We start from the raw sequence: 144179 nt of genomic DNA, 5'->3' as shown, positions 1-144179 counted from the left end.
AGAACACATTTAAAGAGCACCTCCTGATGAATAATGCAATGCAGGAAAATAATTTTCTGATCTGGGTTCAGCTCAGCTACTTGATCTTGTATCCTTTTCAAAAGGACTATGTTTTTTCCTGTGAGGTTTGGGCACCCATCAGTTGTTACACTGGAAAACTTTTCAAATCTCAGTCCCAGCTTTGCCACACACTTATTAACCTCCTCCAATAAATCTTTCCCTGTGGTTGTGCTCTTCATTTGCTGCACTGAAGCAAGCTCCTCTGTAATTTCAAAGTCTGGGGTTATGCCTTGTAAGAATATCAACAACTGCGCCGTGTCACGTGCATCACTGCTCTCATCCAGGGCCAAGGAGAAATCCCAGCAAGCAATGACGAATTGGCCCAGAATCGCAATTCCGTTGTTTGCTGAATGCAGTTTGTGAAAAGTCCTTGCTGCTTTTGCAACTAAGAAAGCAACTATTTCGATGCACTTGGCCTCTGCTCAAAATACATATTCCTATATTTCTCTGCATGCTTCGTCTGGAAGTGTCTGGACAAGTTGTAGTCTTTCAAGACAGCGATGCTCTCTTTGCACACTAAGCACACAGCTTTCCCTGATACCTCAATAAAGAAAAATGTCGATGTCCACCCTTGCTGGAACACCCTACATTCATTGTCTACTTTCCTTTGAAATCTTTGAAAAACAATTTTTTGCTCAATTTCTAGAAGCTACTATTTGTAACTGTGACGTGTGTGTCAGCCTGTCAGTCACTGTCTGTCCTCGTGCAGTTGTTATTTTATACGTGCCTTCAAAATAAATGTCCCACAAGCGGTGGGAGTTAAATCATTACACAAAGGCGAGTATTCATCTGGCTTTTAATTTGAATAACAAGCAATTTTTAAAAACCTCACTATCACAAATTCTTTATGTGATCTGAGCATGATTCCGCGGCCCGTATTGATTCAGGTCACGGGGCGCATACGGCCCCCGGGCCGATCTTTGCCCAGGCCTGCCCTATAGGCTACTGATCATTTAATTGCTATCACACAATACATTGTACGTGCACGTGATCTCCAGCGCCAAAAAGAGTATTGTACTCTGCTTGCATTTTGACTATGAACATTTTGGTGACCACTGTTCTGGCCTATATATATGTTAGGCTATAATTTATGTTTCCTTTGATGGTGTTTAATGCAAACCTGATCTACTTTGATTGGACTCCGTGCCAGTGATTAACACTAGAAAAGAATGGCCTTGGACCTGCCTTTGGGCTAATGACTTTTGAAATTCAACAAAAGTCTAATAAATACATTTCATATATGCTATGGGAATAAAAGTATTTTGGTGTGTCTTTATGAAGGTCTTAGGTAACATTAGAATACCAAAGAAAATGTATTTCAAAGAACACAATAGCATTTCGATTAGTTTATGTAACTGTAGGTTATATGTACAAATTAAAAACACTAAAACACCACAACTCAAGTGTTAAAATCCATGAAATAAACACCATCACAACAATCATTCAGTATTAATTAGCTATGGGCAGGTCTTAAGGAATGAATTCATTAATTTAAGATATTTTTTTTCAAAAGAACATAATGGCATATTTTTGGTTTAAATATATCACTGTGCTTTGAGTGTTGTAATTCCACATGGGGAGTGCATGTAATAGCAGTAATTCTGCCAAGAAAAGGTAATATTTTGGAATAGAGCTCAAAGGGTTATTTTAAAGAGTTGTTGGAAACTGCAGAATCGTGTCTTTCTGAAACAATATACAGTGCATTTGGAAAGTATTCAAACCCCTTGACTTTTTCCACAGTTTGTTACATTACAGCCTTATTCTAAAATGGATTAGAAATTTCATCAAGTTTATTAAAAATAAAAAACTGAAATAATACATTTGCATAAGTATTCAGACCCTTTAATCAGTACTTTGTTGAAGCATATTTGGCAGCAATTACAGCCTCGATTATTCTTGGGTATAACGCTACAAGCTTGGCACACCTGTATTTGGGGAATTTCTCCCATTCTTCTCTGCAGATCCTCTCAAGCTCTGTCAGGTTGGATGGGGAGCGTCACTGCACAGCTATTTTCAGGTCTCTCCAGAGATGTTCAATTGGGTTCAAGTCTGGGATATGGCTGGGCCACACAAGGACATTAAGAGACTTGTCCCGAAGCCACTCCTATGTTTTATTGGCTGTGTGCTTAGGGCAGTTGTCCTGTTTGAAGGTGAATCTTAACCCCAATCTGAGGACATGAGCGCTTTGGAGCAGGTTTTCATCAAAGATCTCTCTGTACTTTGCTCCGTTCATCTTTCCCTCGATCCTGACTAGTCTCCCAGTCCCTGCCGCTGAAAAACATCCCCACAGCACGATGCTGCCACCACCATGTTTCACCGTAGGGGCGGTGCTAGGTTTTCTCCAGGCCAACGACTTCAATCTTAGTTTCATCAGACCACATAATCTTGTTTCTCATGGTCTGAGAGTACTTTAGGTGCCTTTTCGCAAACTCCAAGCGGGCTGTCATGTGCGTTTTACTGTGGAGTGGTTTCCGTCTGGCAACTCTACTGTAAATGCCAGATTGGTGGAGTGCTGCAGAAATGGTTGTCCTTCTGGAAGGTTCTCCCATCTCCACAGAGGAACTCTGGAGCTCTGTCAGAGTGAACAGCGGGTTCTTGGTCACCTCCCCGACCAAGGCCCTTCTTCCCCGATTGCTCAGTTTGGCCGGGTGGCCACCTCTAGGAAGAGTCTTGGTGCTTCCAAACTTCTTCCATTTAAGAATGATGGAGGCCACTGTGTTCTTGAGGACTTTCAATGCTGCAGACATGTTTTGGTACCCTTCCCCGGATCTGTGCCTCGACACAATCCTGTTTCGGAGCTCTATGGACAATTCCTTCGACCTCATGGTGTCACGATCGTCGTAGGAAGAAGACCAAAGCGCAGCGTGGGTACCGTTCCACATCTTTTATTTAAATGTGAAACAATGCAAGACAAACAAACTATAAACAAAACACAAACCGTGACGACAGAGGTGCTACATGTACTACCTCAAAATAATATCCCACAAACACAGGTGGGAAAAACAACTACTTAAATATGATCCCCAATTAGAGACAACGATGACCAGCTTCCTCTAATTGGGGATCATCCAACAACCCCAACATAGAAAAACAGAAACTAGAACCAAACAACATAGAACTAAATAAACTAGATAACCCCCCCCCCAGTCACGCCCTGACCTACTCTACCATAGAAAATAAGAGCTCTCTATAGTCAGGACGTGACACATGGCTTGGTTTTTGCTCTGAAATGCGCTGTCAACTGTGGGACTATAAGGGCACAAGGCGAGACCCAAATGCAGACACAGGAGGCAGATGGTATAGCCCCGATATTTATTATAACAAAGGGAGTAGGCAAAGGCAGGTCATAAACCAGGTCAGAGTCCAAACAGTACCAGATGATAGGCAGTCTCGAGGTCAGGCCAGGCAGGGGTCAGAAACCAGATCCGAGTCCAAAACAGTACAAGGGGAAAGGCAGGCTGGTAGTCAGAACAGGCAGAGTGGTCAGGCAGGCCGGTTCGGAGTCAGGACAAGCAAGGGTCGAAACCAGGAGGACTAGAAACAAACAGAGACTGGGGAAAAATTGGAGCAAGGAAAAACGCTGGTTGACTTGGCAAACAAGACAAACTGGCACAGAGAGACAAACACAGGGATAAATACACCAGGGATAATAAGCGGCACCTTGAGGGGGTGGAGACAATCACAAGGAGAGGTGAACCAGTGAACCAGATCATGGTGTGACAGGGACCTTATATAGACATGTGTGTGCCTTTACAAATCATGACCAATCAATTGAATGTACCACAGGTGGACTCCAATCAAGTTGTAGAAGCATCTCAAGGATGATCAATGGAAACAGGATGCACCTGAGCTCAATTTCGAGTCTCATAGCAAAGGGTCTGAATACTTACACTATGAAAATAAGGTAATTTGTAGGAGAACTCCATTTCATTTCCCTGCCTCTGTGTCAATTCCAAGCTGCGCTGTTCATCAGATTCTTCATATATAATTTATCAATTGATAATATTCTCACTCATCAGACTATTGTCAATGTAATGTCCTCTTAAAACTATGTATAACACAAATTCTCTTTGTGATATTAAGGGTCTGTCACGCCCTGACCTGAGAGAGGGTTTGTTTCTCTATGTGGTTAGGTCAGGGTGTGGGGTGGGCATTCTATGTGTTGTATTTCTTTGTGTTGGCCCGAGTATGGTTCCTAACCAGAGGCAGCTGTCTATCGTTGTCTTTGATTAGGAACCATACTTAGGCAGCCTGTTTTTCCTTTGGGTTTTGTGGGTAGTTGTTTTCTGTTTTGTTCCTTGTAACCTGACGGAACTGTTGACGGTCGTCGTTGTTGTTGTTTTTGATTTAGTGTTTTCATTACACGCCGCGCCTTGGTCCCCTTTGTACGACCCTCATTACAGGGTCTAACAATGATAGTGTGTTAGATACACTTATTTAGGAAAAGTCAAGGTCGGTGGGGGACATAACCTTGAAAATGGCAGAGTAATTAAAAAAGTAAATTTGTTTTGAGACTATCCGACCCTCTCAGTTCTCCTAGTGTTAAATTATTACTATTGTGGCTGCCTAGCCTAGCCTAGCCTAGCCTACTTTACTCTCTCCTGGTCGCTAAGCCAGTGATCTGAGAGGTTGCCAAGCCTATTGTGATTATTACTGTCATATCAGAAGATAAAAATACTTATATTAGCTAAGATGCAGAACTTATTTTGAAGTTAGCATGCCAATAGAACAAACTCAACAACAACTTAACAAAGTTGGCTTGCACTAGTTGGTGAGATAGCAGTGTGTGTGTGTGTGTGTGTGTGTGTGTGTGTGTGCGTGCGTGCGCCCGCGTGTGTGCGTGTGCCCGCGTGTGTGCGTGGGTGTGTGTGTGGGTGTGTGTGGAGAACAATCATTCATGATGACTTTTTCTTGGCTACTACTAGCAAGGTAAGCTTGTGTGCGAGTGTAATATGAATACTGATAGTATGAAAGTTAGTAATACTGTAAATTATTAATAATTACAAGTTGGTTGTGTGATGTCCCTTGTAGAGAAAGATTGCAGAGAGAGGTGGCGAGGTCTGAGGTTCAAATATCAGAGAGAAAAGACGGCAGAAAAAGACAAGAAGAGAAGTGGGGAAGCAGTCTCAAATAGCGTTTCATGGGCATCTTTAGTTCTTTTATAACCATTCGTCAGGGCGCGTGCGCCACTTCGAATTTCCCAGCCACAGCTGAAAGAGAGAGCCAGGGAGAGTCAGGGAGCCAGGGAGAGAGACCAACATGAGGTAGATTAGGAAAACAGAAGGAGCGAGAGAGGAGGTAGAAGGACCAAGTGACAAAGGAGAAGAAGAGGTAGATGAGTGAGAGGTCGATGAAGATGAGGTAGAGAGGACACAGGAGCAGGATGGATGTGATATGGAGAGAGGAATGGAGACAGATGGCAGGACCAGGCTCAAGCTAACCAATTGGTCTCAGCAAGAGCACGAACTGGAGCCCCACCCGGAGCCCCACCTAGAATCTCACCTGTAGTCCCACCTGTAGTCCCGGTAGGAGGGGTGACCCACAGTTTTACCATTCTATGACTGAATAACTTTATAAGGATATGTCTGCACTCCTACTCTGAGACACTTTGTGTGTGTGTGTGTGAGCTCTGAATGTTCCCTCAGGAGAAAATAACAGTATGGCATCTGAGCTGATCATCATGTAGTTACATCAGCCAATACATTAAGATAAAATAAGCCATTTTATTGGTATGGGTATACTTTACCAGCATCCTTTCCTGCTCACTGAAAGGCAAACGTAGGCTATACTCTTTAGTTGTGAACACGACTATTGCTGCAACAATTGGCATACTTCTCTGAATCATCATGTAGTTACCACAGCTGAAAGAGAGAGGTGTAAAGGACCTTAATTTGATCACCCTGTTGTTGCAGGAAATCCAAACTTGTAGTCAGTGGCGATTTTAGCATGTAGATCTTGGTGTGGCAAAACATATATATATGTTTTAGATGCATGCCAGCAAAGTCACTACACAACACAACAAAACACTAAACAATACATTAATTGCACTATAACGGTGACAAACGGTGCCCACAAACTGTTAGGAACTACAAAAAGCTGTCCCAACAGCAGAGCTTTCTTTTCAGCACCATGGAGTGAATCCTTACCACTGCTGCACCTGGCTTACCACTGTTCCCAGTTCTCTTGAACTCACTGAAGTCTGAGATTTCACAGTTCCGACTTTCCAGTTGTTTTGAACAAGGCAGAAGTCATGCTGGATTGACAGCATGGACAATGTATTCAAACTTTTCTGGCCCATGGTGTTGAATGTTTATGCTTTTTAGCTTGGAAAAGAGACCCTTAAACCCAAACTTGGACCACACACCCACTCCACTGAATAACAGGCTAGTGATTGCTTTGCAACGCTTGTTGTTAGCCACTGATTCCTTCCAAACCACTCATTGTTGAATTTGCTATTTCCATCTTGTTGTGTAATGTTTATGTCAATTGGCCGATGAGCACTGATGCATTTTATCTATATTTTCTCTTCATATGACAAGGATTGAAAAGGATTTGCCAGTACATTGTCGGCGTGATTCATGGTGATGACTGCTTGTCAAACTTGCGAGCTAAGATTTTGAAAGTATGATGTTGACATGATCAGTCCAATCAAAGCTACGGTAGATATAACATGATTTGACATAAATTCATCTGTGACCAATGACCTTGAGCCTTCATGGATGGGCACTTCTAATGTAACTCTATGGCAGCACCCAAGGGGCTTGAATTTTTTAGCTCTCCCCGTAGATTTTGCAGTGATGTACTGTCCCCATGACAGAACAATCACGGCGCAACTAGAGAACATTACCAACCCCTACACTCTGTATTTTCCGCTGGCTGCCCCACCACCACAGAAAGAACTGAGCTAGGCTGAAACACCTGCATTTTGGAGCTGCCTTACTGAAGAAAGCAAAACAGAGACCATGTTTGTATGTTGCTTTATTAACTCAATTATTATTATTTTTTACATTGTTTGCAAACTGATATGTGACACGTATTAATGCCAAAATAACAGGGAAAACAGGCAACACATTTAAAAAAAAAAATAATAATAATAATCTTTCCCCACCTGTCAAGAATGACGGGTCGCCACTGCTTGTAGTGTATTCAAGGTTTAAAATGGCATCTAAAGTTTGCAATTTCTACTTTAAAATGTCAGACTTGATTTGCCCTAACTTAAAATGTCAATTAATTATATTCCACACAATAATTCACATTTTCAGTTGTTGCAGTATTATTTTTCTGCTGTGAGAAAATGATAAAATTATGATTCTACATGTATTTATTTATAGGGGACAATGCACATTAATTAACATCAATATTACAATAGTGCAACATCCATGTAAATGTGCAGGGGTTAGCCAAAAGGGCAGCTCAGGACAATTGCAAGGCAACAATACACATACTCACTGAAACAATACAAAATACAAATACATTACATCCAATCATATATAATTCTAACGACAACAACAACACTGTCATCAACTGTCGTCTTACATATGAGGAACCACAGATAACTCATGTGTACAGGTTTGGATAAATTTTAGCCATGTTTTCAATTCAAATTTAAAAGTACAAAAGTCCATGGACATTACATTCCAGTATATTGTAGCTCTAACAGAGAAGGCCGATTGGCCGAATTTACTGTGTCGAAAAGGGACAACGCAATCCCCTCTAGTTACTGCCGGTGCTATCCTGGGACGGCAGGTAGCCTAGTGGTTAGAGCGTTGGGCCAGTAACCGGAAGATTTCTAGATTGAATCCCTGAGCTGACAAGGTAAAAACCTGTTGCTCTGCCACTGAACAAGGTAGTTAACCCACTGTTCCTAGGCTGTCATTGTAAATAAGAATTTGTTCTTAACTGGTTAATTACAAAATTAATTGGTTAATTACAAATTACAAAAATATCCTGAAGGTGCTTTCCTTGATCATGATATCAGGGTGGAGGGGCAAGACCATGCAGGATCTTAAAGACAAGGCTTGCATCTACATACTGCTTAAAGCTACCCAGACTAAATAAATTATGTTTGTAAATGATATGACAATGGTGGTAACTGTTTGGTTTGTTATAAAAATCTTAAGTGTTTGTTTGTAGAGTGATTCAATTGGTTTCAGAATAGTAGCTCCTGCTTGTGATCAGCATGTGAGGCAATATCTCAGATGTGAGAAGATCATAGCATGCATATATAGTTTAGCGGCCTCCAGAGGAAAGAAAGGTCTTATAAACCTAAAGTTGGATAATCCAAACTTCACCACCTTCTTCACATGTTTCTTAAATATCAAGTTGGAGTCCAAAATGACACCAAGATACCTGAAGTTAGACACAACTTTCAGATTCTCCCCATTAACTGCTCGTTGAGAAGAATCAATGGATTTCTTAGAGAAGTACATACAAACAGTCTCGTCGATATTTAAATGCAGGCAAGAATTAGTCATCCATTTAGAAACATGTACCATAGCTTCAGTTAACTTGTTAACAACCAATTGTCTATTTTTTGAGTGTACATACAGAACTGTATCGTCTGCATACATCTGCATGTTAATGTAACAGTATTGCTTCCGTCCCTCTCCTCACCTCGAACCAGGGACCATCTACACACATAAATGAAGCATCGTTACCCATCACTCCACAAAAGCCGCGGCCCTTGCAGAGCAACAGAAACAACTACTTCAAGTCTCAGAGCAAGTGACGTCACCGATTGAAACGCTATTAGCGTGCAACCCGCTAACTAGCTAGCCATTTCACACCGATTACATTAACTTGTGGGCAAGCAAGTGGGAGATCATTTATATATATGGTAAACAGAATGGGGTCTAATATTGACCCTTGTGGGACCCCAATGTTATAGTAAAGAGAGTCTGACTGAGTGTCCCCCAAACAAACCCTTTGACTTCTGTTTGTCAGATAGGAATACATCCAACTAATGACTTCAGTGGACACATTAAGGGAAGACAGTTTGGATAGGAGGACCTCATGATTCACAGTGTCAAAGACCTTTATAAGATCCAAAAAGACTGATTAGATTTAATGCACTCCAGAAAATAGCAATTGGCTGTTTCGGTAGAATGGTTAGTTCTGAATCCAAATTGAATTTGATGTATGGAGTTGCCCTGAATGTGGTGATCAGTCAGATGATCAGCCACCCATCTGTCAGCTACTTTTGACAGCACTGGAAGAATGCCTATAGGTCGGTAATTTTCTGCCAGTGTTGGGTCACCAGATTTTAAAACAGGTATCAGTGCAACAGACTTCCAAGCAACCCATGTTGCAACCCATGTGGCTCAGTTGGTAGAGGATGGTGTTTGCAACGCCAGGGTTGTGGGTTCGATTCCCACGGAGGACCAGTACGGGGAAAAAAGGTATGAAATGTATGCATTCACTACTGTAAGTTGCTCTGGATAAGAGTGTCTGCTAAATGACTAAAATGTAAAAATGTGATGGACAGATTAACTAGATGTACAATAGGGGCAAACAGAGAATATTTGTGTCTCTTCAGGAATACAGTGTCTAGACCAAATGCATATTTTGTTCTGGAGCTCCTGAAGAAGCTAATAATACTGTCCACTGCTGATGATGAGATTTCCGGTTTTCTGAATATTGGTTTATTATTATCTATGGGAGTGAGAACTGTGGTCTTGGTTGAAAATCTTTGAGCCAGTTCCCTGACAGAGTCAACAAAAAAATTGTTAAAGGTGGTGGATAGGAAATTGGAGTCTTGAATTAGAATCCCATTAACCTTTAATTCAGGATGTTTTTTGGACTTTTCAGCTCCTCTCCCTGTTAGTTTGTTGAGATTTTCCCAAATCACTTTGCCATTTCCTTTTGCTTCATTGATCACTCTAAGAAAGAACTCTGCTTTTGCTTTTTTTATATTCCTAACCACCTTATTTCTCAGTGATGCAAATATACGTCTGTCATCATTCTTATCAGACATAGTCAGCATATGTATGAACTCCTTCAAGACTGTTGGAAAAGCTTTCCAGGTGAAGCTGGTTGAGAGAATGCCAAGCTCTCATCAAGGCAAAGGGTGGCTATTTGAAGAATCTCAAATATAAAATCTATTTTGATTTGTTGAACATTATCTGGGTTATTACATGATTGTGTTATTTCATAGTTTTCATATGTGTTATTTCATAGTTTTTATGTCTTCACTATTATTCTACAATGTAGAAAATAGTCAAAATAAAGAAAAACCCTTGAATGAGTAGGTGTTCTAAAACTTTTGACTGGGAGTGTATTTCAATGTTAAAGAAATTAATTTCATCATTAACATTACAATTAAAATGGCTGCTGTAGTTGTTGCTAGTACCAGCAATACAAAAACTGATGTCAAGGAAAATGAGATCTGGAGCAAGGTTGTGGGTCGAAATGCCCCAAAGGAGACAGTTGACCTATTTTTATCAAAATAGTACAAATAAAGATACACCTTTGAATGAGTAGGTGTTCTAAACCTTTTGACCGGTAGTGTATACCAACAAAACTAATCAGCATTATACAGTGAGGATACTTACTTACTTAAGAATTGATGGATGGTTGATCCTCAAATAGATATTTGCTGGATTCAATGTTCTCCAGCTATTGAAGCTTCCCAGCTGGGCTGAATATCCAAACAAAAGGAGATGTCAAAACACAACAAAACAAAAAGAATCAAACAAACAAACAAGCATCAGGCCGTCTGACATCTGTACATCATTGATGATCAATGATATGGAACCAGTCTAATATTAATTAATTACTGATTACCCCCCACCCCCTCCCACACATACTATCTCTCTCTCTCTGCTCTCTACCTTCACTCTCCTCTCTCTCTCTCTCTCTCTCTCTCTCTCTCTCTCTCTCTCTCTCTCTCTCTCTCTCTCTCACACACACACACACACGGACAGGACCATTCACACAGTTCAGTCACTGAGCCCTATCCTGTTGACATGATGCTCTCAAGGTCCTGCACTACAGCGTCCTACAACACTCGGATAAGAAGCAATAATCTTGGGCCCATGACTGTAAATCTGCATATCTGCTGCACCCTACTGTGCTGAGACAATATAGAACAGTTTTACACAATTTGAAATGGAATGTTTAACAGTGATTATCTCTCTCTCTCTCAATTAAATCCAAAGGGGCTTTATTAGCAAGGGACACATATGCTAACATTGGCAAAGAAAGTGGAATAAACAGTCACAAATGAACAGTCTGTCTGTCTGTCTGTTTCTCTTGCTCTCTCTCTCTCTTTCTAATCCTCACAGCTCACTCACAGATGGTATGTAGGTTGGTTGATGGCGCCTGCATTTTGAGGGACAACTGGACAGAACATATGAGAATTCTTGAACTTCAGCTGAGACCCTCCTCTTCTTCCCCGTCCTTCAAGGAAAGCCCCTTCTTTACACTTCCTGTTTGGCATGATGCTCTCAGGGTGTGTCTCTCCATTTCTCGCATTTCATGTGGTATTACCTGTAGAATACCTCTAGACAATTTCAAATTGTTTGCCTCTGAATGGTTGTTCACACCATCAGGCTATTAACTGTACCTATTACCTGTGTGTTTAAATACTGCATCCCTCTCACAGAATTTGAATGATTCCTCAACTGCCATTAACATTAGGAGAAGTTTTGGTGCTATGGGCACCAATCCAATGCTGCCAGGCTGCCAAGTCAACTTCTTCACACCCCTCATATTAAACTTTGCTCACTCTTGTTCAACTGCCTTTCCAGTATACCACAATCACCTCCTTTGTCTTGCTGACATTGAGGGAGAAGTTGTTGTCCTGGCACCACACTACCAGGTCTCTGACCTCCTCCTGTCACGGGTGTCTGTGTTTGGTGGGTAGTTCTGTCTAGTTTAGTTTTTCTATGTTTAGGTTTGGGTGTGGACTCTCAATTGGAGGCAGGTGTTTCTATTTTCCTCTTATTGAGAGTCCTATATATAGGTATGTGTTTGGGGTTGTTAATTGTGGGTAGTTGTATTTTGCACTGCTAGTTGTCGTAGCCTGTGAAACTGTCGTCTGTCGTTCTCTTTGTTTATTGTTTTTTCCGTGTTCACATTTATTTAATAAATAATAATGATGAACATGCAACCCGCTGCGCCTTGGTCCTCTCTCTCCTACGACACCCGTGACACCTCCATATAGACTGTCTCATCGTGATCAGGCCTACCACCGTCGCGTTGTCTGCAAAATTAATAATAGTGTTGGAGCCGTGCGCAGCCACGCAGTCGTGGGTGAACAGGGAGTACAGGGGGGGCCTAAGCACACACCCCTGAGGGGCCCCTGTCTTGAGGGTCAGTGTGGGGGATGTGTTGGTACTAGGGCTGTTGCGGTGACTGTATTACCACCACACTGGCGGTCACGAGTAATGAAGGCAGTCAAATTCCACGTGACCGTTTAGTCATGTTAATTAGGCTTCTCCAAGCTCTGATGCTGCCGATGGTCATTAGTAATCTACCAAACTTGATAACTGCCTGGTACTCAGCACTCTACTGTCCCTCTAATCACTCTGACATCAATGCAAATGAAATTGAAAATCTAATCAAACACTTCATGAGAGCTCCTGAGCTCATGTTGCGCAACATTTCTATAAGCTATGAAATCGCTTGAGAAAACAGTGTGATGGCCTCTATTAAAAATAGGAGGATCCCATCAGCTCTACTATATTTATTTCTCAACTTTCCTAATATTAATCAAATATTAAGCACATTGCTTATCTTTACAACAGGAGTATAGCCTACCTGGCTGACATGAAAATGAACCCCAGGTAAAGCATCCTCAGTTCGCTACTTAAGTGCAGAGATTACATTTATTTTTTCTCCTGCCCCTGTTTCGAGACAGGTGCTTGATAATGGTCCATTCTAAATCAAAACAAATTTCACACATATATAATTTAGTAAATGTGAAGACAAGATTAAATCAAGAATAGTCTGATGGGTGACAACATTTGTTTATCACTTGTGAATTATATATTACCACTTGTGAATGATGCCCAGTTTAAGGCAAGAAACAATGCCTTTTTTATTTTTACTTTTTCAAATCATAGTTACATTTACATTTACATTTAAGTCATTTAGCAGACGCTCTTATCCAGAGCGACTTACAAATTGGTGCATTCACCTTATGATATCCATAGTTGCACACCTCATGTTGCCTAGCCCATAGGCCTACATTTTTTGACAAGGTTTGTATCACAACTAAAGTGTCCAAATAACTTCTTAAAATTCAGTACATTAATTTGCTATACACGGTGTTTAGAGTCTAACTGGCATACATAAGCATGGTGTGAGTTTCATGTCTTGGAAAGACAATTTTCACCATAAAAATGCACCTTTTTAATAAAAGCATTACATGCATAATCCATTTGTGATCACTTTTGATAATGGGGTTTTCCCGCTAGTGGAACATGTGTGCTTATAGCCTACTGCTGTGTCTGTATTGCTGCACTTATAATGTGAAGAAATAGACTAATAATTTATCAACATTTTAAGATAAACGTTCTGATCTGTTGCGTTAGTCTCATTGGGTAACAAAATGTTTTTTTGATGGAAGTGGTAGTAATAATTTGAGCTCTATCGCATCCCACAACTGTCCCAGACTATGTTTGGTGTCACAGTATCCAACGAAGGTGGCGCCCCTCCTCGGTCGGGCGGGGCCCGGCGGTCGTCGTCGCAGGCCTATTAGCTGCCACCGATCATTGTTTCTGTGTCTTTTGGTTTTGTCTATCTCGCACCTGTTTTGTGTCTGTAATTAGTGGGGGGTTTATTTAGTGTGCATTTTCAGTTGGGATTCTTGTGCGGGATTGTCTATCTGTCGCTAGAGGACAGGTGTTAGTTAGCGCTGGCTTTATATTAAGCGTGTTACTGTTCTGTACAGTGTTTGCCGGGCTGCGCCCCGTGCGTTAAACGTTTCCGTACGATTCTCCTGTTTTGGGTGTTATGCGCACCCTGTGCCTTTTTTCGGACACCTTATTGTCTACGGTGGAAATAAACTTTTGATCTACCGGACCTCAGTCTCCTGCATTTGACTCTGCTCCTTTCCTGCTCCTAAAAGAATACGTGACATTTGGAATATTTATTTCTCAAACAGAATGTAATATGTCAACTTTTGTACTATGGGGGATAGTAGATTGACATAGGCTAGTGCTTTTGCTATTTGTTAGGCCAACTCATCTTGTTGGCTGATGAAAATTAAACATGGACAGTTCTTCCAATATCTTCAATATGCACCTCGGAATTGGATAAGCACGCGCGCAGTTGCATCTTCGATGTGTCTGTCTTCCCTTGTAGTCTGTGAGAAAAACCAGATCACCTGATGGAGAGCCGTGTGAGTGAGAAGTTCTTCGGAACAGGCAGCACTCAGGGAGAAGGGCTGCAAAAGGCATGTATTTTTTTTTAGGGTGCGTTATGGCCAAACAAAGGGTATGCCACCAGGAAATTCGAAGCATTATCAAGTGCTTCTCAAATTGTGGATGAGAGACTGATGAAGTGTGTACAGCCTGCGCAAAAAAACTAAGCAAAGCTCATGCCTTTCAAGCGACTCTTTTCAAATCATCATTAGTGTCACATCATGCAGTCTTTCAAGGTAATAAAAATCAAAACATATAGCCCAGCGTTTGTAGAACAACTAAAGTTACATTAATCACTCTAAATTAAGCATATAGGAGTACCTATTTCTTTGTTAACTGCTCAACACAGAATAGCCGCATGTGCGCACTCCATCAAATCGTTTGGAGAAAATATGCTTTCTATTTTATTCAGCTTTGTTCAATTGTATTATTCATACTATAAAATAATATAAAATAATGCCATAGAATTCTAAGCAAATCTTATCTGGTAATTGAACTAGTGTAGCCCACAGCAATATGGCATAGCCAGCTCAGGACCTAACATAAGGACAACTCAGAGTATGCTATTCTGTTCTTCTGAAATAGACTACATTTTCTTCATATCATGTTTCTTTAGACCTGTCTAAAATAAATAATGGATGTGTTGGGAAGGCGTAGGCTATATTACATGGATTTATTCGACTTTTAAAATGTAGATGTTCCAAAGGACTGCATCAGTGGCTTGTGTGGAAGCCAGGAGATGCTATATGTGTTAATGTTAATTAGCGGTCAATTACACTTAGACCGACAGTTCTTTGCTTGACAATCACCATCTGACAATATTTTGTGACTGCCGCAGACCTAGTTGTTACCGACCCTCACCACCTGGGGGCGGCCCGTCAGGAAGTCCAGGATCCAGTTGCAGAAGGAGGTGTTCAGTCCCAGGGTCCTTAGCTTAGTGATGAGCTTGTAGGGCACTATGGTGTTGAATTCTGAGCTGCAGTCAATGAACAGCATTCTCACATACTGTAGGTGTTCCTCTTGTCCAGGTGGGAAAGGGCAGTGTGGAGTGCAAAAGAGATTGCATCATTGTTGGATCTGTTGGGGCGATATGCAAATTGTAGTGGTTCCAAGATGTATGGGATGAGGGTGTTAATGTGAGCCGTGACCAGCCTTTCAAAATATTTGATGGCTACAGATGTGAGTGCTGAGGGGCAATAGAAATTTGACTTTTTCCACATTTTGTAGTGTTACAGCCTTAATTCAAAATCTCACCTATCTACACACAATACCCGATAATGACAAAGCGAAAACATGTTTTTAGACATTATTTTTTACATTCCATGAAAATGAAACACATAAATATGTAATTTATATAAGTATTCACACCCCTGAGTCAATACATGTTAGAATCAACTTAGGTAGCGATTACAGCTATGAGTCTTTCTGGGTAACTCTGTAAGAGCTTTGCACACCTGGAGTGTACAATATTTGCACATTATTCCCCCCCAAAATATTACATCTCAGTCAAGATGGTTGTTGATCATTGCTAGACAGCCATTTCAAAGTCTTACCATAGATTTTCAAGTCGATTTAAGTCAAAACTGTAACTAGGCCACTCAGGAACATTCAATGTCATTTTGGAAAGCAACTCCAGTATATATTTGACCTTGTGTTTTAGTTTATTGTCCTGCTGAAAGGTGAATTTGTCTCCCAGTGTCTGTTGGAAAGCAGACTGAACAAGGTTTTCCTTTAGGTTTTTGCCTGTGCAAAGCTCCATTCCCTTTCTTTTTATCCTAAGGAATGTTACACATGATGGATCATTAGCTTCCCTACATAAAATGTATTAACAAGAGTGTCATCAAGGCAATGGGTGGCTACTTTGAATAATCTAAAATCTAAAATATTTTGTTGATTTGTTTAACACTTTTTTGGTTACATGATGATTCCATACGTGTTATTTCATAGTTTTGACTACTTCACTGTTATTCTACAATGTAGAACATTTTAAAAATTAAGAAAAACCCTTGAAAGGGTAAGTGTGTTCAAACTTTTGACTGGTACTGTATATATATGGAAAAACTCTGCATATGTTTATTTATTTCCACAATTAACAAATAATATGCGTAATAATGTAGGCAGATCATATGAAGGATTATTACCTATAACCAGGATTATTACCTATAACCAGGATTAATACCTATAACCAGGATTATTACCTATAACCAGGATTATTACCTATAACCAGGATTATTACCTATAACCAGGATTGTTACCTATAACCAGGATTGTTACCTATATCCAGGATTATTACCTATAACCAGGATTATTACCTATAACCAGGATTGTTACCTATATCCAGGATTATTACCTATAACCAGGATTGTTACCTATAACCAGGATTATTACCTATAACCAGGATTATTACCTATATCCAGGATTATTACCTATAACCAGGATTGTTACCTATAACCAGGATTATTACCTATAACCAGGATTATTACCTATAACCAGGATTATTACCTATAACCAGGATTGTTACCTATATCCAGGATTATTACCTATAACCAGGATTGTTACCTATAACCAGGATTAATACCTATAACCAGGATTGTTACCTATATCCAGGATTATTACCTATAACCAGGATTGTTACCTATAACCAGGATTATTACCTATAACCAGGATTATTACCTATAACCAGGATTATTACCTATAACCAGGATTGTTACCTATAACCAGGATTGTTACCTATAACCAGGATTGTTACCTATAACCAGGATTATTACCTATATCCAGGATTGTTACCTATATCCAGGATTATTACCTATAACCAGGATTATTACCTATAACCAGGATTGTTACCTATAACCAGGATTATTACCTATAACCAGGATTATTACCTATAACCAGGATTATTACCAGGATTATTACCTATAATCAGGATTATTACCTATAACCAGGATTATTACCTATAACCAGGATTGTTACCTATATCCAGGATTATTACCTATAACCAGGATTGTTACCTATAACCAGGATTAATACCTATAATCAGGATTGTTACCTATATCCAGGATTATTACCTATAACCAGGATTGTTACCTATAACCAGGATTATTACCTATAACCAGGATTATTACCTATAACCAGGATTATTACCTATAACCAGGATTGTTACCTATAACCAGGATTGTTACCTATATCCAGGATTATTACCTATAACCAGGATTATTACCTATAACCAGGATTGTTACCTATATCCAGGATTATTACCTATAACCAGGATAATTACCTATAACCAGGATTATTACCTATAACCAGGATTAATACCTATAACCAGGATTATTACCTATAACCAGGATTATTACCTATAACCAGGATTAATACCTATAACCAGGATTATTACCTATATCCAGGATTATTACCTATAACCAGGATTATTACCTATAACCAGGATTATTACCTATAACCAGGATTAATACCTATAACCAGGATTGGCATTACAAAAATAATATTTTTGGGAAGCAATTATTATTTTGGCAAACAATCATTGTGATTCATCCTGTATTGTCCCTAACATCATTACCTCATAACAACAGATGTGGGATACACACACACACACACACACATTTTGTGCCACAATAATTTTCCCCCTCTCTGATTGTCTTAGTGTGAACCCCTCCCCAACAGTTACTGCAGCTAATGTTGCCACTACATTTTTGAAAAGTATACTTATTATTATTTTACCTTTATTTAACTAGGCAAGTCAGTTTAGAACAAGTTGTTATTTACAATGACAGCCTACACCAGCCAAACCCAGACAATGCTGGGACAATTGTGCACCACCCTATGGGACTCCCAATCACATGCAGTTGTGATATAGCCTGGATTTGAACCAGGGTGTCTATAGTGACACCTCAATGCACTGAGATGCAGTGCCTTATACCGCTGCGCCACTCAGGGTGAATTGTGGTGGGGGCACGCCACCAGAAGTCACCCCAGCTAGGTACAAGGTCATCAAGGTTCTCATTATCAGCTTTGAGAAATTCTTTGGATATTATGCTCACCCATCTGGGGCTTTGGCTTTGTTTGACCAACCCTGCCAGCCAGGCTCGGACTCTTGAGGTGGCAGTTTTGCTTTAGTGGGTCTCTGACCCGTTTATCTTTCTGTCTTGGTTGCGTATAGGATATTTAACAGATAAGGACTTCTGTGTGGGTCGCTCAGGTGGGTTCTAGGGTATAGGTTTGGGGACCATTCCATCATGATATGACAATAAATAAACTATATTTATAATTTATTTTAAAATGTACGGTGCATTCGGAAAGTATTAAGACCCTTGAATTTTCCATATTTTGTTACAGCCTTATTCTAAAATTGATTCAATTGTTTTTTTCCCCCCCTAATCAATCTACATACAATACCCCATAATGACAAAGCAAAAACAGGTTTTTCGATTTTTTTGCAAATGTATAACATTTCTTAAATGGAAATATCACATTTACATAAGTATTCAGACCCTTTACTCAGTACTTTGTTGAAGCACCTTTGGCAGCGATTACAGCCTCGAGTCTTCTTGGGTATGATGCTAAAAGCTTGGCACACCTGTATTTGGTGAATTACTCCCATTCTTCTCTGCAGATCCTCTCAAGCTCTATCAGGTTGGATGGAGACCGTTGCTGCTCAGCTATTTTCAGGTCTCTCCAGAGATGTTCGATAGAATTCAAGTCCAGGCTCTGGCTTGGCCATTCAAGGACACTCAGGGACTTGTCCCGAAGCCACTCCTGTGTTGTATTGGCTGTGTGCTTAGAGTCGTTGTCCTGTTGGAAGGTGAACCTTCGCCCCAGTCGGAGGTCCTGAGCGGCCTGGAGAAGGTTTTCATCAAGGATCTCTCTGCACTTTGCTCCGCTCATCTTTGCCTTGATCCTGACTAGTCTCCCAGTCCCTGCTGCTGAAAAACATTCCCACATTATGATGCTGCCACCACCATGCTGGTTTCCTCCAGACGTAACGCTTGGCATTCAAGTCGAAGACTTCAATCTTGGTTTCATCAGACCAGAGAATCTTGTTTCTCATGTCCTATAGGTGCCTTTTGGCAAACTCCAAGCGGGCTGTCATGTGCCTTTTACTCTGTCAGAGTAACCATCAGGTTCTTGGTCACCTCCCTGACCAAGGCCCTTCTCCCCCAATTACTCAGTTTGGCCGGGCGGCCAATTCAAGGAAGAGTCTTGGTGGTTCCAAACTTAATCCATTTAAGAATGATGGAGGCTACTGTGTTCTTGGGGACCTTCAATGCTGCAGAATTGTTTTGGTACCATTCCCCAGATCTGTGCGTCGACACAATCCTGTCTCGGAGCTCTACGGACAATTCCTTCGGCCCCATGCCTTGGTTTTTGCTCTGACATGCACTGTCAACTGTGGGACCTTATATAGACAGGTGTGTGCCTTTCCAAATCATGTCCAATCAATTGAGTTTACCACAGGTGGACTCCAATCAAGTTGTAGAAACATCTATAGGATGATCAATGGAAACAGGATGCATCTGAGCTCAATTTCAAGTCTCATAGCAAAGGGTCAGAATACTTATGTAAATACTGTATTTGTGTTTTTTATTTGTAATAAATTTGCAACAATTTCTAAAAACGTATTTTTGCTTTGTTATTCTGGGGCATTGTGTGTAGATATGACGACTCAGAATATGACCCAGATGCAGACACGGGAGGAAGATAGTACAGTTCTCAGATTATTTATTAGAAACACAGAGCAGGTAAAGGGCAGGTCGAGGGCAGGCAGAGATTCGTAATCAGGTGAGTCAGGCAGGTACAGGACGGCAGCCAGGCTCGGGGTCAGATCAGGCAGAATGGTCAGAACCTGGAAAAACTAGGAAACAGAACTAGAGAAACGGGAAGGCGGGAGAGAACACTGCTAAGACCTGACAAGACAAAATGAACAGAGAACACAAGTATAAATGCACAGGGGATAATGGAAAGACGGGCGACACCTGGAGGGGGGTGGAGACAAGTACAAAGACAGGTGAAACAGATCAGGGTGTGACAGTAGATTGCTGAGGATTTTTATTTTTTTAATCCATTTTAGAATAAGGCTTTCAAAATGTGGAAAAAGTCAAGGGGTTTGAATACTTTCCGAAGGCACTGTATATCCCATATCTGCACAAAATTGAAAGCTCTCTCTGTCACAACTCGCAGACTGTAACAGTCTTTGTCGTCTGAAGAGGAGGAATCATCAAACCAAAACACAGCGTGGTAAGTGTTCATGCTTTATTTAATAAACTGAACACAAAAAAAATAACAAAGAGAAGAACCGAAACAGTTCCATAAGGTGCAAAACACTAAACAGAAATTAACTACCCACAAAAACCCTGTGGGAAAAGGCTACCTAAGTATGGTTCCCAATCAGAGACAACGATAGACAGCTGTCCCTGATTGAAAACCATACCTGGCCAAAACAAAGAAATACACAAAACATAGAAAAGGGCACATAGAATGCCCACCCTAGTCACACCCTGGCCTAACCAAAATAGAGAACAAAAACCTCTCTATGGCCAGGGCGTGACACAGACACACATGGGCTCTGGCATTTGCAACCATTTTCCTTTTTCACTCACTTAACTCCACACTTTTCCAAACACAAAACACACATCCCACCTTTCATCACAATACACACGCACATACCCACATACTGTGCATTCTATATGCTTTGTTTTCTGTGTTTTTATTCCTATCATGTTGATTACTACCTCATTTCGGGCTTTTGAGTACTTTTGTGTTTCAGTTCCTTATATTTGAAGATGTATTATTTCAATAATTATCCTTTCTTCTAATGCTGTCTCTTATCTATTTATAAATACTATAAATAGAAAGTCGATTACTGATTATTTTACAACATTCACTATCTTGAATGGTATAGTGTATTTGTAGTTTATTTCTTTATCAATTGTTGTATTTTATTGTTTTCCTGTTTTTATTACAATCCCTACCATGTCTAGCATTAGGTGTTCCATTAATCAACTCCTCTATGGGAACATTGTATTATTTTGAATATCCATGGAGTAGTCTTAGTGTCTCGGAACAGTTGGTTATCAAGGTACAGTTCATCAACTACAAGAGCTACAACTACAAGAGCTACAAGTCTATACACCTTAAAGAGTGGGTACAGAACTTTGCGCCGTTCCGCAATTTCCTTCGGGAACCTTTCATTCATGCCTATTTTTGTGCCAGTGAGTCTTTTGCCCAGGCTTTTAACCCTTATTTTATCTTTAAAGGATGCAAATTTGGCAATGATTAGGCTCTCGTATCGCTGTCCTCTCTGTCTAAAACAGTGTACACGTTCGAGTTTGATTTTGCTGACAGTATCGCCTGGGATCTGTAGTGCTTGAAGAAGGAATTCTTTCACCTCACTTTCGGGATCTTCACCCTCAATTTCTTTAATACCAGTGAGTACCAGATTTTCTCACATAGATCTTGTCTGTTTTCAAAGTAAGGCTTCTCTCAGAAACATGTTCTCCTTTTTCAGTTCTTTAACGTCCGTTTCAATAGTATTGACTCTACCTTTTAGCTTGTTTATTTCTTTCTCCATTGTCGCAGCTTTTTATGTCACTCATTTCGAGGCTCGCTTTCAACTCCTTTATATCTTTACTGACCAGTTCAAGTATGCCCATTTTTTATTTATTGACTTTAGCAAGTTGGTATCTACACTTAACATTCCTGGTGGTGAAAATATAAATCGTCTGTGTTTGTGATTGGTTCTCCATGCTTACTCTCCGACATGTGTTAGTGTTGATTGTAAAAGTGATATTGGTAGATACATTTCTCTAGCATTATTATTTGTTTTGTGTTGTTACCCGGATTGAAGGTTATTTCCCATAAGAATGTGAAGTGAAGTGCTAATATTTAGTCAAATTTTGAGATGTTGAGTATTACGTTTTTTTCTTGAGGCATTCTTGAGGCATTCTGCGCTTCTGCCTTCAGTCTGCCATTTTTTCAGCCTAGTAGTGGGATTTGTTATAAGTGTCTGGATTAGTGTCCCGCTCCTTGAAAGCAGCAGCTCTAGCCTTTAGATCAGTGCGGATGTTGCCTGTAATCCATGGCTTCTGGTTAGGATATGTACGTACGGTCACTGTGGGTACGACATCGTCAACACACTTGTTAATGAAGGGGGTGATGTGGTATACTCCTCAATGCCATCGGATTCCAGTTTGTGCTAGCAAAACAGCTTCCATATTGAGTGCATCACAGGTACTTCCTGTTTGAGTTTTTGCTCGTAAGCAGGAATCAGGAGGATAGTTATGGTCAGATTTGTCAAATAGAGTGTGAGGAAGAGCTTTGTATGTATTTCTGTGTGGAGTAAAGGTTATCTAGAGTTTTTCCGCCTCTAGCGCAGGTTACAAGCTGGTAGAATTTAACTAAAAAGGATTTCAGTTTTTCCATTCAGTGACTGAGTGACTGAACGGTGTGAATGGTTCTGTCGGTATGTGTGTGTGTGTGAGAGAGAGAGAGAAACTGTTCTAGAGACATATTGTCTCAGCACAGTAGGGCACAGCAGGGTTAGAGATATGCAGATTTATAGTCATGGGGCCAGGATTAGAGCTGTTACGGTGGCCGTATTACCGCCACATCGGCAGTCACGAGTCATGATGCAATTGGTATGTACAGATGTAGGATCTTAATTTGATAATTTTCTCACAGCAGGAAAATAATCCTACAGCAACAGAACATTTTAATTGTTGTGTGTATTATAATTAATTTACATTTACAAGGGTTGATACATTTTTAGTTAGGGCAAATCAAATCTGACATTTTAAAGTGGAAAATACAAACTTTAGGAGCCTTTTTAAACGTCAAATACACTACAAGTTTTACATTTCCTCCAAAACAGGGTGCTCAAATTAAGATCATACACCTGTATATGTTCAGAGAAGTAGGTCAATTGTCACAGTAATAGTCGTGTTCACAACTAAGAGTAAAGCTTACATTTGCCTTTCAGTGTGCAGGAAATGATGTTGGTGAAGTATTCACATACTAAAAAAAGACTTGTTTTAACATGGTTTTTTAAAGTTTTTTATGATTTCACCTTTATTTAACCAGGTAGGCCAGTTGAGAACAAGTTCTCATTTACAACTGCGACCTGGCCAAGATAAAGCAAAGCAGTGTGACACAAACAACACAGAGTTACACATGGGATAAACAAACGTACAGTCAATAACACAATAGAAAAATCAATATAAGGGTGATTATGCAACTTCGGGCACTTTAGCCATGCAAACCTTCAGAAATTAAAACTTATTCAAACACCATTTTACCAGTATTGTACTTGTCTTTTATTTGTATAGAAACTATATCTGATAATGGCTGCGATCGTACTATTCAGGAATTTATATACTTTTGTCATTTTTCCCAGACAGCCATAGACAAATGTCATTTCCATCACGTCATTAAACATCCATTTTAGTTGAAAATGAAATATCATACAATTGATTTATAACAAATGTCTTATACATTTGTACATGAACTTGTATTGAATATTATTTTAAGTGATTTTTAAGGTTTTCTTAGTATTAATAATTCAACACGACACCTGAATGTATAAACTTGCCTTGGTGACAGCTGAAAACATTTATTTATCATGAAAAATAAGATATTTCCACCCAACCTTTTTGTGAGATTATGATAACAACCATATGATTTCCATATCTAAACAAATAAATGTATGTAAGTTATACATAATATGCTAATTTACCTCAAAAATATGGGTTGTGATGGAAATGACAAGGTGTGGTGGAAATGACAAGGTGTGGTGGAAATGACAAGGTGTGGTGGAAATGACAAGGTGTGGTGGAAATGACAAGGTGTGGTGGAAATGACAAGGTGTGGTGGAAATGACAAGGTGTGGTGGAAATGACAAGGTGTGGTGGAAATGACAAGGTGTGGTGGAAATGACAAGGTGTGGTGGAAATGACAAGGTGTGGTGGAAATGACAAGGTGTGGTGGGAATGACAAGGTGTGGTGGAAATGACAAGGTGTGGTGGAAATGACAAGGTCTGGTGGAAATGACAAGGTGTGGTGGAAATGACAAGGTGTGGTGGGAATGACAAGGTGTGGTGGAAATGACAAGGTGTGGTGGAAATGACAAGGTGTGGTGGAAATGACAAGGTGTGGTGGAAATGACAAGGTGTGGTGGAAATGACAAGGTGTGGTGGAAATGACAAGGTGTGGTGGAAATGACAAGGTGTGGTGGAAATGACAAGGTGTGGTGGAAATGACAAGGTGTGGTGGAAATGACAAGGTGTGGTGGAAATGACAAGGTGTGGTGGAAATGACAAGGTGTGGTGGAAATGACAAGGTGTGGTGGAAATGACAAGGTGTGGTGGAAATGACAAGGTGTGGTGGAAATGACAAGGTGTGGTGGAAATGACAAGGTGTGGTGGAAATGACAAGGTGTGGTGGAAATGACAAGGTGTGGTGGAAATGACAAGGTGTGGTGGAAATGACAAGGTGTGGTGGAAATGACAAGGTGTGGTGGAAATGACAAGGTGTGGTGGAAATGACAAGGTGTGGTGGAATGACAAGGTGTGGTGGAAATGACAAGGTGTGGTGGAAATGACAAGGTGTGGTGGAAATGACAAGGTGTGGTGGAAATGACAAGGTGTGGTGGAAATGACAAGGTGTGGTGGAAATGACAAGGTGTGGTGGAAATGACAAGGTGTGGTGGAAATGACAAGGTGTGGTGGAAATGACAAGGTGTGGTGGAAATGACATCTATGTAAAAAAAAAACATATGAAAACAATATTTTAATGCAAACATTTTGAACAACAACCATTGTTAAACATTTCATTAATATAAGACAAAGTAAGATTCCAAAACACTGGAAACTAACACTTGAGAACAGTGTGTTACAGATGCTACAAATAGAAATTCTAGCACATATATAGAGGGAAGAGTTCATTGAGAGCAACACATGTTTTATTTAATGTATGATTTTATGCCCTGCTTTGTATGTACTATATAGTGAGTTTCCAAGGGAGTCTAAGGCTTAGAAAGAGAGCTAAGTTCCTGCCAGACCAAGGCATCCAGCTCCATGTGCCGTTTGGTCACTGGATGGGGCTCAGGGACTAGTCCAAGCACATGCTGTGGTCTGTACCATATGTCGTCTCTCATTGGCCAAAAAAAAACCGGTTGGGGCCAACACGACTCATGGTTTTCACAACAGCACTACTCTGCGTGAACATCTTGCACGATACCAGGGTAAACGTCCTGATCATACTCCACCACACACCACTTTCCAAACAATGCTTCACTTAGATCTTCAATGGGCTGGACGGTGCTTTGAGATGAGTTGAATTTTCCATCTTGGTCCACCTTTTCTTTTACTGTCAAATGTACCGTGAACTTCTCCATGTTTCCCTCTTTGTTTTTCTTCTCTCTCTCTTCAGCTTTGTTTTTCCACTCAAACCACCATGTCTGCTCACCAGCATCAAAGTCAGATGTTTTAAGCTCTTTTGCTTGGCAAAGGGAGCACTCTCTATACATGCACTCTTTCTTCAGGTTCTCACAGCACAAAGACTCAAAAACTTTCTCAATGTTGCTGCAGCTGATCACTTTGTGATACTGTAGTTTGTCTGCCATGAACTGGAGGTTGGCGTGGGTTTTGCAGAGACATGTGTCCCTATCCTGAACCGTTGGCTTGACAACCCAAAAAAGACGTATTTTGCAGAATTCACAGTAGGAAATTTGGATTTCTGAATATTCTCTCTTAAACTTCTGATAAAGGTTCTCAATTGTGCCATTCAAGAAGCACTTCTGCTTTTTCTTCTTGCTCCTTGTTAGTGTGTCCTTTTCCCCTGTTGTTGCTCTACTGTTGTTATCACGTTCATAGAATCTAGAGATTCTCTTCTGTGGCTGTGCTAATTGTTACAATGCTTTTTCCTGGAGACTTCATGGCCTGTTTTCACTTGCCCTCATTGCTTTTGCTGAAAAGCAAAATTATCTGTTTGCGGCTTTGACCAGGCCATACTTTCTCAGGATGTTGCCTCTGAGCATTTTTGAAGGCACTTGTTTGTCCTTGAAACTGCAAATTGTTTTACAATTTTGTTTTAACTCTGCAATGATGGCATTTTGAAACAATAAAATCCTTCAAGTTCTTTGGAGTTCCCTTCATTTGTTGTTTTGTATTTGTCTTTGGGGAATCTTGTCCCTCCATTTTGTTCATCAGTTGATCATACCTTTTTTTGTATTTCTCAGCTTTCCATAAAGCATTATCAAGTTCGACATTTGTCATACTAAGATCTCTGTATGCTTTTGAGCGACCTCTTCCAACCTTTTTCCTTCCAGAAAGTATTCGACTTCTCATTCCTGTTGCAGACGATGAGGAAGGGGTATCAGGGTGTGAATCAGGGGCAGGTAAGTTAGGGGCAGGTATGTTAGCCTCATGTTCTGGCTGCAAGTCATCTGGTGACTGAGGTGGTGTGGTGCCTGATAGGTAGGTCTCCATCTGGTGACTGAGGTGGTGTGTTGTCTGATAGGTAGGTCTCCATCTGGTGACTGAGGTGGCGTGTTGCCTGATAGGTAGGTCTCCATCTGGTGACTGAGGTGGCGTGTTGCCTGATAGGTAGGTCTCCATCTGGTGACTGAGGTTTTGTGGTGCCTGATAGGTAGGTCTCCATCTGGTGACTGAGCTGTTGTGTTGCCTGATAGGTAGGTCTCCATCTGGTGACTGAGGTGTTGTGGTGCCTGATAGGTAGGTCTCCATCTGGTGACTGAGCTGTTGTGTTGCCTGATAGATAGGTCTCCATTGTAACTGTTCTCTTTAAAGTCTGTCTTCTATTCCGTTGGTTCCATTTTCATTGCCTTCTCTTGTTTTTTTGTTCTCTCTTTGTAAGCTCAGAGATAGATTTCACTTCTCCCTTCTCTTTTTTCTTCCAATATCTCTCCCTGTCTTTTTGCAGATGTTCCTGGTATCGTATAGGATCCTTTTTTATTTTGTTTCTATGTCTGTGACCTCTGTGCTGTTTTATGTGGCATCTTCAAATAATAAAGACAAATACTACTTCGTTTTCAACTTGTGCACACCTTGGAGCATTTTCTAGATTAAATTAATTTAAAACATGATTAAATGAGCCTAAAGTAAAAAAAAAAAAAAAAAAAAAAAAAGTAAAGTTAAAACGAATAAGATAATGGGTTGTGTCATTTCCACCACTTTCTGTCATTTCCACCACACTTAAGTTTGTGATGGAAATGACTGTGATGGAAATGACACTTCCACAGTTTCTGGAGAAATCTGACAGACTGCTTAGCATGCTTTGGTTAGTATTACAGCTAGCATATTGTTTACAGTAAATACATTAAATATAAAAAAATATATAAAGTTCTACCACAAATTAAAGAAATTATAGCCTGTTTGGAAATGACTGACAATTAAAATATTCTCTACACAAGCAATATTTACCTCGATTTTTCTTCAACTTCTGGACATCACATCGGGAACAACTGTCCACTGCAGCCATGTGCTTCAGTGTCACAAAATGTTTCCATGGTAACTAAATTAATATTCTCTTGAAAAAACATTATTAATGAGGAATTGACACCACTCCCAAAGGACAGGTATATTATGTGTAAAAAACAATATAAAGGGCATACTCACAATAAATATTGATATAGATTTTATTTAACTGACTATTTGTCACGTCCTGACCATGGTAAGCTGTTATTTTCTATGGTAGAGTAGGTCAGGGCGTGACAGGGGGGTTTATTCTATGTGTTCTATTTCTATGTTCTTAGGTTCTAGTTTTTGTATTTCTATGTTGGTTTGTATGGGATGATCTCCAATTAGAGGAAGCTGGTCCTTGTTGTCTCTAATTGGAGATCATAGTTAAGTAGGGGTTTTTCTTCCTGGGTTTTGTGGGTGATTATTTTTGAGTAGTGTTTGTTTCTCTACGTCATGGTTTGTTGTTTTGTCTATTCAGTTATTTGATGTATTGCATAGTTTCACAGAGTAAACAAAAATGTGGAACTACACACACGCTGCACCTTGGTCCTCTCCTTTTGACAGCCGTGACACTATTTCTGTAGTACATAACATTATATAATGTGTAATCATTCATGTTTTCTCATAGAAAAACATACTAGAAGCTTAAAAGTCTGGGTCAGGGACAAGGGCAAAATAGCGAAATTGAGATATAAAATGCATCTGAAAAGTAGCTAAAATACTTGATAGAGAGGTGTTTAAAAAAGTATGGGGTGATTCCAGTGTGAACTTAACATCCAAAAATGTGTTTTATTTTTTATAAAATCCCCAAAATTGACCCGAGGACATAGAAGTGCTCGTAGTTGCATAATCACCCATACAGTGTGTGCAAATGAAGTAAGATTAGGGAGGTAAGGCAATAGATAGGCCATAGTGGCGAAATAATTTCAATTTAGAAATTAAACACTGGAGTGATAGATGTGCAGAAGATGAATGTGCAAGTAGAGATACTGGGGTGCAAAGGAGCAAAAGAACAAATAACAATATGGGGATGAGGTAGTTGGGTGGGCTATTTACAGATGGGCTGTGTACAGGTGCAATGATCGGTAAGCTGCTCTGACAGCTGATGCTTAAAATTAGTGAGAGAGATATAAGACTCCAGCTTCAGTGATTTTTGCAATTCGTTCCAGTCATTGGCAGCAGAGAACTGAAAGGAAAGGCGGCCAAAGGTGCAGTTGGCTTTGGGTATGACCAGTGAAATATATCTGCTGGAGCGCGTGCTGCGGGTGGGTGCTGCTATGGTGACCAGTGAGCTGAGATAATGAGGGGCCAGTGGGTTTGGCGATGAATATGAAGCGAGGGTCGCAGTGGTGGGTAATATATGGGGCTTTGGTGACAAAACGGATGGCACTGTGATAGACTAAATCCAATTTGCTGAGTAGAGTGTTGGAGGCTATTTTGTAAATGACCGAAGTCAAGGATTGGTAGGATAGTCAGTTTTAAGAGGGTATGTTTGGCAGCATGAGTGAAGGATGCTTTGTTGCGAAATAGGAAGCCGATTCTAGATTTTATTTTGGATTGGAGATGCTTAATGTGAACCGTCCAGAGTAGTGATGCTAGTCGGGCGGGCGGGTGCAGGCAGCAATCGTTGAAGAGCATGCATTTAGTTTTACTAGCATTTAAGAGCAGTTGGAGGCCACGGAAGGAGTGCTGTTTGGCATTAAAGCTCGTTTGGAGGTTTGTTAACACAGTGTCCAAAGAAGGGCCAGATGTATGCAGAATGTTGTCTGTAGGACCTGCCTTGTTGATAGTGCTGTTAAGAAGGTACAGCAGCACTTTGTTATGGTCAGTCTTTTCCCCAGACTTATATCTCCCTCTCTAACTTCAAGCATTGGCTGTCAGAGCAGCTTACCGATCGCTGCAGCTGTACACAGCCCATCTGTTAATAGCCCATCCAACCAACTACCTACCTCATCCCCATATTTGTTTTTGTTTTTCTGCTCTTTTTCACACCTGTATTCCTACTTGCACATCCTCCTCTGCACATATATCACTCCAGTGTAAATTGCTAAATTGTAATTACTTCGCCACTATTGGCCTATTTATTGCCTTACCTCCTTACTTCATTTGCACACACTGTATACAGATTTTTCTATTGTGTTATTGACTGTACGTTTGTTTATCCCATGTGTAACTCTGTGTTGTTTTTGTCGCACTGCTTTGCTTTATCTTGGCATGGTTGCAGTTGTAAATGAGAACTTGTTCTCAACTGGCCTACCTGGTTAAATAAAGGTGAAATCAAAAAATTTAAAATTAAAAACAGATTTTTTTTTATTTGTTAAAAATAAAAAACTGAAATATCACATTTACATTAGTATTCAGACCCTTTACTCAGTACTTTGTTGAAGCACCTTCGGTAGCGATTACAGACTTGAGTCTTCTTGTGTATGACGCTACAAGATTGGCACACCTGTATTTGGTGAGTTTCTCCCATTCTTCTCTGCAGATCCTCTCAAGTTCTGTCAGGTTGGATGGTGAGCATCGCTGCACAGCTATTTTCAGGTCTCTCCAGAGATGTTTGATCAGTTTCAATTCCGGGCTCTGGCTGGGCCACTCAATGACATTCAGATACTTGTCCCGAAGCCACTTCTGCGTTGTCTTGGCTGTGTGCTTAGGGTTGTTGTCCTGTTGGAAGGGGATCCATCGCCCCAGTCTGAGGTCCTGAGCATTATGGAGCAGGTTTTCATCAAAGATCTCTCTGTACTTTGCTCCGTTCATCTTTCCCTCGATCTTGACCAGTCTCCCAGTCCCAGAAAAAACATTCCCACAGCATGATGCTGCCACCACCATGCTTCACTGTAGGGAGGGTGCCTGGTTTCCTCCAGATGTGATGCTTGGCATTCAGGCCAGAGAGATCAATCTTGGTTTCATCAGACCAGAGAGTCTTGTTTGTTATGGTCTGAGAGTCTTTTAGGTGCCTTTTGGCAAACTCCAAGCAGGCTGTCATGTACCTTTTACTGAGGAGTGTCTTCTGTTTGGCCACTATAAAGGCATGATTAGTGGAGTGCTGCAGAGATTCTTGTCCTTCTGGAAGGTTATCCCATCTCCACAGAGGAACTTTTAAGCGCGGTCAAAATGACCATCGGGTTCTTGGTCACATCCCTGACCAAGGCCCTTCTCCTCCATTTGCTCAGTTTGACCAGGCAGTCAGCTCTAGGAAGAGTCTTGGTGGTTCCAAACGTCTTCTATTTAAGAATGATGGAGACCACTGTATTCTTGAGGATCTTGAATGCTGCAGACATGTTTTGGTACCCTTCCCCAGATCTGTGCGTCGACACAATCCTGTCTTGGAGCTCTACGGACAATTCATTCGACCTCATGGCTTGGTTTTTGCTCTGACATGCACTGTCAACTGTGGGACCTTATATAGACAGGTGTGTGCCTTTCCAAATCATATCCAATCAATTTAATTTAGCACAGGTGGACTCTAATCAAGTTGTAGAAACATTTCAAGGATGATCAATGGAAACAGGATGCACCTGAGCCCAATTCCGAGTCTCATAGCAAAGGGTCTGAATAATTATCTAAATAAGGTAATATCTGTCTTTATTTTTTATAAAATTGCAACAACAACAAAAAATGTAGTCGCTTTGTCATTACGAGGTATTGTGTGTAGATTGATGAGAAAACCATTTATTTAATCCATTTTAGAATAAGGCTGTAATGTAACAAAATGTGGAAAAAGTGAAGGGGTCTGAATACTTTCATAATGCACTGTATGTGTAAGCGATAGCAACGTTAGCTATGCAAAGTACCAGATAGGTAACCATTTACAGTAACTGCTGTTCATTTTTATTCAGTCAATAAGCATCATCAGCTGGCAGAAAATCTAGCTAAGTTAGGGACAGAAAAGCAATGGGGAAATCTGACCTTTCTGCAGCAGATAGCTCTGGCCGGGCAGCTTCATCTTGTATCAGGTTGATGGACTAACTTACTTCCACTAGCTACTACTAGCTAGCATGAATATAGCCAGTAACCAGTTAGGGCTAGCTAGTGCTAGTTAGCCAGCTAGTGCTAGCTAGCTCAGTAGTGCAAGCCAACTTTGTTAAGTTGTTGTTGAGTTTGTTCTATTGGCATGCTAACTTCATATTAAGTTCTGCATCTTAGCTAACATAATCATTTTTATTTTCCTGTCACACTCACACAGTCAAATAATTTCTTTGTGGTGCCAACATAGGCTGTAAATACACCCTCTAAGCCCATTAATATTCTATGAGTGAGTTGTGCACTTCCGCATATAAAAAAAAACGAAAATCCAAAATGTTATAAATGTTATTTGTTTTCCGTTATTCCATGTCCAATTTTGACACAATAAATTAGAAAACAAATCAATTTATGAATTTCTTTTTTCAAATTAAGTAATGAAAAACGTAAACAAGACGTTTTCCATTTCTCCAATCTCCGTTTTGATATCAAAATAACAAAACATATAGAGACCAGCCTGCTTTTTGTTTGAGCATTGTTAGTAACATGTTATTGTCACGTGATGGTGTTTTATGGCCAGAATATTCATAGAAATGTTTCCATAGTCACTCTGCATACTGTTTGAAAAGTTATTGTGTGCCCTGCTTACATGCCATGACCCTAGTCCAGTCTGTTTGAGATGGACCTCGAAGAGTGAGCAAGTTTGCTTTAAGCACCTCTAAAATGCCTGCATTGCCTTCATTGTCAAACAGCGGTTTGCCAATTGTGCCTTGCTTATTAAAACCATCGATGGCTCTGTGGACAATTTCACTTGGAATTGAAAGCAAAAGTACTTGCCATACATCTCACATTTCGAGACCTTACGCATTGTACTGGGTTTCCACCATGGTGTGAATGGAGATTTCACTGGGAATGGTCCAACAGAGTTGTGGGCACAGTGCTCTTGTGTCTTGACACAATTTTTCTAGCACTTTACATTGCTGCTTCAAAAAGTGTCTCCTTTCGCTCTAAGGAGGCAACATATTCAACATTTTGCTCATGTTCTTTTTCCCAATAAACTTTTTTGGAACGCATCTTGTCAGAGAAGAGTTTCCCGAAACGGGTATCTTTTTCTTCAATTCCCTGTTTTGGTGTTTGCAAATGCACACTAACCTCTAGAATTAGTTTTTCTCCATCTCTTTACGCATGCCAATTGTTTGTCGGTGATCAAGTATTATGAGTTGAGCTGACTAAAATCAAGACATGGTCATGAGAAGTGAATGCAAAACGCAAGTGTTATTTAATAACTTTGTAAAATGAATGAAATCACACACAAGCCATAAACTTAAGTTACAAAGCATTAACAAGCATTACAAGGGATTATTCTAGGCATACAGATCTTAAGGTTAATTTACAAGGCAAAGCATCAACCAGGCTTAATCCGACCTACTCAGGCCATGGGCCTGGTTATCTTAGAAGAGAAGCATTTTCATACAACTTTATTCCATGGGCAGGATACAGGATAAGAGCGATACTTTCAATTCATTTATACCAGATCTGACTTGTTAATTTTCAAAATAAATTGTTGACCAATCCACAGACCAAACTAAAGATAATAAATTAGCTATCCAATCAGATTGAACCAGCCAACATCCTCTAGGAAGAGGATTGCATCTATGTGGGATGTCCTGAAGGGTTGAGCCTGGTACAATAGAGATGAGAGAATTCCTGAGAGAACAAAAGAGATCCTTGCATAAAGTGTCATCAGTGTTCACTCTGAACAACTACAAGTAAACACAGAGATCATACATCCATATAGATGGCATCAAAGTTCTCCCCAGACAACAGGTTTTAGATAGATAACAAACGTGGATGCAACAGCATCACCAACACACAAGCATTTCACTACACCCGCAATGACATCTGCTAATCTGCTAATCACGTGTATGTGACCAATACAATTTCATTTGATTTAATTTCAGTAATCAGTCTGCTAGATATTGTAACCGAGAGAGAGTGTATCTCATCACGGCAGGTCAGTAACAAAGAGAAAGAGACAATGAATCTGAGTCCCTTTTATAACATCTAGGTTGTTTGGATTTAAAATCTGAGTTGTTGACCAATAGCTTTACTTTTAAATTAACTTCCAATCAGATATCAGACCTACAGGATGTAAAGACAACTGCATCTCCGCTTCAAAGAACTGTGAGACAATGGGGGTTGGAGAGCAGCACAGAGAAGGCTGAATTCCTGAGAAGATAATAACACCTTCAGCATTCAGTTGACAAGAGTCACTTTGGTGGCTGGGCTACCTACCCTACACATGAAGATTCACATGTGGATATTCATTTTGACATTAACATTTTTCACTTGAGATTTCACAGAATACAAACACAAACAGTGCTTTTAACATACAGTGTTTTAAACATACATATTTTACACACTTTGACATACGTGATTACATTGTATGTTTATTATAACAGTAATTATTATTCAACGTCCTCACCTTAGATTTAAACTCACAATCTCTTGCTTCACGGCATTCCGATCTTCCTGCTCCGCAACTATGTCTGTGTCAATGACTGATTTCACCAGTATTCCTACACTTCAGATTTAAGTAAAGTAAATCTCAGCTTTGTTAAAAATACACAACAAACAAAAAAACAATTATATTTATCATAGTGATTCAGGAGCAACATTAAAACATAATAATATGCCTCACCAACATTAAACAACTTTACAGTCAGAGTAAGTGACTAAAATAGCAGTGCAGATGGCACTCTTTTGTGAAGTGCGGACATGTATTATAGGTAATGAAGGTGTAGAGAGGAATCCTACAGACTTTGTGTCGCAGCAGAAAGATCAGTGAACCCCAGATGGGGTCATATTGAAAAGGCAGTACAAAGTGATCATGTCAAATGTAATCGTACTGTCATTAATTAAGGAAGTAGATATTTTGCATGTTATCACATTAACTTCACATAAGATCACATGTAAATCTGATTTTCACATGTAAAGGTTTTTCACAGGTGAAAATGCTTTTCCACATGTGAGAGTTCAATTTTCACATGTGAATCTGAAATTCACATGAGGTGAAAACATGTTGTTCTCCTCACATGAAAAGGCGGTGTTAACATGTGAACTCAAAATGTACTGTAATACAGGTTTCACATGTGAACAACTGACCTCATGTGTCTTTTTTTGACATGTGAAATTTTCAGCTCAACATGTGAAAACAGCTATTTCACATGTGAAACTGCAAATTTCACGTGTATTTTTTTGTTCGTGAATAGCATACCACTTACACCCCATATCATTTAATTCACTTACAAACACGTGAAAATCGAACTCTCACATGCGGAATTGCATTTTCGCATGTGAAAAACCTTCATATGTAAAAATCGGATTTGCATGTGATCTTTTTCACAAATACACCACAGGACGCTAGTTTATTGCAGGGCCTTACCCTCAATCCATCTCCTTAATGTTGGGTGCCAAGCAGAGAGGCATTGGGTCCCATTTGGTCTTTGGTATGACTCAACTCTGAATTGTACTCCAAACCTTCCAATGTCAGTGCTGACTAAAACAACATGTGAAAAACGGCTGTAATGTTGCATACCCGTGTTATATGGGATCATGTTTTCACGTGTGTAGTTTCGTGTTATCACATGTTGCTTTTTGTGATATTACCACATTAACTTCACATAAGATCACAAGGGGGGATAGAAAATAAACGGCACATTGCTAGTTGCTACTCTTTGTTATATCACTTAATCCCATTTATGTATATGAAATATGACTCCATATCATGGGCCGGGGTAGGCCGTCATTGTAAATAAGAATTTGGTCTTATCTGACTTGCCTAGTAAATAAAGGTTAAATAAATAAATAAAATAAATAATTATGTATGATCAATATATCATTTCCTGTCAAACTGTTCCTCTAATGCATATAACACATTTTCACTGTTTCCACCCATCCATCATTCATTCATTCATTCATTCATTCATTTATTCATTTATTAATAAATACAATATGTGGACATATGAACAGCCTTCTGTATCTTATGTGCCTTCACCTAAGATTATACTATGTGGTAATTCATGTGGAAAGAATAAATCATACTTAATAAAGAGGTTACCATGACTAAAATGCATAACAAGTTAAAGAGGGATTTCAAAATATGAATTCAGCCTGGTTGGTGGGAACAGTATGGGGAATACATACAGACAACTGCTGGTGCTGCAACCTGGATCTGCCTGCGTTGTTGTTGAATAATGACATCAATTTTCTGAGAGGAAAGGGCTCAGCACCACCAAATACACATCTCTTCATTTATCGTACACAAACCTGAATAATGAACAGGAAATACCACTTTCAATTCCTGTGTAATGTTATTCTCTACAATCCAAAGCTGTCAAACCATCTGTAAGATGTTCAACTACTTAAAGCTGCAATATGTAACTTTTTGGGCGACCAGACCAAATTCACAAAGAAATGTTAGTTTAAGAATGTCATTCTCATTGAAAGCAAGTGTAAGAAGTGGTAGATCTGTTCTATTTCTATGCTTCACGTGCTTACATTACATTTTTGCATCTTTAACTTCCGGTTTTGTACACCAGCTTCAAACAGCTGAAAATACAATATTTTTGGTTATCGAAAAGTTATATCACAGCGGTTTAGATGGTACAATGATTCTCTACACTATACTTTTAGCAACCAGGAAATGGAGGAGCGATTTATGCATAGTACATAGTACATAGTCTTTATTAAAGACACCCCTCTTTATTCAGGAAAATCATGTCTGTTAACATCTGCAGTAGGAGGAGTTATCTGGTATCAGATCTTTATTTTTGGGGGCATACAAAATGAAAGGTTTTAAAGTGCCAAAGTGCATGTAGTAGGGTAAAAGAGATAGAGTAATATCTGAAGCAATCTATAACATTGTAGTAGTAAGCCTTGTTCAAGCCAGTGGACAAGGGCAGGAGCCTATTTCCTGTGTCTGTAGCATGCGGTAGCTTAATGCACAAATACACCACAGGATGCTAGTTTATTGCAGGGCCTTACCCTCAATCCATCTCCTTAATGTTCGGTGCCAAGCAGAGGCATCAGGTCCTATTTGGTCTTTGGTATGACTCAACCCTGGATTGTACCCCAAACCTTCCAATTTCAGTGCTGACTAAAACATTGTATGTACTAAATATGTCTCATGCCCTGAGTACCATGTTGAGTTGAACCTCATTAACTCCCTCCCTCTTCTCATGTAGTGATCTTTTGTCTTCTTTTACGTGATTAACTTATCAAATGTGACCAGAGGTTTTGGCCAGGAAATGAACAACTATATTTCTCCTAAGCTGTGATGATTTCTTTGGACATCATAAGAGGAGGTAACTAGGCAGAGTGACATATCAATGCAACCTATTTTAACTCTCTTTGATTTCTCCCTCCTACCAGAGAGAGAGAAAAAGAGAGCGAGAGAGAGAGAGATAGCCATAATATATATCTATCATGTGAAATGTCTCTATTCCTTTGGAACTTTTGTGAGTGTAATGTTTACTATTCATTTTTCATTGTTTATATAACTTTTGTTTATTGTCTATTTCACTTGCTTTGGAAATGTAAACACATGTTCTCATGCCAATAAAGCCCTTTAAATTGAAGTAAATTGAGAGAGAGAGAGAGAGAGAGAGAGAGAGAGAGATTAGTCTGAGCACAGCTCTGCACGTGGGTGATTTACATTATTGCTGAAGATAAGGAAGTGGAGCGAGGCAGGCCTGGGAACAGTTTTTCCCCTAAATAAATGGGGAGCCACAAGCTAATGATAACATCTTGCAGGTTTTAAAATAAACAAACTGGTGTAGACATATCTTTAAGATCCTTGTTTATCTAAGGAGTCGTTTTTATAAGATTTCATAAGTCTGTAGGAAGATTTGCCTCTTCGTAATTGGAATATAACTGTTTCAACAGGAAACAAAACACTACAGACAAGTTTGGAGGATGGAGTCTTACAACGAAAATATTGCTAGAGCTTATCTGTACTATATCAAAAATAAATTCTAATAACACTATTTAGGAACGCACAGATTGTATTAGCTAAAGACATGCTCTGGAACTTTGGTGACTTCTAAGTATTTTTTTAAACCTCCTGCTTTGGGATGGATGTGTCAATGCGTAGTTCATTTGTGCATAATCTATGAGCAGAATTACTGCTTACCCTCAAGTAGCCATGAAATCCCTAGTTTAAAAGCAACTGTTTTTCTGGAAGCTTTTTTAATTGTTTGTAAATGTTATTTAACCTTAAATTTAACTAGGCAAGTCAGTTAAGAACAAATCCTTACACCAAAAGGCAAAAGGCCTCCTGCGGGGATGGGGGCTGGGATTAAAAATAAAAATAAATTAAATAAAAATATAGGACAAAACACACATCACGACAAGAGAGATACAAAACAACACTACATAAAGAGAGACCTAAGAACAACATAGCATGGCTGCAACACATGACAACACAGCATGATAGCAACACAACATGATAACGACATGGTAGCAACACAACATAGTAGCAGCACAAAACAGGGTACAAACATTGTTGGGCACAGAGAACAGCACAAAGGGCAAGAAGGTAGAGACAACAATACATCACGCAAAGCAGCCACAACTGTCAGTAAGTTTATTGAGTTTATTTATTTATTGAGTTTATTTTATTTTTACAGGGACAGTGCACATTAATCAACGTTTCATTAAAAGTGCTGGTTTTATCCAGCCGGCTAATTTTCAACCGCAGTCCCTGGGCAGGTTATTAAAAACAATTACAATACAGACAATCATTGAGCAGTGAGCACACACAGAGCGACATAGGACAAGCAAGACATAGCATACAGACAGAGCAACATAGGACAAGCAAGACATAGCATACAGACAGAGCAACATAGAACAAAAAGCAACAAGACAAATTCCATAAAAGCAACAAAGTGTTTCCACACCTCACAAGCTGCAGGCAACAGACAACATGGAAAGCAACAATACACAGCTAGGGATTATGTTCACAAATCTGATTGACCTTTAGCATTGTCTTCATGTATTTTGTGAAAGTGTGATAGGTGGTGCAATTATGTGTGTCTGATGGCAGTGTATTCCAGACATGGGAAGCTCTCACAGAGAAAGTGGATTTACAAAAGGTGCTTTTCCTTAAGGGAACTATACAGTCACCTCTCATGGCAGACCTTATGGATCTGCTGCCATATGTTTGGGTTTTCTGTTTAACAAAAATACTGAGTGGAGGGGGAGCCAGGCCATTTAGGATCTTGAATACAAGACATGCTTCGGTGTATTGCACAACATTTTCCCAACTCAGGAGCTCATGCTTTCTGAGGATGTAACAGTGATGATGGCTATTGGGCTTCCTATCAAGCACTTTGAGAGCCTGTTTGTAGACAGACTGAATGGGTTTTAATGTTGTACAGCAAGCTTGGGCCCAACTAGTCAAGCAGTATGTTAAGTGGGGGAGTATCATAGATTTGAAGTACAGTTTTGCTACCTCTGTAGTCAAACAATTTTGTATAAATCGTAAATTAGCTAGGTTGAATTTGGTTATTTGAATTACCTTTTTCACCTGCTTTTTAAAAGAGTGGTTGGAATCAAGTATGATGTCAAGGTACTTAAAATCAGATACCACCTGGAGCTTCTCCCCTGACATATAGACATCTGGCTCAGTAGCATCTGTTGCCCTCTTTGTGAAGAACATGCAGACAGTTTTTTTCACATTGAGATGCAAACACGAGTCACTGAGCCACTTTGTAACCTGGATCATTACAGTAGTGAGTTCTTGTGCAGATTGTTGTTTGCTCTTTGCATGCACATATATCACTGTATCATCTGCATACATTTGAACTTCAGACCCAGTACAGACAGAAGGCAGATCATTCATGTACAGGCTGAACAGGAGGGGCCCCAGTATTGACCCTTGGGGCACGCCCACATCATAGCTAAGAGTGGGCAACAGCTCATTCCTCACTCTGACACACTGAGTTCTGCCTTCTAGGTATGATTTCATCCATCTCAAGGCATCGGGGAGAGTGTTGAGAGTTAAGAGTGTCCATGATTGAGTCTTCGAATGAAGAGATTGAGATAAAACTGTCCAGTTTGAGTGTTTGTTGCAGCTCGTTCCAGTCTCTAGATGCAGTGAACTGAAAAGACGAGCGACCCAGGGATGTGTGTGCTTTGGGGACCTTTAACAGAATATGACTGGCAGAACGGGTGTTGTATGTGGAGGATGAGGGCTGCAGGAGGTATCTCACTTAGGGGGGGGGGCTAAGAGGGTTTAAAAAATAGCAACAACCAGTGGGTCTTGCGACAGGTATACAGAGATGACCAGTTTACAGAAGAATATCGAGTGCAGTGATGTGTCCTATAAGGAGCATTGGTGGCAAATCTGATGGCCGAATGGTAAAGACATGTAGCCGTTTGAGAGCACCCTTACTTGCCGATCTATAAGTTACGTCTCCATAATCTAGCGTTTTTAAGATGGTCATCTGAATCAGGGTTAGATTTGCAGCTGGGATGAAAGAGGAATGATTACAATAGAGGAAACCTTTCCCTTTATAGATTTAACTTTAGCCTGCAGGTTTGATATGTGCTGAGAGAAGGACAGTGTACCATCTAGCCATACTCCCAAGTACTTGTATGAGGTGACTACCTCAAGCTCAAAACCCTCTGAGGTAGTAATCACACCTGTAAGGAGATGGGCATTCTTCTTACCAAACCACATTACCTTTGTTTTGGAGGTGTTCAGAATAAGGTTAAGGGCAGAGAAAGCTTGTTGGACACTAAGAAAGCTTTGTTGTAGAGTGCTTAACACAAACTCCAGGGAGGGGCCAATTGAGTATAAGACTGTCTCATCTGCATATAACTGGATGAGAGAGCTTCCTACTGCCTGAGCTATGTTGTTGATGTAAATTGAGAAGAGCGTGCGGCCTAGGATCGAGCCTTGGGGTACACCCTTGGTGACAGGCAGTGGCTGAGACAGCAAATGTTCTGACTTTATACACTACACTCTTTGAGAGAGGTAGTTAGTAAACCAGGCCAATGACCCCTCAGAGACACCAATACTCCTTAGCCTGCCCACAAGAATGAAATGGTCTACCTTATCAAAGGCTTTGGCCAAGTCAATCAAAATAGTAGCACAACATTGCTTAGAATCAAGGGCAATGGTGACATCATTGAGGACTTTTAAGGTTGCAGTGACACATCCATAACCTGAGCGGAAACCAGATTGCATACCAGAGAGAATACTATAGACATCAAGAAAGCCAGTCAGTTGATTATTGACAAGTTTTTCCAACACTTCTGATAAACAGGGCCAAATACAAATAGGCCTATAACAGTTAGGATCAGCTTGATCTCCCCTTTAAATAACGGACTAAGCGTGGCTGCCTTCCAAGCAATGGGTACCTCCCCAGAGAGGAGAGACAGGTTAATAAGGTCAGAGATAGGCTTGGAGATTATAAGGGCAGCAACCTTAAAGAAGAAAGGCTCTAAACCATCTGAACCAGATGTTTTTTTGGGGTCAAGTTTAAGGAGCTCTTCTAGCACCTCGGACTCAGTGACTGCCTGCAGGGAGAAACTTTGTAGCGGGGCAGAGGAAAAAGAGGGAGGAGCATCGGGGCTTGTCGCATTAGAAGGGGTGGGAGATGAGGAAATCTTGGATGGGCAAGGAGGTATGGCTGAGTCAAATAGGAATCCTGACCTAATGAAGTGGTGATTAAAGAGCTCAGCCATGTGCTTCTTGTCAGTAACAACCACATCCTCTTGATGTGCTGATCCCGTATTCAGGATCAACATCCAGCGAAAAATCAGAGCGCCATATTCTTTACCAAATCTAATAATTTCTGTTTCTCAAACATAGGACTATTTTACACCATTTTATAGATACACTTCTCCTGAATCGAACCACGTTGCCCGATTTCAAAAGGGCTTTACAGTGAAAGCAAAACATTACATTATGTTAGGAGAGTACATCGACACAATAGCCACACCGCCATTTTCCGACCAACCACATGCATCACAAATAACCAAAACACAGCTAAATGAAGCACTAACCTTTGACAATCTTCATCAGATGACACTCCTAGGACATCATGCTACACAATACATGCATTCTTTTGTTCGATAAAGTTCATATTTATATATAAAACAGCATTTTACATCGGCGTGTGATTTTCCCTCAAATGCTTCCGGTGAATCAGCGCTACAATTTACAAAATTACTAATCGAAAACATTGGTAAAATATAATATTGTCATTCAAAGAATTATAGATTAACATCTCGTGAATGCAACCGCATTGCCAGATTTAAAAATAACTTCACTGGGAAATCACACTTTGCAATAAACGGGGTGCTATGCTCAGAAAAATAGGCTAGGCGATACAGGTTAGCGCCATCTTGGAACCATCTAAAATCAAATATACTATTGTAAATATTCACTTACCTTTGATTATCTTCATCAGAAGGCACTTCCAGGAATCCCAGGTCCACAACAAATGTAGTTTTGTTCGAAAAAGTTAATAATTTATGTCCCAATAGCTCCTTCTTGTTAGCGCGTTCCGAAGGCTACACAAAATGTACGAAGCGCGCGGGACTTGTCCTCATGAATGTGCAAAAATGTTGTATAACATTGTATAACATAAATCTTTAGGGCCTTTTTCAATCAGAACTTCAATAATATTCAAGGCGGACGATTGCATTGTCTTATTAAACATTTCGGAACGAGAGAGTACCCACAGGCACTCTCTAGTAATGGCCCTCCCCCTATGACAAACTTTCCAGGCCTCTCGTTCGGTCCGTTTTTACAGGAGAAGACTCAAACCACTTTGTAAAGACTGTTGACATCTAGTGGAAGCCTCAGGAAGTGCTAAATGAATCCTAACTCATGGTGTGTTTCATAGGCAAAGGCTTGAAAGTGATTCCACAAATCAGATTTCCACTTCCTGTTAGGATTTGTCTCAGGGTTTTGACTGCCATATGAGTTCTGTTATACTCACAGACACCATTCAAACAGTTTTAGAAACGTTGGAGTGTTTTCTATCCAAATCTACTAATTATATGCATATCCTAGGCCGTTTAAAATGGGCACGTATTTCTTTCAAAATTTGCAATAGCGCCCCCTGGCCTTAACGTGCGTCAAGAGGTTTTAAGGGACATGGGCAGCTGTAAGGAGGAGGGTTAATTCTCCAGGTCTAACCGTTTTCCAGAACTTCTTGAGGTTAGACCCACAGAGAGAGAACTGCTCCTTAAAGTAACTAACTTTGGCCTTCCGGATAGCCTGAGTGCACTTATTTCTCATTTGCCTGAACGAGAACCAGTCAGCCTGAGTATGCGTGTGCCAAGCCTTTCTCCAAATGCAATTCTTGAGGTGGAGTAACTCTGCAAGATCACGGTCGATCCAGTGGCTGAACCTGTTTTTAATTCTTATTTTCTTTATGGGTGCGTGTTTGTTAACAATATCACTGAAGATATCAAAAAAGAAGGTCCAAGCTTCTTCGACAGAGGGGATCAAGCTGATTCTATACCAATTTACAGAGGCCAGGTCATGAAGGAAGGCTTGCTCATTAAAGTTTTTTAGCCAGCATCTATGACAAATCAGAACAGGACGTTTCACTGAGCAGCCATTTCAAACACAGACTGTAAAACAGTGATCACTAAGGTCATTACAGAAAACACCAGACTGGTACCTATCAGGATTATTTGTGAGGATAACATCGAGGAGAGAACCCTTTTCTGGGTGTTTGGAGTCCTACCTTGTGGGATTGGTCATAATCTGAGAAAGATTTAGGGAGTCCCATTGCTTTAGGACTTGGTCAGGTGGTTTAAGCATGTCCCAGTTTAGGTCACCTAGCAGGACAAATTAAGACTTAGTGTAAGGGGCCAGGAGAGAGCATAGGGCAGGTAGGGTACAGGCCAGTGCTAATGGAGGACGATAACACCCAGCAATAGTCAACGAAAAGCTATTTGAAAGTTTAATGCTTAAACCAACAAATCAAATTGTTTGGGGACAGACTTGGTGGAGACAACTGAGCATCCTTGGTAAAGATTGCCACTCCCCCACCTTTGGAAGATCTGTCTTGCCGAAAAGGTTATATCCAGGAAGGTTAACATCCGTATTCAAAACACCCTTTCTTAATACGCCAATCCTTCTCCTGGGGACAATGTAGACCAGATGTGGAGGATTACTGCCATTGCTGTGATTCATGCACAGCCAAAAAAGACCCCCAAGGTCGATTGCAAGCCCCCTTGCAGCAACACGGAGTTGGTGCTCCCATGGACCAGATCGCCGTGGATGTGCTGGGCCCATTCCCGAAAACCACCAATGGTAATTGCTTCATCCTTGTGGCGATCGACTGCTTCACAAAGTGGCCAGAGGCCTATGTACTACCAAACCAGGAAGCAGAGACGGTGGCTGACACCTTGGTGGGGACATATTCAGCCCTCAGTCCTTCGTCGGGAACTTCGAGTCCAAGGTCTTCGCTGAAATGTGTCCGATACTCAGGATTCATAAAATCAGAACCACCCCTATTCACCCACAAAGTGATGGACTGGTAGAGGGATTATAGCACACCCTGGGTGCACAGCTGGACCTCATTACCGCCTGAGACCAAAAAGACTAGGATGTCCAGCTGTCATTAGTCCTCCTGGCATGTTGTAGCATGGTGCAAGATTCTACGGGATGCACCCCTGCGCTTCTCATGTTGGGTCGGGAGCTTAGAACCCCTAAAGAACTGGCCTATGGATGAGCCCCTGACCCATTGAACCCCCCCAGTCACCAATGTGTCGGAAGGCCTCACCGGCAGTTCCCCGGCAACATCAGAGCCACTTCCGGGGTGAAGTGGTAACCCCGATGGGGGGCACTGGTGCCCCTCTCTCACTCAGAGCTGGGCACCCTTCACCACCTACCCCCATTGCTCCAACCTGGAGGCCACAGCGTTCAAGGAGACCCCTGGTCGGTTCAGAGACTTTATCCTTGGGGACGAGGACTTGAGAGGTGAGCAATGTAATGATCCTCAGGGGGCTTTAGGGTGGGCAGACCCTGCCCCAACCTGGCAGCACCAGCCACGTTCATTGTTTATGGGGTTGTCATGGTAACCGAGAGTGGGGGCTACTCATTGGTTTTGTGAGGATATAACTAGTGGGAAGAGCCACATTTTGTCTCTGTCATGTTTATGTCTCGGGGAGATACCTCCTGCTGGACTGTGGATTATGGCTAGCTAGTTCAGGCTAGGTTGGTTGTTTTGTGCAGCTCCCTGTTACCCAGTGCAGTGTAACATTAAAACGCCTGTTGCATTATCTTTATTTCCCTCTCAGTCCGTTTTTTATTTAAGCTATCAAAGTTATAAGATCGTGAAAACAGCAAACGTCACAATATCATAGGCCTGCAGTAGCTAAAGCTTAATAATAACCATACCATACCAAACCTTCACAAACATTTCTAAACTTTATTAGGGTAATATCAAAAATAAGTCAATCAATTGTATATAAGTAAAATACAAGCATAAGAGCAAATGTAAACCAGGGGAAAAAACGCGCTACCCTCCCCTGTGCCCCCTCCCCCCCCCAAAAAAACACACAACCCTCCCCATAGCAATTTTGTTTTGAAAGACAACCCTCCCCTATTTTGGATTTTGCTGAGTTACAGTTCATATAAGGACATCAGTCAATTGAAATAAGTTCATTAGGCCATAATATATGGATTTCAAATGACTGGGCAGGGGCGCAGCCATTGGTGGGCCTGGGAGGGCATAGGCCCACCCACTTGGGACAAGGCCGACCCACTGAGGAGCCAGGCCCAACCAATCAGAATGATAAAAGGGATTTATTACAGACGTAATTACTCCTCCACACCCCCCACACCCCTGACGATCTCGCAGGTGAAGAATCCGGGAGTGGAGGTCCTGGGCTGGCGTGGTTACACTTGGTCTGCGGTTGTGAGGCCGGTTTGACGTACTTCTAAAGCGACGTTGGAGGCGGCTCATGGTAGAGAAAGGAACATTAAATTATCTGGCAACAGCTCTGGTGGACATTCCTGCAGTCAGCATGCCAATTGCACGCGTCCTCAAAACTTGAGACATCTGCGACATTGTGTTATGTTACAAAACTGCATATTTTAGAGTGGCCTTTTATTGTTCCCAGCACAAGGCAGGGTGGCAGGTAGCCTAGTGGTTAGAGTGTTGGACTAGTAGCTGGAAGGTTGTGAGATCAAATCTCTGAGCTGACAATGTAAAAATCTGCAGAACTGTTCCTAAGCTGTCATTGAAAATAAGAAGTTGTTCATAACTTTAAAAAAGGTGCACCTGTGTAATGATCATCCTGTTTAATCAGCTTCTTGATATGCCACACCTGTCAGGTGGATGGATTATCTTGACAAGGGATAAAATGCTCACTACGGGATGTGAACAAATGTGTGCTAAAAATTTGAGAGACCCTTTATTTCAGCTCATGAGGCATGGGACCAGCAATTTACATGTTGTGTTTATATTTTTGTTCAGTGAATATCCAGAATAAAACTGTCTCTGAATATCCTCAGGTGGGTACTTTACTATGATCGCTGAGCCAAGATTTCAGTGTCCAGATGGTCTCTTGCTCTCACTTATGGAAATACGAAGGAGGTGGGCGGATGCGGGAACAAGATTCTGGTTTATAAAGTATTACTTTTGTCTCGAAGAACCAAATAATGTTGACGACGAGACTATATGTCCAAGAGTGAGGAGCGATATTTTGCTGTTTTATGGCGTCGACATTTCTGCAGTCTTAATTGATCTAATAACGCTCATTTTTGTTTCTCCCCACATTAAGAATATTTGAGTGGAATCGAAATGAAGCTTGCGATATTATGTATTTGCCTTCTTCAATTTGCAGCTGTCAACTGTAGGCTTGCAGCGCGTGACAAGACACATCTTGTTAAAATTAAAAGGACCGACAATAATTTGTCATCAAATGATTTTACGGCCAAGGAAATAGGTGAGTAGTCTATCCTAGCTTCATTCCCCTTAATTCGTCATCCAAAAGTCGAATAGTTTTTTTCTCATCAGTTGTACATTTATTGTATTAGCTAAATTATAAATATAGACTGATGATGAGAAAAGCATGTTATCATGTTATGAACTTTGCACAATGTATGGTTCAAGTCATTGCCATATATTGCCACTGTTCTTGTGTACATGCTGTATATATTGTTTTTGTGTGTATGTATTGTCAATGCAACCACCACTGGAAGTCAGGAATCACACTTTGGAGATAATATATAGGAATGGAAAGATAATAATGAATATGCTATTAACCATGCATGTGTGCATTTAGTTGGCTAACATTTTGTTCTTCATATTTGTCTGAACTGGTAAAAAAGTATATTTTATTCAAAACATTAGAAATTGTAACCTGAATCAATTACTAAACATTTTTAATTCAGTACACTGTTCAGTAGCCTACCAAATCATCCTGTCAATAATTTACATGCAAGGGATTTTCATTTTGAAAATGAATATTGCTGTTGCTGGAGAGCTACCATACTCTAGGTTTTCACTCCAACCCAAATCTAGCACACCTCTTTCTAATAATTAGCTGGTGGATAAACTGAATCGGGTTAGTTACAACTGGGGTTGGAGGGAAAACCTACAGGAGGAGAGCTCTCCAAGAACAGGTTTGGAGAGCCCTGGACTAGATTTATTGCAGTACATTATGTATTTGTAATGTAGACTGTTTTGCACTGGGGTAACAAATGTCATGTTTATTGTAAATGTGACTAATAAAAACCCTTGAACCTTGTATAGCAATACATCCCCCAGAGTCTACACATATCCCTCCTGCTCTGACCAGCTTTGACCTAAGCAGGTTCTTAGGTCACAGCATGTCATGACCATCTTAGTGGCAGGTCGCCTAATCATCCAAAGCCACAATGCACCAGACTTGGCTTCAAATACTATTCGAAATCACATTCAAAAAAAATCTGCTTCTTGACTTTGCCAGGGGTAATACACCAATAGAATAGTCCCAAATTGTAAAACCAATTTGCCACATATGGTAGGCTAAACTCAACATATTTAAATGTTATTTGAACCCAGGTCTGCCACCTCAACACAGAGTTTCCCTCTCAAGCACTTTTCTCTCTGAGACGCTGCTGCTCACTCACTCCGTTACATTCAGAGATGAGCAAAGATACTATCTTGTTACTATTACAAAAGACTTGAAAGAACAATGTATAAAAATAAATACCAAATACTTTTGTAAAGTATTGTATTTAATCAAAATAGTTATTTTAGGTATTTTGTATTTTCAAAATACATTTGCAAGTACACACTTTCACTACAACAACATTCTCAGTAACGGTACAATTCTTTTTTTTACTTGCTATAGCTAGGTTTGCATCCAATTGGCGACAGATTTTAATAAAAATATTCTAAAATCTGCATAAAAACAATATGTGCATTTTCCCACCAGAGATGTGTTTCCATCAAATGTACTTGTTGCAGAAAAAGGCTGTGTGATCACTTAGTGCACGCACTATTCACACGGATTTTGTGTTGTAGATATCTGGCAGTGGAGTATGGGCCTGAAGGTACACACTGAGTGTGTTGTGAATTCTATAATGAATGTATTGTAATGTTGTATAATTGCCTTAATTGCTGCCTTGGCAGCAGCTAATGGGGATCCATAATAAATACAAATACGATGTAGAGTTGAAAATGCGATGGAAACTCACTTAACATGTATTTTTTATTTGGTACATGGGAATTTAACCGCAAAAGGTAATTTCATGTTATTGTGTGTGTGTGTGTGTATGCATGTGTTTGTGTTGCTTCACAGTCCCTGCTGTTCCATAAGGTGTATTTGTATCTGTTTTTTTAAATCTGATTCTACTGCTTGCATCAGTTACCTAATGTAGAATAGAGTTCCATGTTGTCATGGCTCTATGTAGTGCTGTGCGCCTCCTCATAGTCTGTTCTGGAATTGGGGACTGTGAAGAGACCTCTGGTGACATGTCTTGTGGGGTATGCATGGGTGTCTGAGCTGTGTGCTAGTCATTTAAACAGACAGCTGGGTGCTTTCAACATGTCAATACCTCTCACAAATACAAGTAGTGATTAAGTCAATCTCTCCTCTACATTGAGCCAGGAGAGATTGACATGCATATTATTAATGTTTGCTCTCTGTGTACATCCAAGGGCCAGCCAATTGCAATTTTCCTAAGTCCCTCTTTGTGGCACCTGACCACATGACTGAACCGTAGTCCAGGTACGACAAAACTAGAGCCTGTAGGATAGTGCTGTGAAGAAGGTACCACAGCACTTTGTTATGGTCTGACTTTTCCCCAGACTTATATCTCCCTCACTAACTTCAAGTATCGGCTGTCAGAGCAGCTTACCGATCGCTGCAGTTGTACACAGCCCATCTGTAAATAGCCCATCCAACCAACTACCTACCTCATCCCCATATTTGTTTTCTGCTCTTTTGCACACCTGTATTCCTACTTGCACATCCTCATCTGCACATCTATCACTCCAGTGTTAATTGCTAAATTGTAATTACTTTGCCACTATGGCCTATTTATTGCCTTACCTCCTTACTGAATTTGCACACACTGTATACAGATTTTCTATTGTGTTATTGACTGTACGTTTGTTTATCCCATGTGTTAGTCTGTGTTGTTTTTGTCGCACTGCTTTATCTTGGCTAGGTCGCAGTTGTAAATGAGAACTTGTTCTCAACTGGCCTACCTGGTTAAATAAAGGTGAAATAAAAAATCTTAACAATCCAGGGTTATTCCAAGCAGTTTAGTCATCTCAACTTGCTCAATTTACACATTATTTATTACAAGATTTAGTTGAGGTTTAGTGAATGATTTGTCCCAAATACAATGCTTTCAGTTTTTTAAATAGTAAGTCCTAACTTATTCCTTGCCAGCCATTCTGAAACTAAGTGCAGCGCTTTAAGTGTTGCAGTCATTTCAGTTGCTGTAATAGTTGATGTGTATAGTGTTGAATCATCCACATTCATAGACACACTGGCTTTACTCAAAGCCAGTGACATGTCGTTAGTAAAGATTTTAAAAAGTAAGGGGCCTAGACAGCTGCCCTGGGGAATTCCTGATTCTACCTGGATTGTGTTGGAGAGGCTTCCATTTGAGAACACCCTCTGTGTTCTGTTAGACCGGTAACTCTTTATCCACAATATAGCAGGGGGTGTAAGCCATAACACATGTTTTTCTGGCAGCAAACTATGATTGATAATGTTAAAAGCTGCACTGAATTGTAACAAAACAGCCCCCACAATCTTTTTATAATCAATTTCTCTCAGCCAATCGTCAGTCATTTGTGTAAGTGCTGTGCTTGTTGAATATCCTTCCCTATAAGCGTGCTGAAAGTCTGTCAATTTGTTTACTGTAAAATAGCATTGGATCGGGTCAAACACAATTTTTTCCAAAACTTTACTAAGGGTTGGGCAACAGGCTGATAGGTCGGCTATTTGAGTCAGTAAAGGGGGCTTTACTATTCTTAGGTAGCGGAATTACTTTAGCTTCCCTCCAGGCCTGAGGGCACACACTTTCTAGTAGGCTTAAATTGAAGATATGGCAAATAGGAGTGGCAATATCGTCCGCTATTATCCTCAGTAATTTTCCATCCAAGTCTTCAGACCCCGTTGCCTTGTCGTTGTTGATAAACTGTATATATTTTTTCACCTCTTCCACACTCACTTTATGAAAATTACAATTCTTGTCTTTCATAATTTGGTCAGATATATTTGGATGTGTAGTGTCAGCGTTTGTTAGTGGCATGTCATGCTTAAATTTGCTGATCTTGACAATGAAAAAATAATTAAAGTAGTTGACAATATCAATTGGTTTTGTGATGAATGAGCCATCTGATTCAATGAATGATGGCGCTGAGTTGGCCTTTTTTCCAAAAATGTAATTGAAGGCGCTCCAAAGCTTCTTTTGTCATTTATCTTTGTTTCATAGTGTAGTTTCTTCTTTTCATTCAGTTTAGTCACATGATTTCTCAATTTGCAGTAAGTTTGCCAATCGGAAGTGCAGCCAGACTTATTTGCCATTCCTTTTGCCTCATCCCTCTCAACCATACAATTATTCAATTCCTCATCTATCTACTTGGATTTAACAGTTTTTACATTCATTTTCTTAATGGGTGCATGCTTATTAGTCATTGGAATAAGTAATTTCATAAGTGTGTCAAGTGCAACTGTCACATATACTCCCTCTCCGGCCTCTAGGTCATCAGGCTGCTGATTATCCTGCACACCTGTCACCATCGTCTCGCGCACCTGCACCTCATGACAATCACCTGGACTCCATCACCTCCTTGATTATCTTCCCTATATCTGTCCCTCCCATTGGTTCTTTCCTCAGGTGTTATTGATTCTGTTTTCATATAGGTGCATTTGTTTCGTGTTCATTGTTTATTTAAACACTCACTCCCTGAACTTGCTTCCCGACTCTCAGCACACTCATTACAGCAACATCTGTTTGCTCCTCATTACACACCATCGAACAACAAATATTTAAATCCCCAACATAGGAATCCCTATAAAATATATTGTATGACCTTTTATACACTATAATAGGCTTAGCCTTTATAACTTTGATTTTCATAGATATGGCTACTGTATTGTGATCACTACATCTGATGGATCTGGATAATGCTTTCAAGCACATTTCTGCAGCATTAGTAAAGATGTAATCAATACATGTTGATTTAAATTCCTGTGCTGTTTGTAACTACACTGCTAGGTTGACTGATAACCTGAACCAGGTTGCAGGCACTGGTTACAGTTTGAAGCTTTTTCTTGAGTGGGCAGCTTGATGAAAGCCAGTCAATATTTAAATCGCACCGAAAATATTCCTCTCTGTTGATATCACGTACATTATCAAGCATTTCACACATGTTATCCAGATACTGACTATTAGCACTTGGTGGTATATAGCAGCTTCCCACAAGAATGGGCTTTATGTGAGGCAGATGAACCTGTAGCCATATTACTTCAACAGTATTTAACTCTAATCTTTACAGGAATGTGGTTCTGAATATTAATATCAACTCGACTAATGGTTTTCTCACAGAAAATGGCATTATTTAGCAAGTGTGCCCACTCTGGTATTGGCACCTGCGCTCTAGCCAACAGCACGCAGATAGCCAGCTAGATTGCTGGAGTGCACGTATAGCCTACATGATGAGATGATTATGTGCAAAAGGGCAAGAATATTTTTATTTGTCAAACAGCAGCCAAGCATCAATGATCATGCCATCAGAATAAGACCCTCGATATGTATTGGAAAAGAGCATCAATCGCATCACCTTGCACTTTCACCACTCTTTGAAGTTCATCATAATTTATTTAATCTGTAGCCTAATAAACTGCATGGTTTCCGAAGTCAGTGGGAGGACCACAGACCATATCATTGTGTGACTCAATTTACTTCGATATGATGGTTATTGTATCAATATTTGCGCATAAAGGCATTTCCACCACCATTTCCCGCATAATACATTTTACCGACACAAAAAGATCCCACCATATCGAACAAACAAATTCTGTCTGCATTTATGAAATTACACCGAAACATCGTATTTCCATCACAGCTGTTTTGATTTTTAAAGTTTTTTAAAATCACTTTACTTGCATAAAAACTGTGGATGGAAACAGGGTTTATGACTGTGGTATGTAGTTTATTTAGTTTACTTTTGAAACATATCTTGTTACAAAATACATTGGATTATAGTTCAGGCCAGTGAAATGCAAAATACCCAAAAGTATTTGAAATAGGTATTTCAAATGCATGTAACAGAAATCTCTGGTTACACCCTGCTACATTTAAATGGGCCATGATTTGTGACAGGAATGATGAAGATATACAAAGGTTCTGCTAGTTATTGGTGATAGACACACACTACAAAAGCACACAATTTCCATTTGTTAACCTTGCTGCCATGGCTGACAACTTCTATAAGTGAAGTGATCAATAATAACAATAACATCTGTTACCTATTATGCTGTTTGGCGTTTCACTATATTTTTGGACGGTAATTCTTGTTATTTGATTTACTCCAACCCCAGAATGTTGTAATCTCTAATCGGAATTGAGGAGGTTTCTTATGATTATTCCTTTGTTCTTTCCAACAGAGCTGTGGAACCAGGTGAAACCCAGAAGGTTGTTTGCCAGAAGAGGAATCCAGAGATTGCATGTGACGGTAAACTGCTGGGGATTATGTTGGGATCATTTCTGAGTTACAGTACTATTACAGTACTCTACTGCTTTGTGATAACACCTGTGACCTGCTCCGTGGAGAGCAGCAAGCCCTTAGCCTTTAGCCTTTTGCCCCAGCAGGTTTCAATAGTGATTCACCCCAAAATCAATCAGACACTTTGTGGTGACGGCATACTGTAGCCACACCTGTCTGTGGCCTAGGGACTGCAGCAAGCTTCTAGCCTAGGGTGTTACACTGATACATTTGTGTGTGTATATATAGTGTATGTGGACACCCCAAATTAGTGGATTTGGCTATTTCAGCCACACCCATTGCTGACAGGTGTATAAAATCGAGCACTCAGCCATGCAATCTTCATAGACAAACATTGGAAGTAGAATGGCCTTACTGAAAATCTCAGTGACTTTCCATTTTAAAATGTTTTTTTATTTCACCTTTATTTAACCAGGTAGGCTAGTTGAGAACAAGTTCTCATTTACAACTGCGACCTGGCCAAGATAAAGCAAAGCAGTGCGACACAAACAACAACACAGAGTTACACATGGAATAAACAAACACAGAGTCAATAATACAATAGAGAAAGTCTATATACAGTGTGTGCAAATGAGGTAGGATCAGGGAGTGAGGCAATAAATAGGACATAGTGGCGAAATTATTACAGTATGGCAAATTAAACACTGGGGTGCAGAAGATGAGTGTGCAAGTAGCGGTACTGGGGTGCAAATGAGCAAAATAAATAAAATAAATAACAATATGGTGATGAGGTAGTTGGATGGGCTATTTACAGATTGGCTATGTAGAGATGCAGTGATCTGTGAGCTGCTCTGACAGCTGGTGCTTAAAGCAAGTGAGGGAGATATGAGTCTACAGCTTCAGTGATTTTTACAGTTCGTTCCAGTCACTGGCAGCAGAGAACTGGATGGAAAGGCGGCCAAAGGAGGAATTGGCTTTGGGGGTGACCAGTGAAATATACCTGCTGGAGCGCATGCTGCTGGTGGGTGCTGCTATTGGTGACCGGTGAGCTGAGATAAGGCGGGGCTTTACCTAGCAAGGACTTATAGATGACCTGGAGCCAGTGGGTTTGGCGACGTATATGAAGCGAGGGCCAGCCAACGAGAGCATACAGGTCGCAGTGGTGGGTAGTATATGGGGCTTTGGTGACAAAACAGATGGCACTGTGATAGACTGCATCCAGTTTGCTGAGTAGAGTGTTGGAGGCTATTTTGTAAATGACATCGCCGAAGTCAAGGATCGGTAGGAGAGTCAGTTTAACGAGGGTATGTTTGGCAGCATGAGTGAAGGATGCTTTGTTGCGATATAGGAAGCTGATTCTAGATTTAATTTTGGATTGGAGATGCTTAATGTGAGTCTGGAAGGAGAATTTACAGTCTAACCAAACACCTAGGTATTTGTAGTTGTCCACATATTCTAAGTCAGAACCGTCCAGAGTAGTGATGCAGGTCGAGAGTCGGCCCGAGGGTTGAACCCTGTGGCACCCCCATAGAGACTGCCAAATGTCCGGACAACAGGCCCTCCGATTTGACACACTGAACTCTGTCAGAGAAGTAGTTGGTGAACCAGGCGAGGCAGTCATTTGAGAAACCAAGGCTGTTGAGTCTGCCGATAAGAATGTGGCGATTGACAGAGAAAGCCTTGGCCAGGTCGATGAATACAGCTGCATAGTATTGTCTCTTATCGATGGCGGTTATGATATCGTTCAGGACCTTGAGCGTGGCTGAGGTGCACCCATGACTAGTTCGGAAACCAGATTGCATAGCGGAGAAGGTACTGTAGGATTCGAAATGTGGCATCATCATATGGTGCCACCTTTCCAAAAAGTAATTGTCAAATTTCTGCCCTACTAGAGCTGCCCCGGTCAACTGTAAGTGCCATTATTGTGAAGTAGAAATGTCTAGGAGCAACAACGTCTCAGCCGCGAAGTGGTAGGCCACACAAGCTCACAGAATGGTACCGCCGAGTGCTGAAGCGCGTAAAAATTGTCTGTCCTCAGTTGCAACACTCAGTACCGAGTTCCAAACTACCTCTGGAAGCAACGTCAGCACAATAACTGTTCGTCGGGAGCTTCATGAAATGGGTTTACATGGCCGAGCAGCCGCACACAAGCCTAATATCACCAATGCGCAATGCCAAGCGTCGGCTGGAGTGGTGTAAAGCTCGTCGCCATTGGACTCTGGAGCAGTGGAAATGTGTTCTCTGGAGTGATGAGAGAGAACGCATCCTACGGATGAATCTGGGTTTGGCGGATGCCAGGAGATAGCATAGTGGCAGCTGTAAAGTTTGGTGGAGGAGGAATAATGGTCTGTGGCTGTTTTTCATGGTTTGGGCTAGGCCCCTTAGTTCCAGTGAAGGGAAATCTTAACGCTACAGCATACATTGACATTTCTAGATGATTCTGTACTTCCAACTTTGTGGCAACAGTTTGGGGAAGGCTCTTTTCTGTTCCAGCATGACAATGCCTCCGTGCACAAAGCGAGGTCCATACAGAAATGGTTTGTCGAGATCGGTGTGTAAAAACTTGACTGGCCTGCACAGAGCCCTGCCCACAAACCCATCGAACACCTTTGGGATGAATTGGAACACCAACTGCGAGACAGGCCTAATCGCACAACATCAATGCCCGATCTCACTAATGCTCTTGTGGCTGGATGGAATCCATGCAGGAATGTGCCAACATCTAGTGGAAAGCCTTCCCAGAAGAGTGGAGGCTGTTATAGCAGCAAAGGGGGAACCAACTCCATACTAGTGCCCATGATTTTGGAATGAGATGTTTGACGAGCAGGGGTCCATATAAACTCAGCAAAAATTGAAACGTCCCTTTTTCAGGACCCTGTCTTTCAAGATAATTCATAAAAATCCAATTAACTTCACAGATCTTCATTGTAAAGGGTATAAACACTGTTTCCCATGCTTGTTCAATGAATCATAAACAATTAATGAACATCCACCTGTGGAACGGTCGTTAAGACACTAACAGCTTACAGACGGTAGGCAATTAAGGTCACAGTTATGAAAACGTAGGACACTAAAGAGGCCTTTCTACTGACTCTGAAAAACACCAAAAGAAAGATGCCCAGGGTCCCTGCTCATCTGCGTGAACGTGCCTTAGGCATGCTGTAAGGAGGCATGAGGACTGCAGATGTGGCCAGGGCAATAAATTGCAATGTCCGTACTGTGAGAGGCCTAAGACAGTGCTACAGGGAGACAGGACAGACCGCCGATCGTCCTCGCAGTGGCAGACCACGTGTAACAACACCTGCACAGGATCGGTACATCCGAACATCACACCTGCGTGACGACAGGTACAGGATGGCAACAACAACTGCCCGAGTTACACCAGGAACGCACAATCCCTCCATCCGACTGTCCGCAATAGGCTGAGAGAGGCTGGACTGAGGGCTTCTAGGCCTGTTGTAAGGCAGGTCCTCACCAGACATCACCGGCAACAACGTCACCTATGGGCACAAACCCACCATCGCTGGACCAGACAGGACTGGCAAAAAGTGCTCTTCACTGACGAGTCACGGTTTTGTCTCACCAGGGGTGATGGTCGGATTTGCGTTTATCATCGAAGAAATGAGCGTTACACCGAGGCCTGTACTCTGGAGCGGAATTGATTTGGAGGTGAAGGGTCCATCATGGTCTGAGGCGGTGTGTCACAGCATCATCGGACTGAGCTTGTTGTCATTGCAGGCAATCTCACGCTGTGCGTTACAGGGACGACCTCCTCCTCCCTCATGTGGTACCCTCCCTGCAGGCTCATCCTGAAATGACCCTCCAGCATGACAATGCCACAATGCCATACTGCTCGTTCTGTGCGTGATTTCCTGCAAGACACTGTTCTGCCATGGTCAGCGAAGAGCCCGGATCTCAATCCCATTGAGCACGTCTGGGACCTGTTGGATCGGAGGGTGAGGGCTAGGGCCATTCCCCCCCAGAAAAGCCAGGGAACTTGCAGGTGCCTTGGTGGAAGAGTGGGGTAACATTTCACAGCAAGAACTGGCAAATCTGGTGTAGTCCATGAGGAGGAGATGCACTGCAGTACTTAATGCAGCTGGTGGCCACACCAGATACTGACTGTAACTTTTGATTTTGACCCCTCCTTTGTTCAGGGACACATTATTCCATGTCTATGGAACTTGTTCTGTTTATGTCTTAATTGTTGAATCTTATGTTCATTCAAATATTTACGCATGTTAAGTTTGCTGAAAATAAATGTAGTTGACAGTGAGAGGACGTTTCTTTTTTTTCTGAGTGTACCTTTAGTCATGTAGTGTACTTCACTTCAAAATCAGTGTTGGTCAGACCTTTTCAGTGTAATGTCGATATGATTCCACATCCCACGCAACCTGTTCTCTATATCCATATGTGCCTCAAACCCATGTGATGGGCACCGTTTTCTTTCCAATCTGTCCCACACAACAGATGGCATGGGATGTGTACTCGTCTGCTAAATGGCATTTATTATTATTATCTTTCTAGACATTAGACCACAAATATCCCATTGACATCAATGCAAGATGAATGTGTTAGATTTGTCTGCAAACCCGTATTGGGTAGTAAGACCTCAACGATTTTGAACCATATCTAATTATATTCATATTTCTCATACAGTATGATGATTACTAGCTTACAGAACATCAACAAAATGGCTTTTGCACAGCTGGAGGCGAGGCTGCTGGGGAAATGGAGTGTACTTAGTACTGAGTGGTTGACAGTCCAAGATAGTCTTGGCTTTAATGTGTTGGCATAGTGATTGCATGTCTGCATCCCAAATGGAACTCTATTCTGTATATAGTGCACTGACTTTTGACCAGGGCCCATAGGGCACCCTATTTCTATATAGAGAATAGGGTGCCATTTCGAACGCAGTTGCATGAGTGCTCAGTTAGGTCATAAATCTTGAAACAGTCAGAGGGTAAGGGCTTGTCAGTTAATCACTTTTTCCTTTTTGTGTGTGTGTGTGTGTATGTGTGTGTGTGTGTGTGTGTGTGTGTGTGTGTGTGTGTGTGTGTGTGTGTGTGTGTGTGTGTGTGTGTGTGTGTGTGTGTGTGTGTGTGTGTGTGTGTGTGTGTGCAAGGTGAAGCCTGCCCCCCCAACCCCTAATTGTTCCAAGGTGATGGAGAGCTGTATTCCCCACTCTCGCTGCTGTGATCCCTGTGCCTCCTGTCACTGTCGCTTCTTCAATTCCATCTGCCACTGCTGGAAACTGGGATGCCACTTCCAGAAGAAATCTTAAACATACTGACACACACACACACACACACACACACACACACACACACACACAACATTCCACTGTACTGCTGGGCACTGGGCTGTCATATCTGAAGACATACATTTACATACACTCACACACCATGGGACACACAATCACTTATCCTCTAGTGCTGCCTGGAGGTAGCCCACCTACCTCCCCTTTAGCACCTGTACCACCTTATACACTCATCATGTGCTACAATATTATACAATATTTGTAGACTACATTATGTTTACATGTATTTACTGTATATGTCAACACTATCTACATGTAAAGTCAGATATATTTGTGGGGTATAATATAATTAGGATATACCTGACTGTGAAACTGCAATTAAGCTAGTTTTGGACTGCCCAAATGTCTTAATAAGCAGTAGTGTTTATAAGGGCTAAGGATATACTTTCCATGTATTTTCTCTCCACTGTGTAATTGGTTTTAATTGGTTTTTACTGTAGGTTTGAGAGCAGACAAAAACCCACAAGTGGAATAATGGTGGCATAGTTATACATTATGTATGCTAATGAATGGCAGTAAACATTTTATATTCATGATAAGCTAAAATTACTCAACATTTATTTAGGTAGCTGTAAAGATATAATGCATTATGTTGCAGGCTTCAAGCAAAGAGTTGCAGAAAATAGCACATGTTACGTTGATGTTAGGTGACTTAGTGGCAAGCTCCAGCCTTACTAGTGAGAAACTAGCAAATGTAGGGTAGCCTGAGTGCCAGTCCGTTTTTGCTATCATGCCAACTCCTTGTCACTCTGTGCGTTTGGCTTGACAAGGACAGCAATAGAGTTGGATAGAGAGCTCAAAAAAATCTAGGTTAAGGGTGGTACAATAGTTTCCTTCTGGTACCGCCAATGTTGTAGACTATTTTACCTCTTCTTTTCAATAAAAGGACTGCTTGTCAGCGCAAACTTTACCCAATACAAACCAATACTGCCTTACAAAGGCAAAACACAGTAACTACACTTTTGGTCAAAATTGAGTTAAGACTGAAATCAGGCTTTGTAGTATCTGTTTTATCTTGTGACAAAGTTTCCTGGTTCAAATAAGTTCAGTTTCAGAGAAAATGGAGTGTGAAATTTGCATTAACTGCAGAATCCAAGTAAAATCAAGGGAAAACCTGGTGATCTGAAAATAATATTTGAGTTCCAGAAAATCGTTGGCAATAGAGAGAAGTGTAAGGAACTGGTACCACTGTGTTTTGACTGCAGTTACCCGCTCTGCCATACAAAGGCAAAGAGCAGTAATTACAAAAACAGTGAAACTGAGAAAAATGGCTTTAAAGTTGATTTGCTTTCCAGACAAATATGTTGTGGGTAGATAAGTGAAGTAATTTTTTACGCATATCAACCATGACCACTGATTTAACCTATGGACCTTAAGTCAAATAAATCCAATTTGTAAGTCGCTCTGGATAAGAGCGTCTGCTAAATGACGTAAATGTAAATGTAAATTACCATACAACGTCAAACAGGAAAAACAACAAGAAGTTGGATAAACACATTTAGATTGTATGTACTGCACAAAGTCAAAACATTTTTAAAGTATAAACATTCTGCGTGATGAAATAGTCCTTACCTTATGGTGAAAAAATGCTTGAGGGTTGCTACAATACAACATTCAAAAGATGAAAGCATAACTACATAACACCATTAAATACAGTTGGAATGTAGTTAGAACTATCAAACTGTTTCCATCAAACATAAAAACAACAATGAAAATGATGGATGAAAACATTTAGATTGTAGATACTGCACTTTGCCTTTGCATTACCCATATAGTTGTTTAAAGTCATACAAAGGCAGAGTGCAGTATCTGCATAGGTAAAATCAGTGGTCATGGTTGATATGCATAACAATTACTTCATAATAAAATGATACATTGTCACTTATCTACCTACAACATATTTGGCTGGTTATCCAAAAAACTTTAACGCCATTTTTCTCAGTTTCACTGTTTCCATAGTTAATGCGTTTTGCCTTTGTAGGGCAGAATACATCTGTACTCTTTTGGCTCATATTGATCCCACACTCGTACAATCCACTTGATGATAATCAATGTCCCTTTGCCATAAAAGGAATGGTGTGTTATACAGGTACTTTTTATAAAAACAGAATCTTACTGTTGTAAAAGTAAGCGAGATCTTACTAATTTTGATAACCAAACACTGAATTACAATGTTTTTAACCAAGCTGCATGGTCTAAATAAAGCTTTATAATAAAACAAACTTCATGATTAACTCATTGTACTTTGTTCATTTTCAACAACTGTGTAAAATGATTTCAACAAGAAAAGTTCAAAAACAGATGGAGTAAGTCTTTAAATACAGTGCATTGTCCGTTAAAGAATGTTGCAGTTAACTTGCCATAAGTTACATATGTGAGGGGAAAATATGCAGAGTGGGAAGGAGGCTGTGCAAAGACTGAAAGGAATGAGGCTGTATTTTAAAAACAATACATATGGTTGAACTGATAAATTCAAAAGGAATATCTTAAGTGTACTTAATCAAAACTGAGACATGCGAGCAACCATATTTTATCAACGTTTGCCAGGCGTGTGGCACTGTTTAACATTATGGAAATGTTTTTTCCGTTTTGTATGTCACAGCAGCGTGAAAAAGTTTTCCATACTGCGTGCATTTCACCAAGACCAAAACATCAATACAAACATGAACAAATCACACATCTCTGAGAGAGAATATTATCTATCTTACTCTACACATTTAAAGATGAACCTGTGTTTAAAGAAGAATCTGGAGAGCTATGGGTTTGAGTTCCTTACAATGAGTGCATTATGTTTTTATTATGTGATCCCAGCTAGAATTGAACCCACAACTCACAATTGAACCCACAACCAATTGAACCACACAGGACCACACAAATCAATTCTATATAGCATTTCACAGAACATATTCATGCAAAATAACTGAAAGGCACATCTAAAGGCATGCAGGTTCCAGTGACCCTTGAACATACCTCACTGGGCACACACTGGTTAAATCGACATTGTTTCCACGTCATTTCATTGAAATGACATTGAAAACGTGGAATAGACATTGAATTACGTCTGTGCCCAGTGGAACAGTACATTCAACTCCACTGAGACCTCAGACAATCTCTCCCATTGTGGTTTCTTTTTTTCTGGACCATATGTTTTAGATCTGTTCCATGCAGAGACGTGTAATACTGTAACGCAGCGGGACAGAAAATAATATTTTGGGCGACACAGATAAATGTGTTAAACTAAATTCCACGAAATGTGTTATTTTTCTTGGAAAACTACTACTGCCTGCTATAGATGTCTCCTATAGTACACGGATGACAAGGATGAAAATGAATCAATGCAAAGGTGAAATATGGTCATCTTATGTAACAGCATGTTTGGAGTGAGTTGTTGGGTTCCCCCCACTGTTCACCATTACAAGCGCTCTCAGTCAGTTGGATCACTATCTACAATCTAACCCTAGTTCCACATGTACATAACTGCCATAGAGAGCTTTTTTTTGTTGAAAAATCTGTTGGGCAGCAACTCACTGCCTTCCTGAAGACAATGTATACGAAACAGTTCAGCCTGGTTTTAGACCCCATCATAGCACTGAGACAGCACTTGTGAAGGGGGTAAATTACCTTTTAATGACGTCAGTCCAAGGTTCTGCATCTGTCCTCGTGCTCCTAGACCTTAGTGCTGCTTTTGATACCATCGATCACCACATTCCTTTGAAGAGATTGGAAACCCAAATTGGTCTACACGGACAAGTTCTGGCCTGGTTTAGATCTTATCTGTCGGAAAGATATCAGCTTGTCTCTGTGGATGGTTTGTCCTCTGACAAATCAACTGTAAATTTCGGTGTTCCTCAAGGCTCCGTTTTAGGACCACAATTGTTTTCACTATATATTTTACCTCTTGGTGATGTCATTCAGAAACGTAATGTTAACTTTCACTGCTATGTGGACAAAACACAGCTGTATATTTCGATGAAACATGGTGAAACACCAAAATTGCCCTCCCTGGAAGCAAATGTTCTACTTTTAAACTTGGACAAAACAGAGATGCTAGTTCTAGGTCCCAAGAAACAAAGAGATTTTCTGTTGAATTTTACAATTAATCTTGATGGGTGTACAGTCGTCTCAAAGAAAGCTGTGAAGGATCTCGGCGTTACTCTGGACCCTGATCTCTTTTTTGACGAAAATATCAAGACTGTTTCAAGGACAGCTTTTTTTTAGATCTACGTGACATTACAAAAATCAGAATCTTTCTGTCCAAAAATTATGCAGAAAAATGTATCCATGCTTTTGTCACTTCTAGGTTAGACTACTGTAATGCTCTACTTTTCGGCTACCCGGATAAAGCACTAAATAAACTTCAGTTAGTGCTAAACACTAATGCTAGAATCTTGAATAATACCCCAAAATGTGATTATATTACTCCAGTGCTAGCCTCTCTCCACTGGCTTCCTGTTAAGGCAAGGGCTTATTTCAAGGTTTTACTGCTAACCTACAAAGCATTACATGGGCTTGCTCCTACCTATCTTTCCGATTTGGTCCTGCCGTACATACCTACACGTACGCTACGGTCACAAGACGCAGGCCTCCTTACTGTCCCTAGAATTTCTAAGCAAACAGCTGGAGGCAGAGCTTTCTCCTATAGAGCTCCATTTTCATGGAATGGTCTGCCTATCCATATGAGAGACGCAGACTCGGTCTCGATCTTTACGTTTTTATTGAAGACTCATCTCTCCAGTAGGTCCTTTGTTTGAGTGAAGTCTGGCCCAGGAGTGTGAAGGTGAACGGAAAGGCACTGGAGCAACGAACCGCCCTTGCTGTCTCTACCTGGCCAGTTCCCCTCTCTCCCCTGGGATTCTCTGCCTCAAACCCTATTACAGGGGCTGAGTCACTGGCTTACTGGTGCCCGTCCATGCCGTCCATAGGAGGGGTGCGTCACTTGAGTGGGTTGAGTCACTGACGTGATCTTCGCCCCCCCTTGGGTTTGTGCCGTGGGGGAGAACTTCGTGGGATTTACTCGGCCTTGTCTCAGGATAGTAAGTTGGTGGTTGAAGATATCCATCTAGTGGTGTGGGGGCTGTACTATGGAAAAGTGGGTGGGGTTATGTCCTGCCTGTTTGGCCCTGTATCGTCGGATGGGGCCACAGTGTCTCCCGACCCCTCCTGTCTCAGCCTCCAGTATTTATGCTGCAATAGTTTATGTGTCGGGGGGCTAGGGTCAGTCTGTTATATCTGGAGTATTTCTCCTGTCTTATCTGGTGTCCTGTGTGAATTTAAATATGCTCTCTCTAATTCTCTCTCTATCTCTCTCTCTCTCTCTCTCTCTCTTTCTCTTGGAGGACCTGAGCTCTAGGACCATGCCTGAGGACTATCTGACCTGTTGACTCCTTGCAGTCCCCAGTTTCAAATGTTCTGCCTGTGGCTATGGAACCCTGACCTGTTCACTGGACGTGCTACCTTGTCCCAGACCTGCTGTTTTCAACTCTCTAGAGACAGAAGGAGCAGTAGAGATACTCTGAATGATTGGCTATGAAAAGCCAACTGACATTTACTCCTGAGGTGCTGACCTGTTGCACCCTCAACAACCACTGTGATATTTATTATTTGACCCTGCTTGTCATCTATGAACATTTGAACATCTTGGCCATGTTCTGTAATAACCACCACCTGGCACAGCCAGAAGAGGACTGGCCACCCCTCATAGCCTGGTTCCTCTCTAGGTTTCTTCCTAGGTTCCAGCCTTTCTAGGGAGTTTTTCCTAGCCACCGTGCTTCTACACCTGCATAGCTTGCTGTTTGGGGTTTTAGGCTGGGTTTCTGTACAACACTTTGTGACATCAGCTGATTATAAATACATTTGATTGATTGATTGACCAAGAGAGAGAGCTTGCGTTAAATGCAATAAGACAACATTTACATTCCTACCATTTCAGGGACTTACAGTTGAAGTTGGAAGTTTATATACACCTTAGCCAAATACATTTAAACTCAGTTTTTCACAATTCCTGACATTTAATCCTAGTAAAAATTCCTTGTCTTAGGTCAGTTAGGATCACCACTTTATTTTTAGAATGTGAAATGTCAGAATAATAGTAGAGAGTGATTTATTTCAGCTTTTATTTCAGCCAGTGGGTCAGAAGTTTACATACACTCAATTAGTATTTGATAGCATTGCCTTTAAATTGTTTAACTTGGGTCAAACGTTTTGGCTAGCCTTCCACAAGCTTCCCACAATAAGTTGTGTGAATTGTGGCCCATTCCTCCTGACAGAGCTGGTGTAACTGAGTCAGGTTTGTAGGCCTGCTTGCTCGCACATGCTTTTTCAGTTCTGCCCACAAATGTTCCATAGGATTGAGGTCAGGGCTTTGTGATGGCCACTCCAATAACTTGACTTTGTTGTCCTTAAGCCATTTTGCCACAACTTTGGAAGTATGTTTGGGGTTATTGTCCATTTGGAAGACCCATTTGCGACCAAGCTTTAACTTCCTGACTGATGTCTTGAGATGTTGCTTCAATATATCCACATAATTTTCATTCCTCATGATGCCATCTATTTTGTGAAGTGCACCAGTCCCTCCTGCAGCAAAGCACCCCCTGCCACCCCTGTGCTTCACGGTTGGGATGGTGTTTTTCGGCTTGCAAGCCTCCCCCTTTTTCCTCCAAACACAACAATGGTCATTATTGCCAAACAGTTCTATTTTTGTTTCAACAGACCAGAGGACATTTCTCCAAAAAGTACGATCTTTGTCCCCATGTGCAGTTGCAAACCGTAGTCTGCCTTTTTTATGGTGGTTTTGCAGCAGTGGCTTCTTCCTTGCTGAGCGGCCTTTCAGGTCATGTCGATATAGGACTCATTTTACTGTGGATAAAGATACTTTTTTACCTGTTTCCTCCAGCATCTTCGCACGGTCCTTTGCTGTTGTTCTGTGATTGATTTGCACTTTTCACACCAAAGTACTATCCTCTCTAGGAGACAGAACTCGTCTCCTTCCTGAGCGATATGACGGCTCCTTGGTCCAATGGTGTTTAAACTTGCGTACTATTGTTTGTACAAATGAACGTGGTACCTTCAGGCGTTTGGAAATTGCTTCCAAGGATGAACCAGACTTGTGGAGGTCTACAATTTTTTTTCTGAGGTCTTGGCTGATTTCTTTTGATTTTCCCATCATGTCAAGCAAAGAGGCACTGAGTTTAAAGGTAGGCCTTGAAATACATCCACAGGTACACCTCCTATTGACTGAAATTATGTCAATTAGCCTATCAGAAGCTTCTAAAGCCATTACATAATTTTCTGGATTTTTCCAAGCTTTTTAAAGGCACAGTCAATTTAGTGTATGTAAACCTCTGACCCACTGGAATTGTGATACAGGGAATTATAAGTGAAATATTCTGTCTGTAAACAATTGTTGGAAAAATGACTTGTGTCATGCACAAAGTAGATGTCCTAACCGACTTGCCAAAACTATAGTTTGTTAACAAGAAATGTGTGGAACGGTTGGAAAACAAGTTTTAATGACTCCAACCAAAGTGTATGTAAACTTCCGACTTCAACTGTACATAAGAGTTGGGGGGAACACCCTATAAGTTCCAGTACTAACAAATCAGGGAGCGGACCCCAACACCCATAGGGTGAGCTCAAATTCCTTGACTTTCGTCTCAAGCCTCCTGGTCATAGAATCTTGGGGGGCCTTGAGTGCACACTGCAGAAGGAAAAAAGAACAGCCTGTTCAGTAACCTAGGCATGCTATTCTGTAGTCTTCATTGTGGCAAGGCATATTCCCTCATGGCACGTTGGACTTTTCCCATATGAAATATATGTTCTCAAATCAGCGCGTGTGATCTTTCTATGGAAAGGTTTTAAAAAACAGGAAAACCTTTGCCTGTCACCTTTAACATCTGGGGACATTAATCAAGATGCTGTCAAACCAACACTGAACCCAGAAAGGTGATGAGTGGGAAGTTTTGTGACAGGCAGACAAGCAGCTAGCCTAAAAATTGCTTTCTGATAACATTCCATGTGGTTTGAATTTATTTAAGGTAGAGGATTGACTCCTTTCTGACACGGAATGTAACTTTGATTGAGATAGAAAACGGGAGGCAGAAGCAGAAAAAGGGAGGAAAAAGTCTCTCACACCATTGAAGCATTTGGAACCCCTCCCCTATTTTGTACCTCTCTATGATGTTAGCTCTCATCCCCATCCCCAGGGCTTCATTCCTCACAGAGCTCAGGTTGAATTCTGATGACAAAAGCTGCTACATGCTTCTGAATTTTCTGGATACTGTAAACCATAGTTGAATGAAAACAGACAAGAGGAATCGGACGTATCACAGCTGTGTGCCTAGGCCAATATAGCAAACTATTGATGCTTGACAAAAGTAAGTTATATGTTTGTGAGTGTGAAAATGTGTGTGAAAATGTCAAGTCTCATATTAAACTAGTTGTATTTCTGCTCCCGAAGTGATGGAAACTCACCCTTGTTATGCAAACAACTTTAACACCCACATCTCCCCTATAAATAAACCATAAGACCATGTTGGTCAATTGTTGTTTGTCTATTCAGAGCAGTAGAAAGTGAGCAGACGTTTACCTTTAGATGTTACAAAATATGGACATAGCCTGTGCCTCATGTGGATGAGTTTCAACACTCTCTTTCATTCTTATATTACAGGGCTGGTTTTGTGGAGTTGTGCTAACTGAGTAATCTTACACAGTCTTCTTTAGATGTTACTTCAAAGTCAGCATACAGTTACAGTTACAGTTTATTTCATCTGTTGAAATAAATTCATTAGGCCCCAATCTATGGATTTCACATGACTGGGAATACACATATGCATCTGTTAGTCATAAAAAAAAAAAAGTAGGGGCGTCGATCAGAAAACCAGTCAGTATCTGGTGTGACCACCATTTGTCTCATGCAGTGTGACAAATCTCCTTTGCATAGAGTTTATCAGGCTGTTGATTGTGGTCTGTGGAATGTTGTCCCACTCCTCTTCAATGGCTGTGCGAAGTTGCTGGATATTACATTTTACATTTACATTTTAGTCATTTAGCAGACACTCTTATCCAGAGTGACTTACAGTAGTGAATGCATACATTTCATACAATTTCATATATTTTTTTTCTGTGCTGGCCCCCCGTGGGAATCAAACCCACAACCCTGGCATTGCAAACACCATGCTCTACCAACTGAGCTACAGGGAAGGCAGGAACTGGAACACAGTGTTGTACATGTCGATGCAGAGCATCCCAAACATGCTCAAATGGTGACATGTCTGGTGCATATGCAGGCAATGCAAGAACTGGGACATTTTCCGTTTCCAGAGATTGTGTACAGATCCTTGCAACATGGGGCTGTGTATCATCATGCTAAAACATGGGGTGATGGCAGCGGATGAAGGACAAATCAATGGGCCTCAGGATCTTGTCACAGTATCTCTGTGCATTCAAATTTCCATCAATTAAATGCAATTGTGTTCGTTGTCCTGTCCATAGCTTATGCCACCATGGGGCACCCAGATTCATAACATTGACATCAGCAAACCGCTCGCCCACACAACACCATACATGCTGTCTGCCATCTGCCCAGTACAATTGAATCCGGGATTCATCCATGAAGAGCACACTTTTCCAGGATGCCAGTGGCATTCGACAGTGAGCATTTGCCCACTGAAGTCGGTTACGACACCGAACTGCAGTCATGTCAGTACCCTGGTGAGGACGATGAGCACGCATATGAGCTTCCCTTTGACGTTTTCTGACAGTTTGTTCAGAAATGTTTGGGTTGTGTAAACCCACAGTTTCATCACATTTTAAAGTGGCCTTTTATTGTACCCAGTACAAGGTGCACCTGTGTAATGATCATGATGTTTAATCAGCTTCTTGATATGCCACACCTGTCAGGTGGATGGATTATCTTGGCAAAGGAGAAATGCTCAGTAAGAGGATGTAAACAATTTAGGGCTGTCAGTGTTAATCAGTTAAGTCAAGTTAACTTTTTGAAATTGGGTCATTCCACCAAATCGGTGCCTTTTGGGGAGTGTTACTTGATCAAAAATTACTTTACATTTGACCTAATTTTAACATTCTGTCATAAAGAGCACACATTCAACTTCAGAAAGAACATGTTTTCCCATTTCAAGAGGTTAACCTTTTAACTTTTAAATTCTTTTCAAGTTTTTGGAAATTGCAGACCGGGTGAGAAGGCGGGCGGGTGAGAAGTCAAAAGAGGGTAATACCAGCAATGCTACATTAGAATGGCAATTTGCATAGCAAATCTCAACAATATTACATAATTTGCTTTATGTCTGCTTCAATGGCTTTTACATATCACTAGGCTGTCACGTCCTGACCATAAAAAGATGTTATTTTCTATGGTCAAGGCGTGACAGTTTTTTTCTAGATTAGTTTTTCTATGTTGTCATGTTCTAGTTTTGTATTTCTATGTTGGTTTTGTTTGGGATGATCTCCAATTAGAGGCAGCTGGTCCTCGTTGTCTCTAATTGGAGATCATACTTAAGTAGGGGTTTTTTCCACCTGGGTTTGTGGGAGATTGTTTTTGAGTATGTGTATGTTAACTCTGCGTCACAGTTTGTTGTTATTGTTATTTATATGTATGGCATAGTTTCACAGTGTAAATAAAATGTGGAACGAGACACATGCTGCACTTTGGTCCGCTCCTCCTTTCGACAACCGTGACATAGGCATTGTTAAATGAGGACTGATGTCAAATTTGAACAAATTATGCTAATGTTGTGTGTCCAAACATGAATATTAATGTACAAATTTAAAATTATCTAGGTTCTTCCACCATGTTTCCCATATATTCAGACTACATATTGAGATAATAAATGACAAAGTACAGTTTCTTATTACTAATATGGATATTATTTTAAAGGCAACCTTTATTTCAAGTGTTTATTAATTGCCCCATGGGGATGAAATGTGGTTTAACCCATTTATGTTGCATAACATAGTGTGTTGTCAACAATTCAATCATATTTTTCTGCAAAATAAATATTGTTAATAAAAAAAAAAAGTGGTCTTCAGCTCGTGGTCTTCAGCTCCCCGTCGGTTTCCACTGTTTGGAGTTTGCTAGCTGAACTGTCGAGTGTCCTAGCTAGTTGGTGAAGGGCACCACTCATGGTCATAGATAGCAACCTAAGCCCCCATTCAGTTTGTTTGGCTAACACGAGCAGTGCTGTTTCTTCAAAGTGTGTTACCCCACCATTGAAGCAATATCTTCTTTTACATTCCCCTGTAAAAGATAAACAGTGTGTTTTTACCTTTAGCTACTTGATTTATACACAGTCAGCACATGTTATTAAAACATTATTAAAGTTGTTGCAAATGTATGAAAAATAAAAAGCTGAAATTTCACAATTACATAAGTATTCAGTACTTTGTTGAAGCACCTTTGGCAGTGATTACAGCCTAGAGTCTTCTTGGGTATGACGCTACAAGCTTTGCAGACCTTTATTTGGGGAGTTTCACCCATTCTTCTCTGCAGATCCTCTCAGGCTCTGTCAGGTTGGACAGGGAGCATTTCTGCACAGCTATTGTCAGGTCTATCCAGAGATGTTCGATCAGTTTTAATTCCGGGCTCTGGCTGGGCCACTCAAGGACATTCAGAGACGTGTCCCAAAGCCAGTCCTGCGTTGTCTTGGCTGTGTGCTTAGGATTGTTGTTCTGTTGGAAGGTCAACCTTCGCCCCCAGTCTGTGGTCCTGAGTGCTCTGGAGCAGGTTTTCATCAAGGATCTCTCTGTACTTTGCTCCGTTCATCTTTCCCTTGATCTTGACTAGTCTCCCAGTCCCTGCCGCTGAAAAACATCCCCATATTATGATGCTGCCACCACCATGCTTCACCGTAGGGATGGTGCCAGGTTTCCTCCAGATGTGAAGCTTGGCATTCTGGCCAAAGAGTTAAATCTTGGTTTCATCAGACCAGAGAATTTTGTTTCTCATGATCGGAGAGTCCTTTAGGTGCCGTTTGGCAAACTCCTTGTACTGTGGAGTGGCTTCCGTCTGGCCACTGTCATGACGTTGGCCTGTGGGTGAGGTTTATGACCCCCTCATAAATACCTTTCTCCCTTTCCTCTCTCTTGACTCTACAGAAGGACTCTTGAAAAGCCTTTGTTAAACATAGAGAGTCTGGGAACCTCGAAAGGTGGGGGGAAAGGAACCATATTTTGGTAATCCAACCAGCTGAAAATATGCGTTGGTACTAAATTAATATGATGCCAGATCAGTTGACGTCTGAGACATTATTACTGATGATAGGACGACATAAACTGTATCTTGGAAAGTCTGCACATTATAGTTATCAGATTTACATGGAATTCTTGTGCAATTTAAATGTTTAAACATGAAACTATTTGTGAAAAGATTAAATGTAATTTGGCCTCTTAATGAGAGAACGGTTTGTCATAGAGTAAACTATGCTCAACTCAGTGGCCCTGCCCATGTGAACAGACATTGGTTATAAACTATGAAACACGCCCTTCTCTCCCCTCCTATATAAAGCCCTTGACGAAAATGTAACTTTCTGCTCCGAGGACATTAGGGGGACAAAGACCACCTACTGAACTAAGCCAACCTTAGAGAACCTAATGAAATTAGCATCGAATTTCATTGTGAAGGTGACGACCTACATGCCGGAAAGATGAATTTCGACTATACCAGCCAGAATATAGCATGAGCATATAGCATGGCAACTTGGTATGAACTTTGAACTCTTATTCACTCCAGAAGTGATACCTCCTAGCCGCTGAGTTAGCAGCAGTCGCTAAACATGGGCTAGGAGAGGACGGACAGAGTATCCATTCTTCCACGCTCCAGTTCACCACTAGACATTCTTCAGAGGACCAGAGATCCATAAAGGACAAACCGACCTTCCATCGACGACCAATCTACTGAAGCGCAGCTCAGAGTAAATATTTATTGTATTCTCCTTTTTCAAATGGCCGGTAATTTAGAATGCATAATATCCTGTATTTACGATAGCATAGCTTCTCCCTTTGTTACTTAGTCTTCCCGCTCTTTCACTCAAACCCAACCCCCTTTCCTTTGTGTAACCAGCCGTCACGTCGGCTCCCTCCACCAGGGACGTTTTCTTTATGACATAATTTGTAATCAATGTATGATCCATTCTGTGTATATGTAATTCTGTGTGATTAGTTAGGTATTTAGTAAATAAATAATTAAACCCAATTTTGTATTGCTGATTCAACTTGTTAGCCAGGGTTCATCAGGTTATATTAATTACAGGGAAATTCCTTTATAGAATAGCATATCATATCACTTAATCCGGCATAGCCAAAGACACGACACCACTCTACTGTAAAGGCCTGATTGGTGGAGTGCTGCAGAGATGGATGTCCTTCTGGAAGGTTCTCCCATCTCCACAGAGGAACTCTGGAGCTCTGTCAGAGTGACTGACACATTCTTGGTCACCTCCCTGACCAAGGCCCTTCTCCCCTGATTGCTCAGTTTGGCCGGGTCTGCTAGCTCTAGGAAGAGTCTTGGTGGTTCCAAACTTCATCCATTTAAGGAATGATGGAGGCCACTGTGTTCTTGGGGACCTTCAATACTGCAAAAAAATTGTGCCACTCTTCCCCAGATCTGTGCCTCAACACAATCCTGTCTCGGAGCTCTACGGACAATTCCTTCTACCTCATGGCTTGGTTTTTGCTCTGCCATGCACTGTCAACCCTGGGACCGAATATAGACAGGTGTGTGCCTTTCCAAATCATGTCCAATCAATTGAGTTTACCACAGGTGGACTTCAATCAAGTTGTAAAAACATCTCAAGGATGATCAATGGAAACAGGATGCAATTTCGAGTCTCATAGAAAAGGGTATGAATACTTATGTAAATAAGGTATATCAGTTTTTTTAATTTTAATACATTTGCCTAAATTACTAAAAACCTGTTTTCACTTTGTCATTATGTGGTATTGTGTGTAGATTGATGAGGATTATTCTTTTTAAATCCATTTTAGAATAAGGCTGTAATGTAACAAAATGTGGAAAAATTCAAGGTGTTTGAATACTTCCCGAATGCACTGTACATGCATGTTTTCATTGATAAATCAGAGCCATACTAAATTATATTTTGTTCATTTTTGTATTTATTTTTTACAATTGTTATGTACAGTGGTAAGAAAAGTATGTGAACCCTTTGGACTTACCTGCATAAATTGGTCATCAAATTTGATCTGATCTAAGTCACAACAATAGACATTGTGCTTAAACTAATAACACACAAATGATTGTATTTTTTTTGCCTATATTGAATACATCATTTAAACATTCACAGTGTTGGTTGGAAAAAGTATGTGAACCCCTAGGCTAATGACATCTCCAAAAGCTAATTGGAGTCAGGAGACAGCTAACCTGGAGTCCAATCAATGAGACGAGATTGGAGATGTTGGTTAGAGCTGCCTTGCCCTATAAAAAACACAACAAAATTGGAGTTTGCTATTCACAAGAAGCATTGCCTGATGTGAACCAGGCCTCGAACAAAAGAGATCTCAGAAGACCTAAGATTAAGAATTGTTGACTTGCATTAAGCTGGAAAGGGTTACAGATGTATCTCTAAAAGCCTTGATGTTCATCAGTCCACGGTAAGACAAATTGTCTGTAAATAGAGAAAGTTGAGTATTGTTGCTACTCTCCCTAGGAGTGGCCGTCCTGCAAAGATGACTGCAAGAGCACAGTGCAGAATGCTCAATGAGGTTAAGAAGAATCTTAGTGTCAGCTAAAGACTTACATAAATCTCTATAACATGCTAACATCTCTGTTGACGAGTCTACGATATGTAAAACACTAAACAAGAATGGTGTTCATGGGAGGACACCACGGAAGAAGCCACTGCTGTCCAAAAAAACATTGCTGCACGTCTGAAGTTTGGAAAAGTGCACCTGGATGTTCTACAGCGCTACTGGCAAAGTATTCTGTGGACAGATGAAACTACGGTTGAGTTGTTTGGAAGGAACACACAACACTGTGTGGAGAAAAAAAGGCACAGCACACCAACATCAAAACCTCATCCCAACTGTAAAGTATGGTGGAGGGAGCATGATGGTTTGGCGCTGCTTTGCTGCATCAGGGCCTGGACAGTTATCATTGCTATCATTGATGGAAAAATGTATTCCCAAGTTTATCAAGACATTTTGCAGAAGAATGTAAGGCTATCTGTCTGCCAATTGAAGCTCAACAGAAGTTGGGTGATGCAACAGGACAATGACCCAAAACCCAGAAGTAAATCATCAACAGAATTGCATCAACAGAAGAAAATATGGCTTCTGGAGTGGCCCAGTCAGACTCCTGACCTCAACCCGATTTGAGATGCTGTGGCATGACCTCAAGAGAACAGTTCACACCAGACATGCCAAGAATATTGCTGAACTGAAACAGTTTTTTAAAGAGGAATAGTCCAAAATTCCTCCTGACCGTTGTGCAGGTCTGATCCGCAACTACAGAAAACGTAAGGTTGAGGTTATTGCTGCCAAAGGAGGGTCAACCAGTTATTAAATCCAAAGGTTCACATTATTTTTCCTCCCTGCACTGTGAATGTTTAAACGGTGTGTTCAATAAATACAAGAAAACATATCATTGTTTGTGTGTTGTTAGTTTAAGCAGACTGTGTTTGTCTATTGTTGTGACCTAGATGAAGATCAAATTGTATGACCAATTTATGCAGAAATCCAGGTATTTCCAAAGGGTTCACATACTTTTTCTTGCCACTGTATATATTCTGTGCATGTCAACAAACAACTCAATTCCCCCCAGGGAACAGGTGGGATCCCTTGCTCCTCACAGGGAGCAGAGGTGTAGTCTCCCCCTTGGTCCTATGTACCGTAGGCCAGGGTTAAATACTATAATGTTTGGGGGTCCCGCCGCGTTTAATGGGAATAGTTCAATCCACTGCACAGGGGGAAGCAGCCCGAGTCCTCAGAGATGAGATACAGTCTCTGTTGGCCAAGGGAGCCTTACGTGTGGTGCCATTGGGAGGAAGCTATTTCTCGCCCCCCACCCCCCAAAAAAGGGGGGGACTATCCTGGTTTACTGCACCTTAACAAGCAGCTGAGGAAGTTGGAAGAAGTTAAGCTACAGTAAAACTACCCATAAAAAATGTAGTTTACTCAACTCAAGTTACTTTGAAAAAGTAGTTCACTCACTACATCTAAACTATTTTGTGATAAATGATCATATCTGAAATGTTGTAGACTACATATTGCAAGAACATATCACTCTGGAGTTAGATGTTAACATAAGGTGTAACTTTGCCTATTAAACACAAAAACTAGGTTTCAAGTGAATTTGGCAGGTCTGGTGCTGAAAAAGAAAGGAAATTATTGCCTATTTCACCCATTCCCATTTTTTCCGGATGCCCCGAACAATCGGAAAGGGGATTCATCAGAGGAAATGACTTTACCCCAGTCCTCAGCAGTCCAATCCCTGTACCTTTTGCAGAATATCAGTCTGTCCCTGATGTTTTTCCTGGAGAGAAGTGGCTTCTTTGCAGCCCTTCTTGACACCAGGCCATCCTCCAAAAGTCTTCGCCTCACTGTGCGTGCAGATGCACTCACACCTGCCTGCTGCCATTCCTGAGCAATCTCTGTACTGGTGGTGCCCCGATCCCGCAGCTGAATCAACTTTAGGAGACAGTCCTGGCGCTTGCTGGACTTTCTTGGGTGCCCTGAAAACTTCTTCACAACAATTGAACCGCTCTCCTTGAAGTTCGTGATGATCTGATAAATGGTGGATTTAGGTGCAATCTTACTGGAAGCAATATCCTTGCCTGTGAAGCCCTTTTTGTGCAAAGCAATGATGACGGCACATGTTTCCATGCAGGTAACTATGATTGACAGAGGAAGAACAATGATTCCAAGCACCACCCTCCTTTTGAAGCTTTCAGTCTGTTATTCAAACTCAATCAGCATGACAGAGCGATCTCTAGCCTTGTCCTCGTCAACACTCATACCTGTGTTAACGAGAGAATCACTGACATGATGTCAGCTGGTCCTTTTGTGGCAGGGCTGAAATGCAGCGGAAATGTTTTTGGGGGATTCAATTCATTTGCATGGCAAAGAGGGACTTGGCAATTAATTGCAGTTCATCTGATCACTCTTCATAACATTCTGGAGTATATGCAAATTGACATCATACAAACTGAGGCAGCAGACTTTGTGAAAATGTATATTTGTGTCATTCTCAAAACTTGTGGCCACGACTGTAGCTGATCCCCAAAACCGTTTTTTTTTACATTTAGTTTCATTAGAGAAAATTGGTAAACACATTTTTCTGAGTAATCGCTTGTCACTAAATACAATGCATTATGCTCATGTGTCTCAAGCATGTTATAGAATGTTACAAAACACTCCTAACCAAATTGTGTTACATCAGAATCCCATTCTGAATGATGTGTCTGCTCTAATTTTTTTATTGCACTGTCCCATAAATCCATATTTGCATAGTTTTGTTGTTGTTGTGTACAGCATCAGTCAAACATGGATTTATATTCATACATAAACAACACAAGCAAGATCACTGAATAATTGTAACAGTGGCCCATGTTTATATGCATACACACATCAGCTACTCACAAAGAAGTTGGTTATTTAACTACTTGTACTATAAATTGTGCCTTCCTGTATTATACTTATGCTAAATGATTTATTCTATTCTACTGAGCCATTTACTTTATGTTTGTATTCTTATCTTTTTAATTATTACTATTCTGTAGCATTGAGAAGGAACCTACAAGTAAGCATTTGTTGGACGGTGTATACCATGTGTATCCTGTACGACTAATAAAACTTGAAACTTGTTTACTTTCAACGAGGAGGTTTTATAAACCGCTCACATGTGCACTGCACCTGTAAATGGTGAGGTTCAGAGAGAGCAGCAGCACCCACATACTGTAGCCAAAGGCCCTTCCAAGACTTCATCCAACTCTTAGAACCAAGCTTAACTGCTCACAAAAGAATTTACGAAACACATCCATGAATGATATACTGCAGAATACCAAGGCACATTTTTGGAACACCCAACAACTTGTTTTTTTTGCATGGATGAAAAGGTATTTTTGTTTCTGCTGTCTAAATTTAGATCAAGGTCTAATTGGAATGATGAAGTAACTGTGAGAAACTTAGAGGTTCCTGGGAGAATTCAATCTGGATATAATTACACAGAATTAGGTCACCTTCATTAATCAAATCTATAGTCTGTGTATTCTTAAGTAATGAATGAGAATATTGGTGTATGGTAAAGTAATGGAGCTTTGTTTCATAGATCTGATTGAATCTCTCTCGCTCTCTCTCTCTCTCTCTTCTCTTCTCGTCTCGTCTCTTCTCTCTCGAGTCCACACACAGCTTTCATGGGAAAGATTGTGAACATTATGGCTTGAGTCAACACTAAAAGAAAGACTTTGGCGTCCTCTGCTGGCCTGGACACACACACACTTTCAAGGAAAACAATGATATTTACATTTTAGTCATTTAGCAGACACTCTTATCCAGAGCGACTTACAGTAGTGAGTGCATACATTTCATATTTTATATATATATATTTTTTTAAATAAAAATTCCATACTGTTCCCCCGTGGGAATCAAACCCACAACCCTGGTGTTGCAAACACCATGCTCTGTCAACTGAGCCACACAGGATATTATTGAAGTTGTAGTTCAAATTACAGTATACACACTGTCTTATTGTCAATTATTCACTGACTGCATTACACAACCTCAGATCTTTGTCTCAAAATGCTTTCAATAGTTTGTCACAACAGGTGTAGACCTTACAGTGAAATGCTTACTTACAAGCCCTTAACCAACAATGAATGCAGTTAAGAAAAATAAGTGTTAAGAAAGTATTTACTAAAAAAAATAAAAATAGAAAAACAACAAATAATTAAAGAGCCACAATAAAATAACAGTAGGGAGGCTATATACAGGGGGTACCGGTACAGAGTCAATGTGCGGGGGTACAGGTTAGCTGAGGTAATTGAGGTATTATGCACATGTAGGTAGAGGTAAAGTGACTATGCATAGATAATAAACATAGTAGTAGCAGCAGCTTAATTGATTGTAACTGATTGGAGAATGAGGCCTTGGCCTCTTGAATAAGCAACACAGTGGCTGAATGGCCCAATAATATTTATCTCTGGGGGGTTGGGTGCAGGGAGCCAATGACTCCTGACTGCTTGTTTTTGTCAATTCTGCTGGGGGTGGCCACAAGCAGGCCATCGTACACCTGCCAAAAACAGAAAAATGCTTAGAGACATAAGACTTATATAGTGAGTTTGCATAGACTATAGCCACTACATAGCCTATGTCTGTCTGGAGCCAAAGGGGAGGCATCAATAATCTTGGTGCATGTAACAATAAGATGATATACTCATAGTACCTACAGTCGTATGAAAAAGTTTGGGCACCCCTGACAATTTCCATGATTTCCATTTATAAATAATTGGGTGTTTGGATCAGCAATTTCATTTTGATCTATCAAATAACTGATGGACACAGTAATATTTCAGTAGTGAAATGAGGTTTATTGGATTAACAGAAAATGTGCAATATGCATCAAAACAAAATTAAACAGGTGCATAAATATGGGCACCCCAATAGAGAAATCACATCAATATTTAGTAGAGCCTCCTTTTGCTAAAATAACAGCCTCTAGACGCTTCCTATAGCCTCTAATGAGTGTCTGGATTCTGGATGAAGGCATTTTGGACCATTCCTCCTTCCAAAACATCTCCAGTTCAGTTAGGTTTGATGGTTACCGAGCATGGACAGCCCGCTTCAAATCATCCCACAGATTCTCAATGATATTCAGGTCTGGGGACTGGGACGGCCATTCCAGAACATTGTACTTGTTCCTCTGCATAAATGCCGGGTAGATTTTGAGCAGTGTTTTGGGTCGTTGTCTTGTTGAAATATCCAGCCCCGGCGTAACTTCAACTTTGTGACTGATTCTTCAACATCATTCCCAAGAATCTGCTGATATTGGGTGGAATCCATGCGACCCTCAACTTTAACAAGATTCCCAGTACCGGCACTGGCCACACAGCCACACAGCATGATGGAACCCCCACCAAATTTTACTGTGGGTAGCAAGTGTTTTTCTTGGAACGCTGTGTTCTTTTGCCGCCATGCATAACGTCCCTTGTTATGACCAAATAACTCAATCTTTGTTTCATCAGTCCACAGCACCTTATTCCAAAATGAAGCTGGCTTTTCCAAATGTGCATTTGCATACCTCAAGCGACTCTGTTTGTGGCGTGTCTGCAGAAAAGGCTTCTTCCGCATCACTCTCCCATACAGCTTCTCCTTGTGCAAAGTGCACTGAAGTGTTGAACGATGCACAGTGACACCATCTGCAGCAAGATGATGTTGTAGGTCTTTGGAGGTGGTCTGCGGGCTGTTTTTGACCGTTCTCACCATCCTTTGCCTTTGCCTCACCGATATTTTACTTGGCCTGCCACTTCTGGCCTTAACAAGAACTGTGCCTGTGGTCTTCCATTTCCTCACTATGTTCCTCACAGTGGACACTGACAGCTTACATCTCTGCGATAGCTTTTTGTAGCCTTCCTCTAAACCATAATGTTGAACAATCTTTGTTTTCAGGTCATTTGAGAGTTGTTTTGAGGCCCCCACGTTGCCACTCTTCAGAGGAGAGTCAAAGAGAACAATGACTTGCAATTGGCCACCTTAAATACCTTTTCTCATGATTGGATGCACTTGTCTATGAAGTTCAAGGTTTAATGAGCTCACCAAACCAATTGTGTGTTCCAATTAATCAGTGCTAAGTAGTTACAGGTATTCAAATCAACAGAATGACAAGGGTGCCCAAATTTTTGCATAGCCTATTTTTCACATCTGATTTAATTTCATACAACTTAATATTGCTACACTAAAAATCTTTGTCTGGACAATACCCCAGTACTCAGCTTTTATTAGAAAATGAAAGGCATGCCACTGTGATCATTTTCTGTGACGACAGAGTAAATTATTATGCAGCCTCAGAGGGGTGCCCAAACTTTTTCATACGACTGTATTTGTTGTCTCAGGAACAAACAATCTCATTTTCAGGTGTTTCAGTGATATATGAAGTTTGTTTGAATAGTGTTAAAATTATTATTGTTATTATTTTTTAACAGCACCAAAAACTATGACAATGCAATCTCTACAACAGACTGAGATAATCCAGCAAGCATTATTTTATTTTTACAAATTCTTCTTATTATGGTCACTGGTTGAAATTTACATTTATTTTCGTAGCCATCAAAGTATTCATTCGGTCCAGGCCAGCTACGAGCCTGCGTTTCTACAGGAATCCCAAATCTGATCTTTTTTTCACGAATTGGTCTTTTGACCAATCAGATGAGATCTGAAAAAGATCAGAAGTGAAAAGACATGAAAAAAGACGTGATTGGTCAAAAGACCAATTAGTGGGAAAAAAATATCAGAATTGTGCTACCTGTGTAGACGCAGACGTAGTGACATGGTTGGGGTGGCGTCAGACGTCGCCGTCTGCTTTTGCTGCAGGGTGTCTTGCAACCAGAGAGGGAGAGGCAAAGCGAGAGGATTTACTCTGCCCAAAATCTGTTTACGTGAGATAAGCCCCTTTTTGTATGGATGTCTATCAGAAAGTGTCGAATTACTTGAGGCTTATTTGATTTAATATAAGTTTAGTCATGTATAAGCTGTTACAAATGTACTGTTATAAGTGGATTCACGTCAACGTTGAGAAAAACGACGTATTGTGCCTGTTGTTTATGCGGGTATCTGCCCTCCATTGGCTAGAACGGTCCCATCTGCTCTCTTCTGCCTTCAATCATTGAGGACATATATTTTCCATCGTTAGAGCGGTCACTCTGTTATCTTGTCAATATAATGCAGGAATCATCAACTAGATTCAGCCACTGAATCATGGTGCCGGTACCTAATTACTAATACTTCGTAGACTGGAAATTGACCACAAGAAGCACATAAATATATGACATTTGACTAAAGCATAATCACTTCACTTTGTATACGATCATATATATACTCTATTATGCGTGGTAATACTTTGGAACAGATTTCTAAAATACATATATGTTTTACAGTTTATGTCCAACAATAAAACATGTTGAGCGATGACTCGTGTGGACGGACTGGAGCTCCGACATCACATAAAATGAAGTTTTTATTCAAAACGACTGATTTCAGGACCAAAGAATAGTCCGAAATTACACATTCGTTGGGTGCGGAAATCAGTCGTTATGGATAAAAACGTCCTTTTTATTAAAATAAAATATGTGTATGTGACGTTGGAGCTTCCTCAGTCCGCATACGCAAATTGTCGCACAACTCCTTCATAAATCGTGGAGTTATCTACTACGGTGTATGCGAGAACCTGTCTGTGGCGAGAACCTGTCTGTGACGAGAGACGGCAATCGTAGCTGGACGCTCAGCCTGAGAGGTTAATGCCTGGCTGTTTATCGAGAGAACATAGCTACAGGGAGTTTATAACACCGGGTTGGAGCTACAGGCACGGTAAGCCACCTAAACTTAGAGACGTTTGATGTCTGTCCTCTACAATTGTACATTTCTGCTTCAAGTTGAGCCTGCTTGTATTTCAGCTATCTAACATTAGCTAGGCTAGCTACGTTCCTCCAACTCAACTGGCTTGAGATCTTTTCTTGAGGTAGCATAGGATCTTGTTTAGCGAACTAGATAGTAGCTAGCTTATTAACTGAGATACCAGATTTAAGTAGTTTAACTAGATACCAAGTGATTGGTTACTACTAGCGAGCTGATACTAACGTTAGCTAGCTACAATATATTTGTTTAAAATGGCTAGCTAACTTTAGCTAACGTTAACTGGTAATGGACCGTGCTATCATCATCAGTAAGTAATGCCAGCAAAAGATGGCGGACACCTAACCAAGCTACGAGCTAGCTATCCGACTGCTGCTATGGCATCGCTAAGTAGTTAGCTAGCTAGCTAACTTAGCTGTGTCTGACCACTCGATTGATTGTTTTTGTCCGTTGTGATCAGTGTGCCCGGTCTAATACACTCCCAAATGATTGCGAGACATGTAATGTTAACTAACTTAGCTAGCTGGTTAGCTAAAATACACGGAATCACCCAATATTACTCATGGTGATTAATGCCAACGTCCTTGCAATTTTACTAAAGATTAGCTAACGTTAGCTAGATAAGTTGGGGATCAACTAACGTTTGCTAATTAGCACCTTTACCATTTCATAAAACGAGTTACACTTGACTTGTAGCTAATAATGTTGTCGGTATTTTGTGTACTCTGGGTAACTTTTCATTGTTATTGCCCTAGAGAACTCCATCTAGGGTTAAAGGAAATAAAGCTAGATAACGTTAGTTCCACGGTTGTTTTGTTGCAACACGAATTGAACTATTGATGTAATGTTATAGCTAACGTTACGTTTAACTCTGGCTAGTGTCCGTGATGATGTGGTTATGCCAATGTGGCCTCGAAATTGCCATGGTACTTTACAGAGACTAACAACTAACCTGTTTGGACACTATTCTGAGAAAATATGATGATTTTCTAATAACATAGACACTTCCCTCATACGCCAATTTTTAGATCCTATAGATTTGTCTGCCTTCATTATTCTCTCAAATGTGTGTCTGTAGCCCTATTGAGGCCTAGGCTATTTGGAGACCAAGCCTGTGACTTGGGAGAGAATGAAACAAATAAGGCCTCCAGTTTTTTTCTAAGTGCTCTTCCACATATATTGGCCTTTTGTGATTGCAGGCCTGAGGGTAGCATCCTCCCATTGACAGTAGTATTGTATGCTTTGGCTGTCAGTGTGAAGGCGTTAGTTACATGATGCTGTCACTTGAGCAGCGCCTTTGGCAGGCTCTGTCCATAATGCTTATTTTGCCTCTGTTTCCCCCTCTGTTGTTGACCTTTCTCAAGGAAACAGCTATGTGTGGGAATTCTTGAGTTGTTGTCTCTTGCACCCGACTGTGTGAGGCTAGTGGCTCATGCCAAGGTAAATAAATGTTGCAAGTGTAAAAAGGCAATGCCCCTGTTTTTGGTAGATAAGTCTGGGTGGGTGTTGTAACGTCAGTTTGTCAATCATTCCTGTGTTTAAAAATATATATTTGTATAAGCTGAATGCAATCAGTGGAAATCTTGATAAAATGGTTCATTGTTTTAGAGTAAAGTCAGTGTTTTGTGCTGGTGTGGTTGTAGGCGTCTAGCTAGCCTAATCTGTCTATTTGAAATGAAGACACCTCTAATGCATAAAGTCTGCCGCTCCTTGTAGGTCAATTACTTTAAATATGAATAAGATTTCAATGCCTTAGGCTTAAGTTTAGGCCTGCACAGTGCATGGAGCGAGGCTACTAGGCCTAGATCAGATATCTATATTCAGCCGCGGGCCAACTTTTTTTTCTTGAGTGGATGGTCGGGGGCCACCTAATTGGAGTACTTGACCAGATTTCCAAAATTAAATTAACTTGAAACTGATTTCCTGGTGTTTTTACAGCCTTATGTCCAACAATGAAAATTCATCAACAACAAAAAAATAAACATATACAGTTCCAGTCATTCCAGGGTTTTTCTTTTCTTTTTACTATTTTCTACCATTGTAGAATAATGAAGACGTCAACTTTTGAATAACAATCATGTAGAAACCAAAAAAAAGTGTTAAACAAATCAAAATATATATTTGAGATTCTTCAAAGTAGCCACCCTTTGCCTTGACAGCTTTGCACACTCTTGGCATTCTCTCAACCAGCTTCATGAGGTAGTCACCTGGAATGCATTTCAATTAACAGGTATGCCTTGTTAATTTGTGGTATTTCTTTCCTTAATGTGTTTGAGCCTATCAGTTGTGTTGTGACATGGTAGGGGTGGTATACAGAAGGTTGCCCTATTTTGTTAAAGACCAAGTCCATATTATGGCAAGTAGAGGTCGGCCGATTAATCGGAATGGCCGATTTAATTAGGGACGATTTCAAGTTTTCGTAATCTGTATTTTTGGCCACCGATTAGCCAATTTTTTAAAAAAAATTTAAAATTATTTTGTAAATTATTTTTGAAAAACTTTTGTTTTTTTTACACCTTTTATTTAACTAGGCAAGTCAGATTAAGAACACATTCTTATTTTTAATGACGGCGTAGGAACAGGGGTTAACTCCCTTGTTCAGTGGGGATTCGTTTTTGCAACCTTCCGGTTACTAGTCCAACGCTCTAACCACCTGCCTTACTTTGCACTCCACGAGGAGCCTGCATGGCAGGTTGACTACCTGTTACGCGAGGGCAGCAAGAAGCCAAGGTAAGTTGCTAGCTAGCATTAAACTTATAAAAATCAATCAAGCTTCACATAATCACTAGTTAACTACACATGGTTGATGATATTACTAGTTTATCTAACGTGTCCTGCGTTGCATATAATCGATGCGGTGCCTGTTAATTTCTCATCGAATCACAGCCCACTTTGACAAACGGTGATTTAACAAGCGCATTTGCGAAAAAAGCACTGTCGTTGCACCAATGTACCTAATCATAAACATCAATGCCTTTCTTAAAATCAATACACAAGTATATATTTTTAAACCTGCATATTTAGTTACTATTGCCTGCAAACATGAAATTGTCACTGCTCTTGCGTTCATTGCCTGGCTCGTTGTGAACTAATTTGCCAGAATTTTACGCAATTGTGACATAACATTGAAGGTTGTGCAATGTAACAGGAATATTTAGACTTAGGGATGCCACCCGTTAGATAAAATACGGACCGGTTCCGTATTTCACTGAAAGAAAAACAAATTTTTTTTTTGAGATGATAGTTTCCGGATTCGACCATACTAATGACCTAAGGCTCGTATTTCTGTGTGTTTATTATATTGTAATTACGTCTATGATTTGATAGCGCAGTCTGACTGAGCGGTGGTAGGCACCAGCAGGCTCGTAAGCATTCATTCAAACAGCACTTTACTGCGTTTTGCCAGCAGCCCTTTGCAATGCATTGCGCTGTTTATGACTTCAAGCCAGTCAACTCCCAAGATTAGGCTGGTGTAACCGATGTGAAATGGCTAGCTAGTTAGCGGGTGCGCGCTAATAGCGTTTCAAACGTCACTCACTCTGAGACTTGGAGTAGTTTTCCCCCTTGCTCTGCATGGGTAACGCTGCTTCGAGGGTGGCTGTTATTGATGTGTTCCTGGTTTGAGCCCTGGTAAGAGCGAGGAGAGGGACGGAAGCTATACTGTTACACTGGCAATACTAAAGTGCCTATAAGAACATCCAATAGTCAAAGGTATATGAAATACAAATGTTATAGAGAAATAGTCCTATAATAACCTCAACCTAAAACTTCTAAACGTGAGTCTTCAATATTCCCAAATAAAAGGAACCACCAGCTTTCATATGTTCTGAGCAAGGCACTTAAACGTTAGCTTTCTTACATGGCACATATTGCACTTTTACTTTCTTCTCCAACACTTTGTTTTTGCATTATTTTAAACCAAATTGAACGTTTCATTATTTATTTGAGGCTAAATAGATTTTATTAATGTATTATATTAGGTTAAAATAAGTGTTCATTCAGTATTGTTGTAATTGTCATTATTACAAATATTTTTAAAAAATCCGCAGATTTAATCGGTACCGGATTTTTTTGGGTCCTCCAATAATCGGTATCGGCGTTGAAAAATCATAATCGGTCAACCTCTAATGGCAAGAACAGCTCAAATAAGAAAAGAGAAACGACAGTCCATTACTTTAAGACATGAAGGTCAGTCAATCTGGAAAATTTCTTGAACTTTGTGGAGTTGCAAAAACCATCAAGTGCAATGATGAAACTGGCTCTCTTGATGACCGCCACAGGAAAGGAAGAACCAGAGTTACCTCTGCTGCAGAGGATACACTCATTGGAGTTATCAGCCTCAGAAATTGCATCCCAAATAAATGTCTCTTACTTGAACTCTGAAACATCTCAACATCAACTGTTCAGAGGAGGCTGTGTGATTCAGGCCTTCATGTTCGAATTGCTGCAAAAAAAACACTTCTAAAGGACGCCAATAAGAAGAGACTTGCTTGAGCCAGGAAACATGAGCAATGGACATTAGACCGGTGGAAATCTGTCCTTTGGTCTGAGTCCAAATTCCAACCATCTTGTTTTTTTGAGACGCAGAGTAGGTGAACGGATGATATCCGCATGTGTGGTTCCCACTGTGAAGCATGGAGGAGGTGTGAGGGTGCTTTGCTGGTGACACTGTTGGTGATATATTTAAAATTCAAGGCACACTTAACCAGCATGGCTACCACAGCATTCTGCTGTGATACGCCATCCCATATGATTTGCGCTTGGTGGGACTATCATTTGTTTTTCAACAAGACAATGACCCAACATACCTTCAGGCTGTGTAAGGGCTATTTGACCAAGGAGAGGGATGGAGTGCTGCATCAGATGGCTTGGCCTCCACAATCACTCGACTTCAACCCAATTGAGATGGTTTGGGATGAGTTGGACAGCAGAGGGAAGGAAAAAGCAGCCAACAAATGCTCAGCATATGTGGGAACTCCTTAAAGACTGCTGGAAAAGCATTCCAGGTGAAGCTGGTTGAGTGCCAAGAGTGTTCAAAGCTGTCATCAAGGCTAAGAGTGGCTACTTTGAAGAATCTCAAAATATATTTAGAATTGTTTAACACTTTTTTTTTTGGGGTTACATGATTCCAGATGTGTTATTTCATAGTTGTGATGTCTTCACTATTCTACAATGTAAAAAAAGAAAAACCCTTGCATGAGTAGTTGTCCAAACTTTTGACTGGTACTGTATATATGTTTTGCTCAGTTCTTGAGGGGCCAAATGAAACCATGGGCCAGTTGGAGAACCCTGGTCTCGATGCTAGGATTATGACTGCTTGTTTTTGCCTTTCAAAGTGTGGCAGGGGTGTGTGCTGGAAGAGGTCTACCGAATGATGGTCAGAATATATGTCAGGAAACGCCCCTCTCTTAATGGTCTTCCAGCCTGACTTGTGGTTACTGGTGTGTGTATCAGCTGTTTGTCGTGGCCTGTTAGCGCGATGGAGGAAGTAGATGCCTTAGCACTATGTTCACAGCATCGCAAGCAAGTCCACTGTGTATGTAAACTGTCACACGTGTGTGTGTGTGTGTGTGTGTGTGTGTGTGTGTGTGAAGTAAAAGATACATGTGTTCATCCGAGTACAGACGATTGTGCTCTGAGGTTGTCAGATCCCGCTGGAGAAAGTTCAGAACACATTCTTCAAGACATACACGCTACAGGTCGACCGATTTTAATCGGCAGGGTCGTTTTCATAAGAATCGGTAATCGGCAGTTTTGGAAGTCGATTACATTGCGTTCCTCGAGGAAACTGCGTAGCCTGTTACGCGAGTGCAGCCTCAAAAGGACCTTGTGGTTGCAAGGAGCCAAGTTAAGTTGCTGCTAGCATTAAATTTAACTTATAAAAAATACAATCAATCTTCACAATCACTAGTTAACTACACATGGTTGATGATATTACTAGGTTAACTAGCTTGTCCTGTGTTGCATATAATCAATGCAGTGCCTGTTAATTTATTATTGAATCACAGCCTACTTCGCCAAAGGGGTGATGTTTTAACCAAAGTGCATTCGCGATAAAAGCAGTCGTTGCACGACTGTACCTAACCATAAGCATCAATGCCGTTCTTAAAATCAATACACAGATATATTTTTTAAACCTTCATATGTAGTTAAAAGAAATTCATGTTAGCAGGTAATATTAACTAGGGAAATTGTGTCACTTCTCTTGCGTTTATTGCATGCAGAGTCAGGGTATATGCAACAGTTTGGGCTAGCTCGCTGCGAACTGTTGAAAGGCCATTTATTCCTAACAAAGACCGTAATTCATTTGCCAGAATTTGACATATTATGACATAACATTGAAGGTTGTGCAATGTAAAAGCAAGATTTAGGGTTTCCACCCGTTCGATTAAAATACGGAACGGTATTTATTCCACTTATTCCACTGAAAGAATAAATGTTTTGTTTTCGAAATGATAGTTTCTGGATTTGACCATATTAATGACCAAAAGCTCGTATTTCTGTGTTTATTATAATTAAGTCTGATTTGATAGAGCAGTCTGAGCGGTGGTAGGTAGCAGCAGGCTTGTATGCATTCATTCAAACTTTACTGCGTTTGCCAGCAGCTCTTAGCAATGCTTGATTCACGCAGCGCTGTTTGACTTCAAGCCTATCAACTCCTGAGATTAGGCTAGCAATACTAAAGTGCCTATTAGAACATCCAATAGTCAAAGGTATATGAAATACAAATGGTATAGCGAGAAATAGTCGCCGTGTCATAATTCCTATAACTACAACCTAAAACTTCTTAACTGGGAATATTGAACCACCAGTTTTCATATGTTCTGAGCAAGGAACATAAACATTAGCTTTTTTTACATGGCACATATTGCACTTTTACTTCTCCAACACTGTTTTTGCATTATTTAAACCAAATTGAGCATGTTTCATTATTTGAGATTAAATGGATTTTATTTGTTTTATATTAAGTAAAAAATTTAGGTGAATGCATCAATTTGTAAGTCGCTCTGGATAAGAGCGTCTGCTAAATGACTTAAATGTAAATGTAAATAAGTGTGTATTGTTGTCATTAGTCTGGCCGTTTTTTTTTTTTTTTTTTGGTCCTCCAATAATCAGTATCGGCGTTGAGAAATCATAATCGATCAACCTCTAATACACACACAGTAAGTCATAACTGTTTTGAAAGCCAATCCATACGCTATGGAAAGGTTCATGTAAGGTCACACACACTGTAACATCCATGGCGCTGGTAATGGAGAAGTACAAAATAGTTCAAGTAATTATTGGAACTGACAGTTTTAACTACTTTACAGATATGAAACAGACAATTTATAATATCAGTACAGAGTATGATATTCTGAGTTTGCTACATAGCCAACTTTGTAAGAGCTTTTAAAAATAGGTTATATTCTACAGAAAATTCCATGTCGTACAGTAAGGCATTGTTGGCAGAATAGATGGATGCAGCTCAATGGATGATTAATATAATTGACCAACACATTTCTTGTTATTCCAACAAATATTGCTATCAGGTTGTGAACCACAGCTGGTCTGATACATTGTTTGCTGCCGACAGTCATTCAGGATGCACTGTTTCAGAAGTAAGGGAAAAAAGACTAATGTAACTACAGCTGGGAATGTCAACACAATTAAACAAGCAGGGACAATGATCACAAATTAGCCCTGTTATGACTAAGTTATCGTGTCTATTCATGTAGCTACATATTTAGTGAGATAAAAACAGAGCATAACGCTAGCTAGCTGCTGGGAGGATTTCATGTCATTGGATGAGTTGCTGACTTTTCCACCCATATTGTTTTTTGGTGGCTACAGCTAGAGATACAGGTCATTTGGTTAGCTAGCAAGAAATGTGAATCACTTTGTTAGCTAGCTATGCTTAACTTGAACAACTGTTATCCACACTTAGAATATCTCTTAGTTGTCAATTTATATTTGGCATCAATCAAACGGGCAGGCATGTTCCCATTCAGTTGTCAAAACGTGGGTTGGGACAAGAAGGCAAGCTGCAGATGGGCGAGCAGGCTACTATTCCTCATCGTTTATCAGTGCAATTTTGACAGCAAGATGACATTTTGAGAGGGTTTATCTACTGTTCCCTTGTTAGATTTGAGGTAATTTTGCTCTGGCTAACATTCGTTGTTGATGCGCAAAGGCAACTGAGGGAGAGAGCCTACCTATTCATGGTTGTTTGGGCAATGGGATTGCAAAGTTCCCAAATGTAAAAGGACTCCCTTGGGATTTACATATTTGCAGAAATCCATTCAGGTGTGTTTTGTGGCATTTTGGTGAATGTTTTCTAATGATCAAAAGTCATGATGTTACTTCCTGTAAAAACACAGTCCAGTTCAAAATGAAGGATGGCAGGCCTGTGTGGCAAATGGCTTATTTGTATGTAGGCCTACTGGAGCCTACAAACACCAGTTTGTGTAGAGTCTGGTCCTGGACAAGACAGAAGTTTTATTTCCTGAAGTGTCTATTAGTTGTCCAAACGCACGGCGGCTTTCCCAATCTATATTGCTATAGAATTAAAATAAGAACTTGAAAATGACCATAAGTGCTCCTTTGTCAGAAAATGTAAAAAAGAAAATGTTCTTTTCTTCCTGAGGTTGTGTGTGTGTGTGTGTGTGTGTGTGTGTGTATGTATGTATGTATGTATGTATGTATATAAATATATATATATATATTTATTTTGCTAAAACACTCAGTTCCACTTTAAATGGCAGCTGTAGACTTTATAGTGGATGTTATTACTCACTCATTGTATGTGTGTTGTTTTCCCAAGCAGCTGTACAGAGATGTGGGCGTGTCTGTCTAAATATTTAAAAAAATACCAACACATACTTTTTATGTGATTTTTGGGTTCCAATTCCAACCATGCTTTTTACTTGTTTACACCAGGGATAGTGTTTTCACGATAGCAGAATTTTGACTTTGATTCCAAAACAATACAACTGCAAAAAAAGGCATATTAGCCAAAGTCACAGAATGGAACTGGATCCAGACGGCGCTCTTGAGTTCAATATAATTTATAATAGAATGTTTGATTTTTGGATGTATGCATTAATTAATCAATTATACAATTCATTTGACTTTGGTGAACTGACTAACTACATAAAGGTAATTTATTTGAATGGTAAATCTGTAGTCTATTGATAAACTGGGTAAATCAAGTACAGGTGACTGCCTATTCAATAGGAGAGTGCACATTCATTGCGTTACTGAGCTTGTTTTGGCTGATTTCATGGGGCTACAGATGATAAACAATCGGTCTTCCATTTGGGATTTATTGTCCTGATCAACATTTGTGTAGAAGAAGCAACCACGTTTTTTTATAAGTGTGCACTGTCTCTTTTTAAGACCCATGACCTCGTTCAGTCAGCTCCAGCAAAGATGATATTGATGGGGAGCGATGTGAGGCGGGGAGAGGAATTGAATGAATACATTTTTTGGTGGCAATCTTTGAAATCAGCAATATTTTGCGTTATGGTTTGAATATCACAAAGTACTAGGGTAGTTAATTAATGTTAGGTTCAGCTGTAAGCTAGCAAGGAAAGTTAGCCTACAAAGCTGAATGCTACCAGTATCGTATTGTGCAGTGTGCTAGCCTGTAATGGACATTGTTTTGTGAACAGTAAATGAATCAACATTTCTACATGCCGTGTTGCATTATTCGAGTGTGTTAACTTCTGTGCAGCGTAAGTTGTGATGCAACCAGACTCCCAGTGGGTGCAGTGGTTCCTCAGGACAGGCTAGACTGGAGCTAGCAGTGAGGAAGTGGAGCAGGCACGGTGCTCTCGCACTATAAAGGAGACATCGGCTGCGCTGCTAGACTTGATCCTGTGTCGATGCCGTGTGACACATTTGACAGAAGTACAGAAAGTTCTAGTATCGGAAAAGTACTAAAGTTTTGGTATACCGTGCAACACTACAAGAGTATTGAGCACATAGTAAAAGGAAGACTGTCTGTGTAGCCTAGTTCTAGCCTAGGCCTATATGGTAGCACTGGAAAGCTTCTCACACGCACTATGAATACCAAATATCACACAACCCTTGCCTGACTGACTGGCCCTTAGTCAGGCTTTGTCAACCAGCCTAAATGACTAAACACACACACCTCATCCTCTCGCTCTGTCTGTCCTTAGTTTTCCCTCTGTTTCCCTGTCACCTAAGGACAAGATAAATAACGAACTGTACGAGGCTATAAACTAGCAGGAAACCTTGCACCCGCAAGCTGCTTTTCTTATTGCCAGCGATTTTTAATTCTGCGTCTTTAAGACACGTGATGCCCAACTTCCATCTACACGTCTCCCTCGCCACTAAGGGCAATAAAGTCCTAGACTGTTGTTACTCTACCCAGAATCAAGCATACAAGGCCCACCCTCGTCCCCCATTCGGCAAATCAGATCATGACTCCATATTCCTGCTTCCTGTATACAAGCAGAAGCTCAAACAAGAAGTACTTGTGACTTGCTCAGTTGCGAAATGGTCCTCAGAAATTATGCTACAGGACTGCTTTGCTAATGCTGACTGGAACATGTCCCAGACTCCGCCAATAGCATCAACGAGCTAACCACCTCCGTCACCGGCTCCGTTAGGAAATGGTTCAGTGACAGTTTGCTGTTTTCCCAATCAAAAGCCCTTTATTAACAGAGGTCGGTGTTCAGTGAAAGGACAGGGCTACCGCACACAGCAGGGCTATCGCAGCTAAGGCTGAGGAAAGGAACAAGTACAAGAAGTCCCGCTACGACCTCCGCAGAGCCATTTAACAAGAAAAATAACCATATAGGAACAATGGGGCCCTATGAAATCAATTTTTTTATTATTCCTTTTTTAGAGTTATTTTTATTTTTCTGAACTTTGTTTTCTGATTTAAGCACATTTTATCATAAAGTGTCTAGTGTGAATGAATAAAACAACAATTTAATAAGATAAATGTAAAATTTGTAATGATGCAACACATTGCACTATTTTTTTTTTTATCAAGGCAAGTGCTTCAACACAGAGTTCTACTGAGTGTTTCATTATAAGAAGGCAACAATGCAATTGGGAAAAACCTAGTTATACTTGTGTTACAACTTTGCATTCATAGTTTGTTTTGTAAAATGAAGTGTTTCACAAGTGTATCATTATAAATAAAATAAAGATTCATGCAATAGGCAAAACCTATGGAACTACCTTATGAGCGCCTATGTCTGTCCATTGTAAGTTTTCCATCTATCACAGACATCTCCATTTGAAGTACATGATTGTCAGCTTCTTTGTGTTGAGCTCGGTGAGTACCTCTCGCTTGCCTGTGAGTAGAGTCTTGTATTTGCTGAAACTCCTCTGTCGACTGGGAAGTAGATGTAGGGCACTGCCACTTCTGCAACTCTTGGGAATCTCGCACTCAGGCCCCTCCAGTAATCAGCAAGCTCCAAAACAGGTGAGGGCTTCCTGGACACACAGTGCTGGTAGGCAATCCATTCTTCACTGAGCTCTGTTGATGGGGTTCAGGTGTGTGTGTGTGTGTGTGTGGGCTTCAATCTGCTTTTCCATGGCTGGAGCCTGCCTAGGGTTGAACACCCTAGCCAGCCTGTAGACCTCTGGCTGGATGTGTCCCAGTGCTTTGACAATTTTGAAGTCCAAGTGGAATGCATCATGGAGATGGTCAAGCACCTCCCTTCTCTCTCCAATCGCCATCTTTCTCAATAGCTCATCTGTCTTGGCACTATACCCGCATGTTTTTGCTGTTCCATTCACTAGGTAAGAGCACAGATCTTCCATGACATTGTATGCAGACATTGCTGTGGGACGGTGGGTTCCTTTCAGGATTGACAGAGCTGTCATCAGTTTGGAGCAGCCCTCCAAGATTGGTATCATGACAGTGATGGCCTGCACCTTCTCTGTTTCCAGCTGGCTGAGGATGTTTGACTGCTTGGGATGGTGGCTTTTCTGCCAACAAAAACTCTGTACAGATGAACATGCTCTGCATTGTACTTCACTGCCTCAAACCAGCTATTGATGGAATAGCTGGTTCTAAGGGGATGTCAGACTCGGCGCACACAGCCACAAAGTCCTGAATAAATTCTCATCTTGAATTTGCTGATGCGCTTGCACTAGTAATGGTTGTTTGACGAGGCATGCTCTGGCTGACACGGTGCTTTTCCTTGTTTTTCACATGGGATTTAGACTAAGTGGTAATCACACATTTTTACTTGTCTAATCAATAGTAAGTTGACAGAATTTGCAAAACAGCTTATCGCCTGACTCATAATAGTCCTTTTGGGTATTGCTCTGAATTTAGGGTTGAAATTGTACTTAAAAAAAAAAAAAATGTTTCTCAAAGTATATGCTTAGTTGTTAGGTGACATAAGGGTCCCCCCATCTCAAAACACCCCAATCGAAAACATATTTATTTCTTTAGGCCTACTAGGTTACTACAATTAGGCATATATTTTAAAAATCGATTTCAGCCAATTATGGAAAATGCTGCATATTCCACGTTTTAGTTGATTCCATTTTTATGACCAAATTCTGTGATTCAGTGTGCATTTTATGCATCGTGGAAATCATAGGGCCCTAGAACAAGGTGGAATCCTATTGCACAGGCCCTGCCGCATGTGGTAGGGCCATTACGGATTACAAAGGAACACCCAGCCGTGATCTGCGCAACCATGCCTCTACCAGACTAACTCAATGCATTTTATGCACACCTCAACAAAAACAATGCCGTGCGTGAGGGCTCCCACTGACAGAGGACTGGCTGATCTCGCTCTCCTTGGCCGATGTAAGCTTTTTTTTAATCAGGTCAACAATCGCAAGGTTTGCGGGGCCAGACGGTATTCCAGGGCGTGTTCCTAGAGCATCTGCTGGACAACAGGCATGTTCACTGTAATTTTCAACTTCTCCTTATCCCGGTCTGTAATCCCCATATGTCCCAAGCTGACCACCAATCAGTCCTGTTCCCAAGAACTAAGGCTACATGCCACAATGACTGCTGCCCTGTAGCACTCAACTGGAAGCATGAAGTGCTTTGAAAGGCTGCTAATGGCACACATCCATCATCCCAGACACCCTAGACCCACTCCAATTTGCATACTGCCCCAACAGATCCATAGATGACGCAATCTCAATTGCACTCCACACTGCCCTCATCCACCTAGATAAGAGGAATACCTATGTGAGATTACTGTTAATTGACTATAGACCAGCATTCAACACACAGTCCCCCTCAAGCTCATCACTAAACTTAGGACCCTGGGACTGAACACCTCCGTCTGAAACTGGATCCTAGACTTCCTTACGTTCCGACCCCAGGTGGTGAGGGTAAGTAACGTCAGCACAGGGACGCTGACCCTCAACACGGGGGGCCCACAGGGCTGTGTTCTTAATCCCCTCCCGTACTCCCTGTTCACCCATGACTGTGTGGCTACGCACAACTCCGACACCAAGTTAGCGGACGACAGCTGCACCATTGAGAGCATCTTAACTGGCTGCATCATTGCTTGGTTTGGCAACTGCACCTCCTTTGATCGCATGGCGCTAAAGAGGGTGGTCCAGACAGCCCATTACATCACTGGGGGTGAGCTCCCTGCCATCCGGGACCACTATCAGGCGGTGTGAAAGGAAGGCCTGGCAAATGCAGTATGCCAACACATTTCATCTGCATGAGTCTCCTGTTCTGTCCAAATTAGGTCCATCTGCTTTACAATGCCAACACAAAGGTCCAGTTTGTCTCCATATTTGAAATGTGATATGTAGGCTAGAAAGAGGAAGAAAGGAATAATCAAGCCACTGACTGTCACCCTCAAACATATTGATAGCTTGCAAATTTCTTGTGGACAGACGCACGTAACATAAATGGTTGTGGTCAATAAACTTAGGGATGCGGTGACTAATGAACTTTTTTCCCGGTACGCTGATGATCTTTCGTCACTAGCAATATGGTTTCCATCCAATTGGTGACAGATTTTAATGTGGAAATTCTCAAATCTGCAGAGACGTTTCCATCAAATGGACTTATTGCGGCTGAAAGGGTGTGTGATGGGGGGGGGGGGAAATCAATAGTTCAATATCGGGATATTATTACTGACTATCGTATCACTTTTGTCAATATCGCAATATAATTGTTTTGGCTGTACCTGCACCAAAACTTTTGTATTTCCTTCATAGCTTGTTCTCCAGCTTTTTATATAGGGAGCCAATTAGACTTTTTTTTTTATTTGCATGACTGATCAAAACTCGTTTTCTCATGGCTCTCGTCCCTCTGCGTCAGAGTTATGGTGAGCAATATATTTGAAACATCAAATCGCAATAAATCACTATCAAATCGCAATAAATCACTATCAAATCGCAGTACATATGGTATCAGCTCGTAAGTAGCGTGATGGTATTGTGAGGTCCCTGGCAGTGTACCTGCCCTATTAGTGCTCATAATTATTACATTTTTTAAAAATTACAGTTAAATTCCCATGTACCAAATAAAAAAAATAAGTTCAATGGGGTTAAACTCTTTTGATTGTTTTGTCACAACTGTTGTTTATAGAGCAAATTTGCCCATTCTAGTCTTGGCACGTGCCCACCCCCCAAAACAAAATCCATTTTCCTTAGGGTCCCCAAAATGTTAGGGTTGGCTCTGACCGCATGTGTGGGTATGGATGCCAGCACAGAGACCTGCGATCCATGTTTTATTTATTTATATATATATATATATATAATATATATGGCGCTTCCACTGCCATTCTCGCATAATTAATTTTGCAAATATAAAGATCCCACCATGGCAAACTTTTTTTTTTTTTTTTTTTTTTTTTTTTTTTTTTTTCCATGCATCAGTTGAGTAAATGATTTGTCAGTTCATTTTTGCGGACCTCACGATCAATCCAATTTCTATGTGCCAGGAGTTTCTCCCGGTCTTTCTGTATTGGCTAACTAAGGCCAAGTTTTCCACGTTAGTCCACCAGTCTCTGCGCATTTTGGGGGGGTGTGTGTCTGGGAATGAGATTACCTGTGCTCTTGCCCTCCAACCCCAGACAGACTTCCAGGGCTGATGGGATTATAAACTGCTCCCTGGCCTGTCTGGCTGGCAGTATCCCTTTTTCATTAGTCAACCTTCTTAATTAGAGACTGATGGCAGCTTACTGTTGGTCTCTGCTCTGCCCCAGTCCTATGTCTGTCACTCTACTCCTATTCTGTCTTTGTCTCTACTCCTAGTCTGAGATGCCAGAGAACTTTTGAGGAGATATTGCTATAGGTCTCTGTGCTGTGCTAGCGGATTAACTCTTTCTATCCACTGAGGAAAAAATGAAATTTCCTTTGCAATCTGCACCTTTAGGATGGACAGCTATGATGCAGCCTGTTCATTCAGCTCCAGACCGACTGAGCACTTCTGTCTTTGAGGCACGACATCACTGTAATGGTCATGACACTTTTGCTGACCATAATTGGCTAGCCAAATGACCGCGGTCACCTTAACTGTTTGAAAGCAATATTTGACGCACATTTTCTCCTCCACTTCTGACGCATGTGCTGCCATAGAAGTATAATTGGCTTCTCCATTTAAGTTAATGATGGCGTAATGTGTGGACTGGCGGACATTGCGAGTGTACCCATAGGAGCAAAGCGGGAAGTAAACGCGTTTATTTTTTACGGTTATTTCACTTTTCATGACGGTCTTCATCCATAACCATCGGTTATACAGTAATTGTGTCAGCCCTAGATGTCACGCTGGTTCACCTTTGAGGTTATGCCAGCTATCTGTTCCCCTGTCATGTTACAGCTGGAGGCATAATGAGCGGAGTGGTGCTGCGAGTCGCTTGGTTGTTCGTTCAGCTGGACAGAGGTTGTTAATCTCAGACATTGGTTGGTTTCCATGCCAGACGCACTCCGTAATGCTGTGTCATTGGTTCTGATGCCAACATCCCCACTCTCCCCTGTACTTCCCTTCCCACATCCTCCCCTACTCTCCTATCCTCCTCTGGTTGGGCTGCTCTGTGTCTCCAGACGGAGGGGATCAGGGAAAGGTTTTATCCTGCCTGCCGGTAGTCTCTGTGCCACTCGGCTGAGCTGGAGCTAATGCAAGGCAGACGCATACCGTCCGTCCCCCTATGCCAGCCAGACGGGTACAGGAGAGCAGTGGAGTGAGATGTGAAGGAGAGGACAGGAGATAAAAGGTGAGTAAAGGACTGAGGTGTTTTGCAGAGGAGAGGATTGATAGAAGTGCCGTGTAGAAGTGAGGAAGGGGACGAGTGCAGTGTGTCGGAGTAGGGTGAAGTGCCCTTCAAGGTCTTCTGGATTCTGCACCCTCTCTAATGACTTCTGCTGTGTTCCATGAGATGTTTGGATGAGGATGAAGCCCCGGGGCCATCTATATAAAGCATCTTACAGTAGGAGTGCTGATCTCGGATTAGTTTGGGCCTGAAGATCATAATGCATAGCCTATTGATTATATGGAAAAGCGGGACCTGATTCCCCCTGCTCTAAAGACAATGGAGGCTTTCTCCTGTCCTGATGAACAGCACTTCACCCTTAGTCAGCTGGGAGTCCTCTGGCTCCACTCATCTCAGCCTTTAATGCTCTGAGATGGCCTTGCTTGCCCTGTTTACTTGTGAGAGTATGTTACACTTTGAGGCAGTCTGTTGAGACAATTTGTGGCAATTGGTGTGCATATCTGCACTTTAATAATAATGGTTTGTGGCTGTTTTCATGTCCCTTTGCTTTTCCAGTGAGTAACATGATTTTCCTCTGTTTTTGTTTGTGTAGCAATATCAGATGGCTATGTTTGTCTGTGTGGTGTTATGCCCTCAGAATTGAGTGGTGGTGGTGTATGTATGCTGACAATGGATCATTTTCTTAGCCCGCTCTCTCTCTCTCGCCTCCATCTGCACAGTTATCAGTTTGAAGCTCCCTGGGTCTGTGGCTCTCAGCTTCTGAGTACACGACTCCTAGCACCCCATCTGTGTTTGGACAGGAAGGGAAGGGATCTTGTGGTAACCGTTTTATCTTGGCAGTTTAAGGACATTCATATGTTGTCACTCCTCTTCACAAAACAAACCATACATCAGCACTTTGTTCAGATAAAGAAAGTTCCCCCTTTTCTCTTTTCCCTGTGACTGGTTCTGTTAGGTTAAAGCCTTCTTTGCGCAACCCAGATCAGTGTTAGTATAACAGCTGACAGTGCATGACTAACTACTCCCGGTCTCCTGTTACAGGGCAATCATGGGCCACGGAGTCGGCTGAGGATCCGGAGGGTTCTGCAAAACGCACCAATCGTGAGTAGGGATGTATATTTGCTATTCTAGTACTTTTTTTTTCCCCCTGGATGTGAGCTCGAGCTAATGTTAGCCAAGGATACGAAAGGTACTGTGCCTTCCGAAAGTACCCACACCCCTTGAGTTTTTCCACATTTTGTTACAAAAGTGGGATTAAAATGGATTTAATTGTCTTTTTTTTTAAACTCAAAATACCCTGTCAAAGTGGAAGAAACATTCCAACGTTTGTAAAAAATGTATAAAAAAAATTTGAATGTTAAAAATATATATTTTATTAGATAAGTGTTCAACTCCCCCTGAGTCGATACGTTTTAGAATCACTGTTGCCAGCGATTACAGCTGTGAGTCTTTCTGGCTAAGTCTTTAAGAGCTTTGCACACTTGGACTGTACAATATTTGTACATTATTCTTTTAAAAATTCTTCAAGCTCTGTCAAGTTGGTTGTTGATCATCGCTAGACAGCCATTTTCAAGTCTGGCCATAGATTTTCAAGCTGAATTTAAGTCAAATCTGTGACTAGGCCACTCGGTAACATTTCAGTGTCGTCTTGGTAACCAACTCCAGTGTATATGTAGCCTTGTGTTTTAGGTTATTGTCCTGCTGAAAGGTTCATTTGTCTCCCGGTGTCTGTTGGAAAGCAGACGAAACAAGGTTTTCCTCAAGGATTTTGCCTGTGCTTTGTGCTTTTTATCCCCCCCACCAAAAAATTCCCTAGTCCTTGCCGATGACAGTCATGCCTATAACCAATGTTCCCTCAAATTGTTTTAGACAAAGGTAATTTCTGGTCTGCTGAGCGCAAGCTTGAACGTTGTGAAAATTCGGTGCAATTCTTTAAGCGCACATTTACTGTGAACAGAGGCTGTACCCTCTTTTTAAGTTAGCCACAGTAGCCTACTTGGACACTTAAAACTATTTGATCGTAATGTAGTCCTAGCCGATTGGCCTACCCATCAAAAACAATGAAGAAAATGAATCCTGTAACATTTTAACATGTTAAAATAGCTGTTCTATCATTCAGCCTACAATACATTCCGTGAGATTTAAAAAAATGTCATGCCCTGCATGATTTTAGTTAACTTGTATTTATCCACTTGTCTTTTAGACAAGGTGACCGAAAGTGTTTGATGCAAGAAACCAATTTACAAAATAAAAATGCATTATTAATCTCATACCATTATTACAGAGAATCTGACATTATGCCACCCACCATCTGAAGTGTAATTAGTAACTTCAACATGCTCTTTTTTTTTAATATATTTTTTAATTCACTGCTCGACTGAGGGATCTTACAGATAATTGTGTGTGTTGGGGTACAGAGATAAGAGTCAATCAAAAATCATGTTAAAACACTATTATTGAAACTTATGTGACTTGTTAAGCACAATTTTACTCCTGAACTTATTTAGGTTTGCATAACAAAATGGTTGAATACTTATTGACTGAAGACATTTCAGCTTTTAATTTTGTATAAATTTGTAAAAAATGTAGAAAACAACACAATTCCACTTTGACATTATTGGGTATTTTTTTTGTGTGTGGTAAGCCAGTGACGACAACCTCAATTTTAATATTTTTTTTTGTACAGTGGGGGGGGAAGTATTTGATCCCCTGCTGATTTTGTAAGTTTGCCCACTTACAAAGAAATGATCAGTCTATAATTTTAATAGTAGGTTTATTTGAATAGTGAGAGACAGAATAACGACGACAAAATCCAGAAAAACGCGTGTCAAAAATCTTAATGATTTGCATTTTAATGAGGGGAAATAAGTATTTGACCCCTCTGCAAAGCATGACTTCGTACTTGGTGGCAAACCCCTTGTTGGCAATCAGAGGTCAGACGTTTCTTGTAGTTGGCCACCAGGGTTGCACACATCTCAGGAGGGATTTTGTCCCACTCCTCTTTGCAGATCTTCTCCAAGTCATTAATGTTTTGAGGCTGATGTTTGGCAACTCGAACCTTCAGCTCCCTCCACAGATTTTCTATGGGATTAAGGTCTGGAGACTGGCTAGGCCACTCCAGGACCTTAATGTGCTTCTTCTTGAGCCACTCCTTTGTTGCCTTGGCTGTGTGTTTTGGGTCATTGTCATGCTGGAATACCCATCCACGACCCATTTTTCAATGCCCTGGCTGAGGGAAGGAGGTTCTCATCCAAGATTTGACGGTACATGGCCCCGTCCATCGTCCCTTTGATGCGGTGAAGTTGTCCTGTCCCGTTAGCAGAAAAACACCCCCAAAGCATAATGTTTCCACCTCCATGTTTGACGGTGGGGATGGTGTTCTTGGGGTCATAGGCAGCATTCCTCCTCCTCCAAACAAGGTGAGTTGAGTTGATGCCAAAGAGCTCCATTTTGGTCTCATCTGACCACAACACTTTCATCAGTTGTCCTCTGAATCATTCAGATGTTCATTGGCAAACTTTAGACGGGCATGTATATGTATTCTTGAGCAGGGGGACCTTGCGGGCACTGCAGGATTTCAGTCCTTCCCGGCGTAGTGTTACCAATTGTTTTCTTGGTGACTATGGTCCCAGCTGCCTTGAGATCATTGACAAGATCCTCCCGTGTAGTTCTGGGCTGATTCCTCACTGTTCTCATGATCATTGCAACTCCACGAGATGAGATCTTGCATGGAGCCCCAGGCCGAGGGATATTGACAGTTCTTTTGTGTTTCTTTCATTTGCAAATAATCACACCAAATGTTGTCACCTTCTCACCAAGCTGCTTTATGTTGGTCTTGTAGCCCATTCCAGCCTTGTGTAGGTCTACAATCTTGTCCCTGACATCCTTGGAGAGCTCTTTGGTCTTGGCCATGGTGGAGAGTTTGGAATCTGATTGCTTCTGTGGACAGGTGTCTTTTTTACAGGTAACAAGCTGCGGTTAGGAGCACTCCCTTTAAGGGTGTGCGCCTAATCTCAGCTCGCTACCTGTATAAAAGACACCTGGGAGCCAGAAATCTTTCTGATTGAGAGGGGGTCAAATACTTATTTCCCTCATTAAAATGCAAATGCATTTATAACATTTTTGACTTCCCTTTTTCTTGATTTTTGTTGTTATTCTGTCTCTCACTGTTAAAATAAACCTACCATTAAAATTAGACTGATCCTTTCTTTGTCAGTAGGCAAACATACAAAATCAGCAGGGGATCAAATACTTATTTCCCCCCACTGTATAGTTCCGCGGGTCGCCGTTTCTGTCATGTCTCACGGATCAACTCTGTATATCAGCGTAGCCGATGTCCCCCTTATGATTATATTGCTCAAAGATTTGGCTAATAAACCTTCATTTTTTTTTGCTGTGGTATCGTGATACTCAGTATGGAAGTCAAAAGTTATTGCAGGGCAAGTCATTAATGGATAAGGAGTTCAATGTCCCAATACAGTTCATATTCGTGCGTTCGGAAATATTCAGACCCCTTGACTTTTCCACATTTTGTTACAGCCTTATTCTAAAATTGATGAGGGGGGGAAAAAACAATTTAATCAATCTACACACAATACCCCATAATGATTTTTTTTTTTTTTTAATGTTTGCAAATGTATTAAATATAAAACACTATTACATTTACATAAGTATTCAGACCCTTTTCAGTACTTTGAAGCACCTTTGGCAGAGATTACAGCCTCAAGTCTTCTTGCGTATGACGCTACAAGCTTGGCAGACCTGTATTTGGGGCGTTTCACCCATTCTTCTCTGCAGATCCTCTCAGGTTGGATGGGGAGCGTCACTGCAAAGCTGTTTTCAAGTCTCTCCAGAGATGTTTGAGTCCTGGCTCTGGCTGGGCCACTCAAGGACATTAAGAGACTTGTCCCGATGCCAGCCTGCGTTATCTTGGCTGTGTGCTTAGGGTCGTTGTCCTGTTGGAAGCTGAACCTTCGCCCCAGTCTGAGGTCCTGAGCGGGTTTTCATCAAGGATCGCTCTGTTCATCTTTGCCTTGATCTTGAGCAGTCTCCCAGTCCCTGCTGCTGAAAAACATCCCCACAGCATAATGCTGCCACCACCATGCGGTGACCCATAGGGATGGTGCCAGGTTTCCTCCAGACTTGGCATTCAGGCCAAAGAGTTAAATCGTGGTTTCGTCAAACCAGAGAAACTTGTTTCGGCGAACTCCAAGCGGGCTGTCATGTGCCTTTTACTGAGGAGTGGCTTCCGTCTGGCCACTACTGTAAATGCCAGATTGGTGGAATGATGTAGAGATGGTTGTCCTTCTGGAAGGTTCTCCCACTTTCACAGAGGATCTCTGGAGCTCTGTCAGTGACCATCGGGTTCTTGGTCACCTCCCTGAACAAGGCCCTTCTCCCCCGATTGCTTTGTTTGGCCGGGCGGTGGTTCCAAACTTCTTCCATTTAAGAATGATGGAGGCCGTTGTGTTCTCGGGGACCTTCAATGCTGCTGAATATATTTGGTACCTTTCCCCAGATCTGTGCCTCGACACAGTCCTGTCTCGGAGCTCTATGGACAATTCCTTCGACCTCATGGCTTGGTTTTTGCTCTGACATGCACTGTCAACAGTGGCACGTTATCTAGAGGTGTGTGCCATTCCAAATCATGTCCAATCAATTGAGTTTACCACAAGTGGATTCCAATTAAGTTGTAGAAACATTTTAAGGATGATCAAGGGAAACAGGATGCACCTGAGCTCAATTTCAAGTCTCATAGGAAAGGGTCTGAATACTTATGTAAATAAGGTATTTCTGTTAGGTTTAGACATTTTTGCAAAATGTAACATATTTTCTCATTGTGGGGTATTGTGTGTAGATTGAAGAGAAATGTTGTATTTAATCAATTTTACAATAAGCCTGTAACGTAACAAAGGGGATAAAGTCAAGGGGGTTGAATACTTTCCGAAGGCACTGTATATCACATTGTTTTAGATTGCTGGTGACTTTTCTTAAGGTTGTCCTTGTTTTTACCACCTTTGTTTTGTGTATCTTCAGGCTTCCACTGCGGTGTATGACATGGCCACGGCCTCTTCCAGAACGGAGTGTAGCTATAACCACGGGCCGACGTCGCAGCTACATGCCGTCGTTGCCTGTGCCAAACTCAAGCGAAAGAAGAGCTTGTTTGGGACGTCCATCTATGTGGAGGTGACAGCGGAAGGGGAGTCGCGCCGCACGGCAAAGTCCCACAGCTCCTCCAACCCCAAGTGGGATGAGCGGCTCACTCTGTAAGGAACCCTACCTTCTGTGTGTGTTCTTAATGTGTGTCGTGAGTAGCCCATTTAATTCGCTCACCACCTTAATCACCTACTGTGGTCTGTTTTTGGTATGCTCTGGTAACGTTGTATTCCTTTCTGAATCAAGTCCCACTCTTTTTAGAGTTAGACCAATTCAGTATGAATCGTTTTCTGTAGTGCTGCTTCAATCTAAAGGTATCAGTGTTTCATGACAGTTGCTGGTTGAAAATACAATCTAGCATTAGAATGTACCAGAGGCCACCATAATAGAGCTTGTTTTAGAACCAGTGGACTATGACTTGCAGGCCACGGCTGAGCTTCAGACAGACAGCTAGCTAGCTACTCCTATAACATGTAGCATACACAAAAAGAAACCAAACAAACAGAGCCCTGGCTGTTGTCTGAGATAATTACCCCATCAAGGCAATTAGTGGCCTGGTTAATGAGTTTCTGAGGGCAAGTTTGAAATAGCACCCTTTTGCCTTAATAGTGCTCTACTTTTGAGCAGGCCCATAGGTCTCTGGTCAAAACTAGTGCACTATTCATACAGGATAAGGTGTCATTTGGAACACAGCCTGACATTTGGCTTTGACTCATTAAAACAAGAGAACCATAAAAGCTGCTAGGTTACAGGCAGTTCCTGCTAGAGTTGCAACTGAACAGATACAGAAGGGTCTTTTCAGCACAGTTCAAACCTCCGCACCAACAAGGGAAATAAAACAATAAAGCCAACAGGCTCTTTTTGGGAACAGAGTGTTCAGAGGAAAGATACAGTATGTCTGCTTTGGTTTTTCAATCATCGTCATTTCCTTGTGCTGTAGGCCATCTGCCCAGATTGGATGACTAAGTATTAAAGCTATTCAGACTGCTCAGACTTCTAGTCGTTAGTCCGCTCTTCCACAAGCTCACTGTGTTCCAATGAATCCACACTGTTCCCTTCTCAGCACCACCCCCAGGTTCCCACAGATAAATAAGACCTTTGAGAACTCATCTTCTTTGTTTTACCACAAATGCTCAGAAATCTCATGAGTAGCCTGGTTCCTGCAGGGGGAAAAAAAATGGTCTAGATTCCTTCTCCCTCTAGTTTTCCTATTCCAGTACAGAACAGGTTAGCTTCTTATGGATCAAATCCTGTTAACCTCTTACATCTAGACGTTCCGCTAGCAGAACACCTGCTCCAATATCCAATGATGGGCGTGGCGCGAATTACAAATTCCTCAAAAATCCCAAAACATAAATTTTTCAAACATATGACTTTTTTACACCATTTTAAAGACAAGACTCTCCTTTATCTAACCACACTGTCCGATTTCAAAAAGGCTTTACAGCGAAAGCAAAACATTAGATTATGTCAGCAGAGTACCCAGCCAGAAATAATCAGACACCCATTTTTCAAGCTGGCATAAAATGTCACAAAAACCAAAACCACAGCTAAATGCAGCATTAACCTTTGATGATCTTCATCAGATGACACTCCCAGGACATTATGTTATACAATACATGCATGTTTTGTTCAATCAAGTTCATATTTGTATCAAAAAACAGCTTTTTACATTAGCATGTGACGTTCAGAACTAGCATTCCCACCGAACACTTCCGGTGAATTTACTAAATTACTCACGATAAACGTTCACAAAAAACAGAACTATAGATACAGAACTCCTTTATGCAATCGCGGTGTCCAATTTTTAAAATGGCTTTTCGGTGAAAGCACATTTTGCAATATTCTGAGTAGATAGCCCGGCCATCATGGCTAGCTATTTTGACACCCACCAAGTTTGGTACTAACCAAACTCAGATTTACTATAAGAAAAATTGGATTACCTTTGCTGTTCTTCGTCAGAATGCACTCCCAGAACTTCTACTTAAACAACAAATGTTGGTTTGGTTCCAAATAATCCATAGTTATATCCAAATAGCTGCGTTTTGTTCGTGCGTTCAAGACACTATCCGAAGGGTAAAGAAGGGTGACGCGCCCGGCGCGTTTCGTGACAAAAAAATTCAAAATATTCCATTACCGTACTTCGAAGCATGTCAAACACTGTTTTAAAATAATTTTTTTATGCGATTTTATTTTAATTTAATTTTAATTTATTTTTTTCCTCATTAAAAAAAGCGATAATATTCCGACCGGGAAACCCTGTTTTCGTTCAAAGACGAAAAAATAAAAACATGGTGTCGGCTCGTGCACGCGCCCCCAGTCTCATTGTTCTCAGATCGACCACTATCCAAATGTGCTACTGTTTTTCAGCCATGGCCTGCAAAGTCATCATTCACCGTTCTGGCGCCTTCTGAGAGCCTATGGGAGCGTTAGAAAATGTCACGTTACAGCAGAGATCCCCTGTTTTGGATAGAGATGACAAAGAAGGCCAAGAAATGGTCAGAGAGGGCGCTTCCTGTTTGGAATCTTCTCAGGTTTTGGCCTGCCAAATGAGTTCTGTTCTACTCACAGACACCATTCAAACAGTTTTAGAAACTTTGGAGTGTTTTCTATCCAAAGCTAATAATTATATGCATATTCTAGTTTCTGGGCAGGAGTAATAATCAGATTAAATCGGGTACGTTTTTTTATCCGGCTGTGAAAAATACTGCCCCCTATCCATAACAAGCTAATGGGATCGATTTGACAACATCCGGTGACATGGCAGAGCGCCAAATAAAATTATTAGAAATATTTAACTTTCATAAAATCACAAGTGCAATACACCAAAATAAAGCTTCACTTCTTGTTAATCCAGCCACCATGTCAGATTTCAAAAAGGCTTTACGGCGAAAGCAAACCATGCTATTATCTGAGGACAGCACCCCATCAAACAAACACAGACAATCGTATTTCATCCCGCCAGACGCGACACAAAACTCAGAAATAACGATATAATTCATGCCTTACCTTTGACGAGCTTCTTCTGTTGGCACTCCAATATGTCCCATAAACATCACAAATGGTCCTTATTGTTCGATTAATTCCGTCGTTATATGTCCATTTACTTGGTGCGTTTGATCCAGAAAAACACCGGTTCCAACTTGCGCAACATGACTACAAAATATCTAATAAGTTACCAGTAGTCTTTGTACAAACATTTCAATCAACTTTCCTAATACAACTTTAGGTATTTTTTTTAACGTAAATAATCAATAACATTTTAGGCGGGATAAACTGTGTTCAATACAGGACGAAAACAAAGTGGAGCTAGCTTTCAGGTCGTGCGCCTCTAACAGTACACTTAACTCGACGCTCGTTCTGAACCGCCCTACTTCTTCATTACTGAAAGGAAAAACATCAGCCAATTTCTAAAGACTGTTGACATCCAGTGGAAGCGATAGGAACTGCAAGCAAGTGCCTTAATCTATATCCCCATAGAAAACCCATTGAAAAGAGTGACCTCAATTATTTTTTATTTTTTTCCTGGATGGTTTGTCCTTGGTGTTTCGCCTGCCAAATAAGTTGTTATACTCACAGACATTATTCAGAGTGTTTTCTATCCAAATCTACTAATAATATGCATATCCTAGCTTCTGGGCCTGAGTAGCTGGCAGTTTACTTTGGGCACGCTTTTCATCCGGACGTGAAAATACTGCCCCCTAGCCTAGAGGTTAAGTGTTGGTTTCATCAGCTGTTGTACGATATGATATGAAACACAGGTCAAAAATAAGTTTGATTGCAAAGGGCCTTTAAAGAATCCTGTAATAGTCTCCTGACCTTAATTTAACAGCAGGTAATTAGCAAAAAAGGCTACCAGTATGCAAATTATGGAGCCTAATGAAAAGCTCTCTTAACGATGCAATTCGATAGGCTACTGACGAGTCACTTACTTTAGTGTCTCGCAAGTCCTTATGGACTTCATATCGAAAATACAAACGGGATCTTTAGTTTACTTGTCCTGAATTGATACCATGGAGATATAACTACGTTGTATGATTTATGAATGGTAAGGATTTATGAGATGGACTTTATTCAGTCATTTCAACTTTATTTTTTTATTTTTTATTTTTTTTAACTTGTCCAGCTTGCTGTTCGTTAATCAAAGCACAGTCAGGATATGCGCCACCCCTCCGTGGCTGCCTATGAAACACACCATGGTCCAACGTTGACTTTTTTTCTCACTGGCCCGGTTGAGCCATTTGGCCAAAAATCTACTGGTCCGAACAGAATTGTTGCTGGCCCTGGCATGGTGTAGTTAAATGCATTGGGGTCATGCAGAGCCTTTAGGTTTGTATGCTCTCGCTCTGCTAACATATGGAATTGTTTTAAGATGGTCGTACCATGGATCATTTAGCTTTTTGATATATAATTTTAGGACCCCTGTAGGTAATTATTATTTTTTATTTAAGAAGTGTGTGTGTGTGCGTGGACACCTTCAAATTCGACTATTTCAGCCATACCTGTTGCTGACGTATGTGTGTGTATAATTGAGAGCACAGCTATGCAGTCTCCATGTACAAACATTGGCAGTAGAATGGCCTTACTGAGCTCAGTAACTTTCAACATGGCACAGTCTTAGTATCCCACCTTTCCAACAAGTCAGTTTGTCAAATTTCTCCCCTGCTAGAGCTACCCCGGTCAACTGTAAGTGCTGTTATTGTGAAGTGGAAATGTCTAGGAGCAACGATGGTCACACAAGCTCACAAAACAGCACCGCCGAGTGCTGAAGCGCGTAGTGCAACACTCATTACCAAGTTTCAAACTGCCTCTGGTTGAAACGTCAGTACAAGAACTGTTCATCGGGAGCTTCACGAACAGTTATTTTGCTGACATTTCTTCCAGAGACTGTTTGAAACTTGGTAGTGAGTGTTGCAACCGAGGGCAGATTGTTTTTAAGCGCTTCAGCACTCGGCGGTGCCGTTCTGTGAGCTTGTGTGACCTACCACTTTGCGGCTGAGCGATTGTTGCTCCTAGACGTTTCCACTTCACAATAACAGCACAAGCTTAGATCACCATGCACAATGCCAAGTGTCGGCTGGAGTGGTGTAAGCTCACCACCATTGGACTTCTCTGGAGTGATGAATCACGCTTCGCCATCTGGCAGTCCGACGGCCGAATTTGGGTTTGGCGGATGCCAGAAGAACGCTACATGCCCGCATACATAGTGCCAACTGTAAAGTTTGGTGCAGGAGTAATGGTCTGGGTCTGGTTTGGGCTAGGCCCCTTAATTCCAGTGTAGGGAAATTGTAATGCTACATCATACAATGACATTCTAGACGATTCTGTGCTTCCAACTTTGTGGCAACAGTTTGGGGCTAGGCCCTTTCCTGTTTCAGCATGACAATGCCCATGTCCACAAAGCGAGGTCCATCGAGATTGGGGTGGAAGAACTTGACTGGTGCCCAACCTCACTAATGTGATTGCTGGGGGGGGGGGGGGACTTGCTTCCATTCAGGCACAATGTTCCAACATCTATTGGAAAGCCTTACCAGAAGAGTGGAGGCTGTTACAGCAGCAAATGGGGGACCAACTCCATATTAATGCCCATGATTTTGGATTGCGATGTTTGACGAGCAGGTGTCCACATACTTTTGGTCATGTAATGTATGTATACTTTAACATTGCAAGTCACTACTCTATTCTTTGTTGTATTAATTGCATTCATTTTAGTTTCTAAATTAGTATGTGATTTGAGAATAGGATGCTGCCCCTTTAAGACAGATGTTCCAAAAAGAGATATTGACATGGCTATAGTCGGCTAGCCTAAAGGAATGCTAGGCAGGGTTGCCATGTCCTTGATTTTTTCCGACCAAATTAGGCTACTTTTTAAAACAATGTTGCAGGTGATAATGTATAGGTTGCAGGTTTTTGGGCTACTTCTAAGTTGCATCGTGAACGCCATGTCATTTCTCTTAAAAAAATATATTTCATGATCAGGTAGTGAGTGCAGGAGTGTGTTGAGAGTGCTGCAGCTGACTCCACTTTTGGCTGAGTCACGTGAGAGGAGACAGAGCAGACAGGACTTTTTACCAGTTGTAGATTGTCATTATGGAGACTATTACCTATTACTTTCCAACCCTTTTTCCATAAAACATTAACACGCTAAAACTGATGCGCATCAAGAAATAACGGTGACATTGTACTGGAAAACTACTAGGGGTGCACTAGAGCACATTAGAAAAAGCCGCTTGGAAGTGGTTTAAATGGCATTTTAATGTCTACTTTGCTCATGGAAAGCCGCATCAAGCGAAGTGTTTATTGTGGGGGGGTGGGAGTCCTCAATGAAAATGCCATTAAACATGGACAATAATTCATTTGCATCTGTTGGCCATCCAAGTATCCTATTAAATGATATGCCATTGTAGCCTACCATTTGATAAATATGTTAAAATGGCAATATCACTGGAGTCATTGCAAATCAATTTGTGCCACTTGTGTAGCCTAACTGGAGCTGGTAAACAGATTTAATAAATGGCCTATAACTATATTATGTATATTAATGGACATGTTTAGTTAACTTACAATTTAATTATCACTGATCAGTTTGGAGGACAAATTAGATTGATGTTAAGTCAGTCAGAATAGGCTACAGAAGAAGAAACACTGTCTGTTGTTGACAAACATATTCAGTTCATATTATTTGATTCAGTGATTTGAAATTACAACCGCATCCTCTGTAGCCTATTCCAGCAGGCTATTGGGCAACGCATCCTCTGTAGCCTATTCCAGCAGGCTATTGGGCAACGCATCCTCTGTAGCCTATTCCAGCAGGCTATTGGGCAACGCATCCTCTGTAGCCTATTCCAGCAGGCTATTGGGCAACACAATCACTTCTTACTTAGAAATTGCCTCACTATTCATGTTGAATGAATTAGTTTGTCAATTTGAACTAAGCAAGCTGCTAAATCGTTTAGCCTACGCAACATGTAGGGAATCTGAAATGATATGTAGGTCTATCAGGGGCTATAGGCTACCTGCATCTAGCTAAGAGAACCATGGCAAAGTTGAATTGCAGGCATTTTAGTCTGTATTCCAGCATTTCCCAAGCTCTATCATCAGGACCTCAAGGTGTGCACGTTTTTGTCTTAATTTGAAATCCGCTGTGTAGTGTTATGACAAAGACCAAAACGTGAACCCCTTGGGTTACTGAGTTTGGGAAACCCTGCTGAAACCCTGCTGTAGCCTATGCCAATAGAGCCCCACAGTGGAGATGTCATAAAACCTAGCGGTCAAACACGGAAATGGTTACATTCATTTTTCCTGTAGGGGATTTTAAAAACACTTAAAATAAGGGTTGTGTTTTGTGTAGGATTGATAATCATGTAAATCTCTTGGACAAGCTGACTTTTATCAATATTTTTGTCTCTACTCTGATTCGAAAATGCTAATTGGTGTCAAAGTAGACATCACGCAAGACTACAATTTCCTGCAAGCTCTTACACATCTCTAGCTGGCACCTTTGCTAACATGTAAATACATTTTGCCAATTTATTATTATATTTAGCTAACATTTGATAGATAATCCAGAGATGTTTTAAATTTTATTGTATTTTTAAAAAAAACTTTTTACCCCTTTTTCTCCCTAATTGTCTCATCCCTGCAACTCCCGTACAGATTCGGGAGAGGCGAAGGTCGAGAGCCATGCGTCCTCCAAAACCCAACCAAGCTGCACTGCTTCTTGACACAATGCCCGCTTAAGCCAGCCACACCAATGTGTCAGAGGAAACACTGTACACCGGTGACTGTGTCGGCGTGCATTGCGCCCGGCCCATCACAGGAGTCGCTAGAGCATCGTCCTAATCCGAACGATGCTGGGCCAATTGTGCTCCGCCCCATGGGTCTCCCGGTCGCGGCCTGCTGCGACAGAGCCTGGACTCGAACCAGGATCTCTAGTGGCACAGCTAGCGGTGCAGTGCCTTAGACCACTGCGCCACTTGGGAGGCCAATCCAAAGATTCTTACCTTTGCCTTGATTCGGTAGTCTCATCCAGATCATCATTGCATTTGTATTTCTTTGATAGCCACATTAGCAGCTAATTAGCATTTCATTTGTTTGGGTAAATACAGGCGGACATATTGATTTAAAGTCACCTTGTCTAAGAGGGAGTACTCATACTGTCGTGCTCTGACTTGTAATTTTTATAATCTCATAAATGGGCCATTTTATAATGGTTTGTTGTCTTAATATCTGGCACATAGTAACGGCACAATTGCCAGAAAATAACGTACTTAAATTATTAATATTGAAAAAAAAAAATGTAAGCTGGTCCAAGTGTTTCTCCCGCAGAGATTGAGATCCTCTGTCTAACTTTCATCACTCAAATTCTCCTGTTGGATTTATCTGTAGTTTATCAGGTTTGCAGACGACACAACAGTAGTTGGTCTGATTACCAACAATGACGAGATGGCCTACAGGGAGGAGGTGAGGGCCCTGAGAGAGTGGCGCCAGGAAAATAACATCTCACTCAACTTCAGGAAACGGCAGAGGGAGCATGCCCTAATCCACATCAACGGGACCGCAGTGGAGAAGGTGAAAAGCTTCAAGTTCCTCGGCTTTCACATCACTGACGATCTGAAATGGTCCACCCAAACAGACACAGTCTGGTGAAGAAGGCGCAACAGTGCCTCTTCAACCTCAGGAGGCTGAAGAAATTTGTCTTGGCCCCTAAAACCCTCAGTTTTACAGATGCACAATTTGAGCGAATCCTGTCAGGATGTATCACTGCCTGGTACGGCAACTGCACCGCCCGCAACCACAGGGCTCTCCAGAGGGTGGCTTGGTTCTTTCCAATGCATCACTGGGGGCAAACTACCCGCCCTCCAGGATACCTACAGCACCCGATGTCACAGGAAGGCCAAAAAGAAGATCAAGGACCTCAACCACCTGAGCCACGGCCTGTTCACCCCGCTAGCATCCAGAAGGCGAGGTCAGTACAGGTGCATCAAAGCTGGGACAGAGACTGGAAAAACAGCTTCTTTCTCAAGGCCATCAGACTGTTAAATAGCCATCACTAGCCGGCTTCCACCCGGTTACTCAACCCTGCTGCTGCCCCATATACATAGACTTGGAATCACTGGCCACTTTAATGGAACACTAGTCACTTTAATAATGTTTACATACTGCTTTTCTCATCTCATATGTGTATATACTGTATTCTACTGTATTTTAGTCAATACCACTCCAACATTGCTCAATTTAATATTTCTTAATTCCATTCTTTTCCTTTTAGATATGTGTGTATTGTTGTGAATTGTTATATTCTACTTCACTGTTGGAGCTAGGAACGCAAGCATTTCGCTACTCCCACAATAACATCTGCTAAATATGTGTATGTGACCAATAATATTTGATTAGATTTTTATGCAGGAAATTGATTTATTTACCCGGGTTTGAGCTCTGAATGCTCATTGGCTGAAACCCGGGGTATTTCGGACTGTATACCACGGGTATGACAAACCTTTTACTGTTTTATTACGTTAGTAAACAGTTTTATAATAGCAATAAGGCATGTTGGGGGTGTGGCATATGGCCAATATACCACGGCTAACGGCTGTATCCAGGCGTTCTTTCAACGTTCAAATTCCTTTATTACGTCTCGTCATGGCTCGCAAAAATGTACATATTGCTAGTATGTTCATTATTGAAGGTTTGGTTTTGCAAATCCCTTTCCCTTTAAATAAGCTCAGCGAGTAGATTGATGGGTGCTTCTTTTTGCTCAGGACAGCTCGCATGTGCTGTGTGAAATGATCAACTGATGTACTGCTCGAAGTTGTGACTCGTGGGACAGAACGTGGTGGTGCTTGAATGAACGGCCAATCCTATTGCTCAATGGTAGACGCGAGGTCTCCAATGGTAGTCCGCGACAGAGCAGGTAGATGTTGAACTGGAATGAAAAAATGTGCTGAAAAGTTATTTGCCCTGTCGTGCCAGTGACTAACGAGATCCACTGGCCCCTTGGGCCATTGTTAATGTCGCACCGTGCACAGGAAAATGTATAAATTAATGTGCCAGAAAACAATAGGTTAAGTGGATTTTGACTCGTCGTTGCCACACCATGTAAAGAAATTCCGATGCAACCAGCCCCAGCGCACACAACACACACACACATGTACCAAGAGGCGGGGCAGACTGTTAAACCAGGAGTGTTTTTCTTCATTGCCTGTTCTATCAATAGGTACTTTAAGTGGAAAAAGTACCTGGCTGAAAGTGAGTTTGTAGACAGCCGACACTAGTGCAAAACACTGCTGGTATATTGCGCTATATTTTTTGAATTCAGGATGAGGGCCACCATTTGCATTGGGGTTAAACACACTTGGTTAGCTATCAGCTTTTCCATTTATCAAACAGCTCATAGAAGGATTTACTGGAGATGTGTCCCAAATGGCACTCTATTCCCTATATAGTGCATTACTTTTGACCTAAACGACTAGGCCAGGGGTTGCCATTTGGGGCACAATCTGGATGTTAACTACCTTTTTTGTCTTTAAAAAAAAAAAAAAAGGTTTTTACTTCCGTCATCTGCCTCTGTACGCTTTCTGGTCGTCTCTGTTTGTTTTCTTATCTCTCGTTCTTGCACACTCTCTCTTCTTGGTTGCCTGTGTTTCTATAGACCAGGGTAGTTTTTTATTCTGCAGTCAGAGGCAGCCCTCGGTCTCTCTGAGGGGGAGGGGACCCGTGTGAGGAATACTAACCGGTCTGATTTGCAGAGGGGAAAAGAGGGAAGTCTGGGAGAGGGACTGTGACCAAAAACAAGCGTTTGCCAAAGGCTTAAGAAATTGTAATTGGCAAGGGAAAAGGCCAATGCGTTAGTCCTAGTATCATAGCATGGAGGTGCGATTAAAATCAATAACTAAACAGAACTCTTTGAAGTCTTAACAGGGTAACGACAAGGCGGACTCCTGAGTCTCCCTTCCCTTCAGATGTTGTGTATGCCACAGACAGACCGCTGAGACCTCTCCCTGTTAAAGCGTGTCCTGTGTATAGAGTTGATTGGATTAGAGCGCTGTCAGTGGCTGTGCCCAGACGACGGGAGACATGTTCAGATTGATGAGGGAGCCCTTCTAAGGATTGCTGAAAAACATGAACTATTATTATTATTATTATTATTATTATTATTATTATTATTATCAAATGCTGCATATCACCCCAGGTTGTGACACCTTGCTAGAAGACACAAGATCCTTCCTGTCTGGTTGGCTGTCTGTAGGTAGGTTTTCATCCAATTGGTGACAGGTTTTCAAGCGAATATTCAGAAATCTGGATAAAGCTATGCACATTTTCCCACCAGACATGTTTCCATCTAACTGATTTTATTGGGATTAAAGTGTGTGTGTGTGTGTGTGTTGACGTAGTGCACATAAAAAATAATTAATTTTACAGACACCAAAAAATCCCACCATGTCGAATGATTAAATTCTGTCGACATTTTATAAAATTGTTCCGGCATTCCCTGTTTCCTTAAGCCTAGTCGTGACTTTCTTTCCTGTCGGGAAATTAATCTGCATGAAATGGTTGGATTGAAACCAGTTTTTTTTCTGTCTGCCCATTGACTTCAGTGGTGCCACTTCTAGAATAATCAGTGGGGTAACAGGCCCTACAGTCATTGCATTGAGTCATGGTGATATTGACTGTTTGTAATGTATGCTGTGCATCCTGAAAAGCATATCAGCACTGAATGCGCTGTAATAGTGCTGGTAGTTTATTTCTATAGCAGAAGAATTGGATAAAGAAAGCACCGGTTAGTTGGTGTAAGATACGTTAAGAAAAACATGATTGCTCCCAAGGGGAAAATTGTCTTGGACGCACAGTACTGCTTTATAAGAAATGAACACTGTTGTGTAGTCTGACAGGTGTCCAGGTCACTTTCTGTGTGTGTGTGCGCTCGCGTGTGCATGTGGTGTAGTTGATGTGGAGTCTCCTCTGTCGCAGAAATGTCAGGCCACACACGCAGCTGGACTTTAAGGTGTGGAGTCACCACACCCTGAAGGCTGATGCTCTGCTGGGGAAAGCCACTCTGGACCTCCTCCAGGCCTTGGAGCAGCACGACAGGAAATGTACGTAGTTGGCAGCCCGCCTCAACTCTTTTTCCTCCTTTTTTATGTTCTAACCTTGACAATAACAATGTCAATTGGCAACAAGCTGAACAGGATATCAGCTCTGATTATTGCCCCAGAAAGAATTTGTTCTTACTCTTCAGGATGAACTGCAGTATGCCTTTCTGCTGTTGGGCACAGTATTCCACAGTAAATGATTTAGTAAGAATGCAGTTACTTTCAACTAGGGCCCCAAATACTGTATCAGACATTTTCTCGCTAATGAGTGTTACTAATACCTGTGTTCTCTTCCATCCTGTCTCTGCCATGCCCTGTCCCCGTCTCCTGTCTCTGCCATGCCATGTCTCCCCCTCTCTCCTGTCTCCCCTCAGTGGAGAACGTGAAGGAGGTGTTGAAGCTGGTGCTGGACAATAAGGGGGCTGTTATTGCTACGGGAGAGCTGACCGTGTTCCTAGACGGTCTGACCGTCAACCAGGAACAACTGCTCAACGGCAACGCTGCCACATCTACCAGTGAGTACCGCTGTGTGTGTCTGTCTGTTTTAGTATGCGTGTGGCTTGTCATATCTTTATGTGGATTTATTTGTAGTATGTATGCATGCATGTTTAGTTGTAGAATATTGTTTAGGATAACAGTGCCTTCGCCTCTCTTTCAGAAGTCCAGCAGAACGGTGATGCCATTCATGAAAATGGAGGGGACACTCCAAGGGCTCCCAACAGGTAAGAGAATAACTCCTGGCAGAAAACCATGTTGTGAATGAAGGGGCACTGAGTCAGCAGAAACATTTGGTTTAGATGGCTGCGGAAAGAATTTTATCAGCAGAAAATGTGGTGCCGCTTATATTGGAGGCAACCATAAACCAATGCTGAAAGGCAATGCGGTCTTACACACACACACACACACGCACGCACACACACACAGAGATAGAGCCCAGTTTTCCTGCCTTACATCATTGTGGTAGGGACTATATTTGTCCGGCTCTTGGAGCGTTCTCAGAAGCCTGGGTTATTAGAACTCTCACCTTGTAATTTATCAGAGCTCCGACTGCACATGTTCTGTCCCTCTGTCTCCCTCTGTCCCTAAATCAGGACTGCTTGCATGCAGGCCCAGCCACACAACTCTGATCTTTATTATCTCACTCACACTGTACAAGTGTAGGGCTAATATGGGTTTTATTACAATCCTCAAAAAGTGGATGTTGGCCATTTTATTCAGACCGAGAGGTGAAGGAGATGGCAGACAGACTTCATCTGCATTGCAGTTACTGCTGCGTCCAGCCTGTGACGACTGCATACACTGCCTTTGCACTTGCTTTGTCCCTCTCTCCGTCTCCCCCCTTTCGCCCTCTCTCCTACACTTCCTATAGCCCCTGTGCCCCTTCTCCCAGCTGTTAAACTAGGCTTGACTGTCACAGTATACACAACTCTACTGTGGATGGTGTGCGTGAATCCACCCACCTCCAGCAAAAACACTGCCCAGACTCTGATTGTGTTATTGGTGTGTTTGGGTTGTCCACATTGTGGCGCAATGTGCTGTGCCTGCCTCATGTAGGCTAGTTACGTCTGTGTCTGTCAGTGAGTGCAGAGACGAAACCTTGTTAACCAACACAAAGGCTCTCCTTCAGTCTTGCCTTTTTCATCACCATAGCACCCTTCCCCCTTCCTCTCTCCCTTGTCCTCTGCCCTGCATGACAATAGTCTCAATGTCACAAAGCGTTGCCTCTTCTCAGAACAAGGACTGCGTCACTAGTGCCCCGTACAGGACATACGCAGGGCGGGGCGCCCAGGCTCCCTTAACTCCCACTCTGAAAGACTGGCATCATAAGTCCTTCCCTCACACACACAGATGCACTCACATACCCTCTGTACTCTGTATCAATGCTTCTGTGGCACTTCACAGAGGAAGTGGAGTTGGCGGCATGTGCGTGGCCTGCCTGAAAAACAGGAAGCGGGTTAGTGTAGGTAATAACGTTTCTGCTTGCCGTTCTGAGGTACTGTGGTGATGCTGTTATCCTGGCCAGAAAACAGATATGGACATTTTTAGAACAGACTCAAAACAACATACACACACTAGTCTACAGAGAGAGTGCTGTCAGGCACATTCCATCATTAGTAGTGCTTTCAGACAGTGATTCGTCACCCCCATTGTGTTGTGGGAAGACGCGTTGTGTCTCAAGGTGGTTTGTCTAAAAGAGGGGCCTCCTTCTGACACATGATGGGGAGTCTAGCTACTGCCCCCATGTTTAACCCCACCATCACATAGGTCATAGGATCTGTCTCTGCACACGTGGATGATGAACTCGGCATTACATCCTTATTTGCCGTGTCCTATTTGTAGGGCTGGGCAATGTGGACAAATATTATTATTATTATTATTATTATTATTATTATTATTATTATTATTATTATTATTTTAATTTTTTTTACGGTATTTTATGTTTCAAATAAAAGTTGGGGGAAATGCTTTGAGTAGTTCATGATCCTAGGGTTGCAACACATGCATAGCTGATTTTCAATGGGGCTTTCTCCATTTTATACTGTTCAATTCAACTCCAAACACAGTCAGCATTTTCATACATTTCTGCATTTCCTGCACTTTTATTATCAATTAGACTCTGCCACGCAGTATGATACAGGCAAAACATCTAGGCCTAGTTAAGTGAACTATTGGAATCATGAAAATATAATGATTATTCTAATCCTCTAATAGGAATATAGTGGCAGCACCTTGCTAAGAAAAGACAAACTAGCAGACAGTAGTTTGCTGACAGTAAGATACACTATTAGTTTGTGTAATTATTGAAAGCTTGTTAAAAGCAGCATGTCAGCAACATGGTTGCATTCATCTGACCATGCTGAGTGAATGGCAGTGCCCGTGGCTCTGTGGTCGAGCAACTGCTCTCTCCTTGAGTAACAGGGTACGGCTTGGTGTGTTTAGCGGCATGCAGGAGGAGAGGGAGAGATGACTCGAGTATCAAATGGCGTAAACTGTAAGGGCCGGAGTTGTGTATTACATTTAACAAACCAAACATGGAAATTACATTTTAAAGGTTAAGTAAAAACTCAAACTGGTCCATTCATCAATACTGGTATACAGTATAGTAAAATACAGTATACTGCCCAGCCCTAACTATTTGTACTGATATTTAATTGATATTTCTTTGAAGGTTTATTGAAAAAAAATCTCTGTTCTGTTTTTTTTCTGAAATCTTTGTACCTTCAGTGCATTCGGAAAGTATTCAGACTCCTTGACTTTCTCCACATTTTTGTTTCGTTACAGCCTTATTCTAAAAATTTTTTTTTTTTTTAATCTATCTACGCACAATACCCTATAATGACAAAGCACAAACTGGTTTTTAAGAAACTTTTGCAAAAAATGTAAACAGAAATACCTTATTTTTACGTAAGTATTCAGAAACGTTGCTATGAGACTCGAAATTGAGCTCCGGTGTATCCTGTTTCCATAGATCATCCTTAAGATGTTTCCACATCTTGATTGGAGTCCTCCTGTGGTACATTTGAATTTATTGGACATGATTTGGAAAGGTGTGTGTGTGTGTGGATAAGGTCCCAGAGGTGACAGTACATGTCAGAGCAAAATTCAAAGGAATTGTCCGTAGAGCTCCGAGATGGGATTGTGTCGATGTACAGATCTGGGGAAGGGTACCAAAACGTTTCTGCAGCATTGAAGGTCCCCAAGAACAGTGGCCTCCATCATTCTTAAATGGAAGAAGTTTGGAACCACCAACATTCTTCCTAGAGCTGGCCGCCAGGCCAAACTGAGCAATCTGGGGGAGAAGGGAGGTAACCAAGAACCCAATGGTCACTCTGACAGAGCTCCTGAGTTCCTCTGTTGAGATGGGAGAATCTTCCGGAAGGACAACCATCTCTGCAGCACTCCACCAATCAGGCCCTTATGGTAGAGTGGCCAGACGAAAGCCACTCCTCAGTAAAAGGCACATGACAGCCCGCTTGGAATTGGCCAAAAGGCACCTAAAGGACACTCAGACCATGAGGAACAAGATGCTCTAGTCTGATGAAACCAAGATTGAAGTCTTTGGCCTGAATGCCAAGCATCGCGTCAGGAGGAAACCAGGCACCATCCCTACGGTGAAGCATAATGGTCGCAGCATCATGCTGTGGTGATGTTTTTCAGCGGCAGTGACTGGGAGACTAGTCAGGATTGAGGAAAAGATGAACGGAGCCAAGTACAGATATCCTTGATGAAAACCTGCTCAGGACCTCAGACTGGGGCGAAGGTTCACCTTCCAACAGGACAACTACCATTGGCACACATACAAGACAATGCAGGAGTGGCTTCAGGACAAGTCCTTGAGTGGCCCAGCAAGAGCCCGGACTTGAACCTGACCGAACATCTCTGGAGAGACCTGAAAATAGCTGTGCAGCGACTCTTCCCTTCCAACTTGACAGACCTTGAGAGGATCTGCAGAGAAGAATGGGAGTAACTCCCCAAATACAGGTGTATCAAGCTAGTAGCGTCATACCAAAGTCTAACTGAGTAAAGGATCTGAATACTTATGTGATATTTCAATTATTATTTTTTTTGTTGCAAAAATGTCTAAACCTGATTTTTCTTTGTCATTATGGGGTATTGTGTTTAGATTGAGGGAAAAAGAATAATGCTGTTACGTAAGACAAGTGGAAAAACTCAAGGGGTCTGAATACTTTCCGAATGCACTGTATACAATACATTACCTTCATATCAAATATTTTATTCACATACAGAGATTACAATTGTAAACTTCTCCTACAGCTCAGTGAATGGTACGGGATGTGCTCCCACCTATAACGGGGTGGACAGTGAGGGTCCCTCCACCTCCTCTGCCCACAGTGACTCCAGCCCCGGCCCCGCCCCTGTTGTCAACGGCGACACAGCATCCTCCCCGACCCACCAGACGGCCAGCCCCAAGCCCACGCCCAACCTCGCCCCCACCGACAGTGACGTAGCCAATGGTACTGGTGAGAGAAACGCCTCATTTGAAATTCTGGATCTAGAGTTATCAATAATTTTTATACCTATGGGTTAGGTTCACTCACCCACATGTCATGCTGAGAAACGAGTGTTGTCACTGTTGTTGTAGTAACACTAAAAATAAAGCATGCTTAATAGAGATTCTCCATTGAAAGTGACTTTTAGTTTAAGACTTGGCTTAATCTTTGTCCGGGAAACTGCCCCAAAAAATCCAAACGTCTCTATATGGGTTGGTCCACAAAATGAGTTCTGTTTGGGTAGTGTAACTTTGTAAAAATTCTGTGAAATAAAGTTCATTTTCACATTGTCATAAGGCGCACATCTTCAACTTAATAGGTACTTACTATACCAATTTTTTTTTTTATTCGATGCCAAATAAAGTAGTCTGTCTGCAGATCTTACTTTTTTAGTAAGCTCCTGCGCATGTGCTGTTCACCTTCTGCGAATGTGTATATGCTCTACGTTACACGTAGAGAACAGGCTACTCTGCAATGTCTGCATGATCTTGCATAATGATCCCAGTATTCTACATTACAGAACCGAATATAATAGTATAATGTTACTGTAAGACAAATGCACAAAGTTTTACAGGTGAAATGTCCATGCGGTATATGCATACCAACCATTTGCTCTCAATCAGTTTTCATGGGAATATGCTGTTCACCAGCTGTTCCGGATGACTGATCACGCTCTCTGTAGCCGATGTGAGGAAGACCTTTAAAACCTGTTACGGCTAGCGGAACGTTTCGACAACATCCGGTGAAATTCCAGAGTGCGAAATTCAATTATTAGAAATATTTAACTTTCATAAAATCACAAGTGCAATACACCAAAATAAAGCTTCACTTCTTCACTTAATCCAGCCACCGTGTCAGATTTCAAAAAGGCTTTACGGCGAAAGCAAACCATGCGATTATCTGAGGACAGCACCCCACCATACAAACACATTAAATCATATTTCAACCAAGCAGATGCGACACGAAAGTCAGAAATAACGATATAATTCATGCCTTACCTTAGAAGATCTTCAAATGTTGGCACTCCAATATGTCCCAGAAACATCACAAATGGTCCTTTTGTTCAATAAACTCCTTTTTTATGTCCCCAAAATGTCAATTTATTTGCCGCGTTGGAACCAGTGTTTTTCTGAATCAAACTCGCCCAACATGACTACAAATTATCTAATAAGTTACCTGTAAACTTTGTCCAAACATTTCAAACAACTTTCCTAATCCATCCTTAGCTATCCTAAAACGTAAATAATCGGTCAAATTTAAGACGGAATTTACTGTGTTCAATAGCGGATAAAATCAAAGTGGAGTGAGCTCCAGGTCGAGCGCCCCAAACAAGAGTCCACTTTGCTTGACACTCATTCTGAATAGCTGTACTTCTTCATTTCTCAAAGGAAAAACATCAACCAATTGCTAGACTGTTGACATCTAGTGGAAGCCAGAGGAACTGCAACCAGGTGCCTCATAAATCCAGTTTCCCATAGAAAACAGTGAACTCAAATAAATCAATCCTGGATGGTTTGTCCTCGGTAACAGTTTTAGAAACTTTAGAGTGTTCTATCCAAATCTACCAATTTATATGCATATCCTAGCTTCTGGGCCTGAGTAGCAGGCAGTTTACTTTGGGCATGCTTTTTATCCGGAAGTGAAAATACCTCCCCCTATCCCAAAGAGGTTAAACAGGTCAGCAATCACAAAGCTGCAGGGCCAGATGGATTACCAGGACGTGTACTCAGAGCATGCGCTGACCAACTGGCAAGTCTCTTCACTGATATTTTCAACCTCTCCCTGACCAAGTCTGTAATACCTCCATGTTTCAAGCAGACCACCATAGTCCCTGTGCCCAAGAAAGCGAACGTAACCTGCCTAAATGATTACCGCCATGAAGTGCTTTGAAAGGCTGTCATGGCTCACATCAACACCACCACGGAAACCGTAGACCCACCTAATTCGCATACATTACCCAACAGATGACACAATCTCAACCGCACTGCCCTTTCCCACCTGGACAAAAGGAACACCAATGTGAGAATGCTGTTCATTGACTACAGCTCAGCGTTCAACACCATAGTGCCCACAAAGATCATCACTAAGCTAAGGACCCTGGTACTCAACACCTCCCTCTGCAACTGGATCCCGGACATCCTGACGGGCCGCCCCCAGGTGGTAAGGGTAGGCAACAACACATCTGCCACGCTGATCCTCAACACAGGGGCCCCTCGGGTCCTTTCTTAGTCCCCTCCTGTACTCCCTGTTCACCTACGACTACGTGGCCAAGCACGACTCAACACCATCATTAAGTTTGCTGACGGCACAACGGTGGTAGGCCTGATCACTGACTGATGAGACAGCCTACAGGGAGAAGGTGAGGGCCCTTGCAGAGTAATGCCAGGAAAATAATCTCAACGTCAACAAAACAAAGGAGCTGATTGTGGACTTCAAGAAACCGCAGAGGGCGCACACCCCATCCACATCAACGGGACCTCAGTGGGAAGGTGAAAAGCTTCAAGATCCTCGGTGTACACATCACTGACGCTCTGAAATGATCTAACCAAACAGACAGTGTGGTGAAGGCGCAACAGCGCCTCTTCAACCTCAGGAGGCTGAAGAAATTTGGCTTGGCCTCCAAGACCCTCACAAAGTTTTACAGACGCACAATTGAGAGCATCCTGTTGTCCTGTATCACTGCCTGGTATGGCAACTGCACTGCCCGCAACCACAGGGCTCTCCAGAGGGTGGCTCGGGTGGCGCAGGCAGTGTGCCCAACGCATCACCGGGGGTACACTGCCTGCCTTCCCAGGACACCTACAGCACCCGATGTCACAGTAAGGCCAAAAAGATCAAGGACATCAACCACCCGAGCCACGGCCTGTTCACCTCGCTAGCATCCAGAAGATGAGGTCAGTACAGGTGCAACAGAAGCTGTTTTTCCAGTCTCTCTGTCCCAGCTTTATCTCAAGGCCATCAGACTGTTAAATAGCCATCGCTAGCGGCTACCATCCGGTTACTCAACCCTGCACCTTAGAGGCTGCTGCCCCATAGACATGGAATCACTGGTCACGTTAATGTTTACATACTGCTTTACTAATTTCATGTGTCTACTGTATTCTTTTTAGTGCCACTCTGGCATAGCTTGTCCTAATATTTGTTTCTTAATTCCATTCTTTGACTTTTAGATTTGTGTGTTGTGAATTGTTAGATACTACTGCGCTGTTGGAACTAGGAACGCAAGCGTTTCGTTACACCCGCAATATGTGTGGAATTTTTGATTTTATTTGTTTCGATGTGTTATGCTCAACCCGCTCAGTTTTCCTCCACGAAAGACCAGAAAATTGCCAAAAACAGTAGAATGATCTCGCCTGTTTTTACACTGATTTTATTATTAATGTTCAATGTTTCTTTAGGAAAAAATATTCAAAACCATATTAAAGCGAGGTTTCAGTTCACGTAACTGAGTTTTTTTTTAACTTTAAAATGAATCACATTTAAGTAAATATTAATCTCTAGAAATGACTAAAGGCTTTACAACGATGGTGGAAACTTACTCTTCCTAGAAGTCACAGAGGGTGCACAGTGGGACATAGCAAAATGCAGAATTCTTGCATTTTAGCACATCTTTATTCATATTAAATATCCTGACGTTTGCAGTGTACATAGCTGGGCTGCTGCAGAGTTAATTTCCCTACTGTTTTATTCTAGCCTGGTCATGGTTGAGTTGATCCAAGGGAACAGAATGGATTCATTTACATCAGCCTGTAATCCCTCTCTGCTGCTGTCCTGTCAGCACCTCTGGCTCTAAGAAAGATCAGCCAGACACCGAGGAGAGCAGTGATTAAGCTTACATATTTCGGCAAGCCACAGTGGAGAGGGGGAATATGGTTAGAACCATAGTAAGGTAGGTCATTGGAATTTTTGTTTAACACCTTAGAGTCGATGTCCACGCCCCGATGTCCTTCAGTTTAAGCTAGAGATGTTTTTTTTTGCATGGGCTGCGTCTCAATCACTGCATCCGCTAATGTCGCCCTTCCACATCTGCAGTGAATGGTGTCTTTAGCGTCCGAACGGTTTGTTATACAAACATCACTGAAAATAAATATAATCGCAACATGTAAAATGCTGGTTTCATGAGCTGAAATAAAATATCCCAGAAATTGTTCCATACACACTAAAAGCTTATTTCTATCACATTTTGTGCCAAATTTGTTTACACCCCTATTAGTGAGCATTTATTCTTTTGCCAAGATAATCCATCCACCTGACAGGTGTGGCATTTACAGAAGCTGATTAAAGAGCACGATCATTACACAGGTGCACCTTCTGCTGGGGACAATAAAAGGCCACTCTGAATTTGCAGTTTTGTCACACAATGCAACAGATGTCTTAAGTTTTGAGGGAGCGTGCATTTGGCATGTTGACTGCAGGAATGTACCCCGTAGCTGTTACCAGAATTGAATGTTAATTTCTCTACCATAAAGAAATCTCTGCCTTCAACGTCGTTTTAGAGAATTTGGCAGTAGGTCAAACCGGTCTCAACCGCAGACCACGTGTATGGCGTTATGTGGGCGAGCGGTTTTCTTATGTCAACGTGAACAGAGTGCCCCGTGGCGGGGTTATGGTATGGGCAGGAATTGTCCGCAGACCACAAACCCAATTTGCATTTTATCGATGGCAATTTGACTGCACAAAAATACCGTGAAGAGATTGAGGCCCATTTTTTTTGGTTTAAGGTACCTGTGACCAACAGATGCATATCTATATTCCCAGTTGTGAAATCCATAGATTAGGGCCTAATGCATGTATTTAAATTGACAGATTTCCTCACGAACTTTAACTCCGTAAAATCAATGAAATTTTTGCATGTTGTTTTAAATTTTTTTGTTTTATTATAGTTGAGACTCATGAACACGATGGGGTTCTCCGCTTTGCTCTATGACCCCACAAGCATCACGGGACTCGTCTGAAGTCGGTACAGCCGATATGACACACTAATAAGACTCTCACGAGCATGTACATATCAGTTGTTTTGTTCAAGGACGCCCACAAGACTAATCTGAAGGTAGCCGGGTACCAGTTAAAAAAAAAAAATAATGAATGGAAATGTATATTATTGCTTAAAATAAAGGGTTAAATACATCTAAAAAATTAAATAGAAACTGCAGTAGTTTCCTGGTCTTTTATTTCAGGAGGTAGATCAGCTTTAATATTGCAGATTGATGGAAGCTACAATCTAATTGTCTGCATCACTTCCAATCCCCCATATTGTTTTTTTTCTCACCATGTATTTCCTTTATTACCCTACCACCTCTCCCCCAATTGGCGCAAACTAGTGGTTTGGTCTTTTTTTTTTATCTCTCTCAGATATAGGACAGAGACTTCAAAACAAACTTCAATTAGTTTTTTTTACTATGTTTGTCCGTGTATGAAGCTCTTATTCAATGCGTTTCAATGGGCTAATAGCCATAAGGCCAAATTCAGTGTTTCATCAAAACAAATATTTATATTCTTTTTGATACTTTTAACACTGTTGTCGAATCCCTTTTCTTCACCGATTTGTTGTCCTTTTCTCTTGCTCTTTTTCACACTCCTTTTCAATTGTCCTTTCCCTCTGTACCTGTAGTTAAAGGTGAGGCCGCTGCTCCTGCCCCCTCCACATCCGCAGACGAGACCCTGCCCCCTGCAGACGGCCCTGAGGACTGCAGCGAAGCCACCTCTGACCCTGCCCCAGCCACCAACCCAGCCTCCACTTCCACAACTGGTCCCTCTCACCCTCAACCCACCACAGAGGCTCCCTCCACTGAGCATGACAGTGCTGCTGCTCCCCCCTTCTCCTCCTCTTCAGCCTCGGGCCAGGCAGCCCCAGCCTCCTCCACCCCCAGCTCCACTGTGGAGGCAGCAGGGGGCTCCAGTGGGGCAGAAGCAGACGAGGCCAAGCCCAGGCAACAGGCCCCCAACGCAGGCACTTCAGACCCCCTCCCCCCTGGGTAAGTGAATTCTCACTGGATTTTTAACTGTTTCTGCTGTACCTGTGTCAGTCGTGTTTAATATCGGTGTTGAGTGTTTGTCATCCTGTCTTGTGACCATGTGTATTGCTCTGCAGTTGGGAACAGAGGAAAGATCCCCATGGAAGAACCTACTATGTGGATCACAACACTAAAACCACAACATGGGAGAGACCACAGCCCCTCCCGCCAGGGTCAGTAAGATGGCTATTTTCACTGTGTTGAGTAACACAATGTCAGCATGTTACCAGGATCTGCTATCTGCCATCTGTTATTGTCGATCCCTTATAGTAGAACATATTGCATATTGGTCTCCATCCGTGAAAAATGTATGTACGCATGACTAAGTCGCTGCTAAATGGCGTATAATAAATATACTTTCTCTTGCTCTCTCAGTTGGGAAAGGCGTGTGGACGACAGAGGCAGGATCTACTATGTGGACCACAACACCAGAACCACCACGTGGCAGAGGCCCACCATGGAGTCAGTGCGTAATTTTGAGGCATGGCAGTCCCAGCGCAGCCAGCTCCAGGGGGCAATGCACCAGTTCAACCAGAGATACCTCTACTCGGTAGGGACCTCGTCTTCCTCCTGTCCCCAGCAACCAATCGTTGGCTATGTCCGAGAACGTGGTGGATAGGAAATATTACAGTGCTTTCAGAAAGTATTCAAACTCCTTTTTACTTTTCCCACATTTTGTTGTTAAAGTGGGATTAAACGTAGGTGGAAGAACAATTCTAACATTTGTAAAAACAAATGTATGAAAATTAAACACTAATAGATCTTGATTTAGATAAGTATTCAAACCCCAGAGTCAATATGTGGTTACAGCTATGAGTCTTTCTGGGTAGTTCTTCAAGCTCTGTCAAGTTGGTTGTTGGTCATTGCTAGACAGCCATTTTTAAAGTCTTGCTGTAGATTTTAGAGCCACATTTAAGTCAAGTGTAAATAGGCCACTCAGGAACATGCAATGTAGTCTTCGTAAGCAACTTCCACATACACTGAGTGTACAAAACATTAGGAACACGGGTTGTACACTCAGTGGCCTATGTTGACTCCAATGCTTCACACAGTTATGTCAAGTTGGGTGGTGGACCATTCTTGAGACACACAGGAAATGATTGAGTGTGAAAAACCCAGCAGCGTGGCAGTTCTTGACACACTCAAACTGGTGCGCCCGGCACCTACTACCATACCTTTTTCAAAGGCACTTAAATATTTTGTCTTGCCTATTCGCAGTCTGAATGGCACACATACAATCCATGTCAGAGTTGTCTCAAGGCTTAAGAATCCTTCTTTAACCTGAGTGATACTCATTGATGTGTTGTTGGATTTGCCCCAAACTTAATGCTTTGTATTCAGGATATAAAGTTAATTTATTTGCCACATTTTTTGCAGTTTTAATTTACTGCATTATTGCAAAAAGAATGCATGTTTTGGAATATTTTTTTATTCTATAAAGGGGTTCTTTCTTTTTACTCTGTCAATTAGTTTAATATTGTGGCGTAACTACAATGTTGATCCACCCTCAGTTTTCTCCTATCACAGCCATTAAACTCTAACTGTATTTAAGTCACCATTGGCCTCATGGTGAAATCCCTGAGGGGTTTCCTTCCTCTCCGGATACTGAGGTGGGAAGGACACCTTGATCTATCTTTGTAGTAACTGGGTGTATTGATACACCATCCAAAGTGTAATTAATAACTTCACCATGCTCAGAGATATTCTATGGCTTACATTTGTTTTAACCCATCTACCAATGGTTGCCCTTCTTTGCAAGGCTTTGGAAAACCTCCTTGGTCTTTGTGGGGTTACAGAGATGAGGTAGTCATTCAAAAATCATGTTAAATACTATTATTGCACACAGTGAGTCCATGCAACTTATTATGTGACTTTTTAAGCACATTGTTACTCCTGAACATATTTAGTCTTGCCATAACAAAGGGTTTGAATACTTACTTCCTCAAGACATTTCAGTTTTAATTTTTAATTTGTAAACTATTCTAAAAAAAAAAACATTACACTTCGACATTGAGTTATTGCGTCTAGGCCAGTGACGAAAAATCTCAATTTAATTCTTTTTTTAATTCAGGCTGTAACACAACCAGAAAGTGTGAATACTTAATGTACTGTATATTAGCTACATTAAAGATACCTTTTTATTTTGAGAGGAAATAAAATTCTCAGTTGTAAGCAACCGATATACTTTTCTGTTTTGTGAGGAGCAAATGTCAGTTCAGTGTAACATGTTGCATATTCATATTGACCTTTCTGACCCATCAAATTAACCCAGGGTCCCTGCCAACAGCTAAACGCTAATCGGCCAGTCAAATTATATAATGTGTTTTCACAGTTTATTCTCAGAATGATCATCAACCAATTACTCAGCAGCATAAACAAACCAGATAGGCCTCTGGTCTGAAGCTACAGGAGAACTCCTGGCTTTTATGTAAAACAAATCTAGTAGATTTCACTTTTTGTATGCATATCCATGTGTTCATTTTAATCAGCCTTTTAAAATAAATTCTATCATTGATTGCTTGTTTGTAAAGGCACAGACATGAGTTAATCTTACCGATAGACATGTCTGTCTGTAGTCTCACCCCATGTCCTCACATCACTCAGTGTTAGTGATCACTCAGTCCTGGTCCCTATAGCCAACATTGACACCTCTGTAGTGCTTTGAGAGGTTTCACTGGGCTCCCTTAACCCTTTGAAGTCTCCTGTAATCTCATCTGCTCTGACAATGATTAGCACACTACACTGACTGACTACCATGGAGGGATCTGATGTAGTCAGCATTTTGCTGATGGCTGGCTAGCTAGCTAGCTGCTCAGTCACTCACTAACGCAGTTATTCACTTTAGTTGGAAAATCATCTCATTTGGACTATTTTCCCTTTGTTCCTTCTCTTCCCTATCGATGCTTTATGGACGTGTATGTGATCTCCATTCCACGGTTCATCCAGGCTTCCATGATGTCGGCAGAAAACGACCCTCTGGGACCGCTGCCTCCTGGTTGGGGTAAGTTCAGTTTTGAATTTGTGCTGATGTTCTGACTGTGTTCTCAAGTCTGGACCCACTGTGTTCACTATTTGATCTGTAGTGAGGTTGTTCCATAGTTGGCTCACTGTCTATCACCTTTTGGATTTCATCATGGTTTGTCTTGGCTTGGTTCGTGGCCAGATGTACAAGATTGATACTAAAATGATCTTGTGTGTTTTTTTTCATGCATATTCGGACTCTCTGTCATACCAATCCTTTTTGAACATTCACCTCTTGTAGTCTATTTGCAGTCTTGTCTGTTGTAGTTGTTCCTCCTGTTCTCTCTGTCTGTTTCTCTCAATTCAATTTAAGGGCTTTATTGGCATGGGAAACATATGTTTACATTGCCAAAGCAAGTGAAATAGATAATAAACATGACACTTACAAAAGTTCCAAAAGAATAAAGACATTTCAAATGTCATTGTGTGTGTTGTAGTAATGTGCAAATAGTTGCAGTACAAAAGGGAAAATAAATGGATTCTTTAATTACATTGAGCTGATTTTCTGATGTGCTGTTCTTTTCCCCGTGGTGTGTGTCTGTATTGTTTTAGTGATTCACCATAGTGAAGCTGTAGGCTCAGGTTTTCTGGGTCTCTGTTTTTGGTTGGATCGGTTTCTCTATTTCCTCCTTAGGTTTTTGCATTCTTCATCAAACCATTTGTCATTGTTCATTTTCTTAGGTTGTCTTCTTGACATTTTTTAGATTTGATAGGGAAGCTGGGAGGTCAAATACTGTTTAGGTTTACTGCCAAGTTACACCTTCACTATTACAGTAAATCATTTTGTCCAGGAAATTGTCTGAAGGGGTTGAGTTTGTTGTTGCCTAATTGTTTTTTGATAGGAGAGTAATGTGGAAATCTATCTATAGCATTGTTTTTATATTATTTAGCTTCTTTGGCTTTGATGCCTGATGTTTGAGAAAAGCTCTGTTCAAGTAGTGTGATTTTGCTCTGATCAGATGAGGGTGTCAGTGGACTGACTGAATGCTCTATTTATTTAACTAGTCAAGTCAGTTTAGAACAAATTCTTATTTAAAATTACGGCCTACCAAAAGGCCTCGTGCGGGGACACGGGGGCTGCGATTAAAAATAAATATAGGTCAAAACACACTTCACGACAAGCGAGACAGCACTGTTGGATAGGGCTTGTAAGTAAGCATTGGGGGAGTGAGGACTAAGAGGGTTTTATAAATAAGCAACAACCAGTGGGTCTTGCGACGGATATACAGAGATGACCAATTTACAGAAGAGTATAGAGTGCAGTGATGTGTCCTATAAGGAGCATTGGTGGTAAATCTGATGGCCGAATGGTAAAGAACATCTAGCCGCTCAAGAGCACTCTTACTTGCTGATCTATGAATTATGTCTCCGTAATCTAGCATGGGTAGGATGGTCATCTGAATCGGGGTTAGTTTGGCAGCTGGTGTGAAAGAGGAGCGATTACAATAGAGGAAACCAAGTTTAGCTTTAACTTTAGCCTGCAGCTTTGATATGTGCTGAGAGAAGGACAGTGTACTGTCTAGCCATACTCCCAAGTAATTGTATGAGGTGACTACCTCAAGCTCTAAACCCTCTGCTGTAGTAATCACACCTGTGGGGAGAGGGGCGCTCTTCTTGCCAAACCACATCAAAACAAAAGGTAGAGGTGTTCAAAACAAGGTTAAGGGCAGAGAAAGCTTGTTTGACACAAAGAAAGCTATTGCTGTAGAGCGTTTAACATAAAATCCGGGGAGGCGTCAGTTGCGTATGAGACTATCTTCCGCATATAAATGGATGAGATGGCTTCCTACTGCCTGTGCTATGTTGTTGATGTAAATTGAGAAGCGTGTGGGGCCTAGGATCGAGCCTTGGGGTACACTCTAGGTGACAGGCAGTGGCTCAGACAGCAGATGTTCTGAATTTATACACTGCACTCTTTGAGAGAGGTAGTTAGCAAACCAGGCCAAAGGCTCTAATAGACTCTGGGTTGAGGTCAGTGATAAAGTAGTCTACAGTATTACTGCCAAGAGATGAGCTATATGTGTACCTACCATAGGAGTCCCCTCGACGCCTACCGTTGACTAAGTACATACCTAGTGTCCGACAGAACTGCAGGAGTTATGACCCGTTTTTTGTTGGTAATGTTGTGTCTAGGGAGGCATGTGTGGGAGGGAATGCTGTCACCTCCAGGTAGGTGTTTGTCCCCCCGTGTGCCGAGGTTGTCAGGTTCTTGTCCACTTCTGGCTTTTAGGTCGCAATAGACTAGTACATGTCCCTGGGCCTGGAAATTGTTGATCTCCCCCTCTAGGATGAAGAAGCTGTCGTCATTGTTAAAGTATGGGGAATCTATTGGGGGGATATACAGTGAGGGGAAAAAAGTATTTGATCCCCTGCTGATTTTGTACGTTTGCCCACTGACAGAAATGATAAGTATCATTTTAATGGTAGGTTTTATTTGAACAGTGAGAGACAGAATAACAGCATAAACAAATCCAGAAAACCGCATGTCAAAAATGTTATAAATTGATTTGCATTTTAATGAGGGAAATAAGTATTTGACCCCTTCTCAATCAGAAAGATTTCTGGCTCCCAGGTGTCTTTTTTTATACAGGTAACGAGCTGAGATTAGGCGCACACTCTTAAAGGGAGTGTTCCTAATCTCATCTTGTTACCTGTATAAAAGACACCTGTCCACAGAAGCAATCAATCAATCAGATTCCAAACTCTCCTCCATGGCCAAGACCAAAGAACTCTCCAAGGATGTCAAGGACAAGATTGTAGACCTACACAAGGCTGGAATGGGCTACAAGACCATCGCCAAGCAGCTTGGTGAGAAGGTGACAACATTTGGTGCGATTATTCGCAAATGGAAGAAACACAAAAGAACTGTCAATATTCCTCGGCCTGGGGCTCCATGCAAGATCTCACCTCGTGGAGTTGCAATGATCATGAGAACGGTGAGGAATCAGACCAGAACTACATGGGAGGATCTTGTCAATGATCTCAAGGCAGCTGGGACCATAGTCACCAAGAAAACAATTGGTAACACACTACACCGTGAAGGACTGAAATCCTGCAGCGCCCACAAGGTCCCCCTGCTCAAGAAAGCACATATACATGCCCGTCTGAAGTTTGCCAATGAACATCTGAATGATTCAGAGGACAACTGGTGAAAGTGTTGTGGTCAGATGAGACCAAAATGGAGCTCTTTGGCATCAACTCAACTCGCCGTGTTTGGAGGAGGAGGAATGCTGCCTATGACCACAAGAACACCATCCCCACCGTCAAACATGGAGGTGGAAACATTATGCTTTGGGGGTGTTTTTCTGCTAACGGGACAGGACAACTTCACCGCATCAAAGGGACGATGGACGGGGCCATGTACCGTCAAATCTTGGGTGAGAACCTCCTTCCCTCAGCCAGGGCATTCAAAATGGATCGTGGATGGATATTCCAGCATGACAATGACTCAAAACACACGGCCAAGGCAACAAAGGAGTGGCTCAAGAAGAAGCACATTAAGGTTATGGAGTGGCCTAGCCAGTCTCCAGACCTTAATCCCATAGAAAATCTGTGGAGGGAGCTGAAGGTTGGAGTTGCCAAACGTGAGCCTCAACCTTAATGGCTTGGAGAAGATCTGCAAAGAGGAGTGGGACAAAATCCCTCCTGAGATGTGTGCAAACCTGGTCGCTAACTACAAGAAACGTCTGACCGCTGTGATTGCCAACAAGGTTTTTGCCACCAAGTACTAAGTCATACTTATTTCCCTCATTAAAATGCAAATCAATTTATAACACTTTTGACATGCGTTTTTCTGTATTTTTTTGTTATTCTGTCTCTCACTGTTCAAATAAACCTACCATTAAAATTATAGACTGAACATTTCTTTGTCAGTGGGCAAACGTACAAAATCAGCAGGGGATCAAATACTTTTTCCCTCACTGTAGGTAGCACACATGAGGACATTTTTCTCTGCGATCATTTCCTTTTTTAATTAGCCAGATGTAAAATGTTCCTGTTTTGACTAATTTAATAGTGGGTTAGGTCTGCTCTATACCAAGTTAGCATACCCCCAGAGTCTCTTTCCTGTTTCACACCTGGTAGTTTGGTGGATGGAACTACAAGCTCTGTTTCTCTCTTTCTCCCTCTCTACTTGCATGTTGCTGTGTGAGCTAAACCGTTCTCTCCTGTGTTTTTCCCCCCCAGAGCGACGTGTGGACTCCAACGACCGGGTGTACTTTGTCAACCACAGCACCAAGACAACACAGTGGGAAGATCCCCGCACACAAGGGTGAGCCCAGCTAGCTCTGTGGCAACATCATGCCATATTGATCTGATAGTATCTAACAAAATCAGAATTTAGTAGTCTCTCTTTTCTTTGATATTCTCTCTCTCTCGCGCGCACTCTCTCACGCTCTGTCTCTCACCCCCCTCTCTCCAGGCTCCAGAATGAGGACCCTCTTCCTCAGGGTTGGGAGATCCGGTACACGCGGGAGGGCGTCCGCTACTTCGTAGATCACAACACCCGGACCACCACCTTCAGTGATCCGCGCACAGGGAAGTCCTCTGTGTAAGTAGTGGACTGAACTCTTGATTTTGGGGGGGGGGGCTGTACGTATGACAGACTGGGCCTGTTTTAAGAGCAGCTGCTCTTAAACAGTAATTAGTTAGTGTCTTGTGATGCAATGAGCAGCAAACCTCTTTGCTTGTTATTGTTTAATTTACATATTCAAGGAAACCACTCTCTGGATCTTTTTGGATATTTTTCCAGTTCATTATGGCTTCATCAAACAATTCTTCTGGCCACATGACGATGATTAGTTATATCCTGTTACTGTGCCCCTTGACCCTGACCTTTAACCTCTGCCACTCCCTCCTCAGCACCAAAGGCCCACAGATAGCGTACGAGCGCAGCTTCAGGTGGAAACTAGCACACTTCCGCTACCTCTGTCAGGTAATATTACTCTCCCTATGTTTTCTTCTGTTTGGACCGTTTTAGTTTGGATGAAGGAATGGTTGTTTTGCACATTCCAGTCACGTTTTGATTTCACAGCCACTTTTTCTTTCTTTCTCCAGTCCAACGCACTCCCCAGCCATGTTAAGATCACGGTGTCTAGGCAGACGTTGTTCGAAGACTCTTTCCAACAAGTAAGAGTTGGTCTCCGTCTGTGTGGAACCGGTTGTAAGATCATAATATACAGCTGACACACAGACAGCAACACACATACAGTTCCTTATGGCATGTCACATTGTTCCTCACTGACTGTATATCATTTGTGCAACTCAAAGTAAGACAATTTTATTATTACATGTGATAAGTTGCAGGATGATGGTGATTGTGTTTTATATTATGGACTATGTTACCCCTGCCTGCAAACCGCATTTCACTCTGGGTAAATTTTTTTACAGTGGCCGGTTCTCTGTAGGCTAATGCTAGTATTTGTGTTTCCAGATTATGGCCCTGAAACCTTACGACTTGAGGAGGAGACTGTACGTCATCTTCAGAGGAGAAGAGGGACTGGACTACGGTGGCCTAGCCAGGTCGGTCTCAACCACTCACGTCGCATTTGCACACAATGATCATCATCCCTTTAGTCTTTTAGGCCATTTCTGCAACCATACGCTTGTCAGTAAGATTATTCCAGACTTGTTGTTTGAAAGAAACATGCATAGTAAAATGACATGTTCCAGGTCTTTTTTTTTTTTTCATTGCCAGTCTTCACTTCTGACTCCGTCACTCTCTCTCGTCCCCACAGAGAGTGGTTCTTCCTGTTATCCCACGAGGTGCTCAACCCCATGTACTGCCTCTTTGAGTACGCTGGCAAGAGTAACTACTGTCTGCAGATAAACCCAGCCTCCACCATCAACCCTGACCACCTCTCTTACTTCTGCTTTATAGGACGATTCATAGCCATGGTACAGCACACACACACACACATACACACACACGTTCCAATACATTCACTGAGATCATGTACATAGACTTGCGTAAACAAACATTCCTTCAGCAGAATCATGTGAACATTCCTGGTCTCTCTCTCCTGTCCACAGGCCCTCTTCCACGGGAAGTTCATCGACACAGGCTTCTCTCTGCCGTTCTATAAACGCATGTTGAACAAGAAGCTCATCATCAAAGATCTGGAGTCCATCGACCCTGAGTTCTACAACTCTCTGATCTGGATCAGGTAGGCAGACCTACCGCTCTCTTGACCCGTCCTGGCCAGGAACCACAAGGATGTGGGTTCCATTTGCACAGGGATAAAAGCATCTGCTAACTGACATATACAGTGCATTCGTAAAGTATACAGACCCCTTGACTTTTTCCACATTTTGTTACGTTATAACCTTATTCTAAAATTGATTAAATCATTTTTTCCACCTCATCAATCTATACACAATACCCCATAATGAAATATCACATTTACATAATTATTCAGACCCTTTATACAGTACTTTGTTGAAGCACCTTTGGCAGTGATTACATCCCTACTGCATGATGCTGCCACCACCATGCTTCACCATAGGGATGGTGCCAGGTTTCCTCCAGATGTGAAGCTTGGCATTCAGGCCAAAGAGTTCAATCTTGGTTTCATCAGACCAGAGAATCTTGTTTCTCATGGTCTGAGTGTCTTTAGGTGCCTTTTGGCAAACTCCAAGCGGGCTGTCATGTGCCTTTTACTGAGGAGTGGCCACTCTACCATAAAGGCCTGATTGTGGTGGAGTGCTGCAGAAATGGTTGTCCTTCTGGAAGGTTCTCCCATCTCCACAGAGGAACTCCAGAGCTCTGCCAGAGTGACCATCGGGTTCTTGGTCACCTCCCTGACCAAGGCCCTTCTCACCCGATTGCTCAGTTTGGCCGGCGGCCAGCTCTAGGAAGAGTCTTGGTAATTCCAAACTTCTATTTAAGAATGGAGGCCACTGTGTTCTTGGGGATTTAAATGCTGCAGAAATGTTTTAATAACCTTCCCCGGATCTGTGCCTCAACACAATCCTGTCTCGGAGCTCTACGGACAATTCTTTCAACCTCATGTCTTGGTTTTTGCTCTGACATGCACTGTCAACTGTGGGACCTTGTATAGACAGGTGTGTGCCTTTCCAAATCATGTCCAATCAATTGAATGTACCACAGATGGACTCCAATCAAGTTGTAGAAACATCTCAAGGATGATCAATGGAAACAGGATGCACCTGAGCTCAATTTCGAGTCTCATAGGAAAGGGTCTGAATACTTATGCAAATAAGGCATTTCTGTTTTTATTAATCAATTTGCTAAAATTTCAAAACCTGTTTTCACTTTGTCATTATGGGGCAGTGTGTGTGTGTGTGTGTGTGTGTGGTGAATGCTGAGAATTGTTTTTTTATTTAATACGTTTTAGAATAAGGCTGTAACGTAACAAAATGTGGAAAAAGTCAAGGGTTCTGAATACTTTCCGAATGTACTGTACCATGAGTGTACAAAACATAAGAATCTGCTCTTTCCATGACATGGACTGAACAGGTGAATCCAGGAGAAAGCTATGATCCCGCACTTGTTAAATCCATTTCAAATCGGTGTAGATGAAGGGGAGGAGACGGGTTAAAGAAGGATTTTTAAGCCAAGACATGGGTTGTGGATGTAACAACAGTGTGGTCTAGAGATGTACTTCGGTTGTTCCTGAGCCACCCTTAGCGGGTCAGAAGAAACCGTAAAACATCCCGTTTTCAGGGATACAGCATCACCTAGATTGTATTTTTCCCTGAAAACCAGATGTGGGGCCCCAGGTCAGGCGTTTTCTTTTACGCCTGCTACTACATTATGTTAGTCCATAGCTTTCTCCCTGTCTCTCCAAGGACAACAACATCGAGGTAATCAGTATTGGTCCTGTGCTAGCCATCGTACACTATGGTGCTCTCTCCTCATCTCCAGGGATAACAACATAGACAAGTGTGGGGCTAGAGATGTATTTCTCTCTTAACATTGGACCTGAGCTTAGCCTTGATTGTGGTCCTTCACTTCAGGGATAATAACTTCCCGCTGTGTGGTCTAGAGATGTACTATATATAATGGTGCTTGTCCTTCATGACAGGGATAACAACATCGAGGAGTGTAGTCTAGAGATGTACTTCTCTGTGGACATGGAGATCCTGGGGAAGCTCACGTCACATGACCTGAAGCCTGACGGCAGCGACCTCCTGGTGACGGAGGAGAACAAAGAGGAGTACATCGGGTAAGGAAGGAGGTGCCGCCCGAGTGATGGACCGATCACAGAGCAGCTTGTTGACGGAGACGCAGAGGCATCCAATGATATGCGATGAGCGATTGTGCCCATGTATTATACTATCATGTTAACATGGTGATAATAGTGCGCCGCTTAGTGACGTACATCCTCATTTTGCTAATCTTACTGCTGTGTTATAATGGATGTTTTTGCTTAAAGGTACTTGCAATGGAGATTCTCCATTGAACAAGGTTTGAATTTAGGACTAGGCTAAATCTGTGTCCTAAACTGGCCCGATAACAACAAGCTAAATATTTGTCATCTTTGCATTCCTTACATTGATCAAACCTGAGGCTGTTTATGATTTATAAAGCTGAGACCCTAACTGTCACCACATCATGTTTCCTACAGGTTGATGGCTGAGTGGCGGTTCTCCCGCGGCGTGGAGGGCCAGACCAAAGCTTTTCTGGATGGCTTCAACGAGGTGGTGCCTCTGCAGTGGCTCCAGTACTTTGATGAGAAGGAGCTTGAGGTGATGCTGTGTGGCATGCAGGAGGTGGACCTACAGGATTGGCAGAGAAACACTGTGTATCGCCACTACACCAGGAACAGTAAGCAGATCATCTGGTTCTGGCAGGTAGGTACATCCGAGCTCCCAAGGTCATGGGTTCAATCTCCGCGACTGCCTTTCCTTTCAGTGAAATGCCTTTCTTGCAAGCTCTAAATCCAACAATGCAGGAATCAATAACAATGTCATGCAAAAAAATAACGTTATACAAAAACGCAAGATGTATAAAAATAAGAACACGAGAGAGTAAGCAAGCATACTATTTACAATGAGCAGGGATACTGGAGTGCTAGAGGTAGATATGTATTGAGGTAAGGTGACCAGGCATCAGGATATATGATAAACAGAGTAGCAGCAGCGTATGTGTAGTGTCAGTATAAATGTGTGTAAGCAAATTATGGATTGTGTGTGCTGGAGTGTCATTGTGCATGTGTCGGGCCCTGTGAGTATGTTTACAATCTAAAAATAAAATACAAGGGTCAACTCAAATAATCCGTGTAGCCATTTTGTTAGCTATTTAGCAGGCTTATGGCTTGGGGATAGAAACTGTTCAGGAGCCTGTCGGTGTCAGACTTGATGCACCGCTACCGCTTGCTGTGCAGAAGCAGAGCAAACAGTCTATAGCTTGGGCCTTCATTTTACACCGCCTGATATAGAGGTCCTGAATGACAGGGAGCTCGGCCTCAGTGATGTACTGGGCTGTCCACATCACCCTCTGTAGCGCCATGATATCAAGGGTGGTGCTGTTTCCATACCAAGCAGTGATGCAGCCAGTCAAGATGCTCTCAATGGTGCAGCTGTAGAACCTTTTGCCAAACTTTTCCAAACTGCTGAAGGGGAAAAGGCGCTGTCACGCCTTCTTCATGACTTTGTGTGTGGAGCATTTTAAGTCCTTAGTGATTTGGACACCACCTGCCCTGAATTCACATATGTTTCTGCACAGGTGGGGTACAGGTATATGTTGGTAAGGATGTGTTAATGTTGTCGCAGTGTTAATCGTCTGTGTGTCTGTACAGCTGGTGAAGGAGGTGGACAACGAGGTGCGTCTGAGACTCATGCAATTTGTTACGGGGACCTGCAGACTGCCTCTAGGGGGCTTCGCTGAGCTCATGGGTTAGTGACACACACACGACTAACCTCCATGTCTACTGATATGGGGTTGAACAATTAGTCAGGATTTATCTATGTGCCGTTCTGACTCGGAGAAGGCTTGCTTGTCCTAGACTTAATTACCCTTTTCTGTGGAGAACGTAGGTAGTACTGGGGTAAAGTGCGATTTTGTTGGCAAGTATTTGCAGTGATTTATTTTGTTCACCTCATCTTTCTCTGTCTCTGTAGGTAGTAACGGGCCCCAGAAGTTCTGCATTGAGAAGGTCGGAAAAGACACTTGGCTCCCTCGGAGTCACACTTGGTGAGTGGTCCATCTCCACGGCAACATCCTGCTTGTAAATCAAATCAACGAATGATGTTTCAATGTCAAAAATAATGTGTTGGGTGTAAACATGTCATACTTTAATACAATGACTGTTTCTTGTTTTGCTTTCAAACTCAATTACTGGATTTTTGCTTATTTTCTTTAGCTTTAACAGGCTGGACTTGCCCCCGTACAAAAGCTTTGAACAGCTGAAGGAGAAGCTGCTCTTTGCCATTGAGGAAACAGAAGGATTTGGCCAAGAGTAGAGAAAGATGTCTCTCTCTCTCTCTACCACAGTGTATCCAGCCATGTAAAACAACAAAAAATGAAACATTGCACAGATAACTACCAATGTACATAAGCTATTTTGTCATTTTAAAAACCAAATCTTGATTCACAACCTCATTTTAGCAATCCCCCTTATATTATACCCCATTAAAATATGCAAGAATTTCAGCTTTTCCTCCGCTTTTAAAAACTGAAAAATCTATGTATGATTAATTTTTCCCCCCCTTTTTGGCTGGTTTTTAAAAGGAGACTGAAAACGTAGAGAGGATTTTATAGTTGAACCATAACTTATGGCTCTAGTTTTATAGAGCTTTTAAGGGTGATTGTAGTGTTTGGTCCGGTGCCTGGGTTTTTTGGACCTGTAGTTGTGATTATGCTGCGCTTGCATGGCTGCCTCCAGAAAAGAGGAAGACTGCCTCCAACCCCAACTGCACATCCACTCCTATCAACTTAAGCCAGCTACCCATCAGCCTGTCAGTATTGTCATTGAATAAAAAACAGTATTCAGTAGCCCTGACTCGAGTCCCCTCCAACTCTGCACCAAGATAAGAGTATGATGATTAAAGGTTCAATGCAGCTGTTTTTATCTCTATATCAAATAATTTCTGGGTAACAATTAGGTACCTTACTGTGATATTTAAAAAAATTTAAATTTAAAACAAACTAATAGCTTCTTAGCAAAGAGCAACTTTGCAAGGAAGAATTTAGCTAGGACTGTCTGGGTGTGGTTTGAGATGGGAGGGGAAAACTGTAAATTAGTAGAGGGGTTTGGAACTTATTGGTCTATTAACCAATTTACAGCAGGGTGATGTCACCATGGAATGTCAAAACCCTCCCACCAAAACGGGCAGAAATTTCAGGCCGTCCTTTCAAACAGCCCTTACGCTAAAAGGGCATTATACTTTTCACAATATTATTCCAACCTCATACTGTGGAGATGTATACAAACAAGAATCACATTTTTGACTGCACTGGGCCTTTAAAGTCTGGATGAGTGGATGGTACCTTCACATGAGATTATCCAGTCTTGTTGTACTTTGGATTATGTGTAAACTTGGAGCTGTCGACTAAAAGGAAATGTTATTTTTCTGAGCTCAAGTCAAGAACCGACAGCCTTTACTGTTGAGATTTGTGAGAACATGACTCAAGGACGATCATCAGTTTTTACTCTGTGGTTGTGTGTAGCCTACACGGGTTTGTTGCTTCAGAAGAGGACATGGATCAAATAAGTGGTTCCGTTTTATGAATGAGTTAATGGGGACCCCCCCCCCCTTTTTTTTTTTTGTAGTTGCCTGATAGAATGGTACTTGCATAGAGATCCTATAATTTTGAATTCTAGGACCTCTGGGTGCTTGTTACTGGCTGTTTGTGTACACCAGCTCTGAGAGACGTGTTGTGACTGACTGGTGGCAGTGGTTTGGGGTTGGGGGGCTTCTAGGGCTCTGCTGCAGTGGCAGGTTTATCACTGGCACTCAACGCTTTGCTCTCAAGCCATGGCACTGCACCTTGCTACTCTTCTTATATCATTTACCTGCCTATTTAATTTATTAAGTTATGTTCTTTTTTCTTGTCTTTTGAGAGAGATTATATAGCCTTCGTCTCAAATGCTGTATGTTCACCTGAAGCAAGGCAGTTGCTACTCATGGAGGGAAATAAACACGAAATGAAAATACTTAGTTATGGATGTATCTATCTCCCGTGGCAATTTTTTTTTGCAAGTGTGGTGCACGAACTCCCTTTCTGGGATAGCAAATTGATTAGTTACTTGACTTTCCCTGCTAAGAATGTTGATCTGTATGTCACATGCATACAACAGAGATGTCAGTACCAGAAGTGCTTCCTAGTGTTAGTTGCTACCCACTAAATTAATGCTCATGTATTCAGCAAAAGATGTCCAAAAATGCAGTAAAATCACAATGTTTCCTTGCCATGAAATGAATGAAAATCATCGAGTGACCTTTTTTCTTACTTATAGACTTCGTAGCTAAGTAACTGAGCAGCCTTCTGAAGGGACAATGATTGTTAGTGTTACGCAGTGTATATCCCACCTTGAAACCCTACAAGGTCATATGCATCATCTCTGTGCAAGGATACATAGGTGTTCCAGCTCCCTTGAGCTATAGTGTGGTATTGTGCCATCGCCGGTCAAATAGAATAACCTGTAATAACCTTCTGCAGTGCAAACCCCCTAAACCCCACCTCAGTGCAAGTTCTTCCATTGGTAGCAAACCCCACACCATGCCAGTCCACATTCTTCTATAGGTAGTAGACCCCACACCACACCATGCCAGTCCAAGTTCTATTAGTATGTCAGCAACACATTACCTGCCATGCCAACCTTGATGCTCTAGGCTGTCCTTTTCTTATTCTGCAGATGTTTATTTTTTTGTTGACTTTTCTCTCTTGAAATGTGAAATCTCTACCAACACCTCTGGTGCTTCTTTTGTTTTGATTGTCTGGTGAGGGAGGGACAAGCCCTAGCCCATCAGCTGCGACAAAGCAGTCTGCGTTGAAATCTGTTCTGACCACTGCAAACCATCATTTAGATTATAGTTAGGTTCATGGCGAAGTGCTATGTCATGTGTATATAACTTCCTATTGGTGAGAGGGATGTCAGAGGAAAAGGAGCATTTGTATAACTACCCTTGTATGTATGTATGTATGAATGAAAGAAGGAAATCAACCCGCCATGTAATGACATGCTTCCTTCTGAACGAATCAAAGAAATCAATTGTAAATGAACAATGTAAAAAAGTAAAGTACTTAATAATTATTCTTCAGAGCCTCACCAACATCGACAGACGGGCTCTGTGACGCCTCACTCATATCAGAGAAGAACTGTAACATATCGACGTAGATGCACACTGTAAAACACCTAATACTACACTGTACAGAGCCCCCCCCCCCCCCCCCCCCCCCCCCCGAGACTATAGAAAATGCATTTTTGGTCTGCTTTAACCCATGTTAATGAATGACTAGAAGATGGATTTATGAGACAAAGAAATAAACCCATACCCCTCATGCTTTTCTGTTTTGAGAGACGTGGGGGTGTCTGAGGCCTTCTGCTCAGGATTCACAAACCTGTCACCTATTTTTGTTCTTAAAAACATTGTGTTTTTTTGGGGGGGGGGGGGCGGTTGGGTCTTGCTTATGGAAAGAACCATATTTAATAAATATATCTGACCATCTTTACAACTGGGTTTGAGTTAATTCAAATAACTGTGAGTGAAACTGCATAGATTTAAGGCCATGGTTGGGACTGAATACCATTTCAACAATGAATTAATCACAACTGACTAATGTTAGTTTTCCACAATTGTTTACACACGTTTGCTGAATCTTTAGGCCATTTTCCCAAAAACACAAAATGCTAAACTCTACAAATCTCTAGCAAAAGCAAACATTGCATTCAAAAAAAATAAAATAAAATTGCATGAAAATGACAAGTCATACGAATACAGTTGAAGTCGGAAGTTTACATACACTTAGGTTGGTGTCATTAAATGCTTTTTTTTTTTTTTCAACCTCTAATTTCTTGTTAACTATAGTTTTGGCAAGTCGGTTAGGACATCTACTTTGTGCAGGACACAAGTACTTTTTCTAACAATTGTTTAGACAGATTATTTCACTTATAATTCACTGTATCACAATTCCGCTCAGGAATGAGACGCGTTCTGTCTCCTAGAGATGAACGTACTTTGGTGTGAAAAGTGCAAATCAATCCCAGAACAACAGCAAAGGACCTTGTGAAGATGCTGGAGGAAACGGGTACAAAAGTATCTTTATCCACAGTAAAACAAGTCCTATATCGACATAACCTGAAAGGCCGCTCAGCAAGGGAGAAGCCACTGCTCCAAAACCACCATAAAATAGCCAGACTATGGTTTGCAACTGCGGCAGGGTAGCCTAGTGGTTAGAGCGTTGGGCTAGTAACCGAAAGGTTGCAAGTTCAAATCCCTGAGCTAACAAGGTACAAATCTGTTGTTCTGCCCCTGAACAAGGCAGTTAACCCACTTCCTAGGCCGTAATTGAAAATAAGAATTTGTTCTTAACTGACTTGCCTAGTTAAATAAACATGGGAATAAAGATTGTACTTTTTGGAGAAATGTCCTCTGGTCTGATGAAACAAAAATAGAACTGTTTGGCCATAATGGCCATCGTTATGTATGGGGGGGGGGGGGGGGGGGGGGGATGATTGCAAGCCGAAGAACACCATCACAACCGTGAAGCATGGCAGCATCATGTGGGAGGGACTGGTGCACTTCACAAAATAGAT

General features: G+C 41.5%; 1 protein-coding gene across 4 annotated transcripts; it reads left to right on the top strand.

The window, feature by feature from the left end:
• Window positions 1-80796: 80796 nt before the first annotated feature.
• On the top strand, window positions 80797-143095 carry wwp1 (WW domain containing E3 ubiquitin protein ligase 1). Of its 4 annotated transcripts, none has more exons than XM_029699013.1 (24): window positions 80797-80947; window positions 98203-98262; window positions 103198-103427; window positions 115288-115412; window positions 115784-115924; window positions 116068-116131; window positions 120186-120391; window positions 126033-126396; window positions 126513-126608; window positions 126811-126985; window positions 129382-129436; window positions 133642-133726; window positions 133877-134005; window positions 134317-134389; window positions 134512-134583; window positions 134888-134976; window positions 135192-135351; window positions 135487-135620; window positions 137502-137642; window positions 138045-138270; window positions 139218-139314; window positions 139540-139612; window positions 139782-139913; window positions 142685-143095. In XM_029699013.1, the coding sequence occupies exons 3-23, from the start codon at window positions 103219-103221 to the stop codon at window positions 139879-139881; spliced, it is 2814 nt and encodes a 937-aa protein (XP_029554873.1). In that variant the 5' UTR covers window positions 80797-80947; window positions 98203-98262; window positions 103198-103218; the 3' UTR covers window positions 139882-139913; window positions 142685-143095. The 4 variants fall into 4 exon arrangements, with proteins under 4 accessions (XP_029554873.1, XP_029554864.1, XP_029554883.1 ...); XM_029699004.1 differs by adding an exon at window positions 96995-97164 and having other exon boundaries at window positions 139782-143095; XM_029699023.1 differs by having other exon boundaries at window positions 120186-120385; window positions 139782-143095.
• Window positions 143096-144179: the final 1084 nt, after the last annotated feature.

This window comes from Salmo trutta, chromosome 2 (genome assembly GCF_901001165.1).
Source record: "Salmo trutta chromosome 2, fSalTru1.1, whole genome shotgun sequence".
Classification (NCBI taxonomy): Eukaryota; Metazoa; Chordata; class Actinopteri; order Salmoniformes; family Salmonidae; genus Salmo; species Salmo trutta.
This window is presented reverse-complemented; position numbering and strand designations above follow the sequence as displayed.

Excerpts from the sequence above, each read along its gene's own strand:
- wwp1 (XM_029699013.1), top strand. The coding sequence starts at position 103,219 with ATGGCCACGGCCTCTTCCAGAACGGAGTGTAGCTATAACCACGGGCCG. Across the intron at positions 115,413-115,783 it reads GGAGCAGCACGACAGGAAAT|TGGAGAACGTGAAGGAGGTG; the intron begins GTACGTAGTTGG and ends GTCTCCCCTCAG. Across the intron at positions 134,977-135,191 it reads GACTACGGTGGCCTAGCCAG|AGAGTGGTTCTTCCTGTTAT; the intron begins GTCGGTCTCAAC and ends TCGTCCCCACAG.